This window comes from Diabrotica undecimpunctata, chromosome 6 (genome assembly GCF_040954645.1).
Source record: "Diabrotica undecimpunctata isolate CICGRU chromosome 6, icDiaUnde3, whole genome shotgun sequence".
NCBI classification, from domain to species: Eukaryota; Metazoa; Arthropoda; class Insecta; order Coleoptera; family Chrysomelidae; genus Diabrotica; species Diabrotica undecimpunctata.
The window spans coordinates 52,431,092-52,575,270 of NC_092808.1; the positions used below are offsets into that span (position 1 = coordinate 52,431,092).

At 32.4% G+C, this 144,179-nt stretch overlaps 1 protein-coding gene across 1 annotated transcript; it reads right to left on the minus strand.

Moving 5' to 3' along the window:
* Positions 1-68,593: 68,593 nt before the first annotated feature.
* Positions 68,594-70,432, minus strand: LOC140442655 (hexokinase type 2-like). Its single transcript, XM_072533650.1, has one exon. It carries the CDS (start codon positions 70,321-70,323, stop codon positions 68,713-68,715), a length of 1,611 nt encoding a protein of 536 aa, XP_072389751.1. The 5' UTR covers positions 70,324-70,432; the 3' UTR covers positions 68,594-68,712.
* Positions 70,433-144,179: the final 73,747 nt, after the last annotated feature.

The following is a 144,179-nucleotide window of genomic DNA, read 5'->3' on the forward strand; positions in this document are numbered from 1 at the left end:
TTAATGATCTACCTTGTTATGCCAAATAAAAAACTGTTGACAACAAATAAACACTGTACGTTGAAACTTTTTAATTTTTGTATACAAACCCGATGAAATCGAATGAGACAGAGATCTAGACAAAGAAAGATTCGTTAGGTATGCTTTGTTTTTAATATTTTTAATCTTTTGGTTATTTATTTCAAGACAATCCACAAAGTTGAATATATCTAAATAATTTCGGATACTTTCATATGGAATTTAACAAAAGCGACGAAGATGAATTTGTAACTAGATTGCTGAATGTTCTACATTGGTATAAACGTATTTGCAGTTTAGATTACAGCACTGCTCCATTTGGAAAGTGCTAAATATTTTAACAGTAATAAGAAAGAGCTGCCATTGATTCGTGATGTCTTTCACCAAGGGAAAAAACAAAAATACTTTCTTAAATTTTTTCCTTTACTATGAATCTTTTAGTTTTTATGTTTTCTTTTTAATTTATAAGATTATTGTTCTAGAAAAATATTTTAATAATATTAGATTAGATTAGATTAGATTAAGAGAGGTGGCCTTTCCACTGCGACCTTTTCAGATCTATTGTGGTCCTCTAGTCCCAGATAACATTCTCTAGCCTGACCCTTTTTATAAAGTCTATTAGCTTCGAGACTGTACCTTTCATGTAGCTATTTGCCGGTGGATTTTCTTCTCCTAATGCAAAGAACCGCACATTTGCCAGACTGTCACACTGATATAAAATATGCTCTGCTGTTTCTTCTTCGAGGTGAGAAAATCTGCACAGGTCATCATCTGATAATCCCATCAGCTTCAAGTGCCTATTCAGCTTACAGTGCCCTGTTAGAAGACCTACTATGGCCTTGACTGTTTTTCTGTCTTTGCTTATTAGGTCTGCCGTAAATTTTGTCTGTCTTTGTCCTGGTCAATTCCTCCACCTCCAGAGATTTGTGAGCTACCCACTTCCTTGTAGCCGTTCTTGTTACTGATTTTGCAACTCAGCAGAAGGGTTCCGGTCCAATGAATGGCAATGATGAGCCTTGTTTGGCCATTTCATCTGCTTTTTTATTGCTCTTATGACCTTCGTGCCCCGGTACCCAGGCTACCGTAACCTTGCTATGGTCTCCTAGTTTATTTAGGGTACACACGCAATCCCATACTAGCTTAGAATTGACCTCTACAGAATTTAGGGCCTTAAGCGCTGCCTGACTATCTGTGAAGATGGCAATTGAACAGAACGTTCTTTCTATTGCTTCCACGTAGTGATGGATTGCAGTTATTTCTGCCTGGAAAACTGTCACATCCTTAGATATACTTACCGGGAAATGTATCCCTTGATTTGTCCCTACTATGCCTGCTCCCGCACCCTCCGATGTTTTTGAGCCATCCGTGTACCAGGTAGCAGCAGCTTGTATGGGTACACCTTTATTTCAGTCTTCCCTGCCTGGTATCTTAATTGTGAACGTATTGTTAAAGCTATATCTCGTAACTGTTGCATCGATAGGTTTCCCCATCACAATATCGGCTTTTAGCTTCTCGATTAGCTTTCTGTTATATTTGCATGCGAATACCATGCATCTGGCTTATATTTCGCTGACTATGGATTAATCTGTACATCACGGATCTGGCTTCGCCCTGTATAAAGATATGAAGTGGTGGTAGATTAAATAGGACTTCCAACGATGCAGTAGGAGTTGTTTTTAAGGCCCCCGTAATACACAATCATACTAGCTTTTATGTATTACCTAGCAGCCTTATTGCTCCCACTTGCTGCGTCTTTGTCCACTACGTCACCGAATCATAGGTTATCATGGATCTAATAATCCTTGTATATAACCATAGAGTCATTTTGGGGCTAAGTCCCCAATTTTTACCGCACATTCTTCTACATCTGCCCAAAGACATAGTAGCTTTCTGTGTGGTTTTTAGAATGTGAGTATTCTATGTAAGCCTATGATCAAAATATACCCCAAGGTATTTTGTTTCTTTGGCAAATGAAATCTCTGTTCTTCCCATCACCGGTGGTTTTAGGCCTTGTATTGCTGTTTTTTTTTGGTGAAGTTGACAATTTGTGTTTTCTGAGCATTGACTATCAGTCTCTCTTGTTTACACCAGTCGTCAACTATATTTAGGGCTGCTTGCATTCTCTCAGACACTACCTGAGCAAACCTGCCCCTGACAACGATTGCTATATCGTCAGCATATCCTAGACAATAAAAGCCTTGTGTGGACAGATTTCTGAGGAGATCATCTACCAAGGTTGCCCAAAGTAGAGGGGACAGAACTCCTCCTTGTAGACAGCCTCCACCTACTTTTGCTTTAATGGTTGCTTTACCCAGAGTGGATATTACTGTCCTATTCTCTAGGGATGCCCTTATCCATCTGCATATTACCGCAGGTGCGCCTTGTCTACTCATAGCCCCTATCAAAGAGCTGGTGGTAACATTATTAAATGCCCCTTCTATATCTAAAAAAACGGCCATTGCTATCTCTTTGTCTTCCATTGACTTTGAGATAAGCCTAATAAATCATCCAACGCAAAGTCCGTAGATTTACCAGGTTGGTATGCATATTGACGATTGTTTAGAGGATTATCTTTTAACACTTCGTCTCTGATGTACCTATCAAGAAGCCTTTCCAGCGTTTTTAATAGAAAAAAAGATAGGCTTATCGGTCTATATGACTTTGGTGTTAGGTCTGATACTACCTACCTACCTTAGGGAAGTATATGACTTTGACCTTTTGCCATATTTCCGGTACGACCCCCCATGCTAAACTGGCTTTGAGGAGCTTGCATAGGTGTGGTATCAATACCTCTAATCCCATATGCAACAGTATTGGATATATGCCATCTGTCCCTGAAGACTTAAATGGCCGAAACTTATTTATAGTCTATCTAATTCTGTTTGGTCTTGTGATTGCTGTGGCTATTTCCCAATCTGTAGACCTTGGTCTAGTGAGCCTTTGGTCTATGTTGGTTTGCCTATCTGCATCATCCAGAATTTTTGAGCCCGGAAAGTGTTCATCAGTTCTCTAAGACTTTCCTCTTTGGTGTCCGTAAATTTGACGTTAGCTTTCTTTAGGAAACCTACTTCTTTGGTTGTAGCACCATCCTTTGCCAGGATTTTATGGATTCGAGAACATGCCGGGATATCTGTAATCTCCTCGCAAAACTCTTTTCATGAATTCCTTTTGGCTTTCCGAATTTCGTTATTGTATAGCGTTAGCTTATACCTGTAGGTACCCCAATCTTGGTTACTTTTGGGTTTATTAAATAGGCTTCGGACTTCCGACCTCATCTTCTTTAAGCCGTTGTTCTACCAGACTGTATTACTGCCCGTACTTTTCCTTGTTTTTTCTGGACAATTTTTCTGGTAAGCCGCCATAATAGCTTCGCTTATCGTTTATGCCGCCGAATCGATAACCTCTGGGCCTTTAAACCAGATCGTACTTTCCTCGAGATTTTTACTGAGAGACTCCCTATATCCTACCCAGTTTGTATCTCTCGGATTTCTGTATTTAATTTCCGATGGAAAAATATCAAGGTCAAATCGTATCTGTGATCCGAACGTAATAATATTAGATGGAAGTAATAAACTAATAGCAATGGATACTAAACTGCTAAAGACGACTACTATATGTCGGTTTATAATATTTTCGGCTGTTTTCCGACTTCAAATCGTAACTTCTTCCGGTCATTCCACAGATCCTTTCTTGTATGTTTCTTTTCCTCACCTCCTTATCTACCTTTTAGTAAATCAAACCTTGTATAAAGGTACATAACCTAACTTCGGACAAAGGATCCGGAGATGAAAATAATAATGGAGAGATTTGCCAGAGAGATAATTTCGTGCCAAAGCTAGACTAAAACTTACAATGAGAGAACTAGCGCCACTGAATCATCCTACCTAGAGATGCGCCATTTAAATGTACATATTCTTGGTTAAAAGGGGCTCATTCTCAAAATCTTCTAGATACCAATTTTTTCTGAATATGAGAATTTATCACCTGTTGAATTGTTCAAGTTAATTTGTGATGACCTATTATTCCAATTATTAGAGTTAGAAACTAAAAAATATGCCCTTTTCAAAAATGTTCCCGACCCAAATATCTTATTTTGAGAACTGAAATGATTTATTGGCATTTTGATTTTTAGTGTATACATTCCAAAACAAGAAAAGCGATATTACTGGGATTGTAAATCAGACATAAAGCACCCTTTTGTTTAAATCGATTCGAGCAAATTATGCAATTTTTACATTGAATATATGGTTAGATACAATGGGAAGCATTCGTGTAAAAAGTTCAGAAGAGGAAATCCAACTAAATTTGGATGTAAAATATAGTCGCTAAACACAAAAGACAGTTATCTAATCAATTTTGATATATATCAGGGATGTAACCCAAAATCTAGCGAAAGAGATGAAAAATTGTATGGAAAAGCTACTGCTCTGCTGAAAAAGAAGTCCCGCAATTCAGTAAAACAAATCGATTTTGTTTAGCCACCTCATATCTTCTAAAGTATACAAAAGCTAAAAAAATGCAGGTCGATTAAAACCCTCGACCAAATTTCAAACAGTTTCAGGTACATAGTCGCACCAGCGACACTGTCTTGTAATTCTCTATCCAGATGTAAAACATATTTTAAGCTTAAATATATAATTCAATATACTCTTAGCATTTTCTCTTGTCTTGCTCACTATCCTAGAGTTGCATATAAGGATAAAATAACATAATGACTTTTTTATTTAGCTCAAAAACTCGACCACAGGATACAAAAATAAACTACCATAAAATATACGAATTTTCAAAAATATAATATTTCAGGGTGTTAAGGGAAAATATTGTATATATTGTGTATATTGTATAATATACTAACAATATCAAATAAAGAATGTGGAAAAAACAAGTAAGTCTCTAACATATGTCTCAATTGAGTCAAAAAAAGTTACTGAGGATTTCAACAGTTTAATGTAACGTATGCGCAGCCCAAGGGATGTAAGGGATAGTGATCGCAAGAAATAGCCTCTCCTATCCAAATGACAACCTCACCTGCCCGTGTAATGATCTTGATTCTAATCATCCGGTGCATCCTGCTAGATAACAAACGGGGCTTTGCCGTCCGAGTGTTTGCCGGTATAAGTAATCCCCCACTTACTGATTCGGACGAATGAGTTGTTAAGTGGCGGAGTACTCTTTTGTTATGAGCTTGAGAAATCGGCCACTAAGGTAGATGAATCAACAAATGGTCAACAGCATAAAAATGCGAAAGGCAAAGGAGAACCACTGCATTTAAGATTCATAGAATACCCTCAGGAAAATCACCATGGAATGGACAAATCAATTTTAAAACGTTACAAATCACGAAGAGCAAATGCCAAGATTCGGCAGGGGGGGGGAATATATTTATACCTCGAGGCCTCTTAGGTCGTATACATACAAAAATCTTGTAAAGAAATCATAGAAAAAGAAAATCTAATTTAATAATATGCACATGGAATGTCAGAAGTCTATTTGCGGCTGGAAAACTTGATAATGCAATTCAAGAAATTCAAGAAAAATAATGAAAATAGATCTGCTGGGAATCAGCGAATAAAGATGACCAAAGTCAAAGACATATAAAAAGGACGGTTGTGTATTATATTATTTCGGTAACATCACAAAAATGGTGTAGGTATATTAGTAACATCAGAACTGAGTAAATATATGTATAACTTCGTACCAGTCTCGGATAGGATAATATTACTCTAAATAGATACTCAACCATTCAAAACCAATTTACTTCAAATATATGCTCTGACTTCAGACAGGAAATATGACAATGAAGTCGAAAAGCTCTATGATAAATTCTAAACATCTTACAGAAGCTTATTATACACTGTGTCCGTAAAGTATGGAACACATTCTTTTTTAGCTTAACAGAGCATTTTAAGAAATAATCCTGAAACACGTCGATTTTTGATGTTAATTTACCGTATTTTAAAATATTATTCTAATATACAGGGTGAATTACTTTCGAGTAATGGCGTCACCGTCATTCTTCAGATGGCCCCACATAAAATAATCCAAAGGATTGAAATCTGGTGACCTCGCTGGCCATTCAATAGGTCCACGTCTACCAATTTACCTGTTCGGAAAAATTTCATCTAGGTACCTTCTAATATCTACAGTATAATGCAAAGGTGCACCATCCTGTTGCAACCATAAACTTTTATCAAAACCTCCAGGATTACGTCTGCTGGGAAACAAATTACGTAAAGTAGGTACGAGATACCGCCTTAAAAACTCAAGGTATGTTGCCTCGTTTAAATTACCTTCGATAAAGTAGGGTCCAATAATTCGATTTCTTACAATTGCAGCCCATACATTTACCTTTTGCGAGTATTGTGTATGATGCTCACGCATCCAGTGGGGCTTTTCTTTTGCCCACTATCTACAATTCTGACGGTTAACCTCGCCATTTAACGTGAAAGTGGCCTCACCAGAAAAAATAATGTTTTGTACTAAGAGAGGGTCTCGGTGGCAGTTATCCATCATTGCTTCGCAAAATTGCATTCTTCTATCCGGATCATCTTCGTTTAATTCCTGTACAATTTTGATTTTATAAGGATGCCATTTTTCAAGCTTTAATAGTTTGTGTACCGTTGTCTTGCTAACACCGATATCGCGACTAACTTTACGCTCCAAAGTGTACGCATCTTCTTCAGAACTAAGTAAAACATCTGATGCTGTATCAGCATTTGCAGAGAGACGACCTGATTTTCGTGCATTTTTAACCGTACCAGTTTCTCGAAATTTCTTTTCAACCTTACTGACTGTTGAACGCGTTATAGGTCTTTCTGAATATTTATCATTAAACAAATTGCACACTTCCATCTGAGTTCGCGATCTGTCTCCATACCCAATCATCATAAGTATTTAAATTCTTTGCTTTACACTTAACTCCATTTCTACTTCAAATTAAATCTAAGCAATAATTAAATCATTCACAAATACCAAAAATATTCTAGTACTAAACTGTCACTTAACACCAATAAATTACTAAACAAATAATGACATTTAACAAAAACATAGCCTACTATGTTTCTTTTAAATTGATAAGAAATAATTTCTTTCATATTATGTCCGCTAGGCAATAAGTATTTTTAATATTATTAATTTAACTAATGCGTTACTTTATGAGCACACACAAAACTATTATATTTTTGTTCACCCTGTACCAATTTGAATCAACATGTGATACATTTTTGGAATCAGCTGAGCTAGAGTAATCCGAAAATTGAGACTAAATGGGGGTGTTCCATTAAAAAAAAATGACGGTGACGTCATTACTCGAAAGTAATTCACCCTGTATATTAGAATATTATTTTAAAAGACGGTAAATTAAAGTCAAAAATCGATTTGTTTTAGGATTATTTCTTAAAATAGTCTGTTTAGCTAAAAAAAATTTGTTCCATACTTTACGGACACAGTGTATATGAAATTTTATATGTTATACTTCAATGCAAAAATTAGGGAAGGTCGACGAGGTTAAACTCTAGTTCCTTATGGTCTTGAACAACCTAATGATCGAGGACAGATATTGTATGAATTTTGTAAAGATAACGATATGGTTGTTGCAAGCACCTGGTATAAACTACCCAAGCGACGAGTATATACTTCAAAAGCTCCGCTTGATAGTGAGCGATTTCGAAATGTCGTCAAAAAGTCACTACTTTTCCAGAAGTAGATATTGGATCGGATCACCAACCCCCATATGGTAGATATTAAACTAAGGTTAAAACGAATGTTACGACAAAAATCAAAAACCAATACTATTCATTTTTACGATATAAGCATAAAAGATATCATTTAAAAATTATTTAACAATGGATTAAAGAACATCGAAGAATAACTAGAAGATCCAGATGAACTATGAAATGAATTTAAAAACCAAGTTAACAAAATCTTCACAAACAATGATTATAGAAGTAACTTAATCAAGAAAAATCAACGGATGACGGAAGACATTATAAATTGATGGAACAACGTCGACTTATAAAATTAAATGAAACAGAATATAGACATGAACAGAGAAGAATTAAAAGAGACATTAAATTAGCAAAAGAAAAATGGATGTGAGAAAGGTGCGAGGAAATTAAGGATGTGATCTAGGCACGACTTTTTTAGTATTTATAAAAAAAGCACGACTGTTTTCTTTCCACACTTCTACGTCCGTTTATTTCTTCTTTTAGGATCAGTTGTAGTATTCTATATCGATTTTTAGTACTTCCTTATTAGTTTTTCTTGCTGACAAAGGTATTTTCAGCATCCGCCTGTGAATCCACATTTCCAATGCTTAAATTCTGTTCAGGCTTGATACTTTTAATGTCCACACTTCTCCTCCATAAAAATGACAGACCAAATATAGTACTTAACCATTCATTATCTTAGATCTATACTGAGATAATTAATGCAAGGAAATGTCTTCATCTTCATAAGAGTCATCTTCATGTAGTCATTGCTATTCTGCATAGCAGATTATGTTTTTTATATATGTAATATATATTTTTGTTTTTCTTTCATTTCGTACTATTTTTTCGTTCTTCCTTCTTTTATTATTTCATCCATAATCCGGTTAAACAATAGAGGAATCGAAGAATCTCCTGTCCTATCCCAATGCCAGCGACAATTATATGTGTTAATTCTTCTTCTACTTTTCCTGTTATGTTGTTATTCTGTTATATATTATTATTCGTTTTAATTATTCCTAGAGGAATCTTTCTTGTGTATAATATGTGGATAACCTCCTTTAATTTAACCCTGTCTACAGTCTTCTTCAGGTCCACCAAACATAAATATGCGAGTTTGTTTTATTCTCCTGATTTCTCTTGCACTTGAGTCATTATAAATATGGCGTCGATGCATGATCGACCCGGTCTAAAACCCAATCTTCAGGCATATTTCTAAAAAAATAGCTGATATAAAAACAAATTTTCATTTTTAAAATTCTTGTTGTTCGCGATGTTTTAAAAACTTAAAATAAAATAAACTTAAAATTGATAAAATTATAAAAATTTAGTCAAATTATAATTTTATTTCATGACATTTTGAAAACGGTTTTCGGATTGAAAATAAAAACGTCAAAACTAAATTCAAGTTTCAAAACTAGTTTCTGAATATTATTTTTGACCTCTACGTATAAATTTATTATTTAATCCAATAAATTAGGATCAACTTAGTATAATTTAAAATAACTATATTAACAAACATTTTACTGAATATTTTTTATAATAGTTTCTTAAACTTATAAGAAGCTTTAAATAGTTGAATTAATAAAGTCCTTTAATTGGTTCCCACAACCAATAAAATCCCTCGTTATTTACGAAAAGCTCCCATTACCATATCAAATGAATCCTACTTCAAAACCAAACAAAGAAAAAACTATTTAAAACATTTTTTTATGCAAACATGCCCCAGAGCAGGGCACCCCGCAAAAAATACAATTAAGCGATTTTTTACCGCTTAAATGCACATACAACAATAAGAGAGATTAGTAGAAACAAAAAACAATGAAAAAAGTGTCCTTTATGTGCGTGTCCCATCTGTCACACTATATATGTGAGTAATGTTTTTGGTGATATACACTGCACGCAGAAGCTATAGAGTATTTAATTATTTTATGCCGAGAGCGTGGTGTGGGAAATCCTCTGATTTATGGAGAAGAAATTACATATTATATTGAATTTGTAATATTGCACTTTGAGAACAATTTATTTAAATACTCTTTTAACGGTTACCTTTTTAATTCCAGGGCTAACGGATTTTTAACCCCCATTTTTTACTCGAGGAGCGTTATATTTTATATATATATATATATATATATATATATATATATATATATATATATATATATATATATATATATATATATATATATATATATATATATATATATATATATATATATATATATATATATATATATATATATTGAAATGATATTGTTTAAAAAATTAATTTATAAGTTATATACTACATAATATTAGATATAAAAAAGTATTTGATTATTTTAAATAAGTTATATACTAGAGAATTTTATAAAAATATATTTATGTGAGGGCAATTTTAAGAAATTAGCATATAATAATTGTAAAAAGTTGTATTTTAGTAGTTATGATTTTGTAGATATATTTAAGTGAGCCATGTGACTAGGCAACACACTATACATACTCTCCAAGTGACATTTTAGGAATTAAAGTGGGGTTATAATAATAATGTTAGTTTAAAATGTTTAATTTATATATATTTAATGATTTAAATGTTTATTCTGATCTGAAAAGCCTAAATGTCAACAAAATTATCAATAGAACATTAACGAATTCTCCAGAATGCAGAATTTGACCATTGTTTACAGTCGAACATTCTCGAAATATGGTTATGTCTGTGGAACGAACATATAGGTACTTTTTTCGAGAACATCCATATAGAAGTAATAGAACAAATGGAACATGATTTATTGCCAGATGATTCTAGAACATCCAAAAAGATATAAATACCCGTGATTTGGATTCAAGATGGCAGGTTTTTAGTCAGAAGTCAAGCAGTTTTATTATGAGAGTTAGTAGAAGATAGACTCATTAAGTTAGTGAAGTAAATTGTTCAAAATTTTCAAGATATTGCAGTCAGAAAAGTTTTAGTAAGAAAGTAGGTCCAGTCCATTCAGTTACAAATAGTCCAATTGTTTAATATAGTGAGTTAAATGAAGATTAAAAATTATGCATATATTTTAATGCACATTTATAATTATACACAAATAATTATTGAAGATTAAAAAGTATATTAAAAGAATATTGGATGGATATTGGAAGAAATTAAAATTATATTATGATTGGAGATTAGTATAAATCAACTTGTAATAATTGGATATTGGTATATTGAAAAGAAGAATAAATATAAATGCTGTTTTGCTGGTTTGCTTGGTGGTTTATAAATGCTGGTGAAGAAAAATATATCTTAAATTGGCAGAAGCTGATATATGGAAAAAGTAATTTCACAAAAACAAGGATAACCGAAGTACGAAGACATTCAGTGGTGATTAGAATTTATATAGTGGAAAACAGTTCATTTAGGCATTCAGTGAAAGAAAGGTACAAAATTTTGTTAATATAATTTAGTTAGTGTCATAACAATTTCAATTTTGAAGATAGTTTGTTTAAATTTTACATTGTCTATAGAATTTAATTAGTTTTATAAGAATATCAATTTAAAGATAGTTTATTTTAAATTTACATTGGCTAGGTTAGATATATATGTGTGTTTCATAATAGTTATAATAAAGATAATTTAAAAAAGTACTTACAAACTAATTCTTTGAGAACCGCGATAAAAACCCTATATTATTAAAAATACTCATTGCTCATCATTCAAACAAACAACACATCATAACAATATATATATATATATATATATATATATATATATATATATATATATATATATATATATATATATCTACGGCATAAAGTGGACTCCGCCCATGTTAAAATTCAGGTTCAAGTGAGCTCCGTGGTCAACTGGACACCGATATACGGAGCTCACTTGACCATTCCATAATATTGGCTCTGTCGATTCGTCAACATGTATAGTTTCATAATTTTTAAAAATTTTGTGGAGCCCTTAAGTACCCCTGTATCATGAATGTATATTGCATAGTTCACGTGTATATCTTATAGGGGTCGTTCAGATCTTTTTCACTGTATATTGGAACCATAGGTATATCGGTTTAAGTAAGCTCTGATAGTTTGGCAACTCTGCCATTAAGCTGTATACTTCTCGCGTATAGTCTGAACGGTTGATATGGACTCCTTATTTTTGTTATCGTTCATACGCATTACAGTGTGTAACAGATATGTATACTATTAACTACCTGTTTTTGGTAGGTACGTGCTTTTCTAAAAATAGCTTTATAGATACAAAAGGATTTCGTTACCAAATTGGATTTTTTTCATATGCGGAAATTTCCTAATGTATTTTGTTAACGTGAGTATGTCTTCATACGTTTTATTTAAGAATTCGATAAGTAAGAACTTTTTTTATTTCATCCAATGTTTTATGATATCTTGTATACAGATTTTTATTATTTTATTTCTGGTTTTATCTGTGTACTACATATAATTCTGGATAGAAGGTTATCTCAAAATAAATATTTATTTGCTTAAATAGATATTTTTGTGTAAAAATGGATAGTAGTGCACAAAAAAGGGAAGAATGCTTAATTTATCTAACAAGAATTATACCACTTCACCCATATTAGATACTTCTGAATGTTTTATCTCCTATTTAGGGGTAATATGTAGTCAATATAAGTGAAGCTAGTGTTAAATTTGCAATGATCTTTATAAGTAATAGCTTACTGACTGTACTTTACATGTTGAGTTTAAATAAATAAACCTTGTCCCTTCAGAAAAGAGCGATTTGAATGGCAAAGTCAACGAAGAAAGTGTAATGAATCTTTTATCACCCCAGATTCACACAGGTTAACCGCTGTTTGCAGGCAAGAGTCTTCCTGGCAGATTTAAGGAAGATAACTACCATAAGGAAGTTACTTTTGAGGGTTCAGATGGCGAGAAGCAGCTTATTTTTTTTGTATATCTTGCAGATGTGTTGATCTAGCCAGTTTTTCCTCGATTCTAGTCATAAAATGGGTTGTTATTCGTGGAGTGAATGTTACGAATCTAACTTTGTTTCTTTTGTTCTCTAGCTACTTATCTTCAGATATTAGGTGGATTGATAACTACGATATTGTAGAGCTTATGTATGGATGAGAGTCTTAATATCCGCTTAATTTGGCTGACTAATTTATAGCTAAATCTACGTGTCAAGTATGTATTGATGTCACCCATACAAGCTAGGTATATTTGGCAGCAGAAGCATAGAGTTTAAGCGTCTACGTTTTAAGAGTGAAAGGATGTGCTTCCCGTTTTTAGCTGACAAGTTCGCGGAGAATACTATTTTTCTGGTTCTAGTTTGCCATTTAGTTTTAAACAAAGTTCTGTAAATTACAAAGTGTGTTTAATGATTTCATGACACTATTGGTTCAGGTATATGTTCAAATTTGTGAAAGCGTCTCTGTTAGGGACATTGAAGGAGCACACCTGACTTTTTCCAGGGTTTGGCTTAAAATTAATTTATAATCTATTTTTATTGTGTTTAAGATATAATTTAGATCTTTCTCCACTTCAGCAACAAAAGTTTGTGGTTCTGCAACAATAGATGTATCGTCTACATAATAAAAGTCCTAGTATTTACTGGAATGGGTTGTGTAAATGTTATACAGTGTAGGTGCCATTACGGTACCCCAAAGGAGACCGTTCTTCTACGTTTTCAATCTTCATCTTTTCTTACCATTGAGAGATACGGAAAATCTTCTGCTGTTCTATTACCTAAGGGAATATCACATAGATTTTGGAGAAATGTCCTTTAATTTAAGGTGTCGTAAGCAGAATTTAGATTGACAAATACCACTCCTCATGTCTGATATTTTTTATATCCGTCTTCGTTGTGTTGGGCAAGATTTAGTATGTGTGACGAACATGATCTACCCTGTCATATATAGCCACTTTTATCTTTAAATTTAAGTTTTCCTTCTATTATCGGTTTATATTAGGGATCATATGCAGAAGTATTGTGTATAGGTGAAAAAATAAATAGATATATTGGCCGATAGCTTTTGTGGTCGTTGGGGTTTTGTCAGGTTTAAGCAAGGCAACAACTTTGTCTTTACTTTGCTTGTCTACAGACTTTGGATATTAGCCACTGTTGTATTTTTTTGTCCAAATTTTATAATTAGTTTTGTGTTTAGATCCTCAGTCAGGAGCCGTAATATTGTTCATAATATACGTGGATAGTGGATCCAAACTCAAAATCGTTGAAAGGTTTCCTCAGCTGACTGATTTTGTCCTCTCTTATTTTAAGTTTTTCTTTGCTTCTTTGCCGGCATTTATTATGTTTATTTCGTTATTTTCAGCGATTAGCTTAATACCAAATACCCTAGGTTTGGCCCTCTATTTGCTTCCTGCAGTAGAAATACGTCACATTTGTGTTAAGCGTATATGTCTGATAAGCTTAAGTAAAGTAGAGTGTGTGTATCTGTAGATATGTCCTTACTATTTATAGACATAAGTAGAATAGTTGGTCCTAAAAAGGACCGATTTGACAAACATCATATTGAACGGGTGATTGAAGAATTAACCGATTAAATAATTATTCATTATCCAGAGTAAGAGTACGCTCGATTGCGGTGGTCTTATTGTAACTTCAAATTTCGTGAAGGCTTTTACTTTGAACTCCATAAAAATTTAAATTTTGCATACTGTTACTTATAGACGATATTTCGAGTCAGATTTGTTTAGTAATAACTGTACTTATATAGTCTCTTTGTGAAAAGTAAATAAGCTTGTAATATCGGTTTACAACTCATATATGGATAATAAGGAAATAAACAGGTTAAAATGTGACAACAAATTGCTATATAACAGTACGAGACAATATTCATATGCTGTGGCAAAATCATCATATTTGGATTTCATATTTCAATTATCATATTTACATTGATATTTATGTGGCAATCAGCTGTAAAAGTCATTGCCTTTTTTTCTGTCATATCATATTTTAGCATATCATATTTTGAGTGAAATTGATCCTAAATTCGTCTAATAATATTAAGTTTTTAAAACAGCTGTGTTTTTATGCTCATTCGGTTACCTTTTGTAAACCAGTCTGTGTAAATATAAGGGATTTATATAATCTTTTCATTTCGTAATCTTGTCGTTTCATAATTATAGTTCTCTTGCTTTTATTTTCTATATTTTCTATATAAAGATCATCGTCATTGTATAGTCAGAACGCAACAAGATTCTATTGCCTTTTTGAAAATACAGCCACGTAAATGGCGTTTTTAAAATTTATGTCAATATTTCTGAAGTGCCTTTTCTAGGATAATTTTTTTAAGCCTAGTTCGTTTGATTATATGTAATTGATTTAATAGTCCACAACAGATAAGTATTGATTGTAGGTAGGATAGCAGGTGTTGATAAATATGATGGGTCGGTAGATAGTCTCATTATTCCTAAATCTGACCATATATTACCTCCCCCTTCATTTGTGGAAGTCCTAAGGACATTTTTTCTCTTGGGGCATCCTCCCAATTTAACTTGGAAATGCAGTTATTATAGTCTTTGGATAAAGCCAGCGCAACTTTAGCATTGAGATTTAGTTTCTTGTACGACGTTGCTATCTTTATATATGTGTTTGATCTTGGAATTAGTTCTGTTCGGTATTGGTTAATACTCGGACCTCTGTAAGTTCGGAAAATACCTCTGATGGCTTTTCTAACAATCCTGGTCTAATTAATACGTTCTCGTCACGTCTCCACATATTAGCACTGGTTTGCTCACTATTTTATATACCCTAATTTTATGGATTCGAATTAGACTTCTGGATTTAAAAGAGGGTTATATATACATATACATCAGTTAGCTACCTGAATATTTCCTTTTATTTCTTATGTAACAACGTTACCTACGATATCTAAGACGCTGCAATCTTTCAAAATTATATGGCTTTATTGTTCCGTTATGCCCTAATCTAGATCCTCTCTTTTTTATGTTAAAGAACATTTATTTGATTTTCTCATTAGTGACTATTAGACCGCTTTTTTTGCTGCTACTAGCATTATTTTATAGCATTTTATTATTTAATTTATGGATTAAATCCGGATAGCAAATACATATTCTTTACTTTCTCAGATATTCTAACATACAAAATCCTATTAAATTGTCAAAACCTTCCTTGCATATTCTATTCACTTATGAGGAGCAGCAGCAATATCAGTACCATAATAATGCGTATAGTTCTGAACTGGCTAATTGTTGGATAATGAGAAGCATGAGTGTAGCAGTTTTAATGTTTTCAGGACTGCTACCTGGTATCGGGGAGCAGAATTATCATTACCGAGTTATATACCGAGAATATAGGAATTATTGCCTGAACTGTATTATTATTGAACAACAATATATTCCCTAGTAAAATAATCATGAATTTACAGTAAGAAAAATTTTTGAACGTTGGTTATGAAAACATCATGTACATACCACCGGGTTCACTATGTCGATATCCAGCAAAATCCCTGTAATAATGATACGGGAAACCAAAGATGAAAATATGCTCCAAGAAACTCTGTGTTATAAAACAGTCGAATAAAATACAGATTCTCAATTCAAATAGTCAAAAAATTAATGAACAGCTTACTAAAATAGAAATAACGCCTATTTAAGAAGTACTCCATTAACGGCCCAAGGGACAAAGCACTCCTAGCATATGCTAATGATATATATCTCATAACTCTAATAAGAAACTCTCCCGTCCAAAAACTTCAATAAAGTGAAGACAGCACGAAAAATGTTTCACTTAAAATCAACGAAATGAAAACCAAATACAAGCGAATCAACAAAAGAGACCAATTTAATAAATCTCGATAAAATATTAAAGTTAATAACTACAATTTTGAAAATATGGAACACTTTAAATATCTTAGATAAATAATCGTGGTTGATAAAAAAAACGGGTGTGGCAGTCCAGTGGGACTGCCAGTAGAAGTTATACTTCTATACACGCGTTCGCCGTTACAAATTTATATGGGAGTCGATCTGCACAATCATTACATATTTAATGCTATAGGTAAGAGAGAGCAGAAAGATTGTATCAATATTTTAATGAAAATATATATTTTTATTTTCATATATGTATAAAAGGAGTTGAATGCAAAAAAATTTTTTTACGCATACTCTGCAGTAAAATGCATTGTTTATTTTGTTAATAATATAAAAATTACAATACAATACACTGCAACATAATTCAATATAATAATACAATACAAATTAAAATGCAATATTCGTAAGTATTTAAAACTGCCAATATACATAACTTACTTTACGAAGATAAAAATAAAAAACCAACAACTCGGATTATGTTGTAAATTTTCATTTAATTTTAAAATTTAGCATTTTTGCGTATATTACATATATTTAATAACATTAACGTGAGGTTTTTAAATATTTCAAAAATAAAAAAGGAAATTCATATTGGGATTCGAACTCACGTACACCAGCGTATGAACCAAACACGTAAAAGATTTGCAAATTAGACATGATACTAACGGATTTCCAAATTGACAGTTGTCTGTCATACAGTGATTATTTTGAAATGCAAAAGCCTAAAATAATTATGAACATTTAATAAATAATACAAAACATATCACATAAATAATAATATTAATATATATTATATTATATAAGTATATAACATTATATAATATAATATATTATATTTATAATATTAAATATATTATACAAAAGGAACATTTTTATTCCCGAGGTAGGAAGAGAGAGAAAATATATCTTATGTCTCTCTCTTACTCATTATCTTACATATGTAATGGTTTCACAGATTCACTCCCGTGCAAATTTTCAACGCCGACCGTGCCTATAGAAATATAACTTCAATAATGCCACTAAAGAATCACAGAGCATAATTCAAACTTTAGACCTATTTTAATACATGGATGCGAATCATGAACAAAATAGGAAAGAACTACGAATATATGAAAGAAAAATAATAAAAAAAATGTTTTAACCTCATTATTATATCGCTTACCAATCCGTATAGAATAAGAACATATACTGAATAAAGAAAACTCTTATACCGATATTGTTCAGGAAAATAAATCGCTTAAGGTAGATCGGACACATGCATAGACGTCAAGATGTCAAACTTGTAAAACTGGTATGGAAGAAACTTAGCACAGAAGAATGCCACTTGGGTGTCTCAGTATACAATGGAGAGAAAACATCCAATCATGTCTTAGAAAATTAACATTTCATTGAAGATTCGTGGAAAATCGATCAACTTGGAAAAAAGTTGTAGTTAGCGAAGACCCACCCAGTGTTGTAGCGCTACGTAATGATGACAATAAAGAAAAAAAAAGAAACAGTGACAAAAAGCAACAAAAATGGACTAATGGAGTACAGCTGCTTCAAAATCTTGATAAGAAATACAATAGATGATTGATGGATTCGAGAAACTTGAGACTTGAGAAAGGCACTCTGCCGAAACAGCTGTAGTGATAAGCTACAATTAATTTGGTGAAAGTTTTGAAAACAAAGTTTTTAGTATTTTGTTGTTAAATAAAATGGAATTAACATACGACATTATATACGCTATTATAATAACTAGACAACTTGTATGATACGGACATATAAGGAGAAAGTTTCATGAAACAATAAACTACCCAATATTCGTTATGAGTGAAATCGATATGAATAAAGAAAATGAGGAAAACTATGGCAAAAAGGTAAAAAAAAGTAGTAATTAAAAAATGAGAGAGGTACCTTGTGGACAACATGTGCTTAATTAGGAACGAATTGAGATAAATAATCAAGACGACAAGAAATACGAAAGTAAAACTATACAAAACAATAATACGGCCAGTCCTGACATATGGTTCAGAAACCTGTACTTTAACAAAAAACAATGAAAACATGTTAGGATGTTTCGAAAGAAAAATACTAAGGCGCATCTATGGAGCGGTAAATGAAAATGGTGTCTGGAGAAGACGATACAACTTCGAACTCTATAGGATATACCAGGAACCAGATATCGTAAAACACATAAAGATAGGACGTCTGAGGTGGGTAGGCCATGTAATGCGGATGGAGCAAACCGACCCAGCTAGAAAAACGCTCCTTGATAGACCTATTGGTCAAAGAAGAAGAGGAAGACCCAGAACAAGATTCCTAGATAACATAGACCAAGATATGAGAAATATGGAAATACGTGCTTGGCGGAGGAAGGCGATGGATAGGGACGACTGGAGAAAAATTCTTGGGGAGGCTAGGACCCACACAGGGTTGTAAAGCCAAAATGATGATGAATCAAGACGACAAAGAACATTTTGAATTGATAAATCTATACGATTTTTAACAATGCATATTTATAGGTCATTTTCAGAGCCAACGTGCTAATTGTATGTAAAATGAAACTTTTTAAGGTTTTTAATGTTTGTATGAAAGATAAAACCGTATGAAACATGACCGTGAAATTCATATACCAATCTATAAATCTCTTTTAAAAGAATACTGACACCTATACATTATCACAATACTACATATCATAATACTAAGAAGTCTGTTATTTTAATCTAAGAATAGGCTTTATAATTTACGAGAGATTTAATTTAATGTATTTAAAATTTTCCAAGATCCGGTATTGTAATAAGAAACAAAATTTCACTACAAGGCTTGAAATCGTGTTAAATTTGACTTTAGATATTCTTTTTGAGATTTAAAGATTTTGTCTTTCTTCCCAAGACTTTTCTTCCCTCTACTCTTCCTTGCATGATGACGCGTAGAAGAGAGTATTTATCGTTTGGAACTATGTGGCCCAGATACGATGTCCAGATAGACAATTCGTTTGAGACTTTTACAGTCCAAGGAATTTTAAGAATACGCCTATATAGCCACATTTCGAATGCCATTAATTTGTTTACAGATTTGGCTTTCAGGGTCCAAGCTTCTACCCCATAGAGCAGTTGCAACCATACATAACATTCGACGATCTCAATCTAATAATAATCTAATTTCTTATTTGTAAACATTGACTTTTATCTGTTTAGTTTAGTCCTATCTTTTTGCTTTATCTGTTAATGATTTATATAAGAATTTGTAAATCATCTATATTTTCTGCCATAATTGGGGTTTAGTATGCAAATTTTTTGTTATTAATGATGCTCACTCCATTCCTTACTTCTTTCCCATAGTGTCTCCTAAAATAGTAGTTGGGAGTACACATTAAATAATTGTGGTGACATTTCACATCACAACAAACATCTCTGGCTGACTCCTTTTTGAATTTCTGCTTGATTTGTCTCATCTTTCACCCGCATAACCGCTGTTTGATTTTAGTAGATTTTTTATTAAATTAATATCTTGGTATCTAGGTTTATGTGTTTTAATGCATGTATGGGCTTACCAGGTTGAACTGTGTCAAATACTTTTGAAAATCTATATTAGATAAGAATACGCTTTCATTATAATCTCTTCATTTTTGTAATAGTACCACCATTGCGCACAATTCCTCTTTTGTTCCCAATCCACCTCTAAATCCAAACTATGTGTTGTCCAATTGTTCTTCACATTTTTTATTGACAGACGATTTAATGTTGTTATTAACCGGATGACATTTATGACTTTTATTAAATTTTGATAATCGTTACAAATCAAGTCTTTTAGTGACATATTATTCTTTTAATTTTTACTTCTCATTTAATGTCTATATTTTGTTAGTTATTTTTAGAGTAAATATATGATGACTAAAAACGAATTGATCAAGAGTAGTGAATCGATGCCAAGAGCCGCTATTCTATGAAGCTACCCTTCACGACGCCATCTTGTGGCGCTAGTTCCGTGACGCTCACCTCAGCATTTTACTGTAGAGAGAAAAATTAATACAATGCCAGTATAGAAGCTTTGTTTTAAAAATATGCCATAAGGAAAGATATAAAAGTATTCTTGTCATTATATTATATTGCATACTGTATTATTAACAAAATTTTTCATAATACATTCTGATATACGCTTTCTCTTGCCGCTAACGAACAGAAGTTTTTATTAACTTTTCGGTAATATAATTATGTAGGTATTTATATTTTTAACTTCTTACCATAATGCTAGAGTACAAAAGTAGTTATACTCTACTGTATTTGTTTCGTGGGGGTTCTATTTTTTAACTGTGTGATGAATTCTTGTATTTCAGTTCGTACGATTTGCGTTAATTAATTTAATGATATTTCTGGAGTTACAAGTGTATACTCAGTTTCTGTTGTTCCGTTTATTTATCTGAGATATGTTATTTATTCTTCTCTAGGGATGTACTTAATCTCAATCAATTCTTTGATTTGGTTTTTGACCTCTTTCACATCTGTTTCAAACCCTCCGGCGGACTTTTAGGTCTTCATTTTATATAAGCATTTTTTTTCTTAGCATTTTACTTTTACCTCTTTTAATAAAGTGTGTCTATTTTTCTTTCTCAAAGAGCCTCTTTTATTTTTGTTTTTATGTTGGTATTATAATTTTTCAAATTAATTCGACATTATTTCCACTTGATTCTTTTGTTTCAGTTATTGCTCTAGCCTAATTTGACATTTTTTTCCTTCAAATCATCAAATTTTCATAAATTGTTTATATTTCGTTGTAGAAAAATTCATATTTTCCGATAAGCCTAACATATGCAGCAGCGGTGTCATGAAACCGAAATAATCCAGTTCTGCATAACGTTTTTGCTGATCGATTTACAAATAAATTTTCAAACACATCAAATTGATCATCCTTTTTACTTTCGTATACGCTCATACTTATCCAAATTAAATTTTCAATTTCCAAAAACTTATGATACCTCCTCAATCCGCAACCCTGCGCCACGGACAATATCTATTCCGGCTATCGACATCAGTCTAACAAACCTATCTCAGTTAGTTTCAAATTGTCGTCAATTACAACCATCTTTTCGGCTGAATTATTCGCAATTCTAAAAAGACAACCCCCTTCTACTTCTTATTAAAAAAGAACTTAAAAACATTTCATCCAAGTTCATTTTTTATGGGTGCCTTCTCATGTCAGAATTGAAGGTAACGAAGTTGTAGATAAACTAGCTAAAAACGCACCAACTAACCTGATGTCCGAAGAAAGTAACATAATGGTACAAAACGATTTAAAACCATACTTAAAACAAAAAATAATTCAAAAATGGCAACAAACTTGGAACAACACTCCATTAAGGCTATACGAAGTTAACAAACATATATATCTTTGGAAACCAAAAGTAAAAGACAGAAGAGAGTATGTGATGCTTACCCGTGTCGTCTCCGGTGTAATTAATAAATGTATGAAAAGTCGATAGCATCTTGGTGCAAGTTTCCATGTTTATTAATGTCTCAAACTATTGCGCAATATGTTGCAATATTGCGTAGTTAGCCGGTACGCCCTTATTGTGGCATTGTCTTGAAAAAGACAATGCCTTTATGGTTTATTTACTTTTGTAGAAATAAAACACAGGTTTTCTAAAAAGAAAAAAACTCAGCTTCAGAGCCCTTCGAGCAAAGTGCTCTAGGGAGCTACCCTAGACGGGTAAAACCATACTGACTTGAGATCCGAAAATGTCCCATATTTAAAGATAAATTAACTTTTATATGAAACTTTTTTATTTCTCAACCAATTAAATTTAATTATAAGTTCCAGAAGGAAGGGCGATGCACATCGAGGTGCGTGATTGGTGGCACCTGATGACACCCGTCTCCGTATCGGCCAGACACGACTTACTCATGGCTATTTACTACAGCGCAAAAATAAACCAGTTTGTGAAGTGTGCAACCATGTTCTAACGGTAAAACATTTTTTAATACAGTGTCCTAAATATAACAGTGAACGACTCAAATATAGCATACCCAACTGCCCTAGAAGAAAATACAGATACCCAAAGAATAATTTCTTATCTTAAAGACTGTCAACTTCTTCATAAGATTTAAAACATACATTGTAATACACATACATATTATTATTATTAATTGTAAACTAATATATATACACTATTTGTATCAAGTGTAACATTAATCTAAATACGCTAATGCCTCTGCGTGGTAGATGCGTTTAAAAAAAAAAGGTATTTTTATTTGATTATAGATTATATTAGATTTATATTAGATTAGATATTCAGTTTTGTGAAAGCGCCTGTCTTAGACAAATTAAAGGAGCGCTCCTAAGATTTTTCGGGGTTTGGCTTAAAATTAATTCGTAGTTTATTTTTATTATATTTAAGGCATCATTTAGATTTTTTTTCACTTCAGCAAAAAAAGTTTTGGTTGTGCAATGTATCGTCTAAATGAAAGTCCTAGTATCTACTGGTATCGGTTAATCATTTGTGTAAATGTAAAACAGTGTAGGTGCCATTACGCTACCCCAAGCGAGACCATTCATCTGAGTTCTTCACCTTACCATTGAATGATACGAAAAATTTTCTGTTCTGTAGATATACGCGGATAAAACACGTGATGTTTTTATCTAAGGCGATGTCATACAGTTTTGGAGAAATGTCCTCTAATTTAATATGTCGTAAGTGGCATTTAGATTGACAAATACCACCCCTGATACCCGATATCTTTTGTACCCGTTGTTGCTTTTTGCAAAAACGGGTACGTTATTAAGTACGTTAATAAGTATTACGAATAAAAATAAATAAGCAAAAAGAATATAAGTGATCTATGTTTAAACCAAATGACAAAAAAAAGAATATTATATATACATTTACTTCTAAATTAAATATTAAATTTTGATATGCCTGACAGTGAAAGATACAAAAACACAATTATTTAAAGTTGAAATAACGATAGCTTGTACAATCACAAAGCATTTAAAATAATAAGACCGAACATATTATATGTAATTGTAATAGATATGTTGCCGAGAATCAAGTTACACTAAGGTACCGAAATATTTCTTCTTTTAGTATCTGCCATTAGTGTATCTATGTGTTTATGTGTATCTAAAATATAGTATATAGGATATTGAATTCCCTACATTTAAAAATCGAAATACTGAAATTAGACAGTAAGTTATAATTCAAATTTTCTTACTTCATGAAACAAATATTTTATTCGTCATAAACTGTAGCAATCGAAACATCGGAACGTACATTTATAATATAATAAATGTTTCAGTGCCAATGCATTAAAAAACATACTAGTACATAAAAATGGACCCTTGCCTTTTCAAAGTTTATAATAGACACTAATTTAAGTTTATCTATAATTAAAGCAAGTAATATAAATTACCACCATAAAATATTTAACTACAATAACCAAGTACGTATTTGTGAAATTTCTCGGCTGACTAAATTAATTGATATTTAAATAAATTTGAAGATCCAAAACGTACCTGCTGTAAAATTTAAAAATCTACGACTAATCAAATTATTGGCAACATCGGAGGAGTTTAGTTGTGTACGCAAAGAAATCTACACGGATCCCAAAAGTGTTTTAACCTATTACGGAGTCCACTTAATCCGACGTGTTGGTCGGAGTCCACATAAAGCGCTACCCAGATAATAATATACACGGTGTATATTCGCCTGGAGTTAGTATAATACCGTTTTAGAACGGAGCTTACATTAACCGCTAGATGTATATATATATATATATATATATATATATATATATATATATATATATATATAACAACACAGTTAATTAGGGCTGCAGTCAGGAAGTTTGGCCGGGATGTTACAGAAACATTCTTTTGACTTTTGGTCTAGCTTTCGGGATTGTTTTTATTCCGTCTTCAAGACACTGTACTTGAAGAACCTTAACCTTCTGCGTACAAGAGAAGCCTTGTTTAGTATACAGGTGCTAGTACAGAGATACAGAGATATAAATCAAAATGTGTACATTTGTGCAATCGATTTTGAAAAGGCTTTTGACAAAGTCCGACATAACAAAATGCTAGAAATATTGGAAACAGCTGGATTGGACGATAAAGATCTATGAATAATTACAAATCTATACTGGCATCAAGTGGCAAGAATAAAGGTTGAACAAGAACTCTCGGATAAAATAAATATAAAAAGAGGAGTGAGACAAGGCTGTATATTGTCGCCTTTACTTTTTAACTTATATTCGGAGGAAATATTTAAGGACGCCTTAATGGAGACAACCGAAGGTATTATGGTGAATGGAGTAACCGTCAACAATATTAGATATGCCGACGATAACTTAGTGCTTGCTTATTGCGGAAAAGACCTTCAAAATATAATGAACAAAATAAAACAGACTTATGATCAGTATGGATTAAAACTCAACGTTAAGAAAACTAAATATATGATAGCAAACAAAATTATATACAGGATGACGGTATAAAAGTCGGAGATGCCACACTGGACAGAGTAGAGAAACTCGTGTATCTCAGCAGTAATATCAATGAGAGCTGGGATCCAACCGCAGAAATTAAAAGCAGAATAGAACAAGCCCGAGCTGCCTTTGTAAAAATACGAAACGTACTTTGTAGTCACGATCTTAGCATTCACCTTAGAGTTCGAATGACGTCTTGCTATATCTTTCCTGTCCTGCTATATGAAGTGGAAACGTGGACTCTAACTGAGGCTATCCTTAGACGCTTGACAGCCTTTGAGATGTGGGTATACAGACGACTACTGAAAATAAGCTGGGTCGACAGAGTTAGACATAAGGAGGTCCTTAGACGGCTGAACCAAACAACACAACTGGTCAATATAATAAAGAAACGCAAGCTAGAATACTTCGGTCACATTATAAGACCCTGAAAAATATGATCTTCTACATCTGATCATTCAGGGAAAGATCCAAGGTAATCGTGGTCCTGGTAGAAGAAGAACATCATGGCTGAAAAATTTAAGGCAATGGTATGGAAAATCAACTACATCGTTATTTAGTGCTGCTGTCAATAAAGTCACGATAGCGAATATGGTAGCCAACATGATATCCAACGATCGATAACGGTCATGGAACTAGAAGAAGAAGAACCTTCTACTGCAGTGATATTTTTTTATCTAAGTACAAATTCATAAGCTCTAGCAGAACATGCTAACATAATGTGAATTCAGAGGACAAAATTTTTGCAATAAAATAAATTTCACTAAAAGACAGTTTCTCGAAATGTGTTACATACTTAAACATCCGAATGTTCTCAATTAGAGAACTGACGTTGGCAACTTAAGTCAAATCTATCACTCTTTAATCTTGCAGAACTAAATTATATTTTGATTCTTTATACAGTTTTTATTAGTTGATCTTTAATAATTTTTATGGATTTCATACCTTAATAATTCCTTAAATAAAAAATTAAGTAAATTAATGAATTATAATAACTATTTTACCGAGAAGAAGCCACAATTAAAGTTAAAAATAAGTTTATTGGCGTTTTAATTTTCACTTCGGTAATCATTATCAAAATACAAATATTACCTTAAGATGTCACAAGAAAATATCTTTAGAACAACATTATTGAATAATAATAAGTAAAATTAATTAAATCTTCCCTGTAGGGTTACAGGTTCCCCCTCTCGGGGGAACCTGTAACCCTAGAGAGCGCGTCCCCAGGTGGCGGATAGGGGAATGCCCTCACCGGCCTGTTTGCAGCTAGGCCGGCGGGTAGGTGGGAAATAAAATACCACCCGCGGACCAACAGGTGGGGTAGATAGGACTCCTAAGCCGTAGAGAAGGCAACTTAATAGGCGACTAGGATTTAAAACCCTGGTCCTCCAAGTTGGGGGTTGAGGCATCGGGCCAACTCCTCGATACTCGGAAAAAATGATCAAAGTTAAAAATTTCAGCAAAAAGCCTTGGAATTCGGACGGATTAAACTATAAACGAAATTCGCAAAGAAAATGGATTATGAATTTGGGTGCTTGGAACATACAAGGAATAAGGACAAAACAGGAGGAGGTCTTCCGTAAACTGAGTAAAATGAAACTAGACATCTGTGTATTAACTGAAGTAAAGAAAAAAGGAAGAGGAAATGAAAAGATAAACGAATACCTGCATTTCTATAGTGGCGTAGAAAAGAGCGAACGAGCCAAAAGGGGAGTGTCTATAGCAATACATCAGAAACTGAAAAAATGTATTAAATCATGGCAACAAATAGATGAAAGAATTATCCTCATAGAAATTAAGAAAAATGGCCATGAAATAGTGGTAATTGGAACATATGCACCGACGGATGACTCAAGGGTTGACAGCAAGGAAGAGTACTTCAACAAGTTAACAACTGTTCTAGCCACAATTAATAAGAAGAAAGAAATTTGGATCTTAGGTGATCTTAATGCAAGAACCGGAAAGAGCTCCAACAGTGAAATAATAGGGAGATATGGAGAAGACATTCTGAACGACAATGGTCAAAGATTAATAGATTTTTGCGAGGCACATTCTTTGAAAATATTAAATGGTTTCTTCCCCCATAAGAATATACATAAATTTACATGGACGCAGCCTACCAGGAATTTAAAATCAATAATTGACTATTTCATTCATCGTAAAGATTCTAAACTAAAAACGAAGGACGTGAAGGTGTTTAGAGGGCCAGAATGTGGAAGTGACCACCATATGATTATTGCAAAAATAATGGTGACATTTAAGAGAGAACAATCAAGTCACAAAAATAATGAAGTAACAGACATAGGAACAACCATAGAAAACATAAAATATAACCTGGAAAGCTTTAAACAAGATTCGACAAAGTTCTTATATAAAATTAGAATAGCTCAGAAAATAAAAAATATAGAAACAAAGGACTTAGACCCTGAAAGTCTGTATAAGGTAATTAAAAAATATATTCATGAAGCGGCAAATGAAGCACTGGGAAAAGTTAAAAATCGGAAAAAAGGAAAAACTGAATGGTTGTCAACGGAACTAGAAGAGAAAGTTCTCAACAAGCATATCACATATGGCTTCAATCCAAAGATCCTCAAGACAGAGAAATATACGCTAAATGGAATAGAGAAGTTAAAAAAGACGTGGATAAGGCGAAAAATATAAACTGGGAGGCTAAGTGTGATGAACTGGACAGATTTATGGGTGGAAAAACAGTGGCGCAAGCTTGGAAAACATTAAAACAGTTTAGGAAAAATAAGAAAAATGAAGACAACATTTCTCTCATAAAGTTAAATGAATGGGAAGAATATTATACGAAACTGCTGAAAGAGGATAGAGTAGAGTACAGATGGGAAAAGATAAGGGAATTAATAGACAACAGAGACGAAAGACAGGAAATCCCTATAATAACATTATCTGAATTGACGGAAACCTTAAAAGAGGTTTCTATGGGCCGACTGCACTTTTAGAATTAATAGTAGACCTTTTCAATAAATGTTTGTGTGGAGACCAGGAAATTCCTAAAGATTGGAATAAATCTTATATAAGCTCCATATATAAGAGAGGGAATAAAAGAGACTGTTCCAATTATAGAGGTATTAGTGTGACGAGCTCTGTGGACCGGTTGTACGGCAGAATATTAAAGAAGAGGGTTGAAAGACAGATACAAGATATTGAAGAACAAAGCGGCTTTCGTACCGGGAGATCCTGCCTTGATAATATATTTATCCTACGACAAATAATTGAAAAGCGTGTCGAAAGAAGTAGAGAGACCCATTTGGTATTTATAGACCTTGAGAGAGCATATGATAGTGTCCCGTTAAAGAAAATGTTTGAGGTCCTCAAAAGGTCCGGATTGGATTCGACGTATATCGGAGCGATATATAAATTGTACGAAAATGCAGTTAGTTGTGTAAAAATTGGAACCAGAATCTCAAATGAATTTAAAGTCACTAAAGGCCTAAAGCAAGGATGCTGTTTGTCACCGACACTCTTTAAAATATACGTCCAAGAAGCATTGAGGAATTGGAGAAATAAATGTAGATTTATGGGCATCGAAGTGGGACAAGAAACTCTGTATACATTGTTGTTTGCAGATGATCAGGTGGTGGTTGCAACCGATGAGGAAGATATAAATTATATGAATCGAAAATTATTTGAGGAATATGCCAAATGGGGGCTTACTGTAAACATAAGCAAAACAGAATATTTAAAAACTGGAGGAAATACCACAGATCTGAGGCTTGAAAACGCAGTCATAAAAGGCTGCAACCAGTATAAATATCTAGGAAGCATCATATCAGCAGATGGCAGAGTTAAGATAGATGTACAAAACCGAATAACCCAAGGGAAAAAATGCATCCGAATACTGAATTCATTACTGTGGTCTAATAAAATAAAGATGCATACCAAACTTCGCGTATACAGAGCAATTGTAGAACCAATTACCACATATGGTGCCGAATGTTGGACGATGACAAAGAATGAACGAGATAAAGTAGACGTTGTGGAAATGGATTATCTTAGAAGGTCATGTCGAGTATCGAGAATGGAAAGAATCAGGAATGAGGAAATACGAAACCGTACAGGAATTAGAGATACTCTTTCAGATAGAATACAAGGAAGGCAATGTATGGTCACGTGATGAGAATGGAGGAGGAGCGGTGGCCAAAGAAAGCCTTAATGTACGTTCCGCCAGAAAGAAGGAAAAGGGGAAGACCACCAAATTCCTGGAGAAGAGAAATTACAAAAACAATGCAATCTAGAGGCTTAGAAGAGGGAGATTGGAGAGATAGGAAAAGATGGAGGCTGAAATGCGGGAAGCGGCAATCGCCGTAGGACCCCCGTTATATGATGATGATGAAAATTAATTAAATATAAAATATAAGTAAATTTATACTTGTTACTTGCATTTACATAGTTGCTTTGTTGGATATAGTGAAACACAGATAAACAATTAGGATTTATTCATCTGAATCGTTAGTGCTCCATGCAAGCACTAATTGTGTTCTCACAGGTTAATGCAAAGTTAAGATCCACATAATAAGATGGTATAAAAATTTAACCCCTTTTACCATTTTAGACCCAATTCTAAAACGTCATCTCGTAAGGGGGAAGATGAAAAAAATCGATATACCAAGAATCTGTACGCCCTAGAAAACAACACTTTTGTGTAGAATGCACCGTTCTCATAGAAAAAAAGCTTGAAATGACCGGCGATTTTGAATGTCAGTTAAACGTGCGAAATCAATTTTAAATAAAATTTTTATCAACTCAACGGTAAAAATTTAATATGTTTTAATCAGAGTGTCCTATAGACAAAAAGCCAAAATGCGTTTTAGAGGTAAAGAGTGGAGCTTTCGTATGCATTTTTTTTATTTTGTCGCAAAGAAAGTCAGTTTTTATAAAGGTGTTGTAAATAAATAAACGTTGCACCTAAATGCATAAACATACGTAAAAATCGCTAAACTTCAATCAATACCGTTTTCGTGGAGGCCTTTTACCGGACTTGTTGTCGTTTGTACTTTAAAAGTTAAAATTAAAATTTTTTGATAAAGATTTTGAACATTAAGATCTAATAATGGAAAGTCCACTACGACCAATCAATGAAAGTGATTAATTTTATTGATCTTATGAGAATCGTAAAAAATGGTAAAAATCGCGCTTTTTACGATTATTTATTTAACACCTTAATAAAACCTGAAAACTGAAAAATTAAAAATTTTAATTTAAAAAATTTATTTCGCGTGCGTAGCTGATATTCGAAATCGCCGGTCGTTTCAAACGTTTGTTATATTATTATTAATCTAATTTATTGTTTTTATTTATTATCAAAGTTACACTTACAAGTTTATTTAAAGTCTTTATTTGTACAACATAACTAATTTATTTTACACTAATAATTATATAATTTATCTACGTGCGTTACATTTTAAAAACTCGACGCGATATTCAAAAACTAACTGTTTTTCTAAATAAAATGTCCCATATATATATATATATATATATATATATATATATATATATATATATATATATATATATATATATATATAAAATAAAGTTTTATTTTGGGGTTGCAGTCATTAATAGGGTAGGAAAGTGAAACTCTTTGTTCTTTATCTAGCTTTCGCAAAATTTATTTGCTTCTTCAGGATATGCTAAAATAAGGTATCAGTAAATACAATGAAATTAAAATTAAATAGCATTGTATAAAACTATTATAAAAACTTACAACATGAGGTTAATCCATTAAATTTTCAAATTTACAAAACATTAAAACTTAACTTATTAAAATTATCTAGTTATGTAAGTACAATATTTTAATTTTATTTAATTTTGTACAAATTCATTATGACATTGATTATGTTGATGTTTGATTTATGTCAGAAAGACACTCTGTTTCTGTTTATTATATTTTTTGTTGTTGATAACTAGCTTATCATATATATATATATATATATATATATATATATATATATATATATATATATATATATATAATTTGAACGTATTTATAAATTATTTTTTGGTCGAAATAATCACTTCTAATATATATATATATATATATATATATATATATATATATATATATATATATATATATATATATATATATATATATATATTGTTATGATGTGTTGTTTTGTGTTTGAATGATGAGCAATGAGTATTTTTAATAATATAATATATAGGGTTTTTATCGCGGTTCTCAAAGAATTAGCTTGTAAGTACTTTTTTAAATTATCTTTATTATAACTATTATGAAACACACATATATATTTAACCTAGCCAATGTAAATTTAAAATAAACTATCTTTAAATTGATGTTCTTATAAAACTAATTAAATTCTATAGACAATGTTAAATTTAAACAAACTATCTTCAAAATTGAAATTGTTATAACACTAACTAAATTATATTAACAAAATTTTGTACCTTTCTTTCACTGAATGCCTAAATGAACTGTTTTCCACTATATATATTCTAATCACCACTGAATGTCTTCGTACTTCGGTTATCCTTGTTTTTGTGAAATTTCTTTTGCCAATTATCAGCTTCTACCAATTTAAGATATATTTTTCTCCACCAGCATTTATATTTATTCTTCTTTTCAATATACCAATATCCAATTATTATAAGTTGATTTATACTAATCTCCAACCATAATATAATTTAATTTCTTCCAATATACTTTTTTTAATCTTCAATAATTATTTGTGTATAATTATAAATGTGCATTAAATTATATGCATAATTTTTAATCTTCATTTAACTCACTATATTAAACAATTGGACTATTTGTACTTGATTCACTGACTCCAACTAACTTTCATATTTCTTACTAAACTTTTCTGACTGACTTCTTGAAAATTCTGAACAATTTACTAACTAAATGTGTCTACTAACTTTCCTAATAAACTGGCCTGACTTCTGACTAAAAACTGCCATCTTGAATTCAAATCACGGGTATTTATATCTTTTTGGGTATTCTAGAATCATCTGGTAAGATATCATGTTCCAATTTCGTTCTATTTCTTCGATATGGATGTTCTCGAAAAAATATCTGTTCCATCCACCGACATAATCATTATTCCAGAATGTTCGACCGTAAACAATGGTCACACTCTGCACTCTGGAGAATTAGTTAATGTTCCATTAATAATTTTGTTGACATTTAGGCTTTTCAGATCAGAATAAACATTCAAATTAGTAACTAACACTCTAATTTAATAAAATACACATTTCAAACAATATATTATTATAACCCCACTTTATATTCGTAAATATTCTTAAACGTCACTTCAGAGTATGTATATCTGTCTATCACTCACTGTATAGTTGGTTGCCTATGCACATGGCTCACTTAAATATATTTACAACATTAAAATACAACTTTTTACAATTATTATATGCTAATTTATTAAAAATGCCCTCACATAAATATATTTTATTAAATTCTCTAGTATATAACTTATTTAAAACAACCAAATATCTAATATTATGTAGTATATAACTTATAAATTATTTTCTATAAACCCTAATCGTATCAATACCCCAAAATAATATTTAAAATAAATAATTTACTTATTATTTTTTTAAATATTAATTTTCTCATACCTTATTAAATTTAATAAATTAATAATTCAATTTTTTTTTTTTTTTTATTTAAAATGTGTTAAATACATCCCTGTTCGCTGTCTATGTCAAAGCAGAGAACAACGGAGCACAGTTCAGCTATTCTATGGTCAAACTGTCATGTCAAATGGGGCAATGGATGCGATATCAGAGAATAAAATATAACCTTAATTAAAAATATAATCGATATGGTGTTCTGTTTATTTATAGACAAAATCTAGGAATTATTTCCATTCAAAATAACTTTCATCAATATAAATTGGTAAGTTTTTTCACTTTATTATATTAGAAAGACATTTTTATAGCAATTATAGTATCAATTTTGTGTCTAACCCCAAATTATGATTTTTAGGGTACAAATTAATTTCCATATATACAAAATTCAACAAGTATGATGTCAAATTGATTCAAAATAATGAAATCTACCATCTACCATTTAACAAATCAAGTCTATTGAATAAAATGGATATATCAGTAAGTTATTAGTGTTATTATATTTGTGTTAAAGGTATAGAAATCATTATTCAATCTCTTCATGATATTGAAAAATGTCGTTGATATGAAACATGCCTCTTAGTCTGTTCTCTGCATCTATTAACACATAACTATTTAGTCCATTCTGATTTTCAATTATGTATGGACCTTCAAACATTGGTTGAAATTTCTTACAACGATTTTCTTTAACATTACTTTTTCTAAGTGAACGAATTAACACTAGGTCTCCTTTTTGAAATGTGATTGGTTTTTTTATATTTCGATTTTGTCTTCTGATATATTTTTCAGCTTTCCTCCTAATTCGGTTATTCACTTTCTGCATTACTTGTTCTAACATATCCTGATTATATTCACTAATCCACTTTCTGTTTCCTATATGGCCAAACATTAAATATTCTGGTACTTCCTCTGTATTCAAATTATGTGTATTATTTAAAAAATATTCTACTTGTGGTATATGTTGCTGCCAAGTTTTGTGTTGATTTTGGCACAGTATCCTTAAATATTTTATAACTTCTTTAATATATCTTTCTGCAGGATTTGCCTGAGGATGTCTGATACTTGTAAAATGAATGTTGATTCCCTTTTTCTCACAAAATGTCCGAAATTTTTGGTTGTTAAAATATGTAGCATTATCTATTATGCAATTTCTAAATGGTCCTATTTCTTCGAAAAATTGATTAATATATAATTTTAATGTTTTAACATTTGTTCTGGAGCAGGGATATAGTTTAATAAATTTTGTATATAAATCAACTATCACTAGTATATGCTTTTTTCCTGTTGGACTGAGAACTAAATTTGAAATAAAATCCATGGAAACTGTATTTAGTTTTTCATATACAACATTAGATTTATATGTGTTCTGGTTTTTGAAATTCTTTTCTTTGTTTAGTTGACATATTGGGCATTGGGTAGTAATTTCTTTTGCTATACTTATGTCATTCTTTGCAAAATAATTGTCCCTAAATAGCATCCATAGCTTTCTTGAACCAATATGCATATAATTGTTATGTAAATTTTTCAATATTTTCTTTGCTAAAGTTCTAGTTATTACATATACTTCTATGCCATTTATTATTTTATAATATACCCCATCTTTCCTAAGGACTTTTTGTTTTTCACTCAAATTGATCTGATCTCTTATAATTTCTTCTTTAGAATATAATCCAGTACTTTCTACTAATTGATTTAATCCAATTTTTATTGTTCGCTGCCCTTTTTGTGGTGTATTTTCTAACCTTGATAAAGCATCTGCCACTATATTGGATTTTCCAGAAATGTATTTGATTTCAAAGCAGTATTCACTAAGTATTAGACTCCACCGATGTATTCTACTGTTTCCATATTTGTTATTTAATATAGACGTTAAAGCTTGGTGATCTGTTTCTATTGTAAATTCATTACCCAACAAATAAAATCTTAATTTTGTGACACAGTGTATTATACTTGCTAGTTCTAATTCTGAAACTGAGTAACCCTTTTCATGTGGCTTTGTAATTCTTGAAATGAATTGTATTGGGTATTCGACCCCATCATGTATTTGTAATAATACCCCTGATAATCTCTCTATTGATGCATCTGTTCTTAATATGAATGGCTGTGTGTAGTCAGGATAGTATATTTATAAATTTGACAGAAAAATGTTTTTAATTTCTTGGAATGCTAGTTCTCTTCTCTGATCCCATCTCCATTTTACACCTTTTCTCAGTAGTTCAAGTAATGGAATTTCTTTTATACTTAGATCTGGTATCATCCTTTTATAATAATTAATTATTCCAATAAATCCTCTTAAAGTTCTTAAATTGTGTGGTGTTTTATATTCCTGAATGACTTGTGTCCGTTCTGGATCCATTTCGATTCCCTTAGCGTTAAGTTTATAACCTAGATATATGACTTCTTTTTGAAAAAATGTACATTTTTCTTGATTTATTTTTAGTCCAACTTTGTCTAATCTATTTATTATAATTTTTAGGTGTTTCTCATGATCTTCAGCCGTTTTAGAAAAAATTAATATATCATCAATGTAGTGAATTACAAAATGTTCATATTGATCCAAAATATCATGAAGACATCTACATAGAGCACTGCAAGATGATTGAAGTCCAAATGGTACTACTTTGAATTGATATACTACTCCATCTATCTGAAATCCTGTATACTGTCTACTTTTTCTTTCTAGAGGTATTAACCAGAAACTATGCTGCAAATCGATTTTAGTGAAAAATGACATTCCTGTAATTCTTCCTAATATTCCATCTATACTCATTGGTGCTTCAAATTGCTTTTCAGTAATCTTGTTAATATTCCTTGCATCCAAACATAACCTGATTTCACCTGATCTTTTTCGTACTACTACTATGGGGTTAATAAAACGTGTGTCTGCCTTCTCAATGATCCCATCTTCTAACATATTATTAATTGTTTTGTTTACTTCTTCTCTATATTTATATGGTATTGGGTATGATTTTGTTTTAAAATCTTTTTCTTCTTTAACTTTTATACTATGGATATAATTTTGTGCAATTCTATTTTCTTTATTGACAAGTCCCTTGTGTTGCTGCAATATGGAAACGACTATTGATTTATATTCTTCAGGGCAATTAACTTTTATCACATCTTCTTCTTTACAAATAAAATAATTATTCTTCATTATGTACTCATTATTCCTTTCTTCCAATTTTACGCACTCCGCCTCGTAGGCATCCATCTGCTTAAAATTTCCATTCCTTAAATATTCACTACAATAATTATTCTTTACATTCTTTTGGAACATTTCCCTATCATCAAAATACATTTCTTCTTCATAAACATCATTATTTTCTTTTAATAATATCCTATCAACTCTTATTCCTTCTTCCACCTCATCTTTCTGCATAAATTTAATTATTTGCCCTTCCAAAGTTACCATTTTTTCTTCAAAATCTATCTTTACTTTCTTCTTTTCCAATTCATCATTTCCCATTAATATATTAACACATAAATCCTTGACAATAAATCCTTGCATATTAATTTCTTTATTAAGAATATTAATTTTAAAATTGGCTAGTTTATCAATTTCACCCAACTTCTTATTATTTGCACCAACAATTTTAATTTTTGGAATCTTTATTATATCTGATAATTTTAATGTATTAAAAATAAAATTCTCCGAGACTAAAGTACTTTCTGAACCAGTATCTATCATAATTTTAATCATATTATTTTTGGCCAAAGCATTTATATAAATTAAATTAATAGATTCAATAATTTTCTCTTCATCTAAAGAAATAAATTCAGAAGGTTTTTCATAATAGCAATGGCCTAACTTGTAATTCAGAAAGTTTACTGAACAAAATTTTGATTATTAGAATTGTCAGATTGTATCTGACCACTTGGATCTGATGTCCTATGTCTTTCCCTACTATGACTTCTACTCACATTTTCTTGCCTTGTACTATTTCGTTCCCTGTCTTCGCAGCTCCTATTCCTTTGTACACAATTTACCTGTCTGTTATAGTTAGGTCGCTCTGTATTTCTTCTATTGTTAAAATCTTGTTTATAATTATTAGTACTGTTATTAAAATGTTGTCTATTATAATTAGTATTATTATTAAAATTTTGTCTATTATAACTAGTATTATTGTTATATGATTGTCTATATTGTTGATTATCATTTTTATTATATTGAAAGTTATTATTGTTTTTTCTGTTGTTATTATTACTTGTCATATTGCCTCTTTGTATTCTTTGAATGAAATTAATAAAACTATCTATTGTTTGAATATTTTGTAGAGTTACGGTTTGCACAACATCAGCATCAAAATGTCTAGATACATTTAAGACTGTTTCATCCTCTCTAAGTGGTGGTTCTAAATATTTTGCAACTGTTATCAATTTCAATGCATAATCTACCATATTTGATTTTAAATTTTGATTATACTTTCCAAAATATAGAATTTCTCTAAACTTGGCTTGCTCTAATTCACCCCAATAATAATTTAAAAATTTATTTTCAAATGTTTGAAAATTATCTAAATCATTCTCAATACTAGCAAACCAAGTTGCTGCATTGTCATTTAATGTCATTCTAATATAATCTTTAATATCATTAATATTATTCACAAATCTTAATTTATGTTTTAAACTATTTATGTATACTCTAGGATGCAAATTTTTTATATTACCAGAGAATTTAATCCCAGTCTCATTTGTTAAATTTAAGTAAGGTCTTCCTATGTCTCTCATTTGTGAAATATCATCTATTCTCTGTTCCACATTTCTTATTTGATTATTATTTATTTGGATATTTTGTTGTATATCATCTAATTTTTCTTCTGCGTTTCTCCTGTCTTCGTTAATTTTTACTTCTAAGTTACATTTCTGTAACTCTATTTTCTGTTCTATATCTATCTTATTATCTTGAATAATTCTCTTTACTTCTGTCCTCTCATTTTCTCTCTCCATATAAACCCTAATCGTATCAATATATATATATATATATATATATATATATATGTATAATGCCGTTATCTAGAAGGATTGATGACACCTTCTCCATTACAACGGAATTTCGTCGAATAGACGAGAAGGTCACTCAAGGACTGGGTCTTTCGGCAAATTTACTAGAATTCGGTCGACGGCTATGGAAACTGGTTTTAGCGTAGGGGTTCCTTGGATATTGCCAAATAAAAAAAATACTTATTAGAAAAACATGTTTACAGTTTTGTGCGCCATAATATTTATCGTAACACGTTGTTATTGAGAAAACGGTTTATTCTATATAAAACGTCATTCGTCATATTTTTGTTTAAATTTTTTTCAGCTACATTTCTTGTTTGAAACAATTTTTTCTACGTTATACAGAAATAATATAAAGAAAGAACTAGAATAGTAGTAGCAAACTTTTACCATCTTTTTTGAGGTCAAATCGATGAAGACTGTACTAATAATGTACTTTTCGAGATAGTTCAGACATAAAGTAGACGAGAATCTGCACTATTTAGATTTGTAGGATAGACAGCACTGACGAGGAAGATTGAGGCAAAAAATACAGTGAATACCTTGAAAACAGTGGAAATCCTCAATAGTAGCAGCGTATTTTGAAAATATCTTTTACACCATTGGTAGAGACGTGTACTAAGAATTTTCTTTCAATTTTTGTCATAATTTCAATAACATAGAAAAAAAATATCACCAATATATATTTAGTGAGGTTCTGAAGTTATTTTCTTGTAGCATGTTTGAGATAAATATGGTTTAGAGTTAAAAAATTATTAGATTTAATCTAAATGTTACTTACAAATATATTAACTGTAGATATAAAAATCTGTTAATAAAATGGAAATTGCACTTTCCTTGTTCAAATTGGTATTGTAGTCCAACACCATTTATAAACATTTACAGATTAAATCCCATACCAAACAATACTTAATAGATATATTTTGTGTTTAACTAGTAAATTGTAATAATGTTGGAGGTTATAATATTACATATGTATTTTATAAATTCAAGTAAAACTTTTTAGTTCGTTTGTTAAAATACCTACTATGAATTATTCAAAGAATGGTTTATCCTTTGGTTATATTTAATTATTAAAATTTTAAATAAATTAAACTAAAGAAGCTTATATACACAGTAATAACTTTCTTCCTTTGAGAGTTATGATTAATGTTCATGCATAAAACTTCCTTATTTCTCACTGTTAAGACTCAGCTTAACAAATCAACCCAATTTATAATCTCTTCATTTTAATAGAGCGCATTTAGCAGAGCGGTTCTCCCGCCATTAATTACTTCGCAGTTGGCAGCAGTGTATACACATCGAGAGAAAGAGAGAGATGGTAATAAAGACAGTAAATCAGTGATTATTCGCAGGCCAACAATTTAATTTCCGAAATCCATGCTCCATAATTAGCAAATATATCACAAATTCAAATTAACAGTGTTTAATCGCGCCAGGCTCTGCTTCCGCCCCCTGAAAATAGGCAGCCGGCTGTGTTTTAACTTGTCCGTGTTAATTTCCGAAGCCAGTGATAGCCCCTCATTTTACATAATTGAGTTGTAATTGTTTAATGGAGTGAACGTTTTCAATGTTGGCCAATTTACATATATACCGGTTAAAACAGTGCCATTTTGGCATTTCGCTGGAATATATGACCGCTTATTTTTAATCTATGTTTGTTATGCGGGTTTAACACAGTCCTCAAATATAATTTAGTTATATAAACTTAGCAGATTGGTAGATTATGCATTAAAAGCAGAATTGCAAGGTGGTTTTACGGGTTTAAATGTAGACTTCTTTTTCTATTTTTTATAAATTTTATATATTACTATTTGTTGCTAACTTTTACTGGATGTTTATAATTTTATCTAATATTGATCCATACTGGATGAACGTTTTTTGCACACAAGCAATCCACAAAGTGTCAAGAAAATCGACAGAAAACACAATCAATTCGACTACATACAAAAGAGTAAGCAGTCTTATATGTCAGATCCTGGAGAGTCGCTGATTCAACCAGTGATGACTACCTGGTATGTCCGAAATTAGATTTAAGATAGCCAGAAATGGGAAAGAACTGAACAGGTCTACACCAAAAAAGTTCAACGTTGAGAAATTACAAAACAACGATATGAAAATATAATTCGTACAAAAACCGCCAGCCAAAATTGACGAAAAAGCCATTACTCAAGAACTACTATATTTAGAAACAAGGCAGATTAGTAACGACTTGTAGTTATAGAAAAGCAAATAAAGTTTCCAATAAAATGCAACCAAGAAAGACAAAAGAAAGTAGGTAGCAAACCTTCCTGAAGATGTACAGGTCGTCGATGAACATCAAAACCTGAGTCAATTATATAATATCACTGAACAACTAGCCAACAAAAGATATGCCACTCACTAACTAATTGTAAAAAGCAATACAGGTAGCATGAATAGTTTAGTGAGTCCCTAGGTGCAGTCCCCACACTACCAGAAGACATTCAAAATATAAACACCAATATCAACAAATTAAGAGTTAACATTAATAACCAACAACGCCAGAAATAGAAATAGTAATAGAAAACCCAAAAAAGAGCAAAAAACCAGCCGGCCCTAAAAATATTCCACCAGATTTGTTAATAGCTTGCCCAAGCACAACAACAAAGTTTATCAAACCACTCTTGAAAAGGGCCTGGAGAGAGGAAAAGTTTTTAAAGAATAGAAACGGGACTTAATAAAGATACCAAAAAACCATAACAACAATTAGGTGAAATTAGGTTCGCCGAGAAAATATGCATTTAAAAATAATTTTTAGAAAACAAAAATATGTAATATGCTAGACTGATCCTTAATTTGTTAATATTGCACAATTACAAGCGATTTTTAAAAGAGAGACTACACTAGAGAATGTATTTCCGTTTAACGGAAAAATCGGAAAAATGCATCAATTTCTACCATACATAGAAAATCACGGTCGTTATGGGGATAATAATAGAATTAGGTTATTGAACCTAGCATATTCTCTAAATATCAACACAGGCATATCTCTATGTATAGTTTGTTTCACGAAAAATGGTTGAGTGCTTAATGGTTACCTGAGTTGATCCTATTGTGTATACAAGAGTATCTCAATAAACTACCGAAGTACACAGGGTCGCACTTCAGAAAGTTTGTTATTTAATATATTTCATTGGTAGCTGTGTAATACACGATTATAAAAATTTATTAAATTATTTTATTTGGTATTTTCAGGTTGTTCAAGTGAATATACTTGATAATTGAACAATTTTTAACAGGAAGAAAGTAGTTATTTTGTTCTACGTGAATAATTGTAGTATATTAATCTAAATTCAGAAAGGTACTTTCCTTCACACTTTTTACAGGCTTAGGACTGTCAGCAAAAAACTGGCGTGTTTAAAAGTTTTTGCTCTTCCTAATCGGATATCTTTAAAAATGTACAGTAATAATAGTTCTATTTACAGAATATACATACAAACGAATACATAATGTACAAAAAATAGATGAATTGAAAAAAATATAGAAAAATATATACAAGTTAATATTTACAAAAAAAAAACAACCAAAATAATCAAAATATATTTATGAATTCCTAAATACCTAATTCTGTTTCGCTGTCGCTATCCTCTTCAAGATTAATAACAATTGGTTTAATTATGTGATTCAAAGTAACATATGAATTTTCTACGTTCATTACATGGCGTACTGAATTTTTCCAACTTTCTGGGGAGATATCATCAACACATTTCCTTAATTCGACTACACTACCACTTAAAGTCGGAGAAACATTTTGTGACCTAACATTTGACTTTAATTGGTGTCACATATGCTCTATGGGATTAAATAAACAATAGTAGAACGGAAGCCGTAACACTGTATGTCCCATGTCCTCGGACAATGCGTCACAAACATATACTTTTTTAATAGAAAATGATTTTAACACTTCTAACAGTTCATTTTTTAAATAACTTTCTTCAAAATATATATCATTTTCTAACAGGTAGTTTTGAATTTCAATTTTCGTGTTATTTGCACTTGGAGACTTATGTATTTGACGACTGTGGTAACTTGCATTGAAGGTTAGGTATAAGACAATTCTTAAACCATTGCTCAAAAAGCTCTGCCGTTGTATCCTCATGGTAGTCCACGCAGGAGTCTTTAATGTTCTTTGCAGAAAGCCATGAGGCATTTGGGACCCAACCATTTTCTGATCCTGCATGTAAAATTGTTATTTTTTTCCCTTTGTTTGATGGAGCTTTTGCTTGACACCTGTTGGAAGAATCGGACCATCCTTTGGATGGTGTTTCATGAGTGTCAAACCATGTCTCGTCCATATAAAAAATTGGTCGATCTTCTGTACGGTACTTTCTTATGGAAGTTATATATTCAGTACGCCACTTTTGTAAACGATGGGACTCCATAAGCACTTGCCTTTTGTCAATTGTACGATATCTGAAGCCCATTTTAGACAAAATCCTCCAACGACTAATGCGGCTACGGTTTATTTGTGTATCATCACTAGTAAGTCGTTGTTTTAAAGCATCGAATGTAGGTATCCGTTGCTCTTCGTACATTGTGTAAATTTTTCGTCTTATTAAGTCCTTATCACTTTCGTCAATACATTTGGTAGAACCGGCATCCTTACGCTTCCTTCTTGACTTACTGGGATTTGATGTAATAATTCTTTTCACTGTGGTTAGAGTTATTTTCGTTAAATCAGATATTTCACTGGCAGCAGTATTAGCAGTAAGTCCTCTTGTAAGTAAAGAACTATATATTGTTTTTACGATTTCTCTAGCGTCAGCAGATAAATGCTTTTTCTTTGCTGGAACACTGGAAGAAGCACCATCAATGTTTTTCCACGGACGCCACATAATGCTGTTTTATAGGTATAAATAGGTATAATACTGGTAACACTTGTAACACTTTCAACTAAATGAAACAAAATGTATATTTAAAAATTTCTCATCGGTTTTATATCATCATCATAAGTGGCTCGACAATCCGTTGTGGATCTTGGCCTGCTCACAAAGAAGTCGCCACTCCTGTCGATCGGTTTTATATACTTTTACAAATTATACAGAATAGAGGGAACCTGTATAATAATTCCAGGAAATACTTAACGATCAACAAATTTATTGTGGTCATTAAAAGATCAACCATTGATAGTGAAACTCACTGTTAAAATATTCACAACTTTATGAAATAAAATGTATTCTAATCGTTTTTATTATTTTATTCGATTTTTTAATCGTTTTTATATTACCAGGAATTTATTATACAAACAAGATAACGACACTCCACAATAGCCTCAATTTTACCTGAATACTTACCTGCTCAACTAATGTTGACTAAGCTGGGGTACTTGCGGTCGGGTTTTATTGCAATCATTAAGCACTCAACCATTTTTCGTGAAATTAACTATACCAGCACATACTTTTGGTGAGAAACATCCATTAGGGAACATGGAAATCTCCGGTCGGGGCCACAGTGAACATGATAGATTATGTACATTATGTTATTATTGACTCTATGGAGTCACAGAAGGAGCCTCTCCGAGTACTGCTTTTTTTGCCATTTATCATAAGCGATAAAACAGTCGGGAACAATACGCATCAAACACGGTTCTTTTCAGAGCCATTTCTGACAATTTCTGATAAGGAAGTTCTACTTTAGCACATTTAACTTCTAAATGTGACATCTTTTGCATCTAGGAAACTCACCGCGACGAGAGGTAGAAATGACCAGACATTCATGAGATGAACCGTACCATTGTGATCTCCCACAGAAGACACGGCAAGTAGAGATGGCGAAGTCAATTTTCGAGCCTCGTTTGATTCCCGAACAAGCTAGGTTCAGACCGGGAAACATCTGTACTAGCCAAGTCCTACATGACACTGAACACATAGAACGGGGAAACCAATACAAACTAATTACAAGTGTGGCATTCGTAGACCTAACGGCAGCGTATGGTACTGTCAGTCATAGACTACTCCTTGAATCAAAACCATTAATTAAAAACAGGATATTTTAGGTCTCTTATAAGGGGAAGAAAAGTAGCTGGCGGAACTAGAAAAACGTTAACACTAACAGTCAACCAATCATTAAAACTGCTGGGTACTTTCTGTATGCTGACGACCTTGCTTTGGTCGCGCAGGGCAGAACCTTCGAAGGAGTCGAAATCAAAACCAACATTAACACTAACGGCCAACCAATCATTAAAACTGCCGGGTACTTCCTGTATGCTGACGACCTTGCTTTGGTCGCGCAGGGCAGAACCTTCGAAGGAGTCGAAATCAGGCTTGAGGAGGCACTTTGCCACCTTACAATTTAAAATGATATGAACTCTCTCAAGTCTCATGCCACCTAAAACCAAGTCTGTATTTTTCAATAAGATCTTTTCTCCAACTGGAACACGCAGGGTATTTAATATACCTCAGAGTAAAGCTGAACAGAACACTCTAATCTAAAGCACACTACCAAAAGACTGCTCTCTAGGTAGTATCAAGGTAGTATCCCGTGACAATGTACTTCGTAAACTCCGCTACTCTAAATAGGGTACCCAACCGAAAGTCCTTCACACTAGAGCCAACGGTCTGAACTTTTCCACGGGCGTGTATGCATGCCCTGTCGGGGGTAGATTAGCACACGTTAAGAAAGTGGACGTGGCCCTAAACGAAGCATGCCGAATAGCAACTGGGTGTTTAAAAACAACGCTACTAGCGAAACTATTGCAGTGTGTGGAAATTAACGGACCTACGAAGAAGAACTAGGAAGTATACCAAGCGCTTCAGGCACTTATTTGACGACATATATGTATGTGTCGTTTTCAGACATAAAAGGTGTACTCAGTGGCGTTCCCGTGAAACCTCCAGACTGGTATTCCCCGAAACCAAACACAACGAGATGGGCAATATTGAACCAAACGAGATCGGACATGGTAGCTGTGAAGGCCAAGAGAGCAAGATGGGACCAGCTCGATGAAAATGACACTTTATGTACGTGCAGCTAACGACAGGACATGTACCGGTTTTCATGCACGGTGGACGAGCAGTGAAAAAAGGTCAACATCAAGGCAATGAGGTGTGTCCGATTCTTAGCCAACCACATAAACTGATCACCCTTGGGCACAAAAAAGTAAATTAAGTAATTGAATCTAGGCACCAACTACATGTAATAAAGGTAAGCAGCAGACGAGGGGCCAATACAGACGTTGACCACTAACTAGTAAAAAGTAAAATTAGAGCCCAAATTTTTAAACATAAAAAAATAAACCAAAAAATAGAAAAAAAGTTTCATACTATGTTTGCGTATTTTAAATTTTAAAAAAATTATAAAAGATTTCAAAAATCAAGATATGAAATTATGGTCAGTTTTAATATTTTGTATACCTAACGGCCACCGTTGTATTTATAAATAATTATATTTAGAGGAAATTAAGAAAATATTAATAAGTATCATGTGATAGCAAATTTAGTTATATAAAACAAGTAAGATGTTTAAATATTTTTAAACATCTTACTTACAAGATACATTTAAAAAAATGGAACAGTAGACAATACTGTAGACTAGCGTGAAGATTTATACTATGTTTCCCGTTTTTTTTTAATTTAAATGATATATTTAAAATTAAAGAAAGTAACTTTATTATTTAGGTATTTATTTTTCATATTTTAAACAAATTCAAAAAATTATTATGTTTGCTTCTAATGCCACCTGTTAGCATATTAACGAAGCATAGAAGCATACGTTGTTTACTTATGACAAACCAGTCAAATTCAGAAAAAATATTATGTAATAATAAAATATAAATAAATATCATTTGATTATTGACATACATTCTTTTAACTTTTAACTTTTTATTTAGTGTATTATATTTTGCTAGTTATTTTTCATGTTATTTTTAATTTAAACGTGCTTTTGGGAACGAATTGATCAAGAGTAATGAATTGATGTCAAGAACCGATATTCTGTGACGCTACCCGAAACGACGCCTTTTACTGTAGAGAAAAAAAGTAATACAAAGCCAGTATAGAAGTTTCGCTTTAATACTTATTAAGAAACTTAAAAGATATAAGTTAACTTAAAGATAAGAAAGGAAACATGCAGAATTAAAGAAAATGTAAAAAGAAGACTAAAAAATAGACAAAAACACGAGGACATAAACAAAGAATACGTTTACCATCCCAGAGGAATACTGCGGAAAGCAGTCTTGATGTATCAGATGCACTCGTAATCTGCTACTCCTAGGTGTGTACATTGTGATGGAATCCATTCGGAAACGGCTAAGTGGCTAAGAAGCTCCAGAAAATTAAAACCAAACAAACGAAAAAATTCAGTTGCCTAAACAACCCGATAGAACAGCCCAGAGAAAATGATAAATCCAGTATCTACTGACGAAAAAGTCAATATTAATAATAGACAAGCAACTAGAGCATTTAGTAAAGTAGTCAGTACCTATACTAATGAAAAAATAAAAAGAATCAGATTAACAATAATACTATTACCAAAATCACAAAAGTCTACAAATGTGATATTTAACCTTATATTGAAAAAGTTAAATCTGTTGGATGAAAGAATAACAAACCACAAAAAACGCAAACAAGTTGCAATACCTAAAGCCAGAAATACCTAAGCAACTCAGAATAATAAGGTGAAATGCCAATCTACAACCCCAAACAAAACTTCAAGTCATTCTTGACATAGAAAAAATTAATGTATGCATCATAGCTAAAACGCACTTTACTAAAAGACATACATATGATACAATGGATATGTAGTGTATCTTACAATCCACTCAGAAAATTTGGCCAAGGGGCAGCAAAATTATAATAAAACAAAGTATATCTTACCACCAAGAAATAGGTGGACAGACGAATGAAATACAATCGACAGATGTAAACAATAAAACTAAAAACTGTGGTGATAGTATACTGTCCACAAAAACATAATAAAAACTGCACGTAGAACTGCACGAAGAATTCTTAAGCTCCATAAGTAATAGATTTGTGCTAGGTGGAGACTATAATGACATATGGAATGGGTATCATGAATATTATTCACAAAAGGTATAGAAATACTTATCTATTGGAAAGCCAACACACTGGTTGGCTGTTGAGAAAAAAATACCAGACTTGATTGATTTTTTCATATTCAGAAATATATCATCAAATTTTTTGATAATAGAAGAGGCATTGTGTATTCAGATTATTTTTTTATTCTTTTAACAATCACTAAAGAAGTGATACAAAATAAGCTATCTCCTAGGCTAGCGAATAAAAGGATTAATTGGAACAGCTTCAAACAAGAACTTAAAGCAATGATTAACCTTTTTGTGAAGTGAACTATTAACAAAACAGATCCAAGAAGCTGAATGAAGCAATAGACCAAACATCCTAACCCAAGAATAGAAGGAAAAAATTACCCAAAAGAAATGAGAGATATAATTTTAAAAAATAGGAAGCTAAGACAAAGCTAACAACATAGCAGATATCCAACCCGTAAAACAATGCAGTGAGAAAACGCAGGAGAGAAACCAAGAAAATACAAATGGATCAATTGTACTTTACCTTAGCGAATTGACGTATGACAAACGCACTGTCTATTTATTATGGAAGGCTGCTAGGAAACTAATATAATATATCATGCCTAACCCTCCAATAAGAAATACAGATAGTAGCTGGCCAGAAACAATCAACAAAAATCTTGTTTTGCAGAACATTTAAAAAACACATTCCAGCCAAACAAGGCAGATGACTTTAAGGAACTAACTAATGTTTATCAAGATGGAATGAAAATTAAATTTATTACTTCCAAAGAAGTCCAAAAGGAGATAAATGAAAATATAAATCGATTCGATCTCAAAACAGTAGAAGTATTAAAACTGCTCTCAGAAAAAGCTGTAGTGGAAATTTCTCATTGAACAAATGCATCATTCAGACTTAAGCATGTGGCTATTTACTATAAAGTTGAAGAGGTCATAATGATAGAGAAGTCAGAAAAACCGTAAAATTAAGTTTTTCTAAAGTCTCTGTTGCGTATACTATCGAAACTATTTAAATAACTATTGCTTATAAATAGACGAAAAAACCGTATACCACCTCCTCGGTTTGGTTTCAGGGAAAGTTGTTCGACCTAGGATCAAAAATTAAGAACAACTAATTAAATAGAAAGAGCACTGAAAAGTAAAAACAAACAGAGTACTACCAAAACAATACTCTTCAGATTCAAACAGGAGGAGGCCTATTATGGGTAGAAAGAAATCAAAACGAGGTACTGCAAGTAAATGTAATGAGACCGCTACTCTAGCTATTATACAATAATGTTATTTCAAACCTTAAAGAAGAAACGATAAGTACATTCACCGGCGATGAAGCTATCCTGTCAGTCGGAAAAGACCATGAAGAAGCTGCAAGAAAACTGCAAATCTCAGTGAATAAACTGAATTAAAATTATTGATACAAAATCAGTGCATGTCAATTTCACCTATAAAAGAGAGCAATGTCAGCCTATTAGAATAGATAGCGTTCAAATCATGAATGTGTTGCTTGTGTGAGTCCATTTCAAAAGGTAAAAAAAATAATAAATTAGACTTACACAATCAATTTAATTTAACTATCCAGACGTATCCAGACCTAAAAACTCATTTTCTCCAAGTAAGAGATGTAGTGCATTCAAGTCCTTCCCCCTTTTTTAAATTTAATGTTTGTTTCGTCCCCCTTTTAAGTATTTTCTGTGTGTCTTAAATTGTCCTTAATTTTTAATTTAAATACTTGACTTTGCAATCATTTGCCATATATAACAATAGAACTTTATCAAAGAAATTTGATAATTACAAGTTGAAAGAATTGCACACCCACACAATTTGTACATCTAATCTCATTCATTGTCTTACAACTGTCACCTTTATAAAATAAAATCTCAATAAATAAAACACATTTCATAAATAATATAGATAAATTATATAGAATAAATATAAATAACTTTTAAATAACTCAATGATATAGAACATTACTTTCATCTAACAAACAATCACATTACACCTATCTCTACTTCATTGGATAAAATCTGTCTCCTCAAGAACTTCCCCGTTTAATCTCAAACAATTACAATAACAGACTTAAGTACTGCATTCAACAGTACAGGATAGTTTGAACCATGTTCTTTCAACCATCAATTAATAGTAGGATAGAGTACCGGTATCATTTATTTAACTTTGTATCGAGACCTGAAGATGCTTTGCATATTGTAGAAAGCGAAACCGGTCGTCTGGATAGTTAAATTAAATTGATTGTAAGTCTAATTTATTATTTCTTTTACCTTTAGATAGCGTTCAGTTACCCTGTATTTTACAGATTCTGCAAAATACCTAGGGTTACATTTGGATAAGAGACCGCGTTGGAAAGTTCATATTAAAAAAAAGAGAGAACCCAACGTAAAATGTAGAAAACTGGATGCTTATAAATTATCCATTAATAACAAACTACTAATTTACAAACAAATACTAAGACCAGTATGGAAATATGGCTAATTGCTCTAGGAATACCCCAGTAAAAACAACATTGAAGTAATACAAAGGTTTCAGAATAGGATTCTAACGAGCAGCGTGTTTCATGGTAGGTAAAAATCAGCTGCTTCTAATGAGATCTGAAGATGGAGACAGTAGAATAAATAATTGCGAAATGTGTCAGCAGACAAGAACAACGTCTACTTCAACACGTAAATATTAAGGCTATTCAACTCCTTGATAACACAGATATAGAAAGAAGACTAAATAGAAAAAAATACATTTCGATTAAGTGCATTATGCGAGCTTAATATACGTGTGTAAAGTATAAATATTACTGCAAGTAGGTTAGTACCTATAGAAATATTACTGAATGAAACCGGTGTTCTCGAATTGAGGACCTCTACCTGAACAGCCAAAGAAAGTGCACCGAATTACTGACCGAAGGAGATTTTAATAAGTAAGGAAATATTTATTAATAAAATATTATTTAGATTTAGTTTATTTTGAGCAGTCTTGAAAGGTAGTCAAATGAGTGAAATTAAAATGATCTTAAGTGAAAAGGGAAACTCGTTACTTGTGTTGGATGATTATAAGTATCGTGAAAAAAAAGTGCTTAAAAGTGGTGAAAAGTTTTGGACATGTACGGTAAATAAATGTAACGCATGATTGTTTACGCTAGGTGTAGATAATACAATTTTCCGAAAAGAAACAGTGCACAATCATGAAAATGATATAAAGAAATTAAATAGACAAATTTTGAGTACGGCAAGCAAACGGAAAGCCATAGAAGATATCACAGGGCGGCCAACAAAAATTATCCATTCTGTAAAAAGGGAAAACAGTGATGCTATGAATTCTTTGACAAGAAAAGACATTACCTACGTACGAAATAAAATGTTTTACAAGAGACGTCAAATCCAACCGCGTTTACCAACATGTATTACCGATGCGTTAGATGTTTTACAAACATTAAATTTAAAAACAATAAAAAATGAACCGTTTCTCTTGGCTACTGATCATATTAACAATATTGTGGTATTTTCGTGTGACACTAATTTAAAATTTATGTGTAATTGTGACAAAGTGTATCTTGATGGAACTTTTCGATATTGTACGAAATATTTTTGACAATTGTTCACACTTTATGTTGTAGAAAACGGACATTAAATACCTGTGGCCTTTTGCTTATTACCGAATAAACTTTGATCAACATATGAAAATTTTTTGTTATTCTTAAAGAAAAGTGTCGCAATTCTAATTTAATATTTGCTCCAAAAATTATTGTAGCTGATTATGAATTAGCTAAGTATTCATAAAACAATTTCTGCACAATGGCCAACCACAAACATCGTTGGATGAGGTTTCATCTTGGCCAAGCTTGGTACAGCAAAATACAGAGTTAAGGCTTGGCTAAAGAATATCAAGATGGAAAAAGTGAAAGTGGAAAGTGGCTGAGGTGTCTTTTTGGACTATCTTTTTTAAAACCAGAGGAGGTTGGAGAATGTTTTGCTTTGGATTCGGCTGAATTTCAGCCAAATCATCTACATAAAGCTGCGGTCGATTGTGCGGACTATTTAATAGGCAATTATGTTGGTGAAAATTTTTTATTTCCACCCACTTTGGGCTGAAGCAGCTGTAACTACAGAAAATTCTACAAATGCATGCGAGTTCTTTCACTCTCGATTTAATTCAAATTTCTATTCGATGCACCCTTCGTTGTATTTATTTGTAAACGTTTTGAACAATTTTCAAACAGATACTTACATTCATATTCAAAGCGTTAAGGAGCCTGTTAAATGTAACAACAAAATTGTTAGGCGAAGATTAAACATGTTAACTTCTAAATTGTCGGAATATAATAACGATTTGTTGAGACGAATAGATTTTGTAAAATTTGCATAATTTTTTCATTAAGTATAAATATTAAATGTAAATATGTGTAACGCTTTTATGTTTAAAATATTGTTTTTTTTTTATTTACAAATTCGCATCAACCCGAAGATTATTAGCGAGAATCAGATTTACAATATTAAATATATTATATATTAACAAAATTAATAGCTTTTAAGTAGTTTAACATATTTGTGAATGAAAAATTTGCACCAAGTGCTTTCTTTAAGTTTATTGAGATACCATAATTGATTCTTGTTGTGGAGAAAACTGGACAGTCTACAACAACATGTTTCACCGAGAGTTTAACGTTACACTGCTCACATTTTGGTTCGGATTCTTTAGTAATTAAGAACTTGTGCGTGGCACTTGTATGACCTAATCTAAGACGAGTTATTGTCACTTGATCCCTTCTTTTAGTGGGGAAACATCTCCATGGTTTAATGTCCGGTTTAATATTCCGAAGATTGGACACTGAAAATTCCCACCGGTTTTGCCACTCACTTAGGATCCGCGATTTGATAACACTTGAAGCATCACTAGCTATCACGTATTTCACAATAATAGAGTCAGCTGAATTGACGGCTTCACGCGCACACTTATCTGCTTCTTCATTACCTCTAATACCATTATGTGATGGGATCCTCCAAATAAAGATTACCTTCTTATTACAATTTTCTATCTCTATCAGATTAACAAATAGTTTCTTAAGTTTATATTTTGATTTTGTTTAAAATTGGTCTCTTGTAAACATACAAAATCTGGATTTTGTTCTAAAAGAATTATCTGTAGCATAGGTAAATTATTGTAATAGCCGTTTATACTCCACTGTATTAATTTATTGAACTCTATTTTATGAAATAAATTTATTTAATGATTGGTTTGTGAGCAGTCACTGTCTGTATCGGATACTAGGTCGTGTGGGATTTGCATCTGTGAGAGTTTTAGAAGAATTTTTCTTAATTTGGTATTTCGTGTCTTTGTAGATCTATTTTGAGTATAGGGATATATTTTGCTTAACATATCGATGAGAGCTGTAAAGTTGTTTGTATAATTTTCAACGGTAATAAGTGGATCGGGTGAGTTCTTTATGTTGTCGAATAGGTCTTTTATCTGAACATAGCTTAAAATAAATGGTGGTGACTGCTGGTTTATGAATGCTTCTAGAGATTTACCTTTATTTTGTTTTTTCTTAGGATTAAATGGTATTTCTGCTGGACTGGTAAACTTCGGTTTATTAGTGGTATCATTGGAAGGCGGAGAAGGACTTAAGATATCGTCAATAGTTCTTTTTGAACTGTTCTGTGAAGATTCAATTTTCATATGTAAGGTAGTTGTTTCGTTCGCAGTTTGTTTTATATTTAGTTGATTTTCTGTAGTTGGGGTGTCTGTTTGACTTGAAGTAGATGTCGGTGTGATGGTTGATATTTCTGAAGGGCTACATGTTGAGATTTCTTCTGCTGTGGGTGGAGAAGTAGGATTTGGGTTTGGATTGATAGGGTTTTTGCAGTTAGTTGCCGTATGCCCATTTTGTTTACAGTTGTAACACATTAGGTTGCCGCTTGATAAAAAGATTCTACATATATGAAGTATTATCGTAATTAATTAAAAACGATTCTGGAATTGTGAGATCTGTTGGGCTGATAAAGATTTGTCTCCTAAAGCTCATTATATGATTAAATTCGGGTAAAGGTGCACCAATTTTTAAAAAGGACATTGTAGATAGAATAACAAGCCCCATGAATTCAAGTTCTTTAATTAATACATCATGAGGAATGGATGGGCAAACATTAGATAGAATGATTCTTTCGGAGGGAGTTATACACCGTCGAGCTTATATAATCTGGTTATTAACTTCAATGTTGCCGTTATTTTCATTCATGAATTTTTCTACGATATTTTCAGATGATAAATATAAACATATTCGACTGTTTGATAATCTAGAGCAGAATAGTATATTTTTTGGATGGATGATTTCTCCCAGGGGGAGGAGGTAATCTTGTATTTTCGCATCTTCAATGGAATTAAAAATGATAGCTTGCCGTTTTGATGAAAATTTTTGTCTTGTTAGTGCGGTAGAGTAACTTCTTTGTGTAGAATTCTCCATTTGAGAATTGCCTGGTAAATTTATTTCATTGATTTGCGACATATCATTCCTAAACATTCCTAAAGACGGACCTGTCCGCCGCCAGAAAAAAAAACCGGCCGGAGATACAGGTCAATGGTAATTAAATGTTTTTGTTTATCGTCAAGCAAATATGGATATGAAAATTTTTAATGATGTTAAATACGTACTAATTATATATTTTCGGTGAAATTTACAGTAAAACTGTACTTACAGACTAGCAAAAGTGAGATCAGTTGATCACTAATAACTTCACAAAGCGTAGTTAAATTTTGAAAACTTAATTCTCACTTAATTTAAACTATTTTGGAGAGCCAAAAATAAACACACCGTTCCGATATACTATCAGCTGTCAAAACCGTAAAAATATTATTTCTTAAATAGGTAATAAATATCTACGAATATTGGGATTCGTACTTTTAATAATATTTTATACCTTCTTAAAGTCTTGGTTCTCAATTCGTGCGATTTTTTCAGGTATAAAAGTAAACCCTTACTTAAAATTTCATTTTGGTCCTCAATTCGTGCCTGCCCAATGAAACAATAGTTTTTAAAATGACAACTGTAATAATTTATATTAGAATGAAATAGTTTTAGTACAATGTTGTTGGTATAATAAAAAAAAGTTTGAATATTTATTCATGCACATTCTCTTAAAATTTTTATCTAAAAAAATATTAAAAATTTAGTGAATGAAATAAAACAAGAATTTTGTCCTACAAATTCTTTCAAACACAAGGTGAAAATAACCATCCACGACAACAGATCCCCGCTGCGTAATAAAATTATTTAAATACATTATTTTCCAACCTAATACCGCCACCTCCAGATGCATCTGCGTTCGTAATAAAATGGGCTGGAAGCGTCACAATAAAAGTAATTCCAAACCAAGAACGAACAATAATTTGTGGCGAAGTTTTAAGGCATTAAAGGCTCTTATTAAAGCCTGATTATAAAACATTGTAATAAAATTTCACACATTAAAATAAAATTCGAATAAATTACAAATAAACTGGTCGTCATTAAGAATATATTTACGACTCTTAGTGTCAGCTCGGTTCATATTTTTGTTCATAAATTATTAAAAATGAAAATAATAACCATAAAACTATAATATGACTACTGAACTTGGTGTCGTCTTTTAAATATGTATGTGGTTCGGCCTGGGCTTGAATTGTAGTGTATTTTATTAGATGATATCCTCGTCAATTTTTTTAATTTTCTATCTTAAGCACACCAGAGAAATAGAATATTAAACAGGCGTTTTTAGTACAGCTTGTTAATAGTTTTATATACGCATAATTAGGAACTTCATTATGATCTTAAAATATTTATGAGAAGATATTAAGAAATCAAATAATAGAATAATTGAAAATTTGGTTGACGACTTTGCTCCGATATATTTTTTAGATTAAATTAAAGATGGTTTTAAGAATTGCGCTCAAATGGACAGGGCGGGCGCAATGAAGAAGAAAAGAAGTTAATCTAATTTATCCAACAAAGTGAAATGCTAATACCAAACACGTTACATATACGACATTCCAGCAAGAACAATACACATATGGAAGTCGCCTCAGGATAAAGCAGGTAAAATCGTAAGAAATTACAGAAATTCAAATCAAATTCGCAAAGACGAATTTACGTTCTAACGTAGCTTGTGATCACAATCTAGTTCTTGGTGAGCACAGTTTAAATCAATAACAATCAAACAGAGCTATAAGAGACAGAACATTGACCTTTTCACACTAAGAAGTGGGTAAACAAAATTTAACGTTGAATAAATAAAGAAAAATTGCCAGCTACAATTAATAACAGAACATGTCAGGATACAAACGTCAAATAAAAAATTAAATACAAATAAATAAAGATTAACACAATAAACCGTGCTAAAAAAAGGAAACCGTCTGGATCACAAAAGGAATACTTCTTAATGGTTCATCATTAAGTTATCATCTAAAACGTAGATAAAACAAGGTATGTGACGATATACAGAAAAATCTTCTTCTAAATGTACCTATCTTCTAGAGATGTTGACGATCACATTGATTCATCTTATTCTATACACAGCAGCTCGAAATAAATCAGTTGACGTTAGACCAGTCCACTTTCTAAGATTGGCCAGCCAGGATATATGTCTACATCCAGGGCCTCTCTTACCCTCAATCTTGCCTTGTAGATCAACTGTAGAAGTCGTTATTTATCAATACGCATGATGTGGCGAAGTAAACCAATTTTCTGTAGGTACTTCACGGTGTTAACAATTTCTTTGTCTTTTCTTGGCCTCTGGAGAAAAGTTTTGTTACTTGTGTAGTGTATATATGAGACTCTCAACATACGTCGGTAGCACCACATTTCAAATGTCTCTCATCGTTTTATGCCATCTTTTGTAAGGCTCCAGCTTTCGTATGGCTCTATGCGTATATTGATACTGAAAGATAAGTTGCAGAGAATCTTCCTAAGGCTGTTAAAAGAGCTTCCTAAGGCTGTTTTTATTTCGTAGCTGTGATCCCAAGTATATTTAATATTGCAGTCAAAATAGCATATTTTTCCACTCTTTCTAACAGTGTATCGCCTATTGTAATTTGGGCGTTTATGTTGGTGTTCTTGCTAATGATCATTATTTTTGTCTTCTTGCAATTTAGTTTTAGGCCTTATTTGTTACATGCTTCTACAACGTTATCCATTATTCTTTGGAGCCCCTGCGCACTATCTGCCAGCAAGACTGTATTGTCTGCATATCTAATATTGTTTATAAGTTGGCCATTTACAGCAATCCCATCTTCTGATTCGTCCAAGGCCTCTCTACAGATGTTTTTAGAGTATATTGTTAAATAATGCCGATGACAATATGCAACCCTGTCTAACTCCCTTTTTGACTGTGAAGAAAATTACAAAAGTAAATAAGCGAAGTAGACGAAAATCGATTGAATAAGCAAAGCTGTGAAATAGACTCTACAAGGCAATGTACGCTCTATTGGCATGTGGATGTGAATATTGAAAACACAGTTGTTTTGGTTAAATAATGTGAATTTTTGATCCAGTAAAATTTGGTTTTATTTGGTGCATAGATAAACCTTTATTTAAATTTTAAATGCCTGGAAGAGTCAAAATGGCCTTTTTTATTTCTAATAATATGAAGTTGAAGTTTGGCTATATAAGGTTGAAAGTTGATTAAAAATATAAAAAAAAAGAAAGAAAAAGAGGTTAATCTTTGTATATGGGTATATTTTATAAACACCCTTAAAAGGGCTACATTAAAAACACAAACGTTTTCGGAACAACAGTTCCATCATCAGGTTAAAATACAGGTTACCATGCCTGAGCCACCAAAATATTTGGGTAAAAACACTTTAAAATATATTATGTTACCAAAGATTGTACATGATGTTGATAGTATTACTTGATGTTTAATATTTTAATTAAATTTTACTTCAGGTAACATACACCCATGCTTTAAGTGAGTTCCAGTGTCCTTAGAGTAAACCTCTTCAAACGGACTTTAGCTGATAACTAAAAGTACTAAGTTCTCCACAGAGCAGCCGCTCTTTCCGCTGCATTACTGTTTCCCAACTGCCATACATATGTAACACCCCCCAGGTATTTAACGTATTTCTTAGGAGCGATCGGCACACCCCCACAATCAAACACAATTATATCTCTTTTTCTCGGGCCTTTAAGGGCTACCGCCTCTGTCTTCTCCGCCGCAAAACGAAAACCATGGTCATTTATCCAATCTTGTATCAGGACACTTGTACACAACATCCAGAATAAAAGTTCCTCCCTGTCCCGCGCTGCTACTAACATCGTAAGATTATCTGCGAATGTGAAGGGGGTAACCCCCTCTTCAAATTCGCAATCCATGATGCCGTCGTAATCACGCCTCTTTCAACCAAGATTTTTCTCTTGGAGAGATAATCCGAGACGATATTCATCAAATATGTTAGACAGTTCCTCGCTGCTAGAGGACCCAGTGTAGCCTACCCTTCCCTCCACCTCCCGGAACAGCCCCATCACCACATTTACTGTACTTTTACCCTTGAAAAAACTATACTGCCTTGAACACAATCCCCCAGACCTGTTTATCACCCCGTCGATTCTTTTACACAACATCTTCTCATAAAGCTTGCTTATGCTCGAAAAAAAAAAAAATAGGCCGATACTTTCCAGCCCCTTTAGGTAAAAGTACGAACCTCGAGATTTTCTAAGTATCCAGAAACACCTGCGCCTATAGCAGGGCGTTCATATGACACAAAAACAACGCAGGCTTCAGACAGTTAACCGCCTCTAGCAGTATTCTGTCTATACCGAGAGCCTTGCGCAACTTATGGGACTCCACCTCTAACTTAAGTACCTCTGGAGAAAAGGGCATACCTCGCTTCACATTCTCGTCCCTTCGCACGTTATGCCAAGCTTCGAGTAAAATAACTCTCTGATAGCCTCGAGCTTCTCGTCCAGCGGCATGTCGTACGGACGGTATGCTTTAAAATGCTTTATTACGATTTTATATCACTCTCCCCAGAGGTGCTCGTCCAACTTGCTACACAGATCCCTCCAGTGCCTCTTCTTCTTGACTCGGATCGTCCTCTTCATATCCTTTTTCCGAGCTTTATACACTCTCTCTCTCTATCTCTCTATCTCTCTCTCTCTCTCTCTATCCCTCTCTTATTTGCTGTTTATCCCTGTATGACTCACCCTTGTCGCTTGTCTGCACCGGGTGATGCACTCTCTTCTTAGTGTCTCGTTCTCATATTTCCACCAGTAAGGCATCGTGCTGGCATACACATTGCTGGTCCTACTGTCATTTTACGCGACTTTCATGACTCGTTCGAGACTTTCCACCGTAGGTGGTTGTTTTTGATGTCACATACAAGTATATTGGTCGCTGATTTATGTTATGATACTCTCTGACAGTTTTTAGTTTTACTAATTATCGAAAATTAAGGGTTATGTTTAAGATAGAATTTTGATATAACTCGTATTAATAATAGAACCACATATTGAAAAAACAAATAAACTAAACATGATTAATAAAAAGTCTTGGTCGCAGCTTTTGAATCTAATAATAACACCTGGAGGCCATAGGCCATTCCACTAATTGTTACTAAGATTGTATTACATCTATGTATCTGTGATAACAAATGTCGCTAGTGTTAAATAAAACAATTAATTGGATATATAAATAAATTGTTTAATAAAAAACTCAATATAAACATTTTAATATAATATAACCTTTTATATAACTGAAATTATTCTCCACCACAACAGCTAAAAAAATATCTATATTCCTTATAGGAGATATCCATAATCAACACCTACTTTACGCTGCCGCTGAGGACCTGAGGAGTACGTTACATCGAGAAATTGGCGGCCAGTACTCCAAAAATAACTATTACTGATATATACAATTTAATGCTATTATTGAGAAAAAAAGAAAAATCTAGAAAATATCCTCATAAGTTACGAAGGAATTTATAGCAAGGGAGTTATGTTCTAATAATATTAAGAACCAATTACATATTTATTCTACTTGTTAATAAAGTCGTCTTCTCTAAATTTATATGTGTGTATAATTTCTATAAAGCTAGATAAAAATTAAATTACTTGAAAAATTATCTTTACAATATAACAAAAATAAAATAAATTGATTAGTTTTTCAAAACTGAAAATGACTGTCGATTTGGAGCAGAAACGTTAATAAAATAGTGTTAATGCTACATTTGTGATTAACTCACAATATACATTAATTACTAAAATATGATTCTAATTGTTAGTATTAAAAACCCCGCTACTGAATATTTGTTAACATATTTATGTTAAGCCTTAAATAATTGATGTTAGATACTTTAAAATTATTAAACAAGTACTAACACAACATTCACAATAAAACTCACCTATTTCTAGGTTCAAAGTTCAGATATATAAGAACTCCAACTTATTATTTGCTATTGTTTAGCGAAGGTGATAAATAAATTAGCTCACCTGGACTCTCCGCTTTGTGTGAAATCCTCTCTATAAATTTCATTAAGTGCGTTACTGGTTTGGTAGCTTAGTTTAAAGTCACCCAAACAAATACTCGTCTTATAAAATATCGTTTTTAAAGTACGATTCATTTGGAAAATCATTTCTGCACATTTATTTTATTCCTTGTCTTTGATCTGATAAACGAACACGGTATTGATCCGAATTATGTATCGAGTTTTATTATGCACTTCGTTGAATTTGCTATTCCTATATATATTTTCGATTGTATGCGTCGAGAGTCTTTGGAATGTAGTTTAAGTAATTGTCGATAACGATATTTCGTAAGTTATAATAAAATGGGTAACGCTAGAAGATAAATGAGCTGGAATTTTTGTCAAAATTGTTATAAAAAAAATTAAAATACGTTAAAGACTAAATACGAGTCTATAAAATATCTTTAGATACTGCTAAATCAATAAGAATACTGCGAGCCAGTCAGACTTTTGCTAATACAGACACGGTTTAGATGTAAAATTAGGGTACAAGGAAATTAGTAAAAATTATAAGTAGGTAAGTGAAACACGGACGAATTCTTTATGGTGTATTTCAGAGAATTTTAACAAAAGCGAACAACCACTAAAACAACAACGGCTGCAACAGGAACAACAGCAAGTACAACAAAAACTGATGGAAGATAAAAAAGAAAATGAAATAGTTATTACCGCTAGATAAGGTTCGAATGGCAATCGAAATACAAAGAAACAAAAAAGAGCCTGGAATAGGATAAATACCGGCAAAACTACCCAAGCAAGGAGGAAAAAAATTTGGCAAAACATATGTACCAGTTAATACAAAAAATAAGTAGAGAAGAAAAATCTCCAAAGACTAAAAAAAGTATAATCTCTCCTTATTCAAAAAAGAGAGGACAAATTAACATGGCCGAATTATAGAGGCATCTTTCTACTTTTTTTGGGTATACAAAATTCTCTTATTCTTATTTAATTTTTTTACATCATTTGTTTATTGTAATCTGTTTTTACAAATAAAAAAAAAACAATAATTAATAAGTTTATCAAGTAATTAACACAGGGAAGGTCCGTCCAGTAACAAAGTTCCTTTAAGATAAATTTCTGATACATATAGTATTCTTCATATAAAAAAGCGTGCACGTCACAATTTATATAAAGTGACGTCACTTATATTTAAAATTTCGAAATTTTCGGAACTGCTCGATCTTTCATAGGCACCAACATGGTATAATAATCAGAAAAATATAATCATCAATGTATTGGGAATTTTAGAATTATATTGATTAAATAACCAAAAACATTTGTTATTATTAATAATATAAATTTTATGAAATAACTCTTTAAGTCTAATATTCCACATAATAATAATTTTATTTAAATATATTAGACAATTGTACGAAACTGATAAAGGAAATACTTTAAATTTTTTGACAGTTAAGCATGTGGCAAAATTGTTTAAAGTGTTGCCGCTTTTTTAGAGTAAGAATTTTGTTTTTTTTTTGATTTCTTATACAATCTGATCATAATATATTATATAATAATAAATTGTATTTATAAATACATATTAAATTTAGTTTAATAGATTTAAAAACTAATTATTGTTGTGTATTGTGATTGTGCTATGCCAAAACAACTAAATAGTATGTAGAAAGCTGATAAGCTTTTATATAAGAGATTATTTTGAACAAGAAATAATGGCGAGACATTTTTACTATTAATGCTCTGAAAGAGGTAAGTTTAAATATAAGTTTGTATTAAAATGTTTTCTTATGTATTTTAGTGTGTTGCAGTAATCTTAAAACTAAGTGTATTTACTGTTAATATGCTAGTTTGACAAATAGTTGACATTTTAAAAATTACTCACTTACTAACTATTCTGATGTTTTGGCAACGCTGTGGGGTTCTGACGTCGTAAATCTTGAATGACGTGCACGCATTTTTATATGAAAATTGCTATATAAATATTTTAAGTATAAACAACAACAGTTAGGTATAAAATGATAGAGTAAACGTTTATGTATTTTGAACTGCAGAAAGGTCTAAGGGATCATGACGTTTTAGTCTTCCTCTCCTCTGTCGCTTAAGTATGTCTTGGGCAAGCGTATTTGGAAGTGCCACTGAGTGTGTCTTTAACAACCTAAGTAAATTTACTAATGTTTGTATTTTGAGAACGATTTCCGAAGTAGAAATTGAAACGTCAATAAACGTACCTTAACCTTTAATTGTGGCTTATTTCCATTTAAATAGTAATTACCCGTATCATCTATTTATTGTTTTTAAATTACTTTCCACTTCTTTTTTTTTATATTTGGATTTTTCTTTTTGTGCTGATTTTAAAAATGTATAATACATACATTCAGCTTAAAGGGATTAGCTTATGAGATGAGCAATTTTTCTTTTAACAAGACAGTATCAATTTCACCTTAACTGACTGCAACAAAATGGGTTGTAGTATAATTTAAGTATTTAAATATTTAACCGTACTATTTGTAGTACCTTCAAAACCCAATAAACAAAAACATCACTTTTTATTAAATATTTATCAAAGGTTTTCGATATTTGTACACTCATTTTAATTGGTTAATAGTCAATGACAATTTGTTAAAACTTGTAACAGATTATTTTAATATGTATGCAATTTGATTGCTGAAATAGTTTAGACTTTGCAATAAAGAATCCAAATTGTAGGCTTTTACTAGAAAAATAATAATTATGCACGAAATGCAACTAGACTTGTAAGCCAGACATGCAAAAAATGGTAGGTATGCAACTTATAAGTATGTAATTATTGAACTGATGCAAAAATTTAGAGCAACAGAGTTACTTTGCAATAAAAAAACGTAACCAGCAGGGAGTCGTAAATAACAAAGCAAATCAACTAGCTGCTTTAGGATATGTTACCTTAAAGGCTAAACAATCAAAGGTTTACCTACTACAGCCTTCCTAATGCTCCTTGAATTTAAGTTCCATTTATACAAAATTAAATTGGTACAAGAGTTAACTGAAGAAGATTTTGATCGTCGTCTCGAATTTTGCGAATTAATGACAAAATTAATCATTAACAATCCACAATTTTTAAGCAATATTGCTCGTTTTCATTAAATGGATTGGTGTACAGACATAAATGCCGATACTGGGCTGAAAGTGATTTACATTTTCACATAAAACGTTTAACGTATGATGTGGTATTCTAGGTGATCACAATAAGGGACCCTTTTTAATAATTGGAAACTTAAGAAATGGTGATCGTATTAGAACAATAGTGGAAAATGATGATAACCTTTCCAAAGAGTTGATTGTATTTTAATATAATGAAGCTCCTTTACACTTTACTCTACCTGTGCGACAATTTTAAACAAAACTTTTCTCGCTCGTTGGATGGGTAGAAGAGGACAGATAATAGTTTGGCCAACTAAGTCACCAGATTTGTTCATTCTAAATGTTTGTAATCAAATTGTTTTTTTCTTTTGTATTTATTTTTCTTATGAATTAATCACTTTAAATATCATGTGTTCATTAGTACATTTTTGAAATCACAACAAAAAGAAGAATCCAAATTTCAAATAAAATAAGATGAAAGTAATTAGAAAAAAAATAAGTATGATACTGAGGTGAAAGGGTATCTTTCCGAACAAGCTTAAATATGACATAATGTCTCCCCATTCAAATATTAACTGACGTGTTTTTGCACCTTACCTAAAAATTTGAAGGTCAAAAGTTATTTAAGGTGGATAATTTAATCTGAAAAGACAAAACAACTCACAGACACCAGGTCAAATAAAGAAGAGCAACAACAATACTTTAGACGATATTGAACATGTACTTGGAAATAGAGTGGTCGCAATTAATGAAGAATCTAAAATAAATATTAGGCTTATAATTGCCAATAAAGCCTGTTTCGCTATGGGTCATATATTTAAATCGCGAGTTATATATCGACAAATAAAACTCATTATACAGTATATAACAGAATATATAAAACAAAAAACGGAGTCATAGCATAATATAGTTGTAAACATGGGTGATAACTAGAGAACAGAATATATGGAACAAAAAATATCCAACCCTACGACGGTGAGGACTGGATATCCTCCTGCCGCACTTTGTGGAAATATTCAGAGCCTTTGTGACTCTGCGATTATATTCCTAGGAAGTGGAGAGAGATACGTGTGGTCTTCATACCAAAACCAGGTAGGATGGACTACACCCTACCAAAGGATTTCCGATCAGTTAGCCTAACATCCTTTCTCTTGAATACGATGGGGAGGCTATGCGAGAGGTACACAAGAGATGAAGTTCTGGTCTATATCTCAATTAACCCAAATCAGCATGCAAATACTTCGGGAAGATCTACGGATTCTGTACTGCATCATGTACTGGGAAGAATTAAGAGATCGCTGGACAATAAAGAATCTACCCTAGGTATATTCATAGACATTGAGGAAACGCTTGATAAAACCACAGTCCCAACTATGACCCAACAGCTCAACGTCATGAATGTTCCCCTGGCCGTAAGCGATGGATATTCAGTATGCTCTCTAATAGAGCAATAAGCATAAATGTAGACGTTTCTGTTAGAGGCATGGTTACGAGGGGTTGTCCACAGGGAAAAGTGTTATCACCACTCCTCTGGAACATAGTTCCAGAAATTCTTAAAGTTCCGGTTAAATGCTATAGGCAACAGCGATGAAAAAACTAAACCATATTCAGCGGATGGCTTGCATAAATATAACAGGTGCCATGAAAACAACACTAACTACTGCAATGGAGTTGATCATTGGCATCACGTCTCTGAACATATATATCATATAGGTGGCGCTGATGACAAATGTGCGACTGAGCTCAGCTGGTCAGCAGCTAAAATGGAGGAAGGCTCAGGATGCGGGATATACTCCAGATCACTAAACCTAAGAATAAAGTTGGCTATGGACAAAAATGCCAAATTAAATCAGACCTAACTGGCTGGTATCTCCATAGCCGCAAAAAATAACCCAAAAAGGTATAGCCGGAAAAACTTTAATAATCTATAGCAGACAAGCGCTACTAATCTTAAATAGACAACGTGTCACCTCAGGGTTAGTAATGGAGTGTCAAGACTCACTAACTCAAGCTTCGGATGGTAATAACATCATCCTGAGGTAGGTTAAAAGACACGATAGAAATAAAGGCAACCTCATTGCTGACCAATTGGATAGGAAGGTGGTATTCCTAATACTCTTAGGACCTTTTTGGGGGATCTTTTTGGTTTGTCATTTACAACAATCGCGGAATTTGTCAAATGTCACTCATATATGCAAATCGTAAAAAGATGGGAAGAAGAGCAAGGATGTAGACTTGCCAGGGTAACACTAAGTAACCTTGAAAAGTCGGCATCAAAAAAGTACTTGGGAATGACTAGGAAAAACCTACGCCTGACAGTTAGTTTTTTAACTGGTCATTGTCAACTTAGCAAACACCTTCACACACTGGGACTAGTAGACACACCTCTATGTAGGAAGTGTGAACGAGAAGACGAAACTGTAGAGCATGGCCTATGTGAATGCTCGGAGTTATCGTTAATACGAGAGTTGGCGTTCTGCGAGTCCCGGCCCACACCTGTCCACTTAAGGAAGATGTCTCCTGGTGACTTGTCCACCGTCCTAGATATGGCAGGTTGGACAATAAGCTAAGGACGAGAGCTCCCTGGGAGGATGCACAATTGGTCAATTGTGGCCCAAGTGCTGTGGGATTTAACTAGCCCTCCCTATTCTAAAGATACAGATATGGATGCAGATGTTAATTTTTATCGTCTTATTCATAAGTTATGCATTTAAAAAAAATTCTTAAAATAATAATAATAATCCAAAATATCAACCAGCTAGTATTTAAAAGAAATTTTTTATATAGACTAAAACTGCAGTAAGACTGAAATAAAATTTTGATATTTATTATCGTTATCAAAACACTGGGATCGCGTTTAGCTGAAACTTTTACATCCAAAATGTATTTTTGAATATATCTTAAAAATACGGTTAAAAAATTTTTATTTTTAATAAACTTAATTACCCATATATTGACGTGAAATTACTTAATCTATAGATTATTAAATTCCTCCATTCTTTGCAAATGGAGGAGTACGAGTTCTTTCCTCGCAAAGAATGGAGGAGTTAAAGGGAGGCCTATGTCCAGCAGTGGACGTGATAAACGAAGGCTGGATGATGATATTAGATTTATAAATAGTACTGTATATATTATTTGAATACTTGCTTAACAGATACCTGTCTAAATTTTTGTTCATCTTTTTTACGTAGAGTCTACTTATACTTCTTCTAAAATATATCTATCAACTGATTGACAGTGTATACATCATAACTATTTAACACAATTTTTTAATTGTTCTTTTCAAAATTAATACAAATACACGAGCCGCCTCTGACTTAAATATGAAGATCATTCCTTAGTTCAACCAAGACACCTGGGGCCAAGCGATAAGATCGATGGATTATAATTAATTGTGTTTTTATATTCTGTTTAATCATTCTATTAGAAGTGATCTCAAACTGGTATGGTACCTCATAAAAAATACAAAAGGAAAATATTCCAAATGCCAGTGTAAAGTATTTTGATTAAGAGCAATATACTTTTAGTGGCATATATATTAATATGATAAAAATAAAAAAGGAAAAAAAAATAAAAAAGAATAAAGCTTTTGGATAATATGATTTAAAATATAAAATTAATAATAACTCACATTCTCGCAAAGCAGACCATTTTGATTCGATCATTTTTATTTCTGCTACGAATAAAATAATCTAAGGTCCTTCAAGTAAATTTAGAAATAATTTCAGAATAAATTCAAAATTTAAATTTGAGTTAGGGACGCTATCTGTTGCGTTTTTTATTATTTGTTAGATAAAACTATTTGTAAGAACAAAAACTTTATAGCAATCGACGTGAAAAGTTCATATTGGGATCAAAAGCGTCAATCTCAATGGCTGAGTGCGTACCATACACGGCAATCCCCGCTGAGGCTAATAAGAACCACATAAGCACGCACGTGATCAACAGATGGTTAGATTTGCCATACATCAATTTATTTTGGTTTTGGAAGTCATTACATTGATTTTGTGTTTTTCCTAAACTGTTTGTGTCTAAGAAATTAGTTTCATATACAAAAAAAGGATTAATTTTTTATATATTTTTTATCATGGAAGTTAATGTGTCTTCCGTCACACCAACAAAGGTAAGGAAGCGAATAAGACAACCTGAAAAATGGAAGAAAAACGTTACCAAACGTATAAGGTAAGTACGTTTGTAAACGTTATGATTCCATTTCCAAGCCTTTGTTGAATTTTGATATTTTGTTTTTCGTTTTTTTTTTTTAATTTTTGTTAAAATTTAAACCTATTTTAGTACTTATTTTCATAATTATTTTTTGTTGTAGATTTTCTGCAAAGAATATGCCAGAATACCCAACATGCGGTCACAAGTCAAAAACATCTAACTGCTACTTGCTGAAAATGAACGACATACAGAAATATCGTAGCGTATTCTGTGAGACCAAAGATAAAGCGACTCAAGATGCCTTTATTTTGCAATACTGCACTGTGAATTGTACTGTCCGTCGTTAGCGGAAAAACAAAAAGTATTCTCCAAAGAAGCATCAGGTAAAATGTTTCATCCATAATTTTTGCAAAAGTATATAGGTAAACCAATTAAAATTGACTAAATCCCACTACTGTCGTTCAATGACGAAAAGAATGTATCTTCTTCTGAACTCAGCGTCTCAAAGTTGTATTTAATATACACTGCTCAGATAATTCCATCAGAGACTGTAAAGAGATCGTATTTTCGCTAGACAATTAAAAGAAAATATAATTTGAGCTTTAAAACTCCAAGAATAGACGTTTGTTAAAAACGTTTAGAGCTAAGTGAACGCATTAAATACGAGAAAAATGAGCAATATAAAATTAAACTAATGACTGAAAAACGGCTCCACAATTTTCGAGCGGTAGCATTTTTCCAATTTCTTTAAGAAAACAAAGAAGAAACCTAGTCACCTTGTCGATTGACTGCCAAAAAATTTGGTCCTCTCCAAAGTGCCTGTTCAAAGTGCTTATTATTTAAGGCAGATTTATTTTAATAACTTTACTGTTGTTGAAGGTTCCTTAAAGTCTCCGCTTTCAAAGGAAAATGTGTTTTTATACTGTTGGACTGAGCAAATGTTTGGCAAAAGATTAAATAAAATTTCCTTTGCAGTCTTTCATCGACTCAATGACACTGATTTTGTCAACATGTCAAAGAAAGTACGACTGTTTGCCGATGGATAGAGTGACCAAAATAAAAACTCTTGTGAAATTCAATTCTTGCTATTACACAGTGGGAACTCTCATAATTCCCCTATTAGCATATTTTTGTCTAGAGTTCTTCCAAGCATCACTTTCTAGTTGGGATTGTCTCTCTAAGAATTTGTAAAGTGCAATTTGCCCTAAGTACGTCTGATATCTGATAACAGCTAAAATTACCTGTTTATTTGGTGAGTTTTTGACTATGACTGTCTTCTGTTTTTAATTTTTAATTTTAATTTGAATTGGTACTAAACAAAGTGAACAGAAAATTAAGTGCTAAAAAAATGGTAAGATTAGTGAGATACATAGAATCCTTGCCATTAAAAGTGAACCAAACTACTGTGGCGAGAAGTCGACCTACCTGGTACTGGTCGATTTAAAATTTAATTTAGAATTTAAAATTTTAAGAAATACACATTTAAATAAATTCATTATTCTTTTAGAACAAAACGGTATACACACTTTAGATAACCTCACTAATGTTTGTATTTTCAGAACGATTTCCAAAGTGGAAATTGTAACGTCAATAAACGTACTTTAACCTATAGTTGTGGCTTATTACCATTTAAATAGTAATTACTTTAACATGCCACAAGAAAATAGCTTCAGAACAATATTTGTTCTATATGTACGACAAAAGAAATTAAGTTCTTTTCAAATAAACTTTCTTTTTACAGAAGCCCATTTACTAATAATTTGATATTAAGTAAACATTAACCTTTTACCAGAATAAAATTACAAAAAACTTTCTAATCTCATAAACACTGGCTTTACGTACCAAGAAATTTGTAATTTTGAATTCCAAGTACAAATGCAATAAACTGATTAAATTTAGAGTAGAGAGAAAGAGTAGAGAGAAAGGTGGAGAATGGTCAGTAAAAATCAATCACATAAGTCAAATGGAGTAGGCTTAACTGGTCAAAATGATAGAAGACAAACTTAACAATAGAAGTATGGGCAAACTACACAAAATATGGACCAATACCCTTCCATGAAGGTATTAATTCACATATGAACGAGAATAATAGCATAAAGGGTAAAGGAAGAAAAAGAAGAACACTAGTGTGCAAAATTCAAAAAATTTTGACGATATAATACGTCATTTGATTTTATTTTCACACAATAAATTAAAATAATTTACAACATGAAATAAACTTTAATAAGTTAAAATTTGTTTATTTAGGCAGATACCTAGTTATATACATTATTTTACACAAGTTTTAAAAGTATCTACTAGAAACTGTCAGAGTCATGCATATAAAATTATTTTGCATTTAACCTTCCGCTTCTGGTACATCTTCTCCTTCTTCACCTTCAGCTTGTTCCTCTGTGGGTTCTCCTTCAGGTACATCTTCAGGTACATCTGTTTCTGGTTGGACTTCTTCTGTAACTGATTGTTCCGCTTGTGGCAAGTCTCCTTCAGGAGACGGATCAGGCACAAAAGTAGGAGCAGGATTTGGTGAAGGAACTCCTTCAGTTGCTGGACCATATTTTCCAGCCACAGCAGCAATTAACGCAGCTCCAATACCACTACCATCTTCAGAAAGTAGAATATTAAACTTGTACGGATCCGGTTTCAAAAGCATTTCTACTTGTGACATTAATATATTATGAAAGTGGGGATGATTTTTGTAAAGTGTTCCATCTATTCCTATTGTCGTTTTGGGATAAGCCATCCTTCGGATTAAAACTGTAATGAGACACGAAACTAACACGGCAGCTCTTCTCGAAAAACACTGGCACAGGTATTTAATATCATGATAATCTTGTTGGGTTGCATGTGTCATTCCTAAACTGTTAATAATATCTTTTACATTAGTAAACACACCTGGTGGATCAGCTTCAATCTCAGAAACAAATCTAGTTTCAAATTTATCAGGTGTTTTAAAGTCATCAGAAAGTTTACCTCCAAATAGAATTCCTTCATTGGTAAATTTAACTGCTGCTAGTCTAACTAGTTCTCCAAGATACATACCTGATATCATTTTTTCGTGTAACTGTCGACCAGCATTTATTGATCTACTGTCAACGTCTCTATCGTATTCAGTTCTTAAAAAATCCAATGCACCATCGTCACCAAAAGCTCCAGATTCCATATTTATAATAACGTTTCCAGAACCTCTGTCTGGCTCATCAAACAGTTCTGCATTAATTTGTTTCTCCACGTAGCAACCATTGGTACCTGTACCAACAATAAGGCCTATTCTTGTATCTAAATCTTTGAATGCACATGCCATAAGAGTACCTGTAGTATCGTTTAGAACTGCAACTATATTAATTTTTACATCTCCTCTTCTGGCGATAGCATCGTTTAACAATTGTACTACATCTTTACCAATCACACCTTCGCAGCTAAAGCCTTTCGTCCAGCGTTCTAATATACCAACCTTAAGCCCTCTTTGCTCTAGTGGAAAACTAAAAGTGAAACCTAAGGGAAGGTTATCGTTAGGGACTCCTTTTTCTTTAGTATATTCTGCTAAGCATTCAGCAATAAAATCAAATAATTGATCACCAGGTCCTGTCATGATTTCTTGTGGTATACTATAAACTTTTTGATCCATTGTGTACTTCCTGTTACTAATTTCTACCAATAAAACTCTGAAATTACTGCCGCCTAAATCAAGAGCTAAATATTTTCCACTTTCAGTACCATCAGGCAGATCTTGAACATATGTTGGAAAACATTTTACAATAGAACTGGGATGTGTTGATTTTTTTAAACCTCTTTCAATATTTTCAAGAAATGCCTTCATGTACGTTTTCATTTTGTCCTCTGTAATAATAAGCTCTTGACATTTTTCTTTTATTTCTGGTCGAACAGGAATCATCTCCATACCCCGCAAATGCGGTGGATTGCATACTGCACTTTTACACTGTGTGGCCATATTATATAATTCAAAGTTATAATATTTATAAAACTAGAATTTTGAACATTATAGATTTAATTAAAATTATTTGACATGACTGTCATTAAAGAACAGCATAGTCGACTTTTAATATTTTTCAAAGTGTCATTATTGTAAAAGGGATTGTAGTCCATTGAAATGTTACATTTTTTATGTCTTATTTTTTTAATAAGTTGGAAGCTGAAGTACACGCGTGGGGTCGCCACCTTTGTACCAGGCCGTCATTTTCGAAAAAAGGGGAAAGGGTTTTCGCGCTGTATCTCATAAACTAGTAACCCTACAAAAATTTTCATTAGACATTATTGGTAGCAAAATAATGTCTTCCGCTTTATTTCCATTACTTTTAATTGTGAAACAAAAAATAAAAAAGTTATAAACAAAAATATCTAAAAATTTTGAAACAAAAATTTCCTTTTGGTCTGTATCCTTTGTTTTGAAGTTTTAGAATAAAATAACATCAGAGCAATATCGTGTTTGTTGTATAAAACCTGTACGGTGTTTTTATCTGGTCACAAATGACCAATAATTATTAGTTATTTCCTGACTTATCTTAATATACAGCAAATGCTTAAATCTAAAGGCTTACCCTATAGCTTACTCTTATTTTATCTATAAACTAATGCACTACAACTAACATGCAATAACATCACAGCACTACACTCTGATTTTTACAGTAAACTGCTACAAATTTACACCAACTCAAATGGTTTTGTCCTTATGAGTCGTCTCTTTAGTTCAGTGTTGTCAAGAAGCTGTATTGCCTCGACATTCACATGACTATGCAGCCCCTGCTCGTGACCTGCTGCTATTCTCTTGATTACTTCGGTCACAGTTTCCATACTCATTTTATATTCTCAATCTCCCTTTATAGGTATATATTGTGTAGCATTATTTAGACTAGTTTTGTCTCGTTGACCTCTGCATTGCTGCCATTTTTTTCTTCTTCCTTTTTTCTATTATGAGTTCTCTAATTTCTTTTGGACCGTTGGTCCCTTTTGTTCTAGAAGTTATTGTCGGAGTATTTTCTCAAGCTACCTGTTGAATGTTTATTATAAAAACTGCTAATTCGTCATCAAGTTGTATCGTGGTTGTCAATGGCATAGCAAGATTAATTTTGTAATTAAGGTTTATTTTGAAGCTCTTTCAGTTAGTTTTTTTATTATTCAATATTGGATTAAACTCTTTTTTGATTACTGTATCATAGTTATATCGGTGAGTGATCAGATTTCATGTTATCGCCGTCATTGATATCCAGATAGTTAGCTCACAAATTTTTGTAAATAAAGAAATCTATCAGGTCTGGAATTTTGCTCCTATTGGTAGGCCATTATGTTGGTCTACCAGTGGATATTATTTTACCCTTTTGTTCTTTAACATCTGACAATAGTTCTTTTCTTTTAGTTGTAGTTAGCGTAGAGCCCCAGTAGGTATTCATTGCATTAAAGTCGCCACCGAAGATGTGTTTGTTTCCTAAAGTGTTTATAAGCTCTATATATTGTTCTCTTATAATGGAGTGTCTAGGAGGACAATATATTCAATTTATATTTACGGTATGTATTCACACATACTGTTGTAGCTTCTATGTACTCAGTTGTATATTTTAATTTCTTATGATGCAAGATGTTATCTTTAATTATGATAGCGCTTCCTCCTTTAGCTGCATTATCTGGGTGTACAGTAGAATATACTCTCTAAATTTTATATATGACTGTTTAGTAAAATATGTTTCAGAAAAGAAAACAGATCAATTTTCTCAATGTATAGTACTGCTTGCAACTCGATCTCGTAACAGTCTATTTTCGTTTCACGCAATTATTCTGATGTCCTTAGCCATTTCTGATTTTCGGAATAGCTCCTGTAGCGCGATGCTCTAGTCGGGTAACTCTGATATCGATTTGAGTTATTTTGTCATTAATCTTGTTAAGCTTTTTCAATATCATTTTTAATGCAATATCAGTTTTTTTGTTGCGATGGTGCATGTCTCCTTGCATTCTTTGTTACATCGCTGTAACTTCTATGTTCACTAACCTCTGCCCTTTTTTAGTTTTTTGTTTTCAATAGCCCTATAGGGCGCTTTTATAACATTGTCTTTGTTTGTTCTCTGGTGTCTCATTGTTTGTAATTTTTTAGCTAAATAAGATCCGCCATAGTTTGCATGATGGTTTTCTCCACAATGAACACATATTGCTTTATCTTCCAGTGGTTTTTGGCATTCTTTAGTAAGGTATTTACCAATATATTTTACACATCTTGGCTCCTTTTTACAATATTTTCACGTGTGTCTGTAAGCCTAGTATTTTTAACATTGCTGGACTAATCTAGAACTCTTTAATTACTCTCAAACTAAGTATGTCTGTTATTCTATTTATATCTTCATCCTGTCTAAATATTAGGATGAACATATCTGATTGTTTTTAGTTTTCCATTTGAATTTCTTGTCGGCTGTAGTGGCTTTATATTGTCGTTTTTGTACTTCTGTTACTATTTCCTCTGGTGACCATGTGTGATGTTACTTTTTAACAACAACTGTAATTGGCCTCTCTTGCTTATTTTCAGTGTGATACGAAAGGTTACTCATATTTATTATCAACTTATACAGAAGTAAAATACTTCAAATTTGTATCTTCGTATAAAACATTTAATTTAAATATTTTTAAAAGTGTCACAAACCAACTGTCGTTTTAACTGACAAGAACCACGTGTTCAAGTCGAGCCAAGCAACATTCTGCTCTTTAAGCATTAAAATCTTTATTCATTGTCATCGACTTAGGGTCACATTAGAATTTAAATTTATAAACATGTAGAACCATATGTTGATATCACCGCTACTATGTTAGTGTTAGCTTCAAGTACAAAAAAAGGCACTGAGAATGATCTGAACTAGATCGAAAAGGTTACGTTATGCACCTATAAATGTTAGACGACAATTTTAAAAAGTTTTAAATTAAATTGTTTAAACCAAGATACAAATTTGAAGTGTTTTGCTTCTGTATAAGTTTTTAAACTATGGTATACAGCCAACTACTGGGATTTTCCCAATAATTTTCGTATTTATTATCTCTAATAAAGCTCTGTAATGATCGCTGTTGGCTATAGTAATTTTTATAACTTCACTGTTTATGATTTTCATAGTAAAGTTAATACCAGTCTCAGTAAGGAGCTTGCTCTGATCAACAGCACTTTGGAAGTATCAATATCATAGAAGTTTTTTATAGAATAATTTTGAATACAAATTTGTTTAAAATGAAATGAAAAAGACAGCAAAGATTTAATTTCTCGTTCAAAGCGTCTATGTATCTGTTGATACGTATTTCGACTTAATAAGTCTCATCAGAACAGTTATTCATAGCCATTCTTAACGTGAAAATAATCTTCTCTGTCTTTTAGGAAGCAACAATAAAATGGCTTCTTTATGGACGCAATAGCGACATCTGATAGAAAAATCGGTAAGATAGTTTCGAAACAAATTCAGATTTCTGCTTTAATCTGCAAGGTATAACAGACCTTGATAAAGATGTTAATAGACACATGGGGAATCTAAAATTTACATTCCACGACATGTCTATCAACTAAGCAGAAATCCATAACGAATTTGTTTCTTGTACTCGTACAGAGTAGATCCGAATAAAATGAAAAAGACAGCAAAGAATTGATTTCACGTTCAAAGCGTCTATGTATCTGTTGATACGTATTTCGACTTAATAAGTCTCATCAGAACAGTTATTCATAGCCGTTCTTAACGTGAAAATAATCTTCTCTGTCTTTTAGGAAGCAACAATAAAATGGCTGCGTTATGGACGCAATAGCGACATCTGATAGAAAAATCGGTAAGATAGTTTCGAAACAAATTCAGATTTCTCCTTTAATCTGAATCTTCTATAAATGCAAGGTATAACAGACGTTGATAAAGATGTTAATAGAGACATGGGGAATCTAAAATTTGCATTCCATGACATGTCTATCAACTAAGCAGAAATCCATAACGAATTTGTTTCTTGTACTCGTACAGAGTAGATCCAAATAAAATGAAAAAGACAGCAAATAATTGATTTCACGTTCAAAGCGTCTATGTATCTGTTGATACGTATTTCGACTTAATAAGTCTCATCAGAACAGTTATTCATAGCCGTTCTTAACGTGAAAATAATCTTCTCTGTCTTTTAGGAAGCAACAATAAAATGGCTTCGTTATGGACGCCATAGCGACATCTGATAGAATATTTTGGAATAAGAGGTGCAAAGTGTTTTCGTGCTATATCTCGTAAACTAGAAACACTACAGAAAATTTTGTAACATTATTTGTAGCAAGTTTAATTGTCTATAAATTTATATCAAGAAGCCTCTATTCTTTTAAAAGGAAAAGAACAGACAGCATTTGTATTCAAAGAGGTGTTAGATAGGGTTGTGTGTTGTCCCCAACTTTTTTTAACGTTTATTCAGAAATACTTTTTAACGAAGCCTTGGAAGGGCATTGTGGAGTTCGAATCGGGAGAGAAACCATTAACAACATCAGATATGCAGATGACACCGCGATCATGGCTAAAAGTATCGAAGATCTTCAATTCCTTATATATCGAGTCTCCAGAGAATGCTCTAATAACGAACTAAGCATAAATACAACAAAGGCAAAGTTACTTGTGGTTAGAAAACAAGAGCTCGGCCCTATACAACTAATTATCAATAATGATCCGATATCAAAAGTTAACCATTTTAAATACCTAGGATGTTGGATAAACGAGACTCTAAATCCGGACGAAGAGATTAAAACTTATATAGAAATTGCAATAGGAGCATTTATGAAACTTAGATCTATTCTGAGCAATTCTCAGCTGAACTAACACCTGAGAATTAAGTTCCTAAAATGTTATGTGTAGACTTCGGCAAATATGCATATTGCATATTTTGCATATTGTGCATATTTTATGCAAATATTTCATATTTTGGCATATTTGTATAAAAGTTTGCATAAAGTGCATAAAAGTTCAGATTTTTATACTGTATTTGAAAATTTTTAAACATACCAATTTATTGCAATTCTTGTATAAAATTTTGTAGTCATTTTAATCAAGAAATGATCTAAGTACGTAATCTCTACAGGTACAAAACATTTACAATTTCAAAGAAGATCAATTTAAGTAGCCCTCAACATTCTTAGAAAGTCTCGGTCACTGAGGCATTCAGTTATTGGATAATCGCTAAGGGTTCACTCATTTGCATTTTATGATCTAATCCCTAAATCTATCTACAATTTATTGTATCTTAACAGCAGGTAAACGGCTAATAGTTTTGTTCCTAATTTAGGGATTTTCCAAAATCTCCCAGTTTATTGAATTAGGTACCTAAACATTTCTAATTTGATGCTCAAATTTGTAAATCATTTTTGTTTTGATATTCAAAGCGTAAACACTCGTTGTGCGTAACAAAAAGGAAGATTGTGATTTTATAATGCCTAAAACAACCAGTGCTTCAAATTGGATTAAACCTTATAAAGAGCTGTCTATGGATATGGGAAAAATCTACTGTTCAGTCTGTGGCAAAATTGTAAGTATCTAATATTTTCTATTAAATATCTAATATTTCATACATACAGGGTGTTTCCAAATGACAATTACAACGTTTGACTGTAGACACTTCTCGAAAAATTGAACAAAACGATATAGTTAATGAGGGGTCAAACTTATTTACTTTTCGAGATACAGGGTGTTAAAATTAAAAAAAATTAAATTCTTTTAGTTAATAACAACAATAATTTTAAAACCAATAAACGTATTTACTTGAAATTTAGTACTCGTAGGTTGTTTTTAAATGAAAAATAGCTTCCTTTAGTGAGAAAAAATTGTCCATGGTACAATACAATGGTGTGTATTTAGAAAAATTTTTCACCTTAACTTTTTTTATGAAGTCAGCTATTCTAAAACACAATTATTTTTATTGTAATTGAATTAACAAAAAAAAAAAAACTTTTGTTGAATTTTAAAATAAGTTATATGATGTACTAATGGTTAGTAACAAAAACTAATTTGTGGATTAATACTGCATTTAAAACACTTAACTAAAAACACCTTGTATATTTTTATATTTTAAAGGTTGGGTTAAAATAAAGGTTTTTATTTTTATTTATAGATAGCATGTGAGAAGAAATTTCAGATAGACCAACATGTGAGAACTGCTTCACACATTGCAAAAAAAGGAAAAATAGGAGGAAAACATCAAACTTCAATGGCTAAATGTTTCCAATCTACTTCAAAAAAATTAGATGAGCAAGAAACTTTTAATGAAGACTTGTGTCCCGCATTAGTGTCTGCAAACATACCGCTTTCAAAATTAGCAAATGTAAATTTTAGTTCGTTTCTAAAAAAATATTGCAAACTTAATGTTCCAAGTGATCGGTCTCTAAGAAGAAATAATGTGAACGGGCTATACTCGTCGGTGTTAATTAATATTAAGGAAGAAATTGCAGATAATTATTTTTACATATCTGTAGACGAAACCACTGATTCCTCAGGAAAGTATATTGCTCATTTATTGATTGGTGTTCTTAAAGAAGATACCTTACCAAAATCTCATCTTATTTCATGCCAGCAACTTGAGAAAACAAATGCTTTAACAATTTCGCGTTTTATACAAGAAACATTAGCAACTTTTTTTCTTCCGACAACTATTCCTTCTAATAAATTACTGCTTATTTTATCGGATGCTGCTCCTTATATGGTGAAAGCAGGACAAAATTTAAAAATATTTTTCCCAGATTTAATACATGTTACTTGTGTAGCGCATGGATTAAACAGAGTTGCAGAGGAAATACGAAAAAAGTTTCCTCTTGTAAATACCATGATATCCAGTGTCAAAAAAGTATTTCTTAAATCTCCTATAAGAATTCAACTTTATAAAGAAATGCTACCTAACATTCCTCTTCCACCACAACCTATTTTAACGCGATGGGGAACATGGTTAGAAGCAGCTAATTTTTATGCAGATCATTTTGTTAAAATAAAGAACATAATTGATACGTTAACAGATAAAAGTTCCCAATCTCTTTTGGATTCTAAACAAACTTTTCAGAGTAACTTGCTTCAACAAGAACTTTCATTTATAAAATCAAATTTTAGTTTTGTTCAAAAAACAATTACTCAGTTAGAATCACCAAAACTGTCATTGTTCGAAAGTACAGCATTAATAAAAGAATTTGCGTCATGTTTTCGGAACGTTAGAGGTAATATTGGAAAAGATATTTTAAAAAAATTTGAAGCTACCATGGAAAAAAATAAAGGCTACCATATTCTTTCTGAAGTAGTCAGTGTTCTAGCTGGAAATATTTCGGAAACAATTAATTTAGAACCAAATGTTTTGGTTAGTTTGAAAAATGCTCCCGTTACATCAGTTGATGTTGAACGAAGTTTTTCCATATATAATTATATGTACTCAGACAGAAGCCACAAGGTTTTGTTAGAAAATTTTGAACACCACTTGGTCATTTATTGTTATCATAATTCTAAATAAGTTTATTCATACTTAAAAATGATGTAGTTACTTAAAATAAATGTAAATCTTAATGAATAGTAGGAAATATTTAGTTATGTTCACTTTTTTTTTAAATAAAATTGTTACTATCTTACGATTTTTTTATTTATTTGTATGCATATTTTGTAAAATATTTGCATATTTTCGGGTAAACACGTGCATATTTATGCGCATATTTTCTACATTTTTATTTGCATATTTGCCAAAGTCTAGTTATGTGTATCCTGTATTACTGTATGGATGTGAAACCTGGATTATGAAGGTTAACATGATGAACAAATTAGAAGCCTTTGAGATGTGGTTATATCGTAGAATGCTCAGAATATCATGAGTTCAACACATTTCAAACAGTGCAGTCTTGAACAGAGTAGGTCATGGTGAAGGCGACTTAATAAGGATGATAAAAAAGAGAAAACTCGAATATCTGGAGTATATAATGAGAGGAAGCAGATACAGGATAATGCAGTTGATACTTAACGGAAAGATCGACGGAAAAAGAGGAATTGGTAGGAAGAAATACTCATGGCTCCGAAACCTTTGTCAATGGACTGGCTTAACATCTGATGAATTATTACATGCCGCGTAAGATCTAGAACGATATCGGCAAATCGTCATGGAAGCTACCCACGCCTATAACTTGGGCACGGTACCCAGAGGAGAAGATAAATTTATTTTTAATATTTTTTAATGGTAAAATGGAAAATAAAAAAGTTGGTAATAAAAATATTAAACCTTTTGAACAAAATCCACAAGGAAACTAAATTCCTGTAGCTGGCTGTATACCAAGTATGACAAAAAATTTATTTAAAAATTATAATATAAAAAAAGTTGCTATCAACAAGTCCTTGTAGACAGTTCGTCTCAGGACTAGCAACCTCCAGTGGAGTTTTACGTTGCCATGTTATTTATTCCTGTTTTGACTTAAACATCTTAGTTTATAAAGTTAAATAATGTAACTCAAAGATAATTTCACAATATTTAAAGGGTTTTTACCCATATAGTACACCGAGTAGCAGCTATTCTATTTTATTTTACCTACTCGTCATGATTGACTGACTATTGATTTAGTCCTCTGTACTACTTAAATAATTGTTTGTTTGTTTTGTTTTTATCTGGTGGAATAGATACACATTTGTGTATATACACTATGTGTTTTAGTCTTAATTTCTTGAGGGCCTGAAGATGCAGTGAAAGTTTGTAAAAAGCGAAAATGGTAGCCAATTCTGTTTTTTAACTTTAATAAAAAAGATGAAAATGCAACGTATATTGTATAAATAAATTGACACAAAATAGAAAAAAAAAATGGAATAACCACTTAAGCAGAATGAAGGAGACCCTTGTCGTCAAAATAGCAAGAGATAAGTCACCAAACGGCAGAAGAAGTATGAGACGACCACGCAAAAAATGGAGTGACAACCTTTCTTAGAGGTATTAATTTGCCAACGAACAAGCAGAATTGCTTATAAAGAGGAAGAAGAATAACTTTAATGAAACCTATCCTAACGGATTGTGAGTAGAAGACTTATATCCCTAACAGTCATAAACTAATTAATATTTGTACTAACAATTAGGCGCCTTTGACAGTTTTAATAATTTTATGGGAGAAGGATGTTTATTTTATTTGGACTCTTTTGCAGAATCTCTATGACTAAAACAATTAGCGGGTTATATAAAGTAATTTAAGTTTAAAGGAGAAGTCTTACTTTTAAAGATTTAAAATAAGTCCAAATAAAATTATTTTAAACCTATTTTTTCAATAGCTTATGTTAAAGTCTTGCTATAACAACTGTTTTGACTAGATAAAGTATCACTTTAACCACAAGGGTAGATAAAATGACACTTTAACAGCAAGAGTAGATAAAATGTTTTAACTTTTTTTTATTCAATAAAATTTACAAACTCAAACACATTAAGGATTGAAAACAACTGAAATTTTACAATTAACATTATTAGAAATCTCTATTTTTGGAGCATCACAACTTGTACTCGTTTGCTTAAACACTTGATTCGAGGTACTGGATTGATTTTCCGGTCCGCCAAGTATACACTTGGAAACAGCAATCTTATTGCTTATTGACTCTTCAATGTAAGATTCTACAACAGATGATGATTTCCATCCACCTAAACGTTTAACTTTTACTAGATCAGCTCCAGAATTTGCGAACATATTAGCTGAAGAACGACGGAAACAATGCCCCGTGTACATTTCTGAATTTGCAAGTTTCAAAAAATCTGCAATCTTCTTGGGGATATTATATATAGTGCTAATCCCCACCGGTTGAGTAGTGCACTTTTGCTGTCGGTAATTAACAAAAAACTTACTGTGAGGTACGTTTTTGGGGCACAAGGCAATATACTTTCTCACAATTTCCAAGAAGCTCAGTCCACTTTTCTTGTCAGTAAATGCAAAATGACCTTTCCTGCTTGGTTTTAGTATCAGATAATGAAACGATTATCACCGATTTTTTGTTGTTCACGTTAAACACTTCTAACTTGTACAATTCATCGGACCTAGTCGCTCCATGCACACCAAAAATAGCAATAACCTTCATCAACAAATAGACGTCATCAGAAGCTTCTGTCAGAAATTTAATAATGTCGACTGACCCTAGGATTTTGGAATTTTTAGCTTTGTATCCTCCACTCAGGTTTTTTAGTAAGGTGGTTAACTTGCTAAATTTAGAAATGTCACAATTTTCATTCACCAACAACATACGCTTCATCGCTTTCTTCGACTTTTCAGAAAAATACGCCAGAAGTATTTTTTCACTCACGCGATTGATATTCTTAATACTTTTTCACTTTTTAAAAGACTGGTATTCTTTCTCATACATCATCCTAGATTTTTGTGGCAAGAATAAACTTTCTGCTTCCAACGCTGCATTTTCTACATCTGATGGCAGGTTTTCCTTTTCTTGTGTTAATTCTTTTCCTTCCATTTCGTATTTATACACTTTGTACACAAAATGCAACAATATTCTCCGCAAAAACCAAAACGTAACATTTGTTGACAGAGTAATTCATATCCCTAGCAACGGAGCAACACAATTGCGATTTTTGTGCTAAAAATTACAATTTTCTTTGAAATTCTATTTTTTACCTGAACTTGAAGTCTTGCTGTAAAAAAAAATGTTGTATTGCACACGACGATAAAATCGCATTATCTTTTCGAGCATAATTAGCGTCTCGACTGACGTCTCGACGCTAAAAAACGCTCTCGAAGATAAAATACAATTTTATCGTCTTGTACAATAAATAACTATTATTTACGTACTGGTTATAAAGTGTCGTTTAGAGTTTGATGACTACTTTATAATATCGGGCTTTTTGGCAGAATGATAATTTAAAACTGTTTTATTTTATATCAGTTTAAAATTACAATTAGAAATAGTTGTGATAATTTTTACTATTTTCAAACAGGCTGGCGTCATTTCTGGGTCTAAGATCTTGCCTTTTAACTCCATTTCGTGTTAAATTACGATATATTTTAGTTCTCGTAAAACAATTTCTTTACTATTACCATATAGATGGTTACCCTTTTACGCAAAAGGGTTAACACTTTAATCTCCGTACAAATTTATGTTTGAGTGTAGGTCAAACAGTGTGTATATTTTTAATTCAATTTGTCAAATAAAATTTACCAAGAACAACAATTGACGATATATTTAAATTGATCACTTACCCAAAGTGCATGTAAATATCGAAGAACCTTTATGTTATATAATGCATTTTTCTTTTTCCTCTAAGACTTTAATACTACCTTCGTTCCTTAGTATACAAAATAAATTATATTGTTTTGTTAAAATCGGTATGATTCGGTAAATACTCAGTATAATATATTAATAAATGCCTTAGAATATTCGTTCTTGATGAGAATTAAAGTAGTGGAAATAACGAAGTAATAAAAAAATTATATCAAATTTGGTCGTCCCAGTTTAAAATGGCAAAAATAGAACTAAACTTCACTTACACAAATAAATGATCAAATCGGTGTTAAATGTATCGGAACTATAGGAAAGAATGTAACCGAAATAGAAAAAAAGTAGACCACCAAACACTTGAGGGTAATGAAAAGGTACAAATTCCAGTGTTTGTCCAGATCACGTCTGAACGTTTGTCCCGTGAATGGTCTGGCGAGGGTGCGGAGGAGATCGACCATTTAGGTCACTAATTGCGACTATGTCACACTCGCGGCTACAGGAAATAAGATAATCGAACTTTCGGAGAATCTCTGATGATATTTTAGATTTTTGTATTATACGGGAAGGAAAATTTACGTGACACGAGTAACTTTTACAGTTTTTAAGGTATAAATCGATAAATCTATCTATCTTAGGTGAATTACTGTTTGCAGACAATCAAAATAATATATCTTGTTATTTAATTTCATACAATAGAAAATTATTGGATAGCTAAGACGCGCTAAATTCAATAAATGATTGGCAATTTAGAACGAGGACTGGTGGAGGCTGGTCACATGGTGAATTACCTTAATTAAAAATAAAAATCTGTGTGAAAAATTAGTAAAATATGGTCTAAAGTTTCAGTTCAGTTCAGATCAAAATACTGAACATAAATAGGGCTTATCCAATGTATTATCAGATAAGAATGTACACAATAAGAAAATGTATGATTTAGGAGGGTTGTAATCCTATATTTATTTACTTTATTAATATTTAGCTAGGACGATGGTTTTTCTTATTTTCTTTGGTCTAGCTTATATCAGTAGTATCTGTGATGGCAAGGGTACGGAGGAAAGCGTTAGACCTTAGCCAGCTTAAAAGTGAACAACTACGACAAACAGTGCAAGAAGAAATAAACACTAGCCTCCGAATAGTAGACAGTCAAATCCGCAGAAGAGACAACATAGATGAAAAACTAAAGTATATAAACACTACAATAAGAACTACGGGACAGAAACACCTAACCAGATCTACAAAGAAACACAAGGTATGGACGATACCTAATGGTTGAAAGACGTAAAATGAAGAATATTGCACAAAAATACAAAGAGGTTGATAAGAACGTAAAGCAAAGAATAAAAAAGGTCAAATAATTCTGGATTGAAGAACAATATGTAGAAATGAAGAACTATGAAAGAAAATATGACACATTCAATGTACATGTACATAAAAAAGCAAAAAAAATTACAGGAACCCAAAACATCAAATAAGTTTGCTTAAGAACAAAGACGAAAAGATTATTATAGATTTAATAGAGAAAATTAATAGATGGAGTGAATACATAAGAGAATTGTTTTAGGACAACAGAAATAACATTGTTCAGGTAAATGGTGAAACGGGACTTGAAATCCTAAAATGTGAAGTAGAAGTGGAACTTAGAAATTTCAAAACTGGAAAGGCAAATGGACCTGATGAGGTTCCTACTGAATTGCTAAAGCTCTTGAATGATGACTCAATAGGTATAATATTGCACTTATTTAACACACTATACAAAACTGGTATTATACCTCAAGAGTGGCTGTTGTCTACATTCGTTACACTGCCAAAGAAATCCAATGCAAAAGAATGTTCAGAACATCGAATAATATCTTTAATGAGCCATCTACTAAAGATATTTCTAAAAGTCATCCACAACCGATTTATCAAAAGTTGGATTTAGATATTAGTGATACACAGATGGGGTTCAGAAAGGGACTAGGTACTCCAGAAGCTCTCTTCGGTTTGAATGTTCTTACACAAAGATGCCTAGACGTTAATCAGGAAGTACATGCATGTTTTATCGATTTTGAAAAATCGTTTGACAGAGTACGCCATGATAAGCTATGCGACATTCTTGAAAGAAAGGACATAGATAATAAAGATCTGCGCATAATTCCTAATCTATATTGGAATCAGAAAGCTAACATCAAAATAGAAAATAAGATCAAAAGCAATAGAAATACGTAGATGAGTACGACAGGGATGCATTTTGTCACCGCTGCTATTTATTTTTTATAGTAAAAGCATCTGCCAGGAAACCCTTTTGCAAGCAAACGAAGGAATCGTAATCAATGGAGAGGTTATAAATAATATTCGATACGCAAACAACACTGTAATAGGTGCAAGAACAGTAAAAGAATTACAACGATTACTTACAAATATAAATAAAGCCTGCAACAATTATGGCATAAGTATCAATATCAAAGTGACGAGGAAATTTCGACCAGAATAGAACTCGCACGGAAAAACTTTATTAACTACTGTTCTGTATTATGCAGTAGAAGTCTGTCGTTGACAGACATATCTAACGAACGCGTGCTAGAGACCGTGCACAAAGAGCGAGAATTGATCAACATCATCAAAATGAGAAAGGTCCAATACTTCGGTCATATAATGAGAGGCCTAAATATCGCTTACTCCGGTTAATCATTCAGGGCAAAATCGAAGGAAAACGTTGGGTCGGAAGAAAACAACTGTCCTGGCTGCGTAACATTAGACAATGGACAGGTCGAACGGTCGAGGAACTGTTTCATCTAGCTTCCGACCGAGAATCATTTCATCAGCTTGTCAATATGATGATAGCCAACGCTTGAATACAAGCACGGCACACAAAGAAGAAGAAGATCAATATCAAAAAAACCAAGTATATGGTCTTCAGTAAGAACATGACACAACCAGCACATATTAGTATAAACGGCATTCAAATTGAAAAAGTATCAAGTTACAAATACTTGGGGACTTCAATAATCGAAACTTGAGACCAAAATAATGAAATAAAAAGACGTATCGAAATTGCCAGGGCAACCTTTATAAAGATGAGGAAATTCTTCGGCAACAGAGATATAAGCATTCCTCTACGATTAGGAATGCTAACGGGCTACGTATTTAACACGCTATTATACGATGTAGAGGCCGGACTCTCAAACAGAACAACATAAAAAATATTGAAAGTTTCGAGATGTGGTGCTACCGTCGAATGCTGAAGATAAGTTGGGTTGAAAGAGTTACAAACTTTAAAGTAATGCGAAGGATAGGAAAAGACCCAGAAATTTTATCAACGATCAAACGAAGAAAACTTGAATATTTGGGTCAGCTTATGAGAGGACATAAATACGCATTACTTCAAAATATAATGCAAGGAAAAATAGAAGGAAAACGGAATCCAGGCCGTAGAAGAATCTCATGGTTGCGTAATTTGAGAGAGTGGTTTGGCTGTACCAGTAATGAACTCTTTAGGTCAGCTGTAAACAAGGTGAAGATAGCCTTGATGATTTCCAATCTTCGATAGGAGTGTCACAAAAAAAAAAGACGAACAAACTGAATATTGATGAGAATGTTAATATTGGGACTTTCAAAGATGCAAGCAAGTTTTCCACTCCTACCCGAGGCTTCTCTCTAAAAGCCCCATTGTAGGAGACAAACGGAAAACATCGATTTAACAAGAATCTGTACGCCATAGAAAAAAAATATTTCAAACAAGAAAGGCAGCTGTGATAATTTTGAACAAAAATGTTTATTAGTACTCTTACTGAAGAATAAACTATTCCCTCAGAAACACTGTTTTAAGCAATTGCATTTTACCATAAATAAAGTCAGTTTCTATAAACCTGTTATAGACACCTGTTGCGCGACTTTTTCCATTTTTTTACGATTTACGATTAGATTTATCACTTCCATCGACCAGTCGCTGTGGAATTTCTATTGTTAGAACCTAAAGGCGCGTACAGACTAGCAGACGCATGCGGTGAGAATCCACGCATATGCGTACGTACTCAAACCATTCGCGCTCAGAGCATTCGTTGAAATTAGAAATCACCGCATATGTATGCGTGCTCAAGGCGCTCCATCCATTCGTGAAAAAATGTCTGAGGAGCTGCGTATGGTTAGTGCCGTGTTTGTGGTTATTAGTTCATTAAAAAGATAAAACAAAGGAAAAATAGGCGATGGTGGACGACTCATTTATTTAAAAGAAGAACCCTACAAATGAAGTCCGATTTCCTAGTAGATTTGGCGTTAGAACCTAATATTGGACAATTTCAAAATTTTACACGTATGTCAGTAGAAGACTTTGAACGCCTTTTGAATCTATATCAAGATCTTCTTTTTTTGTTTTTGAATAATAAAACTTATTTTTTGGATCCCATAATATAGGGTTTTCTTCATACAAATATATTAATTGCAAACATTGTTCATTTGACCACTCCATTTTACACATAAATCAATAAAAGGAATAAAACTCAATAAATCCGAACTTGCAAATGCAACAAATCCCCACGCTATACGTCTAAAATGAGCGCGAACGCACACGTATGTTTCTTTGATGTTTGCGAAAAAATCGACACCACTCTGGCACGCAGCTTGTGTGCTCAAGTCATTCGCGAGAAGCAACGCATGCGGCGAGAGGTTACGAAAGCGCCGTCCACATTTGCACACGTATGTGTATTCGTGGCTGCTTACCGCATGCGGTTGTAGATCTGTACGTGCCTTAATCTTTAAGACCTATGACATAAAATTTTGATTTCGAATTTTGGAAACAAATATGAGACATTTGAAATGTACGTAAACAATGTTAAATTTGAACTTTCACATTAAAAATTATCTCACGTCACGGGAAATCCTTCATGAACACGGAGTCGGGTTGAGTTTATAGCTGAAGTTGTGTAATTTCGAAAAACGTACTTGCTGCCAAAACTCAAAATCGAAAGTTCATGCTCACTTCAGTTGTCAAAGACGAAAATGCCACTGAACCTTTAAAAATCATACCAACAAACTCAATTTTATAAGAATGTCAATTTTGGAACACCAAAAAAGATGCAAAAAAGTTTACCACTTTTACCCCCCGACTTCCTCCTAAACCGCCTACTCGTAGAGGGGAAATAACGGAAAAATTTATTTACCAAAAAGGCTTGAAGGCAGTAACTGTGACGTGCGATCTTTTGTACAGTAAAAGTTTCAATTCTGCGTTTTTGATTCATATGTCAAATGCCTCAGATTTGTTGCCAAAACTCAAAATCACAATTTCATGTTATGGGTTTTAAAGACTAGGCTATATCAAAGAAAATTTCACTACGACCATAAAAGTGATAAATTTTATTGACCTCATCAGAATCGTAAAAAATAGCGAAAATACTGTGTAAATGTTGTAGGCGATGTGTCCTCTTCCTATTCTATTACTCAGCTATTGTTGGTATGTTCTCTTTTATGAGTCCTTTCTTGTAAGTGTTACCGGATTGATTGTGGTCATTCTTTGTTTCCTTTCTTTATTCTCGTAAATTTTTCTATTTATAAATGACAATAAGTAGACATTTTTTGTCAAAATCTTTATTAGCCAGTTTTCATTACATTAAATTCACATTCACCATGCGAAAAGAAAACAATTTTGCTTTCTTTTCTAGATGTTCTAATCACCAAATAAGACAAAGGATATGCAACCAAATTATATAGAAAACCAACACACACCAACAGATATTTACATTATTACTTCCACCACAACGTAAACATTAAAAAAGAAGGGTAAAAGAAATAATAAATTAGACTTACTCACAATCAATCATTGACTGTGAGTAAGTCTAATTTATTATTACTTTTACCTTTTGAAATGGACTCACACAAGCAACACATAAAAAATAACTACGCAAAAGCTACATTTATAAAATATCCTGTGAATACAACAATTTCTACGTGGAAGAAGCCTTAAGATCACTTAGTGTCAGCATAAACAAGCATAAAACATTCATCAAGAACAGAAACTTTGACAGATCCCCGATATGCAGACATGCCTGGCACAACGAACATTAAGTACAATGGAAAGATGCATTAATAATCATAAAAGAAACAGACATGAAAAAGATAAAAGTCAAAGAAGCAGCTCTCATTCCACTCAATGAAGAAAAATGTGTAGCAAATTTATCAGCAGAATGTAGCAGACACTTTCGTTGCCAATAATAAAAGAAGAAGTCAACAACAAAAACTTACAAACAATAGCGGAGTAATAGGAAGCGGAGACATTGCCTCATACACTCACACACAATACATCATAATCCATATTACACAACCTACATTACTAAACCACGATTACGATACATTATAACACAAAAAACACACAAACAGTCAGAATTTCATATTCCGCGGCCAAGTATGTTAATGTTAAAAGTCATAACCTATCAAAAACTCGTTGTTATACCATTATATATTTCCCAGAATTTTTAAAATAATCTTTTTTTTTTAACGGTTTCCGCAGTGGAAACCGAAACGTCAAATTTTAGTTAGTTAAAAATTTAATTTGAATTACAATCAATTGTGGCTTAATCGCATACACTTAAACATAATATTTAAATTAAACACGCAAAAAAAACAGTTTCAGATCCTTTTTAATAATTATAATAACTTTATTCTGATCTAAACGATATCATTAATTTTTGGTGCAAATTATTTTTTTTATTTTATGAGCAATAGGGTAATAATTAACTTTGTGGTTAAATTTGGAGAGATTTACAGTCAAAGGTACACTGACGTATTTCTTAAATTCACAAATAATGCGAAATTGTTTGCAGCTGCTTTCATTATTTATTGCATATTATTATTTTTTTTAAGTTGGTAGTTTTTCTTGCAATGTTGTAGGAGTTTCTTTGAATCATTAATCTGAATTTATGCATTACAATATAGTTTATGGGATTTTGAGGATACGCAATCAATTGGATCAATTGGCATAAAATTCAATATCCATTGGCGTCGCTCACAAATATTTTTCGTATATATTATCGATAAAATCGATAAAAATGATTATATACAACATTTCGTAATGTTGCTGTGGTTTTATGAAGTTTAAAATGAAGTTTAAAATATCTTTAAATATTTCTCTCCTTACCAATAAATTGGAACGACGAAACATTTCTAATATATTACATAATTAATATATAAACCTGTACTAAATTGTTTGATTCTAAAACATTTTTTCTTGACTAGAGATTTTTTTGTCGTTATCTATAATTCGTAGATATTTGTGTTAAAGAAAGAAAATTTAAATGTTGTACCACTCGACTACTACTACGGACACACCATGTACCAACATGTCAAGCCTCTACTTTCCACTCTCTTTCAACAGGGACACACCACACTCCTTTCGCAGTTATCGGCAATGCAGTTTATGTGGCACGTAGACGTCTAGCCTGAAAATTGATGAATCTCCTCTACATAAAAAAGGTCCAACAAATAATTGTGACAACTATAGACTAATAGCTCTCATATCACATACCAGTAAGATGATCCCCTAGATTTAAATTTGAAAAATGCAAAAGTACCAGTGAACAAATCCATAATGTAAAAAATATCATAGAAAAAGCCAGAGAATATAATATTCCGATTTTGATATATTTTGTTGATTATACAAAGGCCTTTAATAATGTTTAATGGGAGAAACTATGGAACACACTGACGGAAATGGATGTACCTAAACACTTGGCTTACCTTATTTGAAAACTATATTAAAATAACCCCATATATTCTATATCTGATGAATGCACTTTGGAGAGGGAAATACGTAAAATATGGGTTTCATCTCCCTTATTATTTAATATCTATCTTCTTCTTTAAGTGCCATCTCCCAAACATCATCACTACCTTTACTCTATTTATTGCTGCTCTGAAGAGTTCTATAGAACTGCATTTAAACCAGTCCCTTAAATTCTTCAACCATGACACTCTCCTTCTTCCTATACTCCTTCCACCTCTTATCTTTTCCTGTATTATCAGCCTTAGCAGTTCATATCGCTGTCCCCTCATTACGTGTCCCAGATATTGCAACTTTTTTAGTTTTATTGTGTTTATTATTTCGCATTCTTTGCCCATTTCTCGCAATACTTTTGTGTTAGTTTTCTTCTGTGTCCATGCTATTCTAAGCATCCTCCTGTAACACTACATTTCAAAGAACTGTAACTTATTTATGTGTTCTTGCTTTAATGTCCAGCTTTCAAGTCCATATTGCAGTATCGAAAACACGTAGCATCTCAGTACTCTTACTCTCTGTTCTAATCTTCTAATGGTCTTTGTTGCAGAGAATTGTTTTCATTTTTACAAACGCATTTCTATCCCTGCTCTTATTTCGGTTGTTTGATCATTATTGTCTAAAATCCAGGTTCCTAGGTATTTGTATTTATTAACCCTTTCTATCGGTACATTTCCCAAATGTATGTTTGTTGGTATATTTGTTTTCTTTGTTATTATCATGTATTTGGTCTTTTTTATATTCATTTTTAGTCCATATTTTTCACAGAAACTGTTTTGTTTAGCAGTAATTGAAGTTGTTCAGCAGAGCTTGCCATAATCACGGTGTTATCTGCATATATTATGTTGTTAAAAGATCTTCCGTTAATTCTCGCCACACGAATATCTCGATTTTGGATGAAATTAAATTCAATCAGTGTCTCTCTAGTACTGTTTATTCTATAATTTTTAAATTTCTTTGGTTATATCCATTGAAGCGATCAAAAAATGGAGCGGTTGGCTATCCAAGGAAGACCTCAGTCAACGTCAACGCTGCAGATCTCCACAAACGAAAAAGCTTCTCAACAAACATTAAACTGAGGCAGTTTATGTAACAGATGACCGTGGCCAGTAGAGAAATATTATACCTTGACTTTGAGATAGTAATGCTTCTTCAAAAATGGCTTCACTATATACATTAAATAGTAATGGAGACATAATATATCCCTGCCTAACTCCTCTCCTGATTTCAATTTATGGACAGGGTTCGTTATCTATTACGATTTGTGCCCTTTGATTCCAGTACAGGTTTGTTATTATTCGTAAGTCCCTATGGTCTATGTTTTTTGTCTTTAGAATTTGGACTTATTTTTTATGTCTTACTTTGTCAGATGTTTTTTCAAAATCAACGTAACAAACATTATCAACATTAATATCCATGCATCTTTGAGCTAACACATTAAAAGCAAATAACGCTTCTCTGGTTCCTAGTCCGTGTCTGAACCCAAACTGACTATCAAATATTCCTTCTTCCAGTTTTTTATTCAGGAATAATTTGAGAATGTGACTTATTAGTGAAATTGTTCTGTATTCACTGCAATCTTTAGCGTTTGTATTTTTAGGGATATCACAAAAGGTGGAGAGTAATATCTATATATTATAATATAATAATATAATATAATAATAGTAATATCTATATAATAATATAATATATATACAAAGTTCATAATGCGCAGAGTTTTGGATGGTTGAGAGGAAGGAGTAAACCTAGGCGGTATCAAGACTTGCAACTTGCGTGTTGCAGATGACACTACACTACACAGGCAGTTGTGAACCCGAAACTCGAAGACGCATACAACTAGCAAGAACAGCAACAACTGACCTAAATTGAGTATGGCGTAATCGTCATATTACTATGACAAATGAGGAGACTCGTTTTAACCCTGCTTTTTTTTACATTTTACTATGCATGCGAGATATGGAAAGTCAAAGAATTAGGTAGACGACGCATAGAGACTTTTGGACATGAACACGACTGCTTCGAATATCATGGACGGCTCGCCACAAGAATATCTCGATTTTGGATGAAATTAAATTCAATCAGTGTCTCTCTAGTACTGTTTATTCTATAATTTTTAAATTTCTTTGGTTATATCCATTGAAGCAATCAAAAAATGGAGCGGTTGGCTATCCAAGGAAGACCTCAGTCAACGTCAACGCTGCAGATCTCCACAAACGAAAAAGCTTCTCAACAAATATTAAACTGAGGCAGTTTATGTAACAGATGACCGTGGCCAGTAGAGAAATATTAGTAATCAAACTACCCGAGCACCTGAAGCTTAGTGATGTATTTTATCACAATACATCTGGTAAGATGTTAATGATTATGATGATGATGACTACTTGACTGGCTAAACATATTTTAGCTTCCAAGTTCAAATCTAAGTTTGAAAATTTATATCTTCCTAAACTTTTTTTCTTGATTATCAACATAGGACATACATAAGTTTCGACCAGTGACTTTTTTGTTTTAATTTTTCTTCTTCTTCTTCTGGTTCCTATCCGTTTCGGATGTTGGAAATCATATTGGCAATCATGACCTTGTTCGCTGCGGCTCGAAACAGCTCCGTTGAGGTTTTCTTAAACCATGTTCTTAAATTCCGCAGCCATGATATTCTCCTTCTACCGGGTCCTCGCTTACCTTTGACTTTACCTTGCAATATAGACTGCACCAGGGAGTAACTGTGCTGATTTCTCATAACGTGTCCCAGATATTGCAATTTTATGCGTTTGATCGTAAACACAATCTCTGGTTCCTTCTTCATTTTTTCTAGAACTTTGTTGTTCGTGATCCTTGCTGTCCATGATATTCTCAGCATTCTTTTATAAAGCCACATCTCAAATGCTTCAAGTTTTTTAATAGTGGTGTCTGTAAGCGTCCATGCCTCCGCCCCGTACAACACAGAGAAAACATAGCATCTCAAATGTCTCATTTTTGTATCCAGGGATGTGTTGTGACTTTTGGAGATGGCGCTCATTTTGTTAAAGACCGTTCTTGCCTTTCCTATGCAAAACTTTATTTCCTGTACATTGCTCCACTGTTCGTTTATAATAGTTCCCAGAGGAAGCAATACTGTTTTACTCGCTCTATCTGCGTCCCATTAATGTATAGATGAGCCCCATTTATATTCTCCTTGCTGACAATTATTTGTTTGGTTTTGAGGGTATTATTGTTTAGTCCGTACTGTTAACTGTACTCGTTTATTCTGTCCATTAGCCTCTGAAGTCCCTCTAAACTATCTGCTATCACCATGGTGTCGTCGGCATATCTAACATTGCTTACTCTTTTACCATTTAGAAGGATGCCTTCGTCTATTCCGTAAAGAGCCTCGTTAAAAATTTTTTCTGAGTACATATTAAATATCAACGGCGATAGAATATATCCCTGTCTAACTCCGCGTAGTATTTTTATATGATCTGTTTCTTCTCCGTTAATTTTTATGTATGCAGTCTGATTCCAGTATAGTTCTGAAATTATTCTGAGGTCTTTGTCATCCAGGTCTGCTTCTTTTAAAATGTTTATCATCTTTTGATGTTGAACTCTGTCAAATGCCTTTTCATAGTCGATCAAGCACGCGTATACGTCGCAGTTAACGTCCCTGCATCTTTGAATCAGTACCTGTACTCCGAAAAGTGCCTCTCTGGTACCCACTGCGTTAATGAAGCCGAACTGTCTGTCTGATATTTGTTCCTCGCACTTCTTATAAATTCTTCCATGGATGACTCTAAGAAACAGTTTCAACATGTGGCTCATTAGGCTGATTGTTCGATATTCTTCGCACTTTTTAGCCCCCTGTTTTTTAGGTATCGCTATGAATTCTGATTCTAGCCATTTATCAGGGATGATTCCTGTATTGTATATTTTATTGAAGACAGCCGTGATCCAATTTATTCCTTCATCCTCCAAGAGTTTTAAAAATTCAGCTTCGATATTATCAGGCCCTACAGCTTTTCTGCCTTTCATCCGTTTTATTGCTTCTTCTACCTCGGATTTAAGTATGTCCGGGCCCGTCATCCTCTCTGAAAATGGATGCCTATAATCCGTTCTTTGATCTTGAAAAAGTGTCTCCAAATATATTCTCCATTTGTCCTTCATCTCTTGGGTGTCAATGATTAATTTTCCATTGGTGTCTATGAGTTTCACCTGTGTTCTCTTTTTAAAAGTACCCGTTATTTCTTTTACCTTTTTGTGTACATTAAAATTGTCATGCTTGGCTCGTAGTCTTTCTATTTCTTTACATTTCTCTACAGCTTCTTTTTCTTTAGCTTCTCTTATTTTTCTTCTGATGTAAGCCTGCATTTTTTTGTATTCATCTTTATTTCCTTTAATTAACATTCTGCGTTCCATTAAGTGAAGGATTTCTGGAATCATCCAAGATTTCTTCTTTGTTTCTTTGTTTGGTTTTAGCAGATCTTGTTTAGTTTTCTTAATTATTTCTTCGAATTGATTGATTTCTCGTTGGATGTTATTTTCTTCTTTTAGTTGCTTAACTTGATTGTTAATATATTCCCTCACTTGCTTTTTAACTTCCGGATGTTGCAGGGCTGTCATATCGTAGTTAGGTCTAGACTTTTTCTTTATTGTCTTCAGTCTCACATCCATGACTCCCACTAAAGGTATGTGGTCAGATTCAATGTCCGCTCCTGGATATGTTTTGACAGATTTAAAACTGTTTCTGAATCTTCTATTTACCAATATATAATCTATCTGGTTTCTAATTACGTTATGGGGTTTATCTGCTGGTGCCTTCCATGTATACAATCTCCTCGGTGGTAGTTTATAAAATGTGTTTAGAACCACTAGCTTGTTATCTTCTGCGAATATTTCTAGTCTAGTTCTTTAATTTTTAGGTAATGTATATTCTCATATGAGTCGCTTACAAGCAGAGTGGCCCAACTGATTTTGTTTGTATAATTCATATAGGTAGTAGAATAGTGGCATTTTATCATATTTTTTATTTCAAAGTGGCTCAACTAACATTTCAGTGTATACCAAGAGATAACGCGAGTTGTACAGTTAGGCTACGTAATTATTTCATATGATTTAGTTATGAAAATGTAGTCCAAGTGACAGTTGGGCCAGTGTGCAGTCTGCAGTACGATATTTTAGACTTTCTTACTATTGCCTGGTGTGTTTGTATTACTCTTGTCTACTATACTACTATAATAAGATTATTGTGAAATTACAAATTAATGGACTAATTTGTGATTGCACAGTGGCCCAACTATTTTTTTTTTATTAAAAAAGATTTATAATGTATAAGGTTCCAGGAATGTTTGTGTAAGTGAATAGAATAATACTGGTTAATTAAAAAAACTGGTTCCATATTTAGCTCAATTCTTTAGTTGCCGATATATCAAAACATCAATTTTACGCTTAGGCCATTGTGCATCTGAGCAACTCATATATCTTTTCAGTTTATGTTTTAATAATGCCCAGCTTTCATTTTAAACACTTGGAACATTTGATGGTAAGAGTCTATGGGACAGAGCTAGAAGTACAGATATACAACGAAGATGCAAGGCGGAGAACTTCAAGAACTGGGTAAGAAATAGAAGAGTAGAATGAAAGATGATCGTACCTACAATACCTACAAATGAAACGCATTTGAGTATTATCACGTACTGAACAATTATTATTGTTTAGAATATTAGAGTTCACAGAACTATCTGAATCATTACTATTTAATTATTTGAATTTATTTTCGTTTTAACAAAGTATTATCATCAGTGGACTGCTTTTGGCCGCCCATATTGTTGGCCGCCCGTGTGCGATGCACACTTGGTACACATGGTAGCGGCGGCCCTGCCTGTTAGAATTATCTTATTATTTACCAAATGAAGGGAAGATTATAAAAGAGTAATAACACAATAGTAATATTTAAAATGCTACAAACTTTCTTAACACAGCGGAAAGTAAGTCAAAGCTTTCATTCCTTATTAAAAATAGTCGTAAATTCGTGAAATATACTGTAAATTAGAGTTCTCTTATGATTTTAATTCTAGTTCTGTAATATATAAGCTATATATTACAGATATATGGTGATGACCAAATCGTTATTGAGTCAGTTAAAGGAGGAGGAAAGACAGTATTGAAAGCATTGACACAATTATATAACTTATACCTTTCAAAAGAGGTTACATCATCTCAGTGGAATAAAGCTAATATAGTAGTCATGCACAAAAAGGGATATATAACAGAGCTAAAGAACTATAGACCTATTAGCTTGTTATCCCACGTTTATAAGTTGTTTATGAAGATAATAACTAATAGGTTGACATCAAAACTAGACTTCTATCAACCTTGCGAGCAAGCAGGATTTAGAGCTGGATACAGAACAAATGATTATTTGAAAACCATTAGGTCGTTGATTGAAAAAACCATTAAATATAATAGACCCCTGATAATTGTCTTTGTCGACTTTGAAAAAGCATTTGATACGGTCAATCAAAGTGAAATGCTCCAAGCTCTAACACAATATAGAATAGATCACCGATACATATCCCTCATCAGATACACCTATCAGCATGCTATAGCCTGTGTAAGACTTAATGACGATACTGGGATCTTTCGTATTAAAAGAGGCGTTCGGCAAGGAGACAACATGTCTCCTAAATTATTTAAAACTTTGCTAGAATACGCTTGTAAAACAATAGACTGGAACAAAAAGGGCATCAATGTAAATGGAGAATTTTTAAATAACCTTAAATTTGTAGATGATATCGTTCTTATTGCAGACAGCTTTGATCAGGCACAGATAATGCTCCAAGAACTCTATACTGCCACAAAAAGAGTTGGCCTTAAAATAAATTTTTCAAAAACACAATTTATGACAAATTTAAGTTAAAAACCCTAACACTCACAAGAACAAAAGTGAGTAAACTACAAGTTGCGGAAAGGGCAATGGAGAGAATAATGTTAGGGATTTCTCTACGTGATAGAATACCCAATGGTACTATACACAAAAGATCAGGAGTAGCAGAAAGTAGCAAAAAAATTGAAAGGATAACAACACTAAAGTGGAACTGGGCAGGTCATGTAGCTAGATCAGTTGATGACCGGTGAACAAAAATAATTTTGGAATGGAGACCCCGATTACAAGCTAACAGAAATAGAGGTCGACCCCCAACGAGATAGAGAGATGACATAAAAAGAGTGACTACAAATTGGATTCAGATGGTGCAAAATCGGACTAAGTGGAAAAGTATGCGAGAGGCCTATGTTTAGCAGTGAACCTTAGAGGCTAGTTGATGAATATATAAGCTCTTTTTCTATTATATTCTAGTCAATTTGGTTGGTACTACTTAGTAGAATGCCTCTTACAACCACTGCTTTATCTACAGCTAAGCTTATCCTTTGTTCAATGTTTGACACTTGAAAAGTGTCTTTTACTTTGTAAAACAATGTTTCCTTGTTTTACACTTTATGTTTGCTATATTTCAATAATGTGGTTTCGTTTTAATTTTCTTTTTTAATTGTTGCGTTTATATCCTTCTTTTACCATTTTATAAATGAAAATAAGGAAGACAGAAAATAAATGTGAGAGTTTAAAGATGTAAACGTTTTACATTCAATACTGCTATTTGAAAATATGTTTACAAAAATTATACAAATTTATCAAAAATCAAGAAACTCTAACTGATTTGGCCTCCTTCAACCGACACCTCTGGGGTTACAAAGACAGCAAGATTTAATCCTATTTTATAGTCGTGCAGTATGATTCTGAGAAGTTTGAAAAGCTTGTCTTCGGGTCAGATATAAATAACTGATCCTTCGAACGGCGTATGTTTCTGTTCAACTACAATAATGATTATTTTTATATGAAGTCCGCATTGGATATTTTATTGATATTCATTCGGAAGGTACTATAAACTAGGCTATGAATAGACCTCTTGTCGCATATGCTTTATACAATGATATGAGTCGCATTTGTAGATATTTCCCATCAAAGATTTATCAATTGACATTCAAGTCTTGGACTATTAAAATGATATTTGCTGTATACGCAGTACTTATGATCTATCTTAAGCAAAAAATGTTATAAATTTTAAGAACTTTTTTTTTGTATTAAATGATTAATTTACATTTTAACGCTATATTGAAATAACATAATTACCGAATACAATTTGGTTGAAAAAGAAAACATTTTAATAAATAACTTACTGTACCAAAAAAATATATCTAAGCCTAATACAGTATAGCCCAAAATAAACAGTACTGAACTTGTAATTATTTTATTGTTTTAAAAAATACATATTATTGACACTTTATAACATGTTCTGAGCTCCCCCTCTCTCAAGACAGACTTCATGCCGATATTCCAGATTTCTCGTAATGTTATGGAATAAAGGTTGTCTCAAGTCCGCGAAGAAGGTTCTAACGGCATCCTTTAACTCATTGATGGTTTGTGGTGCCCGTTGAAAAACGTGCCAGTTTTAGTGCCTGCAGTTTTAGCCATGCCCCAAATGTATGCGTCTGGAGATGTTAAGTCTGAAGAATGTGCGGGATAGGGGAGGTCAGTAAATCGTAAAATGAATTTGTTTGGAAAATGTCCCTGAAGAAATTGACGAACTTCGACAGCAGTATGGGAAGTTGCCCCATCCTGCTGGAAAAATTGGTCTCGAAATGCCAAATTACGTGCACGATGTAGATCAGGGATAAAGCGTGTTACAATTTTTTGTATGTACCTCTGTTGATTAAGTCTGACTTAATGATTCCGTGTCCTGAAACTGCACACCAGACACTTACTTTTGCGCTATGTAAAGAAACTTCTTGAACTTCGTCTGGTCTAGTAAAGCGCAGAAATTGATTTGTGTGACGATTTACATGGCCTGACAAATGAAAATGTGCTTCTTTTGAAAACCATACATTTTTCAAAAATTCAGGATTTTCATACTGTAATGCAAGAATTCTGGCACAATATTCCACTTTACTGTGATAATCCCCAGGATATAATTGTTGATGTACCTGAATCACATACGAAAATGCACCCAGCTTCTTCAGGATTCTTGACAAGAAAGTTCGTTTTAAGCCAAGATGCAACGCTGTTCTTGTCTGGTTGGCTTTCAGATTTTCCAAGATTCATTCAAAAATACGTTCATGAATATTGTTGTTGTTAACTGTTCTGGGACACCCTGAGTTTCCTTTTCGTTGGCACAATACAATACCCGTATTTATAAACTTTTCAACAACCTTCAACGTTACAGCATTACTTGGAGAACATTTATTAAACCGTTGTGTGAATTGATCACACACGTATTGCAGACTTGCACTATTATGTCGGCCGATTCCGTATGAGCGAAAATAATGCTCCACAAGAAACACTTTCTCCTCTGTACTTAACACCAGTTTTAACAATTAGGCCTTAATAATTAATTTTTTAAGGATTACTTGACAGGTCTATACCTAGTTAATTTGAATATGACAGCGCGCAGAAAAAGACAACTATGTTTCAGTTTCAGTACTGTTTATTTTGGGCAATACTGTATGATTGTCTATAGGCCTCGTAATATTAATAGGATCATAAGTTGCTTAATAGTATACAAGATGCCCAAAATTGGTATGTTTTTCAGAGTATACCAAAAACTAGAGGATATAGAGAAAAAGTAGTTAAAAAGTCCTGACTTCTTTTTTCGTTAAAATAACGATTCTCCAATCAAATCAACAAGAACTCCCCACATTAGCGAGATACAGAGTGATGATTAAAAAAAAAGAATCTATAACCCTGTCAAAAACGCCAGGGTTATAGATCATCTTGATTAACCCTTAACTTGGAAAAACAAGAAATAGGCAAAATAAAAATATTATTTCTGACATTTTTATTTTGTTGAATTGGGTCGTCAATTAATACAAGATCATCAATAAACTTTTTTTTTAAGAAATTTTGACTTTAATTTGTAGGTGAGTACCACAATGCTAAGAAACCATAAAACATTATGTGTGTATTACAGTAAACATTACCAAGTTAAGTACTGGTTTTTTTAAATCAAATTTGGGTGGAAAATGAAATAACACCCAGGATTGTACTGATTTATTTTATTAACAAAAATAATTCACAACGATACCTGCTCGTATAAAAATTGTAAACACAATTTTTTTTTCAAAATAAAACTAAGACGTATGTCACATTTTGTACATTTTATATGTGTTTGAATATTTACAAAATAACGGCATCCGCTCTTTGTGGAAAATGTGAAAAATGTCCGAAATTATTAAATCTTTTATCAGGTTCTGGTCGGAGTTTGAACATGGTTTTCATTCTTATTTTTTAACAGCAATATCATAATTTGAAGGTCTTTTACGTTTTTTATTTTTACGGAGAAAGCTGTCGATTACGAAAAAAACGAAATTACTTTAAAGTTTTTGTTCTTTTATCTGGGTTATGCAATATCACATGTCTTTTATATACAGTTTTATTTACACAAATATCCAAGATTTGTGAAAATATTGATACATAGGATCTGTGGGTTTTCAGTGACTTTCTAGATGAAGAGGTAATATGCAAACAGATTTAAGTCACACAAAAGTCAAAGTTGAGTTAGATGTGCCAATGCATTGTTTTGTTGTAGCCAAAGTGGTTTATTTTATCTGACTCATGTAAAAAAAACTATTACCAATGATAAAAGTTACCTTTACATGCAAAACAACTTATTTCCACTATTGTGGTCCATGTTAACCAGCTTATTTCCAACCAGCCAGTAGGAACTGTGCAACTGTCACTCAAATGGCCCAGTGAGTCTTACAAATTTGAGGTTATGTGAGCGTTTATTGTAAAAGTATTTAAAAACAATTAGTAATTACTTTATTATTTAAAAGATAATGGATGGAACAGATGGAAGTGTAAGTGTTGGTGAAGGAAATGAAGGGACTAGAAAGAGAAGAGTTACAGGAGGAAACAAGAAAAGTGAACAAATTACCAGATATGTAGCTCCTATAAGAGCCCTAGTTTTTTATTGTTTAAGCACAAAAATTAAAGCTTCACGTGCGTAAAAATAAGACCTATTTACATAGATGCTTTCAAAGGAGAGTTTTATAAAGCTCCAGACACGGAAAGACAAGACAATGTAATTGTCAGTCCGATTCATACAACAAAAATCAAAAGACATAGGCTTAGTTCGGTAAACAAAAACAAAAAAAAATACCTGGACCTAAGCGAAAAATACTCAATACAATACTTTTTTCCAACTTTATGGTGCCAAAACTTCTGTACCTTAAAGCTTTTTCGCACTGTTATTGGTATTGGAGAAACTAAAATAAAAACATAGTCAAAATAGTGCATTTTGGGTTTGCTATTGAAGGGAAAGAGAGAGGTAACTCTACCAAAAATAAGAACTATCTGAAGAAGGAAAGTGTTGAGAGTACATAAAAAAGGTTAGAGGAACTGTCTCACATTACAAAAGATAGGATTCCAACAGATTATATTTGAGTATAGAGTTAAGTATAAGTAAACTAAGTAAAATATTAACATAGGTTTTAAGTCACCTATCTCCGAGCCTACTTACTCCTGCTGCCTTCTAAAATAACAAATTAAAAGTGCACTAGCACAGTCTACTGAAAAGGCGCAGCTAATGGTTGAAAAGCGGATTCATTCAAGAAGAGCGAAGGCGTTTAAGATTATATGGAAACGGATGTTTCAGTTTCACGTTTTAATAGCTTGTGCTTTGATCTTCAACAAATTTAGCCACAATTGAAAATCCCAATTTAAGAAGTTTATTACATGAGCCAGATTTGATTTTATAACTTTTTTATTATTGATCTAAAAACTCAAACCACTTGTTCTACACTTGGACAAAGAAGCAGGCAGGAAAAGGCAATGTGGAAATATCATCGGCTCTCTTTAACTATTTGAAAGAAGCTGATTTTTAGGGCTGTTCTGTACTAAGATTGTTTAGGTTTTGGATTCTGTTTCTCAAAATAAAAATAATATTGTCCCGAGAACACTGATTCATTTTTTGGAAACACACAAAACATCAATCAGTGGTATGGGCAAGTAAGAGCACTAGAAGAAGCTAAGTGAATACTATAAGGACATCCAATCAATTATTGAACTAAAGAAAATTGAAATATTCTACCGGACACAAGAAGACATTGAACACCTCTGAAAAAAGGAAAAAGGAATGTCTTACAAAAATTATGTGTTGGTAAGAGGCTTGAAAAACTACAAGTATGAATGAAAAATGTCTTTGAGAAAGAAAGGGAAAATGAATCTTAGGCAAGTGAGACTGAAAGAACTCACACTTTCTCATGTGTTAACCAAAGAAAAGACAAAGATTTTCACAACTTTTGAAAAATATGTTTTTCTGGCCCACGCCTTGATTGTTAAAGAAGTTTAATTTTTGATGACCCCACTAGAGCAGTTGCTGGTGAGGAGCAGAAAATAATGAGTGACTGTCTCGAATATGAGCGCCGTGACTTCCATATTTAAAAAACTGTTTGTTTATTGCATTAACTACCTATTATGGTTTGTTACTTAGGTAAGACCAATATCATTTATTTGTTGAGTTGCTAGTGGTAACATTATCTTTATTGTATTAAAAGCCATAGTCTGAAACAAAGAAGAATTTGAAGCTAATATTCAGGGCCCACCATTAACTTATATACAGTTAACGATTTAACAAATACTACCCTGGATAGCTATTACTCTTCGTTCTTATTTAAATGGTATAAAACAGGCAGTGTGTGTTTATATTCACATTTATTGTTGTTCATGCTATTGGGGACGTGAATTTAAATACACATGCTTTTTAGCCGAAGCTCACAGTTTATCAAAAATCTAAATTGCAAAACTCTTGACATGTTACTAAATGACAATGCTTACCTTATTTGATGTTATTCAAAGAATTAAAATAACTCTACAAGTCACCACAAAAACTACCTTTTTCTTGTGAAAATGGCTAAATTAAACCCTGCAAACTGTCGTTACAGAACTAACCTATACAAAGTTGACAAATTTTGTACCGCCAAATTTAAAAATTTAAACTTTCTCATGTGTTAACCAAAGAAAAGACAAAGATTTTCACAAACTTTTGAAAAATATGTTTTTCTGGCCCACGCCTTGATTGTTAAAGAAGTTTAAATTTTTGATGGCCCAACTAGAGCAGTTGCTGGTGAGGAGCAGAAAATAATGAGTGACTGTCTCGAATATGAGCCCCGTGACTTCCATAATTAAAAAACTGTTTGTTTGTTGCATTAACTACCTATTATGGTTTGTTACTTAGGTAAGACCAATATTATTATTTTACAAAAATAGAAGTTCATTTAGAAAACCATTGTACCTTTACTTTATTACATTTTTACTTTATTTACATTCAAATCATCTTATGTCCTCAACATTTTGTACGTAAAACGACTTATTTCCATCAAGTTTATGCAAAGGTCTTATTGCCAAAATGAAATCAATTTTTTAAACTATTTTTTAGCTACCGTAACTAAAATGAGTGTTTTAATCTCATGTTTTTAACCAATACTATTGCATAACATTGGTTAAAACTCATTATCCTTTTACAGAGCAATACTACAAATTTTTTGCCATCCCTGAAAAATTACTTATTTGTGACTTAAGCTTGTTTGCATTTTATCTCCTCACATAGGGATACAAACATACCTGCGAGATCCACTCCGCCCATATCTCGATTATCTTGTTTAACTACATATTTTTGGTCACGTTATGTCTATTTTTATATTTGATTTTGTTTTAACAAACTTTTAAATAAAATATAACATATATGCATCTACATATGTACTGCAGAATCGTACTACTTTATTGTCAAACCACTAAACAATTGCCACTCTCTGGTCATTATCAACCATCTGAAAAAAAGAACCTATACCTTTAGTCCGAAGTTCCTTTTCAGCCTAAGTGGGACAATCCCTCACTCTATTTATGCGTAAAGCGCCAAGTGAAAGTATTCCTTTAACAACGCGTATATATGATACAAGATCTGGAGAACAAAAAAAAATTATCAAAATACAAAATACTACATATTATCGGATTTAAAATAGTTTTACTAAGAGCTATAACTACTTGCTCACTCATTCCAAAAGTCTGTCTTGTTCATTAAATGCGATATCGCTAAATGTATCATCACCGACATAAGATATTTAATCATAGACCATTCATGAGATTCCGCAGAAACAATCTGAAACCCTATTTCTTAGGCTTATTTTTGATATATTGTCGCCTAGAACTAGCTTTTCTCCTTTGTAGGAAACCATCATTTTGTCGATGGACATTCATCTTTCTTTTTGTATTTTTAGAAAATTACGTCTTACATGGTCCATTATAGGTCTTTTTTTATGATAATAAGGGGCACTAAGAGAATCATTATCGATAAAATGTAGATAGCGACGTATTTCTTGATATTTTTCAGTGGCATTATGTCAACTATTTTGTCGTATCTAAATTGACCATTTCAACAGTCTGTATAAGCTGGCATTTGGACAATTTCCAGTAAGAGTTTAATTACCAAAAATACATCAATTCGATTTTGTTTATATTTACTGAGATACCAGAACGTTGTTCAGAATAAATGTTGCTTTGATATGTGATCATTTCTAAAAGCTCGTCATCAAAAAACATTTTAAAATAATCAGTTGAAGATAAAATTTCATCTGGAATTTGAAAATTATCATCATCGTTATCTACCGGGTAGCCAAAAGGTTACTATGTTCAGTTGTATACTGTTTTTTTTTTGTTTTATTTTTCTTTTTACCTTTTTGTGATCGCTTGTTCTTCTTTAAACCAAAATGTGTTGTCACCCACAATTACAAAACCGTGACACAATTGGTAACATTTGGTGATAACCGTGACATTTGGTGACAAAACCGTGTTGGTATCAATACTATACACTATATACAGAGCAACTTCCCTTGCAACACACACAAGCACACTTACTTTACTTTACACAGATGACAATGCTCTTGTAACAACATCTCGAGATGCAGATGTCCTCTGTAGGTTTGCTTAAAATCACCGTGACCATGTCGATAGATGGTGCGGGAAATGAAGAGTAACACCTCATTCAAACAAAATACAAATGATTCTCTTTAGACATCCTAATCTCATCAAATACATTATTTACAACGTAGCCGAAAGAATGGAACTTAAACCATGGAGTGATTGACTCCAGTTCCGTAAACAGATCGAATACCTGGGTGTGATGTCCACAGAGACACTACATCGGAGGGCTGATCTGGCTGAAACCCGTAACAGGGTAAGGAGAACAGTTGGTCTACTCAATGCTCTATGTGGTATATTTGGACAGACACATTTATGTACACTCATACATACATAAAAAACATACATTAGGCCCATCATAATATATATGCCATGTTTAGTCGCAAGCTTACACAACAGCTGTTGGAAAAGGAGAATCCTGCGTAAAGTAAACTACAAATGACCAGACTATCCCTTCGCTCTCATACATCAACTACAGAACATCCGATTCCAAAACTTCAGAGCCCAAAACATCATCAAAACTACCTGCTCATGCTTTGGCAATGTATTCATCAGACATCCTAAAAGAAAACTCCCCTTCCTTTTCACTAAATTGCTGACCTTAGCTAGGAATGTCCTCCCTGATGAATACACGGACATCCTGGAAGAAACTCCACTTTATTACCGTAAATAGTTAAATAGCTCACTTCGTGCTTTGCTACGGACAGGGAGGGATCGGTTTTCTGATCCCATTGCACAATTATACCTGTTTCTAGGAAGGTAACAGCCACAGCTGCCCTCACCGCGACTCACATTTTTATATTTTATTTTATATAGGTATAAATTCACTCATTTATATCACTAATTAATTAATTTACTAACAATTTCTGAAAAGAATTACCCTGGATATCTTCCTCCACCGCAGGAATAACATTTACCTATGCAAACTACCAGTGAGACATAACACAGCTTTGCTTGTTTCGAATAATACATTTGATACATTATAAACTTAGATGAATTTTCTAATACATCTTCATCAACATCCTCTTATACAGGCTAAAGGCTAAAGGCGCGCACGGTACCATATATTTTTCAATATCACTTTTAATATCCGAGTCCGTATTTCTACTGGGAACTAATATGTTATACTCATAATCCTACTCATCATTTATTTGTTGAGTTGCTAGTTGTAATATTCTCTTTATTCTATTGGAAGCCATAGTCTGAAACAAAGAAGAATTTGAAGCTAATACACAGGGTCACCATTAAAACTTATTTGAATACATGTAATAAAAATCACCAAATAATAATATATTAATTTTATACACTTAATGATTCAATGAATACTACCCTGGACAGCTATTACTCTTCGTTCTTATTTAAATGGTATAAAACGGGTAGTATGTGTTTATATTCACATTTATTGTTGTTCGTGTTATTGGGGACGTGAATTTAAATACACATGCTTTTTAGCCGAAGCTAACATTTTATCAAAAATCTAAATTTCAAAACACTTGACATGTTACTAAATGACAATGCTTACCTTATTCGATGCTATTCAAAGAATAAACAACTTTACAAGTCACCACAAAAACTACCTTTTTCTTGTGAAAAATGGCTAAATTGAACCCTGCAGACTGTCGTTACAGAACTAACCTATACAAAGTTGACAAATTTTGTACCGCCAAATTTAAAAATTGGGACAATGTCGTTAACCGTACAAAGAACAGGGGTGTATCGAAATATACATCGCTATATCTACGCAGAGGTTTAAACTTTGTAAAAAAATCTAACACAGGTGTGTATTCAAATATTTATTATCAAGTTAAGGGTTAGGAAAAAAAAATAGAAATTTTGATAGATACATTATGGCAACGTTCAGTGGCGTCTAAAAAAACATTTTAGGGTGTCCCACTAGGGAAATATAAAACCAACTTATTATTTTTAGAGAACACCCTGTATATTTTGACAATTTTTGTTTACATTTTTAATTATCTTTTACTTGATATGTCATATTGTATATTTATTTTCAGTCCTGAGGTACTGTACAAATAAATTGTTTATTTGACATCAGGTTAAAGACACTTAATATTCAGTAACTCACTCATTAATATTTTATTATGCGGATACTAATCCTTTACGGTGTTATTTACCAGAAATAAGATAAATCATCTTAAAAATTGGAATAACAAATTTACCAACAACAAAAAACTACTTAACAACCAGATATAGTTTTACAAAAATATTAACATTATGATAACCCTACAAACATCAATAATAAACAACGTAACAACTAGAATTAATTTTACACAAATATAAAAATTATATTAAATCTTCGAGATATCCCCGTTTTGTTGTAATCATAATTGACAACTTTTTCTCATAGAGCTTATGTCATCGAATGCGATAGTCTGTAGACTAGTACGCATTTCGATGCGCATCGCCCCGCCCCGAATTTTCCCATTGGCTCTTGACCTGGAAATCCCTATTTATCGCTCGAACAGCGCATATAAATATTGGCGATCTTCAGGTCAGCCAGGTCAGTCCCTCACGGGCTCTCCGATAGCTTATTGCTCTCGAATCTCTGCTTCCTGCATTTATTTTCCATACTCTGTGGCTGAGAATTGTTTTAACTTAACTTGGTGTTTTTATTTCGACGAAGAAATTGTCATGTAAGAAATATCTTTGTGTCTGCTTGTTGTGTGAAGTATGTCTGCCTTTTTCAAGGCAAGACACCGAAGATAAATATTTTCTAAGTCCATAACCCGAAAATGGACTTAAGTAGAGGAGCTCTCGACGTTTACTCAGAAGCCCTCTACAGAGCACCCGGGGATATCAGAAGGTGGTTAGACCCTTATTTGTTCCCCCTAGGTGACACTTACACCATTCAGTATATGCACTGGCTTTATTTTTCTAAATGCCCAAATAACAGTAATCCCTACTATACAAAAAATTAAACTGGAATACCTAGGCCACATAACGAGAGGACCAAAATATAAAATTTTAATACAGGAAAAGATTCAAGAAAGAAGTCAGAATTCTTAGTTGAAGAATCTATGTGATTGGTATCAATGCAGATCAATTGATTTGTTTACAGCAGCAAAGTTCAAAAATAAAAATAGCCATTGATTGCCAACCTCCATAGGGAGACGACACTCTAAGAAGAAAAATGAATGCTTTGTAATAATTCTTTCTCAGTATTAAAGTTAGTTTAATAAATATTATTTTTTAAAAATCTCGGAAAAAAATCAGAAGGATGATTATGAAGGAGCGAGATACCTAACAGGACTTTAAGTTTTAAAATTCAGCATTATATGCAGATTCTGCGTCTTATTGGTACCATAATGTAATTCTCTCAGCTCAATATTCCTTATTTTTTTCTCACTATGCAGCTCCAGTTAGGCACTGGTTGGATACTAATTATCCGAAGAAATGAATTGAAAGAAGAGGTTTTATTGAGTGGCCACCGAGGTCACCAGACTTACCGCTACCTGACTTTTTTCTATGGGGTTACCTCAAGTCAGTTGTGTATAAAACTCAGTCTGCGAGAAAGAATTACGCAAGCATGTCGCGCTATTACTAGAACAACATTTGCCAAAGTTTGTGCTGAATTTGAAAAAAGGCTGTATTATTGTTTACAAAACAACGGAGCCCACTTTGAATATTTACTTAATTAACATTTTTAACAAATTTGTAGTTCAACAAAAACCTAATTAAATTTTCCATTTACGTTTTACAATTATTGCTTCACCCTATATAATTAGTATTTGTACCATTGGATAGCATTTTTTATAGTTTTTTTTTAATAATGTATCACAAGTACGGGTTTGCAATTTAAACTTTTTTGGTTGTGGTGGGTGGGTGGGGTAAAAATTCTTGTTTTATTGGTCAATATTTTACGTCGCAACAGTAATTGTGACAGGTGACAAAGATGGCACAGGTTTTGTTTTAGTTTTCGTGCTAATAGTACCAAAGTTTACTACTAGCAGTCTACTACTAGCTCCATTGCATTTGAGCAATGTTTCCAATTACATCTTCCACCTTCGTTCCTCATTTCGTATATGTTCTCTCAGAGAAGCTCCTAATATAGCTCGTTCGATGACCCTCTGTGTTGTTTTTATCCGTTCTACTCAGCCTGATATCATTTTTTGGCTGTGGCTCTTTCTTTTTCAATGGCAGGTTCTGGGTCTATGACCCAGACAGATTCTGGGTCTATTTTTTTGCCCTCCCCTGCCAACTAGTTTAAGTGGAAGTAACTAGAAGGATAGGAAATGAGGCGGAACTATCAAAAGACGAAAACTTGAGTACTTAGGACATGTGATGAGAGGGCAAAGATACGCATTATTACAACTTATTATGCAAGGCAAAATCCGAGGAAAGCGAAATGTGGGAAGACGAAGAATATCCTGGCTTAAGAACTTAAGGGAATGGTTTGAATGCAGTAGTGCAGAACTTTTTAGAGCTGCAGTCAACAGAGTCCGCATAGCCATGATGATTTCCAACCTTCGATAGAAGATGGAACTTAAAGAAGAAGAAGCCAACTAGGTCCGTTTTTTATTACCTTCAATACCAGTATATACCCAGAGTAACTAACTTAGAATTCGATTCGAATTCATTGCCTCGAATGCGGCCGAGCTATCTAATATAATTTTGATTGATCTATTCCTGCAGTTAGTTCCCCTTTATCAGTTCCTGCAGGCTTATTTCTATACCATAAGTTTATTCTTGGAGGATAGTGAAGTGATTACCCCATGCTTTCTGACGTGAATGTGTGTGATGTGTGAGTGTGTGTGTGTGTGTGTCTGTGTGTTTGTATACTCAGGCATATATACTTGCGGCTGTTTAAAACAGTGGAAAGTGACAACTTAAAAATAAAATTATAAATGATAGTATTCTGTATACAAGGAATAAAACAGATAAAAATATGATTTTGTATGAAGTTCTACACAGTATTGATTTTAATGAAAACTGAATAGAAGTGGGGCTTAGAAATAGTCGAATTACAGAAATCGTTGATAGCAATTTGTTTATATTTCTAGATTTTCCAAAAGAAAACAAATAAATTTTGAAATCACATTTAGGAACATTGTGTCACCCTGTATTAACGAAACTAGGTCGTTCAACATTTGTCAAGTGTTCTAAATGTTAAGTATCGGAAAACAATTGCAGTTTCAAAACGAACCACGACTAACAACCCTCTCTTGTCTCTTGTCTTTCATTCTTCATCTCCCGTCGCGCGAACCATCAGAGGTGCTCAAATCTATAAATAAAAAGAGCGAAAATGAGCGCCTGCAGAGTTCAGATCGATTGAATAATTCAATGTAAATTATTTTTCAATACAATAAATCTTTTGTCATTGAGTTCGGATTGTTTAGGTACAGAACAATAATTAATTGTTAAAAATTAATGATGAATGATGACTATTGGATTTGAGAACGTTAAAAAGATTCTGGCAAGGGTCACGAATTTGTTAATTACTGCTGATTAGGATCTGTGCGCATTAGTTGTGTCAGGAATAAAAAAGGGAAATGAAATTCCGATCTACCATTGGCGGAGGTGACATCCCAAGTGAAAAAATTGTAATAATGTCTACTTGGTGATAATAGAGAAACTATGAAGCAAGAGTAAAAAAATCACAACAGTACCGTAATTTAAATAAATATATAACAAGCTTTCTACGCGAGTGGTTAATCACACTTTATCACTAAAGTATTTTTTAAACATATTATCACATTTTAGTGGTCAGGTGAGAGGTAGAACTAGATATTACCTTCTGATTATGACACCACTGTAGTAATATTAACTAATATTGTAGATATTTGCATATTGGTCCGATCTGTAAGGTTAAAGAACAGATTTGTCACAAACATCGATAAAGCAAACAAACAATATCACTAAAATTTTGAGCTCTTAAAAAATGGCAGACCTATGTAATTTTGTATGATAATTTTTAACAGAAATTCATGGCATATTACACCTTATTTGAAGATACGTTTTAGGTTCCTTTCAATAACAAATATACTAAAAATGTCTACTCTCACCCAAAATTATCTTTCAAAATTGCACTAGAATGCTATTTAATCATTACGTCAGTGAAACGCTACAAAAACTATTAAAGTTGCATTAGGTCAGCTACCAATACATTTTTTGAATTAAATTTTATTGCCAAAAGATACTTTGGATTAAAGTTATTTATTATTCATAGCCTAGTTTATTTAGTAAAAATTTAAGGAGATAAGACACATTTAGTCTCACAAAATGCATAAAATGTTTTCCTTAATACGTTTTTTTTAATTTGTTTTCTTTATTAGAAGAAAGATCTTGCACCGAATATTACTCACATTTTTTGACTAAAACAAGACCGCAATTCACGAACAAGATGTCAACAACATATGAAGTGGAATATGATGAAGACGATGAAACAATAGTATAAAAAGTCGAAGATGTAAGAACTCTAAAAAATCGAAAAGCATGCGGACCACAAGGTATATCGAACGAATTACTAAAACACAGCACATAAGTATTACTGGAAATACTAGTGTTTGTTTTCACCTTATATTTTATAAATTACATAACTTACCACCGGAATATAAAGAAGCACATATTAACAGTATCTTCAAAAGACAAGATAGAAAAAATTGTTCAAACAACAGAGGGCTGGGTGTCATATGTTTACTCTCAAGACTCTAGGGAAAATACTAAAGAATATAATTAAAAAAGATATGACAGATGTAAAAAAAACATATGATCATTGGACAGGCAGATCCTGTATCGACAGCATTTTTCTCTAAAGCAGATTACTGAAAAAGGTTAGCCCATAGCCTTTTAACTAAGATGATCTTTATAGATCTGACAATAAAATAGCAATTGAAAAACAAAGAATAAAGAATAAACAAAAAAATATATAAAAGCAGTATAACTTTAGCTTTACATAAATATGACGGTAGACATTAAAACTGACATGAATAGATGAATTCCTATTAGTAGTGGTCTGCAGCAAGACTGCTGCATAGCACATCTACACTCGTAAGAGTATATCTGAATAAGCTACTCTAAGTATGAAAACGTAAGTGCTGTAACATAGGCATCATAATTGAAGACGGGAGATTTTCACTGAAGACCAAGCCACTCTAGCTGCAGACGAGAGAGATATGGACTATATGCTTATAAAATTGGAAGAGCAGTACAATAAATGGAGCCTCACAATTAATAAACAAAAAATCAAGTATTTAGTTGACAAAAACCAGAAAGCCTACAAGTTAAAATGTGAACTATAAAATTAACTAAAATCTTCAAATACTTGGGAGTCCAATTAATATCAAGAGCAAAGAGTAACGAAAAAATACATTCCAGGATTGACCAACCAAGATTAGCAACTAAACGTTTACAAGAACTATAATGGAAAATACTACTTGCTGGTCGAAAATTTAAAATAAATAAACATTGTCATGTAAATGAATCCGTTATAGATATAATAAAACCAATTGAGCACGGTATAAAATAGAAAATAATAATCTGTGTCTACAGGGCGTGCTTACAAACAATCTACTTTATTTCTCACACATGAAAGTATTGGGTTGTATGGTGTCGAACTCTAGGAAATAAATCAAAGAAACAAATCAAAAATTCAGGCCAAGAAAATGAACTATTGAAGAAACTGTTATCGGCTTACTAAACTTAATTGGGTGAGCGTAGACTTTAGGAGAGAAATGGAAATTGATCTAGATATAATAGATACTATCGAAGCCAAAAGACTAAACTGGTATGAACACCTGAAGAGAATGCCTGAAAATAGATGGCCAACAGAGATAGAAGACAGAGGATCCTACATTCTAGAGCTACAACTAACACAGTCACTAAGGAAATTACCAATTGGTCATATTGCTTCTGTAGTGATCCGTTTCTTAGGTAGCTGTAGCTTTCTCCGTGGCTGTGTTGCAGCCTCACCAGGGTGGAATTCAGGGACTTTTGATAGTACTGCCACAATTGGTCGCATGGGTCCTGTAGATCCTTTCCCAAGTTAATTTGCTATTTTTCTAACTTGGCTGCATCGTAATAATGACAATCAAATGGTCAGAAATACGTATTTACGGTTGCCTTCCATCTTTTGTTTATTTTATTTTATATTTACATTGTGAATTTTGCCAATAATTTTTCCTTGTCTATAGTATACTAGTACTCACATTCATCAACATTTTTTATTTTAAAACATTTTGGCGTTTCTTTCCTCAGGTAGCTTCCTTTATGGCTGTGTTAGTTGTAGCTCTAGAATATAGAGTTTTCTGACATGATTGCCACAATTGTTCATATTACTTCTGTAGTGACAGATAGCTGTAGCTCACTCCGTGGCTGTCTTGCAGGATCACCAGGGTGGAATGCAGAGAGTTCTGATAGTACTACCACAATTGGTCGCACGGCTCCTGTAGATCGTAGATCATTTCATAAGTTAATTTGCTTCTAACTCTAACTAGGCTGTACCGTACTAATGACAATCAAATAGTCAGAAATACATATTTACGATTTGCCTCCACATTTTGTTATCTATTTTCTTTGGTATTTACGTTGCGAGTTTTGCCAATAATTATTATATTAGTACTTGCACTAATTAACATCCTACATATATATATATATATATATATATATATATATATATATATATATATATATATATATATATAAGAAATACTGGATATTATTGACTGTCGATATAAACAAAGAAGACAATAAATAAAAAGTAAGACATAGATAAATTGAGCAACATTTATTGTTACTTACTGACAAAACATCAAAAATAAAATAAAGATTTACTTTTACATATACACACCATAATATACCTGTATACAAAACGTGTTGCATACTATCAAGACAGGTTTAATATTATTTCCATTAATATAATAGCAAGAACTCCTAATTACCTTTTAAACCACACTATTTTTGTTTTGTTTTTTTTCTGTTCTCTATGGATCAGTCAAAACACACCATTAGAAGATGTCACAAACAAAATTTTAACCATTCAACAAAATTTTAAAATGTATTTTGTCCAATATTTTAAATGTTATATTTTATATGTGTGTTTTCAATGTTGAGTGTCGTAGCTTTACACAGATAATCTCAACGACTAGTAAGTTGTAATGACAATTTGAGATATGTTGTAAATATTTACACTTTCTTCTAATTACAGTGTCTTGAAGAAGGAATAAAGGAATTCCGAAAGCTCGACCAAAAGTCAAAAGAGTGTTTCTATAACATCCCGGCCAAACCTACTGACTGCATCCCTAATAAACTGCTTTCTTTGTATATGTATATGTATATATATATATATATATATATATATATATATATATTGTGATATCACTCGACACTGAGGAGTAGAGGCAGACTGAGACCTCAGTGCCGTTTGACGGTTCTTGTATTTTTACAGAACAAGATACTGTTACACTGGGAGTAGGCAGATTGAGACCCCGAACTCGAACAACCATATCCCTCTTAATAATGGCTCCAAAATATGTGCCGAAACGTCGAGTTTTAAATTTTCAACGCGGTTCTTCCGAAGAACTTAGTAATTTCTATTTAACTAATCGATATATTATTATGTATATATATATATATATATATATATATATATATATATAAAGAAGTAAACGTTAAATAGTGGGTTTGCAGCAATAATTTTATATATATATATATATATATATATATATACATATATAAAACAAATTAAAAATAAAGGAAAATAATGTGTTTTAAAAATGTCTTAGAATCGGGGAACTAGAAAGAAAACATATTATTTTACCAGTATTAGAGGAGAAATGCAACTGGAAATTATAACAGATGGAAAACTTTTATTGGACCTATATGACAAAGTTAAACCATGCGAGGAATACACAAAAGAGTTATTTGAAGTAGAACGAACAAACAATAAGCGTGAACCTAATAGTTATCAAGGACCAGATACCACAATGGAAGAAATCGAATATGCTAATAAAATTCAAAAGATTGGAAAGCAGTAGGATCCGACGAAATTTCAACAAAATTTTTAAACTTACTTCAGACGGAAAACCTTGAGATATTGGTTAAGATTTTTAATACTATTAAAGATATAAGCTAAAATTACACTTGTGGAAAAATTGAAAATCAACCTGTATTTTTATTAATGTTAAGTTAAACATCGTTTAATGTTTTTGTCTGGATGAAAACCTGTTTTAAATTAATTGTTATCGACAAATGTTGACATAAATTGTACCAGTTTACTCTTAAAATGTAAATGAAATCTTATCTTCGTATTTCTGTAAGTGATCATAAATATCATTATAGAAAGCCGTAACACAACAACTCATCGAACAGCTAAGTAAAGTACAATCAAAAGCTCGATTTTTCACTCTCAAAAAGCAATAACGACCAGAAAATAATCTTGTAGGCCCATTAAAATTCAAATTTATTTTCCCTCGAAGTACTAACAAATGTAGAAAATTAATTAAAATTAACGCAAATGGATCGAGAACACGTTGGACCATAGAGATAAAATTAATTTCTTTAAACCAATTCTGTTTATCTAAGGTATTAAAATGACATCGTTAGAACGCCACGCCCGTGAAATACCTCCCACATTTAATGTGGCTTTATACTCCTCAATCTTACACCATTAACAATGGAGCCACGGGATACCCCATACAAAATACATAAATACACTGAATTCATTATATATACATATATCTCTTGCAGTCGGACGATGATTTTGATTCCGTGTCAAGTGTGTTGGCTTCGAAGAACTTGCTGTTATCTCGCTGACCGGCTGGATAGCATCTTAACGAGCTAATCAATAGATCACGGCTGGTCCTGCTATCATTTATCATTTCTTTTTCAAAGTATTTGTAACAAGTACCTGATTTTTGAAAGAGTGTCACAGGTGACTACTAAATTTATTGATGGTTGTTCGTTTAGTGGATATGATTTAATTTAGTAGTAAACAATAATTATTTTGGTTAAAATGTTTAATTATTAGATATAGAAAATATTTAATTACAAATAATAACCAAGTAAATAATCAAGTAACTGGTTCAGATAGTAAACGACAATATATCAATTTATATTAGTCGTTAAAAAATTACTGGCTGAACACCAATAATATCCAATAACGGAATTACATAATATACATTTTTAGAGGAAATTAGACAGAAATAATGTTGCCCTTTTTTTACCACTCTTATATTAATAAAAAAAGTTAGCAGCATACACAATACTCTATGCGCCGGGAGGTGTTTAATATGCCGTTTTATGTCCCCTTGGTATCTTGATGTGAATACCCGTCAGATAATTTGTTATTAACAATTTAATTGTTTAAATAACTGTATTTCATCATCTATTAGAGATATTTAATGTTACCGAAGATGCTTGTTCCTTTTAAGAAAAATGAACAAATTGACGTTTGGTACACTTTGATCCAATTGCTAGAACCGGAATTATAACAAATTTTAAGAAAAACAATTGCAAAATAGGCATTCGATAAGGTTTTTCCAAATATAATTATATAATACGTACACACGTATAATTATAATTATACGTGTGATAAACTTTGAAATCTCCTTTATTTTAAAGGAAATTGTTTCAGCATTAAAAAACACTTAGTTTAGCAAAATTAGTTTATCTTTATTAATCAAAAAGTTATAACAATTAAACTTTATAATTTTATAAGAGATTTAGATAAAATTAATTTGGCTAATGAAAGTTATAGAATAACTCAAAACGAACACTTCAAGCTTTGGTAAATGTTTCTATGTTAATTATTGACTAAGATATAAAACTTTTAATAAGACGCTCTGAGGCGCATCAATATATATACAGTGTGGAAACGACTTTTATTACAGTTCCAAACAATTTAACACCATATTCACATAAAATTGTCAAACCACAGGTTTTTATATCTGTACCTCTGAGGGATACTCTACAATACTATGTCCATTTTTTCAATTTTGACAATTTTACAGACTAATAATTAACTTTTATAAGTTTATTTAAAGGAATAGATCACTAGGTCCTAAACCATTTGCTGATTACTTAGAGGCATAAAACACCCCGTGGACTTAATGTTTTGTCCATCTACGCATATGAATTACTGCCGCGCATATCTCTATGATGAGAGTTAGACTTGTTAGTGATCTAATAATAATACTTTTGCTATTCATGGTGTGTTTACAGTGGTTTTTTACTAATAATAAGAACAATGAACCATAATTCTCGTACGAGAAAGATTCTTGAAGTACCTACTAAAAAGTTCTGCGAATTCTTCTACTGCATTTACAGGTAAGCTACCATTTTGCTCATTATTTTTAAATTATTAAAAAACATAACCTCAAAAGGATAATGTAGTGATTTGATACCAACCTTAGACTGGCAATATTATTAAATATTTTACAACCAATATTATACGCCTTCTTTAATTTCAGAATCAAATAATACACCAAGCAATGATGTTTTAAATGAAGAGCATATTATTAGAGATGCCTTGAGTTGTGATAACGAAGATCAGTGTGATATAGAGAAAAGTTCTGATAAACTATTCGTAGTGGAAATGAAATAAGATCTGCATTACTAAAATGGGCAGATACCGTCATTCCTGACAGTAACATCGCCGTTAGTCAGAATAACCTCAATGAAATATACCGTACATACTATGGAACTAGAAGAATTTAAAAATTGAAGGTCTTTGTATGATGTCAAAACATCTTAAAATCCGCCTTTGATTAATAGAAAAGAGACATTAACAAACAACAAGTTCTTTTGTCAAACTGTGTTTAACTGCAAGTTAAACAAAACAGCATTGGAACTATGTTTTTAAAAAGTATTTTTCATGACGAAAACCAGGAAATTGACCTTGTTAGGTTTCGAACTCGACACCTTACATTGCCAAAAGATTTGCAACTGGTATCATAAAGTCCAATACTTATATCACAACAAAAGTATAACGATCTATTGGCATTACTGTCAAATGTTCCTACATTTGGCCATGATTTTTATCAAAACTTAAAGCATACCTACTAGTAATACTAATAGTGACTATCCAGAAGGAGACTTACTTGAGGATGACTAAGTGGTTTGTACCTAAAATGCCATTTTTACATACATATTTGTATTTGTAAAGGTAAATTGTATGGTTAAATAAATTTTGTCAGTAAAAGTCAAATAGGATTGTAGTTGTTATTGAATACCCCATACTAATTCTTACAGTACAATAACTTTATTAGATGAATACAACAGCATGTCCGTTAAAAGGGTTAAAAAACACAGGAACAAATTTGTTTTTAATTATAACAAATGTATTATGTAAATAACAATAAACAGAATGTTCTAGTAAAATATTGTTTCAATATCTTAATAAAGAGCTGCAGCAATAATACTTTTTGGTGAAAAAAAGTTTAAAACTGCTCTCCTGTAAAGTTTTAAAAATGAACATAGTGTTGATTCCTTCCGAGGTACAAATATTTGCATTTTTTTTTCTAACTTGCATAATAACTGCCTTTTCTAGTTTTTCTCTCCCTTTGTAGCAAACACCACTTATTTGGCTTCATTATCACTGTATAAATACTTAAAGAACTGGTTACACTTCGTAAATACGTATACATAACAAGTTGTCGATACGACAGCTGACGTCACACACCGTAGCCTCGCTGCGAGGAGCCGTTTTTCTAGCCTCCGTCAAAATTAAAATTAAGAAGTGATTTATCTTAAAAAATATATATTTTTAAACAATTTCATGTTTACTATATTTTTATATATTTTATAATCTATTGAATTTAATTGAATTTAACTATATTTAAAAATTTGTGAACATCCCTATTTTCTGCAAGACAATTAATTCATAAAATACCCGAGATAATTAATTGGATTACATTAAAATAAATGCTTTCCACCTTGTTTTTGGCAATAACAGTCTCCTATAAAACTGGTCCCGAACTTTGTTTAAAGTTTGAGGTGAAATATTCCGTATTTCTGTAGTTATCCTTTCTTTGAGGTCTTCAATGCTAGTTGGTTGTGTTGCGTATGCTTTGTTCTTGAGATAACCACACAGAAAAAAATCCAAAGACTTAAGACCTGACAACCTAGCTGGCCACCCAATAGTATCCCTTCGTCCAATCCATTTATTAAAAAAGATTTCATTCAAGTAATTTCTCACCATTAAAGCATAATGGGGTGTTGCACCGTCCTACTGGAACCAGACAGTTTCATGCGGTAGAGTCGGATCTATTAGATTGGGATATAAGTTAGCCAACTGAGGAAGAACATCGTCTCTTAGCATGCTTAAATATTTTTTCGCTGTCAAATTACCATCTAAAAATATAGGACCAATAATATGATTTCCTATAATACCTGCCCAAACATTCAACTTTTGAGGATACTGAGTGTGTGTCTCACGCATCCAACGAGGATTCTTAGCTGACTAATATCTACAGTTTTGTCGGTTTACCTCTCCGTTCAATGGAGATGTTGATTCATCAGAAAAAAGAATTGTGCCAAGAGCTATTTCATTTGTGTTAATTTTATCCATCATTCTTTTGCAAAAATCCATTCTACGATCTGGATCGTCTTCTGTTAGCTAATGCACAAAAGTCAATTTAAATGGATAAAGTTTTTCTTCATGGGGACACATTAGGACAGTTGTGTGACTCACATTATTTTGACGTGCAATTTGACGTGAAGTTCGGTTTTCTTTTTAATGGTTTGACATGTCCAAGTTCTCTGAATTGTGCATAAATTTTAGAAACAGTACCTTGTGCAATATTAGGTAACTGAGGATACGTCTGATTAAATAAGTTTGCTACTTCAACTTGACTTCTACAATTCTCTCCGTAACAGATCATCATTAAAATCTTAATTAGGTGGGTCTCAGTTAAATATTTCATTTTTATTTCTGCAAGAAATTAGCTTTAATTAGGAATTTATTATTTTAATGTAAAATGTCGACACACCAACAACTGATTGATATTAATCCGCATTATATACCGATGTAGTTTAATTAGCAGACTATCCAGAGAGTTTTTACCTATTCATGATAAAAAATGTTAACACGGTTACTAAACAGAAATTTTCCCGAATATAGTGACACTTAGAGTAGAAGAGTATTGTCTGTATTTAGCTAATTTAAAATAATACCATAACACGTGATAAATTATTAATTTCAAAATTTCACCTTGTATTATTCATTATAGACCCTACATGATATAGTTCGTTGAAATCAGAATCAAGTCAAATAAAGTCACAATTTGAAGTTGAATTGCGTTGATTTAATCTCAAGAATTATAGTTTTAAATCCCGAAACAGCGGCTGCTATTGTTGCGTTGCTTCAAGACGGAAAAAGGGAGCAGTGTGTTGCTTAAAAGTATCAAACATCCAATAGTACTGTGCAGCGTATCTTTACACGTTTCTTGGCAACCAGAACTTACACTAGACGACCTGGAACTGGTCCCCAACGAAGAACTAGTGTCCGTGATGATCGCTTCATTCTCTTACAAAGTCTACGAGGTCGTCGTGCCATGGCTGTACAAATCCGAAATCAACTTCAATAGGTCCGTAATACTAACGTAAGTAAAATAACACTTAGACGATGGCTTGAAGAAGCAAATTTAAGCAGTCGCAGACCTGCAACAGACCCACAACTTCTCAGGCGCCATCGAGTTGCGCGGCTTCAGATTGCGAGAAATTATGCTCATTTTACTGTAAATAATTGGAGGCACGTTTTATTTACCGATAAGTCCATATTTACCTTGCGGTCTCCAGATGGCCGTGAGCGAGTACAGCGAAGACCATTTTAGGGTATGATATCAAGGGGGCTCAATTATGGTGTGGCCTGAAATTTTTCTAGAGGCACGTACAGAATTGTACATCGTTCCGAGAGGCTCCGTAACAGCTGCCAATTACATGATGAAATTCTCCAAGTTTTCATGTGCCTTATGCTGGTTTTGTTGGAAATGACTTTGTTCTGATGCATGATATTGTCAAGTCTCACAGTGCGAGTATCACTCAACAGTTTTTAAATGAAGTAAACATTCCTGGAATGGATTAGCCAGCATTGGGTCCAGACGCAGACCCAATCGAACATGTTTGGGAGATGCTTGGGCAAAGGATACGAAGTCGTGTTTCTGCCTCTTTAACCTTAAATCAATTACAAGAAGGTCTTTTACAGGAATAAGAACTTACTCCTCAGCAAGACATTTCTCATTTGAGTTTAGGTATGCCAAAGAGAATTCAGGCAATAATTAGAGCACGTGGAGAAAACATTCATTGTTAAAATCAGTTTGTCTGGAAACATGATTTAAGTTCTCATTAATTGAACGTCATTTTGGTACAACATTTATTTACGTTTTTTTCTTTAATTTTTAAATTGTTATCTACTAAAACAGTTCTTGATTCAAAAGTTGAATTTTTATAAGTATAAGTATAAGTATATTATACGAAATATGAAAAAATAAAATAAACCCCCCATATAAAAAACTACAACACCCAAACTTTAGCAATTTTGAAATTCAGATAAAAAGTTACTTTGCACATTCTTTACAAATATTAGCTCTACAGTTATCACACATTGATATCTTACAAACATCACATGAATTCTTAGTCTCTGTATCATTTGTATCATTTTTTCGTGGACAGAGCCCACATCTTTTTCGTTTTTGGGTCATATCGGGGTGCACGTTTTCATTAATCATCGGTTTGTTCAGTGTTCTACTGATATTCATTCTCAATTCTCTTGGAAGTCTTTGGTTGATAATTCTTCTATTCAAATATCGTTCAACGAGTTGTTTGGCGAGCAGCTTCACAAATTCTGCCCGTAGTATATTTGCTTCTGGATAGCTTTGGTGTAATATATATGAATTAGCTCCTGCGATGTCGATTATGAAATAAAATACCGCCATAGGCCAACGCCTAGTATGTCTACTGGAACTATAAATTGCAAATTTTTTATCCAGGGCATCTACGCCCCCTTTGGTTTCGTTATAAAAGACAATCATTTTAGGTTTGCCAGTTTTAACATCAGTGTATTTTTGTTGATGCATCGTAGAAACTCCCTACTTCTCTCTTGCGGTTGGGCAAAAATTCGATGGGAATTTCTTTCTTGTTTTTCTTAAGCGTACCTACATACGTTAATCCTCTTTGTCGCAACTCATTTGCAAGTTTAACAGAGAAGAACCAATTGTCTGCAGTTACATTTCTGTTGGTATTTATAATAGGTTGAATAAGTTTTACCACAGATTGGGTTGGTACAGCCAAACGTCTTTCTTCATCTGTTAATAATTTGCCATCGCTTTCTTTGCCGGCATATATATATATATATATATATATATATATATATATATATATATATATATATATATATATATATATATATATATATATATATATATATATATATATATATATATTTTAGTGGATTTTCTTGGGCTTAGGTTCATAAAAAAATTTGATTTGATACTAAGGCATTTTCATATATTTTTTCGACGTTTCGGCAGGAAATCCATGCCTTTTTCAAGAAGTAATATTGACTAAAAAACATTTTATGAGAGACATAATACGATTTAAAAGTTAAACTTTTGACTTACCAAGCATGTAAAAATTTGTTACTAACAAGTAGACGTCACAATTAAAATAATATTAAAAACATAGGACATACCCACTAAGTCACTACATGTAAAATATATTTTAGATCTAATGTGTTGTTTATTGAAGTTAGTTTATCGTTTAAACAACCAGTTATTTTAACATCATAGGCGTTCTGATATTGTCTTTTTATGTGTTTTTAAATTAAGTTAAAATATATTTTGTTCAAATTTTTGACATCTTTTTTATCATTTATTGCATTATTATTTTTTTTTATTTGTATAGACTCTAGAAGCTCTCTCTTTTTCCTGTTGGGTTCACTTTTTAGGATCTTGGTTTTCTCAAAATCAAATTTATGTTTTTTTTCGTTTTCATGTTTTGTGAGGGCGGTTGAGTTTTTTTTGTCATATTTGTGGGAACGTATTCTTGAGTTAAGTAGCTGACTGGTTTGTCCAATATAAACTCCATCACAATTCGAGCAGGGAATTTCATATACAACATGCGATCTTTTTAATAGAGGGGTTTTTGTTTTTAATCTTGTAAAATTCTTTTTCAAAAGATTGTGCCCTTTATGAGCAACCATAATATTATGTTTGGACAGAAGATTTGCAATTTGTTCTGATAATCCTTTTATATAGGGAAGAGACATATAGTTTTTCTTTACTGTGTTGGTTTCATTGTTATTATTGTTATTGTAAAATTTATGCAGTCGCGATTTGAAAGTGTTGTCGATAAGGTGGTGTGGGTATGAATTAAGTGTTAGTGCTGTTTTTGCTTTTTTAATGGCCTGAGGTCTATTAATAGGATCGGATAATCTAATAGCTCTATCGGCGAGTCCGATAACTACTGATTTCTTTTGAGACAGGGGATGATGAGAGTTGAAATTCAGATATCTCGATGACCAGGTTTTTTTGGTGTACCATGAAGTAGTTATAGTGCTGTTTTCTCTATGTAAGGTCAGGTCCAGAAAATTAATTTGATGATTTTTTTCAATTTCTAATGTAAATTTTAGTTTTTGGTGAAAGTTATTGAATTCATTTAGTAAAATATCCATTTTATCCTCTGGTGCTGCGCTCAAGCAGTCATCTATAGATGACATCTATAGTCATAGATGACTGCTTGAGCGCAGCACCAGAGGATAAAATGGATATTTTACTAAATGAATTCAATAACTTTTACCAAAAACTAAAATTTACATTAGAAATTGAAAAAAATCATCAAATTAATTTTCTGGACCTGACCTTACATAGAGAAAACAGCACTATAACTACTTCATGGTACACCAAAAAAACCTGGTCATCGAGATATCTGAATTTCAACTCTCATCATCCCCTGTCTCAAAAGAAATCAGTAGTTATCGGACTCGCCGATAGAGCTATTAGATTATCCGATCCTATTAATAGACCTCAGGCCATTAAAAAAGCAAAAACAGCACTAACACTTAATTCATACCCACACCACCTTATCGACAACACTTTCAAATCGCGACTGCATAAATTTTACAATAACAATAATAACAATGAAACCAACACAGTAAAGAAAAACTATATGTCTCTTCCCTATATAAAAGGATTATCAGAACAAATTGCAAATCTTCTGTCCAAACATAATATTATGGTTGCTCATAAAGGGCACAATCTTTTGAAAAAGAATTTTACAAGATTAAAAACAAAAACCCCTCTATTAAAAAGATCGCATGTTGTATATGAAATTCCCTGCTCGAATTGTGATGGAGTTTATATTGGACAAACCAGTCAGCTACTTAACTCAAGAATACGTTCCCACAAATATGACAAAAAAAACTCAACCGCCCTCACAAAACATGAAAACGAAAAAAAACATAAATTTGATTTTGAGAAAACCAAGATCCTAAAAAGTGAACCCAACAGGAAAAAGAGAGAGCTTCTAGAGTCTATACAAATAAAAAAAAATAATAATGCAATAAATAATATAAAAGATGTCAAAAATTTGAACAAAATATATTTTAACTTAATTTAAAAACACATAAAAAGACAATCTCAGAACGCCTATGATGTTAAAATAACTGGTTGTTTAAACGATAAACTAACTTCAATAAACAACACATTAGATCTAAAATATATTTTACATGTAGTGACTTAGTGGGTATGTCCTATGTTTTTAATATTATTTTAATTGTGACGTCTACTTGTTAGTAACAAATTTTTACATGCTTGGTAAGTCAAAAGTTTAACTTTTAAATCGTATTATGTCTATCATAAAATGTTTTTTAGTCAATATTACTTCTTGAAAAAGGCATGGATTTCCTGCCGAAACGTCGAAAAAATATATGAAAATGCCTTAGTATCAAATCAAATTTTTTTATGAACCTAAGCCCAAGAAAATCCACTAAAAAAATATATATTAAGGTTCAAGAACTAAACTCAAACTATATATATATATATATATATATATATATATATATATATATATATATATATATATATATATATATATATATCTATATATATATATATATATCTATATATATATATATATATATATCTATATATATATATATATATATATATATATATATATATATATATATATATATCCATTGAAAAAATAATGAGTACGGGCATCAGTAAGAATCAAGACCTTCAGACTATACTTGTTGGGTTTATTTTTCATGTACATGCGAAACTTAGACGCTCTCTAAAACCTATGAGCATCTCATCAGTACAGGTGTAATGGCCCATACAGTACTGTTTCTTAAAATTATTTATAAATTTATTAAAACTACCTGATCATTTTCTTTTCTTTCCGTTCAGTCTTCGGGGTTCTCAAAACGTAGACAGCTTAAAATCATTAGCATTCTTTCCCGAAACATCACACAACGGAATATATCACGGCCACTGCCGTCTGTTGCAAACAAACACTTAATGTTCTAGTTGTTTGATTTGAAAACAGAGCTGTAGGATAATATAAATAAAAAGACTTTAAGTTCTATAATATCAAGATCTTCCAGTATACAGTATATTATAGTTTCTTTTTAACTCAGATAATTTTCGATTAGTATGTATAAGAATTTCAGCTAGAATGTCATTATCTATTAGACACCTCCATGTTTGTAAAGGCGATGCACTTTTGCCTGACTGTTTGGCATCACCACGCAGTCCTGGTAAATACGAAATTAAGTTATGTTTCTCTGTTCTCGTTCTCTGTACAAAAGGTTGTGACGACCACTTAAATATATTTTTACCATAATAAGTCATTCCATTTTCAACTTTTTTACTACTTTCAGAATCGGAGTTGTCAGACAAGTCACCACTAGCTGCCTCACTATCATCTTTTACTACCGAATCTGTATCATGCTCACTTTCAATGTCATTTAAAGAGCCACCTGACTCTTCCATATCGCTAACCTCACTTTCTACCTCGTCATGCCATGCTAACAGAGTTTTTTCATAGTTTGTATCACCGTAATGTACTGTTTTGGATAAACCTGCCATTTTCGTAAATTTTTCACAAACACTGACGTGGTGCCAAAATGACTCCTTTCAAACTTTAGGTAGTTAAACTAAATACCACACTACTGAAAAACTTATCAATAAGTGAAGCGATCGACGTCACTGTAACTTAAAGATAGCTGCGAGTCACAAACCTATAACAACAAAAATTAAAAATTGTGATAAATATCCCCAACAAGATGGATCGATCAAATTACAGGCATATGCAAAAGATCTATGCATGAGTTAAAAGAAATGACCCGAGACAGAGATCTTTAAAGACGGACACGACATCACGATGTCCAAAACATTTCCTCCGGGAGGTGAGGAGTGAAGAGAGAGAGAGAGAAGGAGTGAGAGGGAGATAGAGAGAGAGAGAGAGACAGAGAGACAGACAGAGAGAGAATTATGGAATGTTATTCTTGCAGTCCAAACTCTCCATGCTAAAATAAAAAATTATTATCCAGAATATGATTGAAAAAGACAATTTAATAGCTAAATCTTTTCCTTATCAAAATAAGTAATAAAAAAATACAAAGTGTGTTTTTTATTTGCCAAAAAAATTGTTTTCACTAAAATGCAAAAAACTTCCGGCATAATGGTGTTTTAATTCCGGCCTGTATATCAAAAAGATTATTTTTTTTTTATTTTAAACTGTACACACAATTTTTTGTAAATATGTATTTTAATATTTTTAAAGTAGGTATAAAAAATACAGAAGCATAAAAACATAATTTTTATATGGGAGATTCATAGAAAAACTAAATAAAATAAAAAGATGTACATACTTAATATAATACATTTTGAACCTAAAAATTACAACAAAAAATTCTTTCATAAGTTACTAAGCGACAGTATTTTTTTTTTCATTTATTTATTGCATGAAAGCATGGAGCTATGAAAGACCTACAAATTATTTATCTCAGGTACAGAAAAAATTATTAAAGTACTGAAGCGGTGCTGCAATTAAACAAACAATTTCCTCTGGACCATACCAAAAAATATAAACTGTCTCTGGTCATCTCCAATGATATCCTATTTTTTTTCATAGCTTTGATTTTGAATTTATCTTCTGTTATTTCTTCTACTTCTTCTTCTTTGTGTGCCGTGCTTGTATTCAAGCGTTGGCTATCGTCATATTGACAAGCTGATGAAATGATTCTCGGTCGGCAGCTAGATGAAACAGTTCCTCGACCGTTCGACCTGTCCATTGTCTGATGTTACGCAGCCAGGACAGTTGTGTGCTGTCCACGGGATTCTGAGCATGCGACGGTAACACTATAACTCAAACGCTTCTAATTTGTAATAAAATAAAAAGAGATTTTTTATTTTTGTTGTCCAGGTTTCACATCCATAGAACAAAGTGGACTAGACGTAGCACTTCAATACTCTTAGACGTGTGGTCAACGACAGATTTCTACTGCATAATACAGAACGCCAGTTAATGAAGTTTTTCCGTGCGAGTTCTATTCTGGTCGAAATTTCTTCGTCACTTTCAACCCTGCAGTCAATCCAGCTACCCAGATATCTAAAGTTATCTAATCTTAGCACTGAGTCTTCGATATTAATTTTTCCGACCACCATCCATTTTGTTTTTTTTGCGTTGATTTTTAAACCCTTTTCAGTGCATTCGTTGTTTACAGCATTCAACAGGGTTTGAAGATCTTCTAGACTCTCTGCCATTATTGCGGTGTCATCGGCGTATCTGATGTTGTTAATAATTTTACCACCGATCTTAACACCTTCGCGGCGATTATTTAACGCTATTTTAGAAATTGGTTCAGTGTAGGCATTAAACAACATCGGTGACATAACACATCCCTGTCTGACACCACGCTTAATAGAAACTTTGGCTGAAACCTCTTGGTCCACCTTAACACAAGCGGTCTGATTGTAGTAAAGATTTTTAAGCAATCTAATGTCATACGTGTCCAGACCAACTGAGTCTAAGCATTGAAATAATAATGTATGTGGTACTCTATCAAAGGCTTTTTCGAAATCTATAAAACATACGTAAATATTTTTCCTAAACTCAATGCTCTTTTGTAAGAGTATTCGCATGCAAAAAAGAGCTTCTCGAGTACCCATACCGTTTCGGAAACCAAACTGCTCATCACCAGTTATCCCCTCACATAGTTTATATATGCGACAATGCAATATTTTCATAAAAATTTTGAGCATGTGACTCATTAAACTGATAAGTCGATAGTCGCTACACTGTCTGGCATTCTTTTTCTTGGGAATAGTTATAAATATCGATTCTAACCAGTTGTCTGGTAATTTGCCGCTGCTGTATATCTTATTAAAGAAGGATGTTATAATCGCAATTTCGCATTTTGTATTTCTTCTACTACTCCTGAAAAATGTTTTTCCTCGTAAACTACAATGACTTAGAGACCTAGCTCGTAATCTCCCACGTCTAAATCCCTAGAATTGTTAGTTTTCGGCTTTCTGGTTCTTTCACCTGTTTTTCTGCCAGAACCAACATTTTTGTTTAAAATTTCATTTTCTTTTTTATTTGCTCTATCTATCTCTTTTCTCTGCTTTTCTTCATTCTCAATATTTAGGTTTAATTTGACAGCTTTCGAAATTTTAATTTTTTCTGTTTTCTTGCCACCAGATTCTGCATTTTTCTTGATTCCTGATGTCAGGTGCTTTTTTTCGTTTTCGTCAAGCTTTGGTTTTTTTCCTGCTTCCTTTTTATTTTTTTTTTCAACTTCTACTCTTCTCTCGTACTATATGAAATCATCAACAACATCTATATTTCTGGGAAAATAAAATGTATTTATAAATGGCGTTGGAAACTTTGGAGGAGCAACAAAATAGGGTTTAACAGAATTTATGAGAGATTGATTTTCAAAATAGGTTCAGAAATTATGAAAATATTGCATTCACATCTTTCAATGTACTTTTTGGTAAACCATATATTTCGGATGCTTTATAGGCAGACATGCCAGTTTTCATATGTGAATATTTTTTTTGCATTTGCTTAATCTTCTTAGTTCTGACCATGATTCTAGAAAAAAAATCAAGTGTGAATAATTGAGTCGTTTAAAATCCTGCAACAGTACTATTTGAGCTGAATAATGATTTATTTTTTAAATTATTTTTGCTGTTATCTATTACATCAACATACTGTAAATATTGTTGTATATTTGAATATATTTTTTTTATAAATTGTTTACTAGTTATTAATTACTAATAATATTAAAAGAATTTATAAAGCTACTTCAAATGTAGCTGTAATTCGGCACCAAAATTTTAAAGCAAAACTAACATTTTACATTCTATTTATTTGGTAACGTCAAATTTTATAGTATAATCCGTGATCGGAGCAGTAGCCACTTTCTGTCCCTTGCTGTTGCGTAAAGAACCATGGTCTGAACTGTATGTGCCATGTAGTTGATTAAGTTAATAAAACTATTTCATGAAATTTTATTATTTTATTTTAACAAGAGTTATTTATAAGTATATTATTGAGATAATTTTTTCTATGTAGAACATGGTCATGGTGGAACTCCTTGATTTCTTAACGTATATGCTATATGTTTACTAAAGGATTTTGATATTTAATTAAGAATAAAATTAGTATTAAAATATTAGTAATTAGTCCAGTTGTCAGAGATTTGACGTTTAAAAATTATACACACAATCTGATTTTTTCTGACAATGTCAATTTTTAAACCCCAAAAAATTTACAAAAAAGTTGACCAGTCGTAACCCCCGGCTTCTTCCTAAATCTAAAACCTAAAACCGTCCTCGCAGTCGGAAAAATCGATTTACCAAGAATCTCTACACAGTAAAAAAATATGTTTTATGTAAAAAATGTAGCTAAGATAAGTCTAAACAAAAATGTTAATAAACACTTTTTTCGTAGAATAAACCGTTCTCTCAGAAACAACGCTTGCAGTGACCGACGATGTTAAAAGTGAGTTAGGCGCGTGAAATCAATTTTAAATAAAATTTGTATCAACTCAACGGTAAAAATCCGATAATCCTTGGTCAGAGTGTCTTATCGACAAAAATAAATTCGCTTTAAATGTAAAGAGTACAGGTTTTGTATGCAATATTTGTATTTTGCTGAAAATAAAGTCAGTTTCTATAAATATGTTCAATAAATAAAGGATGCGCGGTTTTTGTTATTTTTTACGATTCTCATGAAATCAATAAAATTTACTTTACAGACTTTTATTGACCGACCGTACTGGAATTTCCCTTGTTAGAGCTAAGTCTTTGAGATTTATAACATGAAATTTCGATTTTGAAATTTGACAACAAATATGAGAGATTTGAAATATGCCTGAAAACCGCAGATTTTAAACTTTCACGTCATGGGAAATTAAACAAATTTTATTTTTTGTTACTTGGTGAAAAATTTTTCTAATAATTTAATTTTGTCTGATTCATTTATATTGACAATTCTTTTTCTTCTTCTTCTTCTTATTCTTTTTTTTATATATGTAGATATTACTCTGTCTGTTTTTCAATGTGCCTCCAGTAAGTTGTTCCATCGTTTTCGTGGTCTTCCTACTGATCTTGTTCCTATTGGGGAAGCGTCTCTTGCCGTCTTTACTACTTTATTTGTTGTCATTCGGCTTATATGATCGTTTCATTCTACTTTTCTATTTCTTACCCAGTTTTTGATGTTCCTCACCTTGCATCTACGTCGTATATCTGTACTTCTAGCTCTGCCCCATAGTGTCTTACCATCAATTTTTCTAAGTGTTTTCATCTCTCCTGTTTCTAACACTCTGTTGTTCTTCTCAGGTCTTGTTTCTGCCGCGTATATCATTATTGGTCTGATGACTGTTTTGTAAATTCTGCCTTTCGTTTCTTTCCCGATATTTTTATTTCTTCATATTGTTTCATTTAGGCAGCCTCCGGCTCTGTTTGCTCTATTTACTTGATCTTTTACTTTAGTTTCGAGCTTTCCGTAGCTAGATAATGTGATGCCTAGATATTTAAACTTCATAACTTGTTCTATTATCTGACCTTCCAGTTCCAATTTACATCTTAGTGAATTTGCTATTGTAACCATGCATGTCTTTTTGTCTTTTTTGGGGACATTAACATGTTAAATTTTATACTAACTTGGTGTAGCATATGTTGTAAATCATCTTCACTTTAAGAGAGTAGTATTGCGGAGTCTGCATAGCAGATTATTTTAAGTTGTTTTTCTCCCATTTAGTATCCTTTTTTAGCTCTTACTTTTTTATTGTTTTATTTATAATCAGGTTGAACAATAGAGGACTCACACCATGGTGTTTTCTTTTTTGATATGTTAGTGTTCGTTACTTTCCACGCTCCAAGTGATTCTGTTGCTGCGTTAATTATATTATTTTTGAAATTTTCCCAGCTTTCCTTGATGTTATAGTTTTCTAATATTTTATTCCCAGCGATTTTCTCTCATATTTTTTTCCTGTATAAGTATTACGTGGATTCCGTATTTAGTCCTTCAACTTTGATTTTTGTTTGTGTTGGCGCCGCTCTCTTGGGCGGAAAGTATTTCAGAATGATTCTTATTTTACATAATACTAGGCTATGGTCGCTACCTACATCTGCTGAGTAGAGGCATCTTACGTCGATTATTTTCGATGGATGTATATCTCTGTTGGGTATAACAAAATCTATCATAGATCTTTGTCCATGGGTGTTATTAAATGTATATTTGTGTTAGTCTTTGTGGTGAACAAATGTGTTGAGCAATTCATATATTATACATTTTAAAGTAGACGACTTTAAAATAATATTGCCAATATTGCTGAGAGCGTTCCTGGGACGACTTTATTATAATATAGTTTTTTCAATTATATGAAATTAACTTTAACTTAAAAATAGCCGTCAGAAAAAAATCATAGCATGTGATTCGTCTTTAAAAAGATAACCACATGCAATGGCGAAAATAAAATTTTTCTGTTAGTAATTCCATAGTTAATCATGAGGAAAAACAAGAAGAAAGAAACCTCATCTCATAATACTATACCGACATGGTTAGTACTTGGTCTTACATTAAATTTAGTTTACTCTCAATAAATACCAATCTCTGAGTTTATATGTACCTTATTTAAAAACATAAATTTTCTATATACTATATTATTTATCTATGACATAAATGATATATCCTCGATATGTTACAGATTTACTAATAGCGGTATTGTCCTTTTATTGACTTCCTCTTTTTTTATTTTATTTTTCTCTTTTTACCATCTTTTTCTCTTAGGACTATACTTAAATCATTACATTGAACCGTATGTTCATTTTCCCATGCGTATTTACATATTATTTGATATCTATCAACTTTTCTATCTATCTTACTTTCTTATCTATCTATTTTTAATATAAGATTGATGTTCACTTATTCTAATATTTAATGGTCTTCATTTTGGTCTAGCAATGGGCTCTAGTTTACTTTCATTATTAGTCGATATCTTTATGGAAGTTTTTGAAACAAATATTATTTCTAAACAAAATTTAAAATATGGCTTCTTGGATCCGAGTTGTTGGACACATTGCTGAATGATAAAAACGAGAAAGAAGAGTCACTGGAAAAGGAATATAATAACACACTACCTTTCTTGGACCTTTTAATATCTAAGAACGATACTGGATATGAGATCCAGGTGTATAGAAAACCAACACACATCAACAGATATCTAAATTACAAATCAAATTACAACATCAATAATAAAAAGAGAATTATTAAATCCTTAGAAGAGAGAGCCAAAATTACTTTTTCTTTAGGTGCCGTCCTCTTAGCGAAGGTTGGCGATGACCTCTGCAAAATCTTCCCTATTTTTGGCTTTCCTTATTAAACTTTGAAAGTCTAATCCTATCCAATCTTTGATGTTGCGCAGCCAGGTCATTTGTCATCTACCCGGGTCGCGTCTGCCTTCTATTTTTCCTTCTATAATAAGCTGAACGAAATTATACCTGTCGTGTCTAAATATGTGTCCAAGATAAGACGTTTTACGTTTCTTGATAATTTCTGTGAGTTCACGTACTCTATTCATACTTAAAACTTCTTCATTTCTAACGCGGTCGGTCCATGGAATTTTCAGCATACGACGAAATACCCACATCTCAAAGCTCTCTAAACGTCGTAACGAGCTGACTGTTAACGTTCAAGCTTCCACGCCGTGTAATGGTACACTATATACATAACACTTTATCATGCGGTATCGTAGGGGCAAATCAAGATTACGGGTAGTGAGTAACTGTCGCATCTTTAAGAATGTGTTTCTTGCCTGTTCTATTCTACATTTAACCTCTTGTTCTTGGTCTAAAGTTTCATGTATCCAACAGCCTAGATACTTAAACTTTTTCACCTGTTCAACTAGATTGTTGTTGACTAGTATGTTTATAACTGGTGTGTGTTTTTTTGAAATTACCATTGTTTTGGTTTTTTTTACATTCACCTTAAGGCCGTATAGTTCTCCTTCTCGCACAATTTTGGTTAACAGAATTTGTAGTTCTTCTTTACTGCTAGCAGTCAGTACTGTATCATCGGCATACCTGATATTGTTCACGATTTTTCCATTGACTTTTATTCCTTCTTGTGCTTCATCTAGAGCATGTGCAAAGATGTCCTCTGAGTACAAGTTGAATAATAATGGTGATAGTATAAACCTTGTCTAACTCCTCTTTGGATGTTTATGGTTTCAGTATCACCCATTTCAGTTCTGACAAAGGCGTCTTAGTTCCAGTAGAGTTCACGTATTGTATTAATGTCGTTTGGATCCAGGTTCTTTTTTTGCAAGCATTCTATTAGCTGATCGTGTTTGACTTTGTCAAAAGCCTTTTCATAATCTATAAAGCACAAGTAGACATCTTTTTGTTGATCCCGACACTTTTGCATGAGAACAATGAAACTGAACAAAGCTTCTCGAGTTGCCATACCGTTTCGAAAGCCATGAAATTGTTCCGGACCCATATCTTCTTCGCATTACTTGTTCTAACGAAAATTCGTTCTTAGCTTCTAAAGCAGCGATGTGTTAAAAATTTAGGGATACAGGTACTACCGTAATTTCTTTAAATATTTTTTCACAAAAACGCATTAGGTAGTTTTTTTCGCATAATATTGATGATAGTCTAACCTTAGTATAACATTTTAGAACAAAAAATAAATAGTGGGGACCAAAAACATCATACGTTTCTGAGACGGTGTGATAGTGTAAACGTTTAATATGTCATTACTTAAGGGTTAAGGACTATACAACATTATTTTTCAATATTACTCTAACGTCTTTTTCTTTCCTTATCTCTTACATTTTAACTGCTAAATTTTAACTTTAATCCTTGTTTAAATTATACATACATATCACGAATAATATTAAATTATACTGACTTTTAAATCCAAAAAACCTTTTATTCATGAGCGTAAAAATTACCTTTCGAATTAAATAAAAATTAAAATGCAAACATTTGCTCCTAATAGCGTAAAATAAAGTTAATATGTATGCAACGACCTCAGTTAGTAATATAAAATTTTATTACACTTAGTAATGGCTGGTATAAGACCATTGATTTGTAAGGTTGGACATTGAATAATAAACAAATACTTTATGTACGGTACACGTCTCTTCTTTTTATAGACATATAAGGAATGCTAATTTGAGAAAATCAGAGATATAAAACGTATTTTTCTAACACTAATTCTTGCATATTTATTTTATTGGGATTTCCGTCCAAGTAAATATGTATATTTAACATGTTATACTATTATTATAGGTTATACGTTTACAGGAGATTAGTATACCTATCAAATTTTATTGTTAATACACTTACAGGAAAGAATTTAAATTTTCGGAGATGAGTGATGTGTCTATCAGTTATTTTTTATATTGAGTAGAACGATATTGGTGGATTCGTATGGGAAGATTAAAGAAAAATAAAAAAACTATAAAAGCAGGAAAAAATTCAAGGACTTTTCAGGGTCGAAAGACCCGTATGGTAAGATAAACTCGAGAAAGATCCCGAAATCAGAAATGAAGAAGTGATGCAAGTCAAAATAGCCAAGAGTATTGAACAATAAACTTAGCTATACATTGTTCACATAAATGCTTCTTTTCAAATTGATAGAACTTAAGTTAAATAAGAAGCCTTTAATGATTGGTATGAGCTCGATGAGTCATACAAATGTCGAAACAGTATGTCTTAATAATATTTATAAGCTTCTACAACATTGGTAGTACTTCTACCAACAGGTCTTATTAATACGTTCTCGCCTTAAGTCCCTGACTGGTATGTTCATTGCATGTTGCACCCTGCCATCTTTTCTTCTTCTTGATGTGCCTATCCGTTACGAATGTTGGCGATCATCATGGCAATCTTTATCTTATCTGCAGCAGCGCGGAAAAGCTACACAGATGTTGTATTGAACCAGATTCTGAGGTTCTTTAACCAAAATGTTTTTCTTCTTCGTGGACCTCGTTTTCCAAATATTTTTCCTTGCAGGATGGCTTGAAAGAGAGCATATCTGGATTCATTTCGCATAATATGTCCGAAGAACTGTAACTTACGAGATTTGATGGTGGTCAGTACCTCTCGGTTCTTATTCATTCTTCTGAGGACCTCCTCATTTGTGACTCGGTCAGTCCACGGGATCTTAAGCATTCTCCGATATAGCCACATCTCAAATGCTTCCAGTTTTCTGCACATATCTTTGTTCAAGGTCCACGATTCAACACCATAAAAAAGGACAGAGAAGACGTAACATCGCAGCATTCTTACTTTTATATCAAGAGAGAGGGGTCTCATCTAGTTAGGTATATCGAAATTGGGTGGCAATAGTGTACTATACTGATACTTTTTGTAGATCTATTGCGCTTCTTTTTAACCTTAAAGCTTCCCTCCTTCTTGTCTGTCTGCCCTTCTTAATAAAATTATATAGCTTTGACAGAGATATCTTTATACGCCTAGTGGTTTTGGTTTTTTTACAGCAATGCTAGACTTTGAACGCCCTTTTCTGATCACCCAAATAGAATTGACAAACAGTCTTTTCTGTTGGGCCTGTATGATTTAAATGTTTTGAGCCTACAGCCTCCAAATAGCAGTTTATCTATTGTCGAAATAACTCTTTGGATGTCGCTTAGTAGGTCTACTATTAATTTGACTAAATTTTTATCCATAACTTTTTAGTCTGCCTTTATCCTGGTATATTTTTAAAAAGTACTCTGAAAAACTCTTTTTAGAGTGCTTTAATGTCGAACAAAGATACTTTGAATACTAAGAAAATCTAGTGCATACTCGTTCTTGGGTAAGTTAATCGCCCTGTCCGTTTACCTGGGTGTCCCTGTATTCTGGTACTAAAAATAGCGATGTTAGTGCAGTTTTTGTCCCAAAAAAACATAAATTATGTCAAGAAGTAAAAGTTACAATGGATTCCGGAGCATCTTTAAGCAAATCACATAGTGTATCTGCCTCTAAAGATGTTGGTGATTTGCCGATTAGCTCACAAACAGGGTCAGATAATATCCATTCAAATTTATAAAATGTAGACAATTATTGAATACGTATTCTTATAGTCTTTTAAGAATTTCGACATTGATAAAAAAGATACAGGAGTAAGGGCTCAAATCTATGAAGATTATATAATTAGGGACCCCTATAGTTTTTTTAAGTTATTTGTTTGTGACGAAGTGATTACTCTCATGGTTAACGAAACCAATCTCTATGGCGAGCAGTGTTTGACGAAAGAAGGACTGACACAAAAATCGCGCATCAAAGAGTGAACTCCAAATGATCATCTGGAAATGGAAAGGTTTATTGGTATCCTAGTATGGATGGGCTTATGTAAGTTGCCTACTATACTATCGTATTGGAACAAATTATTATTATATCAAAATGAAATGAGCCATCTTATTTCGAGGAACGGTTTTGAGTTATTGCTAAGTAAATGGCATTTTAGCGATAATAATATAGCGATAATGCTTTTGCAGACGACAGACTTCGCAAAATTACTCCCCTCCTTAAAGTTTTTTTTTAACTTTAAAAAAGTGTTAACGCCTGGTAAAAAAGTGTAAATTGACAAGACCATGGGACCATTTCGTGGTCGACTACGATTTAGGCAATACATAAAAAATAAAAAGCACAAGTTACAAGCACAGATATCGGGGCAACTAGACGGTCTACAATATCTTTAGTGCTAGTGCTTTGTCTAAAAGGTCCATCTGGCTGCTGACCAACATAAACCTCCATATTTACAAGGTAGTATGTACATTCATCTACCAAAGCGTGTACTTTTATACCGTACCGTACCGTACTTATGTGTCAAATTTGTCCAGTTTCAATCTGTCTGCCCTGTTCTTTTTATGATCAAACCGAAGGCATGAAATTAAAAACTCGAATCTTCTTTGACTCATTGTACACCGAAATATGTCCATACCTGTGCCATCCACATTCCATAGCTCACACAGACGACGATGATTATTTCTAAATGCACCGGCTACGTATAAGAGACCAAGTGCAGTTTTTATTTCTGAAGGATTTGTTTTTCCAAAGTGATTTGAATCTTTCCATTTTTCAGTCTTTTCTCTTATTCTTTCATTAGTGCATGTAACAATGTCAACAATCATTTGTTCAGATATAAATAACTGAAAACATTCAATGGGAGTTCTGACGTATTTAGCATAAGTTTTAACACCAGGTAGATATATTATAGGGTTTTCAGATCTTGTTCCAACGTTTTTGTTCGGTACAGCTTTCAGCCATTTACTTCCAATTTTTCCTAAAAAGTGGGCACTTACATTTGGACTTCCATCTTCATCTGAGTTGTCTGTGATATCTGGAACGTCAACATCTTGAAGTTGGTGAGGATAGTCACTATTTTCACTAACATTGTCTATTTCTTTACTTACTTCCGAACCACTCTTGTCAATACATTCGTCAATGTCATCTTCATCCCATAAGGCCTGAAGGCGTACTTGTTCTCCTTCGTAATTCATTTTAGCTTAAACTAATAAAAAAATATGTTAAAATCCATAATAAGTATTGTTCACTTACCGTACTTACTTATTTATAGGAGTAAAATAAAATAAAAATAATTCTGAAGAATGTACAAAATCCGACACGTGGGGTCTGACCGCTTTCAATCCAAATATACTTGGCGAAACTAAACAGATGACTAAAAACTATGTCATTGCATAGATGGATATACAGTAGAAAGCTATCTAGCCGCTGTTGCCACTACATGCAAAATTTCAGTATGTTTTAGGCGCTTCAGTATTGTTGGGGTGTACTACACCCCACCTGTCGGATCCCGGCTAAACATCAGTGTACATAAAAGATTATGTAAATAGAAATTATCCAAAGTAATATACAGAAAATAGTATGAATAGACAAAGTATACAAAGTAAAAAATATGTCTATGCTGTAGAACGATTATGTTCTGTCTATTTATTACTCTGACAAAAAATGTTTAAATCACTGTAAGGCGTCTTATCCTTAATAAGTTTGAATTCGATCAGACCTATAATTTACCGACTGCAGCTAAAGACGCATTAGTGCACCACATCCATCGAGAATAACCAAAACTAATACACGAATCCATTTATTTCATTTAGACGATATCTGATCCCAAATAAATAATTAATTATCAGTAAAACGAAAGTCATCATTCAAAATTCCTTTCTTTGCTTGCATTAAAGTATAAGGAATTATAATTTCCAGTCAGGTATTATCTTTATGGTATTAATTACAAAATGAGTGGGTGTGGGATTTAAAAACATCACACATGGCTTATTATTATTTATGAATCGGTAGTTGATGTCACTTCTAATTAATTATTCCGATACAAGAACACCTTGGCTCCGATAAAAATCTGTTTTCTCAAAATCCCTCGATGAACCAGTAGTCGATACAATTTGTGGTATAAAAAATATTAGTAGAGTGGATTTCCAGCAAAATATGGTTTATACTTAATACAGATTACTTCATCAATGTTTAAGTTATTCTAAAACAAATTTGTTTTGTTTTTTTTTCTCTTGTAGCCATTAGTTGTTCACTGCAGACAATTGGCTTATTGTACATTTTTCATAAATTATTATATAAAGTTTTTATGACTTTATCAGATCTGCTATATATGACCTATCCGTTAAAACCTTATGGACCTAATATTCGGCCACTATATCTTGTAGCATAGCAGCAAGTTATGAACGTTTTCCACACTGAAAGTTAAAGTCAATTTTATAAAAAAAAGGATATTATGGATAAAGGAGTTATGTTTATATGTAACTTGCCTCCTAGTTAGCTGCTATCTATCTTATATCATTTAGCCGATATAAAGTAGTAGAAGGGGATATATTGCAGAAAATATCAAGGCTATATTGAAAAAAGTTATAAACCCATAATTTCTTCACCTATTCAAAAACGATGTGTCTAAAGAATGAAGGGGTTATGAGTACATATACAACAAGTACAAATAACCAACGAAGACATCAGGAGAAGAACCGGAGTGACTGACATCATCGAGAAGATAGCCAGACTAAAATGGAGATGGGCAGGACACATAGCCAGAATGACAGATGGGCGATGGACAAAGAGGTTATTGGAATGGAGGCCAAGGGAAGACAAGAGAAGCGTCGGTCGACCACCTACAAGATGGACTGACAATTTAAGAAGAGTCAATAAAAACTGGATGAGAGCGGTGCAAGATAGACGGGGTTGGAAACATGAGGAAGAGGCCTATGTTCAGCAGTGGACTCTTGAGGCTGGATGATGATGAACCCCTTCTTAAGCGAACAAGACTTACTGCATGTGCAATAATATTGAAGAAGGAGTTAAGTATTTACATAACACCTTTATTCGTTTAGTAACCCAACCATTGTGAGGTGGGCGTCATATCCACATGACAACATCTCACATGACAAAACATAAACCTAACCTTGAAATTCATTCGAAAGATGAACATCAGTCTTAAGTTTTCATTAAAATTAAAGAATGGTGCATACAATAAAAAACGCCTTACAAGTATTCTTTATATAAGGGTACCTGACACATTTGACATATCATTTGTGTTCGTATTTCTTTTTTTTTGGTAGGACAAACCGTACAACGACGATGAGATTTTCCTATGATTGCTAAATGATCTTTCACATTCATCCTATGCTTTGTTCTCTTTGACGGTCTTCCTACGCCCTAGAACAATGGTGCTTTCACTGGAAAATGGCAGTAAATCCAAAGAAGAAGCAGTGATCATTGAGAAGACATGCGAAGTACTAGCCAAACAACTAGAGATTTGAGACTCCCAACGGGTGGTCAAATGAAGCAAAGTACTTCGGGGTCACCATGGACAAGGTACTTACGTTCATATCTCATCACATCTTCCACAAAAACAGTACAGAAGGCAACAATGGTACAAGCCAGTATCAGTAACCTGGCTGGAAGAAGAATCACATTTGCATTCAGAACAAACACAAGGTTTATCAACAGCATCATACGCATCTCTCGCATAAGAAGAGACTTGCATAATAACAGAAATAAAATCAAAGCTGTTAACAATGAAGCACTGCAAAATGTAGTAAATGTCGCTCGATACGTAGCGGAAAGGTTCATTTTTAGAAACACCCAACACATCAGAATATTTGACCAGATGGATAGTAAAGTAAAAACAAAATTCGCTGAAATATTTGATCATCCCAACTATATCGTGCTAGAGCTTATAAGGTGACCAAAACAGCAACGCCCGACTAACTTGAGAAGACTGACGCTGTTCAGAACGTCACGGGGAGAAGACGTCAGAAGTCTTGTTACTAAAAACTCCCACAGAGTGAGAGAGATTATAAAAAGCATAATTATGATAAATGCCTCTCGTAATGTATCATCATGCGATGAAGGGTGTTATGGAAGAGGGCCTGGAGAGTATTGGAGCTTGGATGATTGTTCTTAAGCTACCAGGACCAATACTGCTCACTCCAATGAACTGTATGCCCACGTCAAAGATTACTAATACATGTGACTCCAAAAATTAGTAAAGTAAAAAGTAATTGAAAGTAACAATAAGCAGGAATTTAAAATTAAAATATGATATTAAACTTAACAACTGAAATTTACAGTGGAAAAATGGACAAAAATCAAGGTAAAGATGTTTCTTAAACTTTTTAAGTATACTTTTTTACACAGAGACTTAAATATTATATTCCACCTTTTTGCTTATATGTTAGCTATATTTTAATATAACATATTGCAGAATAAAGTTCTTTTGCACTTTCTATCTGTGACACTTGGTGTGGAACTTTTGCACCAAAGGTAAGTAATTTAGTTAAACTCCAACAGGAAGTTATGGGCCCTATATAAAAACCAACAACTTTCTTTGAGGTAGTTGAAAAGTAAAAATTTCTCTATGCTTAAAACTTGCTTTAGGAGCCTCAGGTCACTCAAAATTTTATATTCACTATAAAGAACCGAAGAACATCTTCAGTCGATTTTTCCTCTAGTTCGCGTCTCCTGCACCTTAGTTTATTTAGTCTACCTATACTGTAGAGATTAATTAATCAACTGATCAGATTTCTATGGTTGTTTTTAGTACTATTTATTTTTTTTAATTAATTTCTATGGAATTTTCCTTGCAGACATCTTCATTTGTTATTGCGTCATGGATCCAGCCACTTTCTAATGTTATGACTTATGACATTTTTAGTGATACCAGCATAGTTCTTTGAGGTTAGAGAATTTTTCTAATGCAGCCTATTGATTTACTACCTTGAACACCTTCTTGGCTTGGCATTCACATAAGAAAATTAAATTTATTATCTAGAGTGCTACTTTGACACTATAAAACAATAATATTGGTGCAATATTAGACACTGATACGATATGACAGCTACAAAACTATTTCGACACCCTGACAGGTGCAAAACTATTTCGTGTAGAGAAATATTCCAAGAACTTGTGAACATCGTAATGGCCACAGACCGTTTGATCAGAGACACATAACGAAAAATAAGTGAAACTGTATTAAAGCAATGAATTTGGTAAGCAGATTATTTACAGTTAAGGCTTTTACTTCGTTAAGCTGCTATTTAACTTATGCTGTCAGGACCATCTTTTTTTGTCAATTTTTTTGGTGTACAAACCCAATTTTATAAACACATTTAATAAAAAAACACGGTTTATTTTCTTATAGCGTTTGAAATACCCAAAGATACAAAAAACAGTTACTTTTTAATATGTATATTTAAAAATCAATAATAAACTTGAACTATTTTTCCTAATTTTGGTTTAGATACTCACAGGCTGTAATATGCTCCAGACAAAGTTGGGTTTTACCGAATTTGCAAAAAAATCTAGTTTTACGCCTTTTACAATATTTGCAGTATCCTCTTTTGTTTGGTTGGGGATCTGGATGCTCTAAATCCGGAATTATAGTGCCCGCATATTTTCCAGCAATCTGGTGCAATCTTTATTTAACATCTCAGTTAAAACTCATTCTGCAATGTTTGTGTTTACCAACTTAAGTGCTAAGTTTTTTAAAAGATCTTTGCTGCAGGGTGCATCAGGATTATTGTGCCTAGTTATAACAAAATTACAGCCACATTTACCAGTCCATAAAATGTTAGCATTGTCCATCTTCTAGTTGCCCTGACTACATTATACGTTGAAGCCATTCTATCTGCCACATCTACTCAACTTTTTGTTAGGTTGTAGAAAGATATTATTTCTGGCTTTTGGGTATCAGTTAACGGATCGATGTTGTCAATATCGAGATACAAAGACGATACTAGTAGGACATGTTTAGATTTCTTAGGGATATAGCAAACTGCGGTGGCATTAATAAATGCATTTTTAAAAAATGGAGAACCACAGGATTCAGTTTTAGTTATTTGATGAATTATTTGCATCTTATTTCAGTGCTTAAACACTAGATGGAACTACATTGTGCATATTGTCAATAGTAATATAAACGGACGGATGATGTTTGTCAGTGCATTTAGCGGTATACCTCGAATGTATATATTTTTTTTCAATAAAAATGTGTATATATGCAGATTCTTAAAAGTTAATGCGAAAAATAGTTTTGCCTGGACTGACATGCCTCACCCGTGCAACGGAGGCTTAATAAAATGTAAAACAGGAAGTGCTCAATTTTAGTGCAATAACTGCTTCTAGATGTACTCTATGTGCCATATTTATCAAAATAACATTTACATAATTATTATTCGGCAATATGTTTGCACAAATTTGACGCAAAACATACAATCAAAAATATTTAATTGGATTTTGAAAATATGTACTCTCATTTTTACAGACGCTTCATCGTATTTCTTTTCCAGAACGAAACTTCCGCTGTACTATTCTAACAAGTTGTAGTTACAATGTCACCCAATTTATCAATTAAGAATCCAAGCACATAATCCGTCATTGGGCTACTGTTATTTTAATAATAATAATACTGTGTCACTTAACCGAATATATTGTATAATTGGTTTTGATAAGGGTATACAGTCGCACAGATAAACCAATCGCAATTCTAGTGGCCTTACGTGTTCAAAAATCGCTTGTACAATTGGGTTATCTTCTTAAGTGACAAATAATCACGACGATTCTCTTCACTCGCCTTCTTAATTAATTGGTTAATGTTAGTTGTGATTTTTATTGCTCCGACGGAAATTTTAATCAAAAATAAGTCTGTATATGATCATTACTTTAATTGTAATTCTAATTGGAAGATTGACGCATGAGAAACAACATTTGCATTACGGTTATTATTAGCTACGTTACAAAGTGCAAAGTGGGGCTAATACGCCTGCGACTTTTTTTAATGGTTAATTAGGATCCAATTAGGTATTAATATTTAAGCAGTATACAACATATGTAAATATAATGAATAATTTGGTGTTAGAATAACATTTTTATAAAAAACACTTTATTTATATATGGAGAATAAAGCAATCGCTTATAATCTAAAAAAATACTGGCTTAATTTAATTATATATATATATATATATATATATATATATATATATATATATATATATATATATATATATATATATATATATATATTATTACTAAGAAACTATAAACTTACTATTATAAACTATTAAAACGACCAATAGTCAGAAATACGTATATACAGATACCTTCCATCGATATACCTTTTTTGGTTTTCTGTTTTGCGAGACATGCCATTTCATTTTACTGTTAATATTCACTCGCATTATCCTTTTCTATTTGTTATATATATATATATATATATATATATATATATATATATATATATATATATATATATTATATAAAAATATACATATATACCTATATATCTACATCAATATAATGTCAAATAATTATTTTAAATATTTTTAATAAATAGTTATAAACAAGTGTCCCGAATATATAATAAACATATTTGTTAAAATTATCGAAATAGCTCTTAAAAAAATTTAGAACCCCATAAGTAAAAAAAGGTCAATGTCTTGTTGCGGTATTCTGTTTTATTCCATTGAAAGGCTCTCAAACATTTGCTGTCTTTATTGGACGCAATATTTTGTTGTAAAATGTGTCTGACCAATGTCTCATACCTGCTCAATTGGGTTTAAATCTGTAGATTGTGCAGGCCATAATAAAATCTCAATTTCACTAATCAATAATAATAAATATTACGGTAGCCTGTTAAATTTAGTAACTGTTTGAGATACACGAGATTAGTTCTTCCACCAAGAATGATGCTACCCCATACCATCATACTGCTGCCTTACTGTCTATTAAATTCTGAAACTCTGTAGTTATTCGGGTCCGATTCCCCCACTTTTTAAAGAGAGGGTACCCTTTCATTCTTGTGGTACTCGGTTTTGTTCTATTGTTTTTTGGATTAGTATTAATAGTTGTTTGATCAGATAT

Coding starts and splice junctions, on each gene's coding strand:
- LOC140442655 (XM_072533650.1), bottom strand. CDS start 70,323: ATGGCCACACAGTGTAAAAGTGCAGTATGCAATCCACCGCATTTGCGG.